Source organism: Molossus molossus, unplaced genomic scaffold, assembly GCF_014108415.1.
Source record: "Molossus molossus isolate mMolMol1 unplaced genomic scaffold, mMolMol1.p scaffold_m16_p_2, whole genome shotgun sequence".
Taxonomy (NCBI): domain Eukaryota; kingdom Metazoa; phylum Chordata; class Mammalia; order Chiroptera; family Molossidae; genus Molossus; species Molossus molossus.
In genome coordinates, this window is record NW_023425355.1 from 29,291,150 (window position 1) to 29,428,007 (window position 136,858).

Here is a 136,858-nt window from a genome sequence, read left to right on the forward strand (position 1 = left end):
ATTTTTTTGTTGTTGAAAGCATTACAGATGTGGTTCCCCTTTTTCCCTCACTGACACCCTCCACACCGCTCCCACCCCCTTCTATGTCTTTAGTACACTATTGTCTGTATCCATTTGTTATGCACATAAGTTCTTAGGTTAATCTCTTCCCGCCCCCCTTTCCGCCTTCCCTCTGAGATTCATCAGTCTGTTCCTTGTTTCCATGTCTCTGGATCTATTTTATATATGAGATTATGTTGTACATTAGATTCCACATATAAGTGAGATGATGTGATACTTCTCATTCTCTGACTGGCTTAATTCACTTAGCATAATACTCTCCAAGTCCCTCCATGCTGTCTCAAAGGGTAAGAGAGCCTTCTTTATCACAGCTGCATAGTATTCCACTGTGTAAATATACCACAGCTTTTTTATCCACTCATCTACTGATGGGCACTTGGGTTGTTTCCAGCTCTTAGCTATTGTAAATGGCTCTGCTATGAACATAGGGATACATATATTCCATATATGATAAACTGTCATCCAACATCATACTCAATGGGCAAAAACTAAAAGTATTCCCCTTAAGAACAGAAACAAGACAGGGATATCCACCTGCACCACTCTTATTCAGCATAATATTGGAAGTCTTAGCCACAGCAATCAGACAAGAAGGAATAATAAAAGACATCCAAATTGGAAAGAAGTAAGTGAAACTGTCATTATTTGCAGATGACCTGATATTGTACATAGAAAACTATAAAGACTACCAAAGAACTACTAGAGTTAATCAATGAATTCAGCAATGTAGCAGGATACAAAACACCCAGAAATTGATGGCATTTTTATACACCAATAATGAACTCTCAGAAAAATAAACTAAAAAGATCTCATTTACCATTGCAACAAAAAAAATTAAGAGACCTAGGAATATACTTAACCCAGGAAGTAAAAGACCTGTTCTCAGAAAACTATAGGACATTTAAAAAAGACATAGAAGAAGATATAAACAAGGGGAAAATAAACCATATTCATGGATTACAAGAGTTAACATCATTAAAATGTCCATACTGCCCTGGCCAGTTTGGCTCAGCGGTTAGAGCGTCGGCCTGTGGTCTGGAGAGACCCGGGTTCCGTTCCCGTTAAGGGCGTGTACCTCGGTTGCAGTTTGTCCCCGGCCCTGGTTGGTCGTGCGGGTGGCAGCCTCTCGATGTGTCCCTTCACGTCGATGTTTCTCTCTCTCTCTCCCTTCCTCTCTCTCCCTCCCACTCTATCTGTACGGAAAATGGAAAAATATCCTCGGGTGAGGATTAAAAAAAAAAAAAAAATGTCCATACTACCCAAAGCAATCGATAGATTCAACGCAATGCCTATTAAAAAACCAACAACATATTTCACAGATTTAGAACAAATACTCCAAAAATTTATATGGAACCAAGAACAATACCCCAAATAGCCACAGCAATCTTGAGAAAGAAGAGCAAAGTAGGAGGGTCCTGTGGCAGTTTTAAGGCTTACTGGCCAATGTTAGGTGCATTAAGTCATGCCCCAGCCCTGTGCATTTGTTTACTCTCGGTGACTGGTGAATGCACACATTAGATCTCTTCAGTATAAATTTTAAATTACAGTCATATATATAGAAAACTTTTCTGTGACATTAAACTTTTCATACATATTTAATTTTAATTACACAAATGTGTCTACATGAGTAAAAATGGGTAAACTAATTTGTTAATTTTTTAACATATGCACTTGGAAAACTTACTTTATTATATAATGGATTTTTGGCTTTAATGGACACCCCCTAGCCCATATTAGTCCATTATATAGAGGTTGTACTGTACAGGCAAAAAGACAGACAATAAACCAGTGACAAAGGATAGCCCAGAAACAACCCCTTGCATATATGGCCAAATGACATTTGACAAGGTTACCAACACCGTTCAATGGGAAACAAACATTCTTTTCAAGAAATAGTGTTGGCAAAACTGGATATCCACATGCAAAAGAATGAATTTGGACCTTTACTTACACCATATACAAAAATTAACTCAAAATAGATCCAAGACAAACTTAAGAACTAAAACTTTGAAACTCTTAGAAGAGAACATAGGGAAGAACTTCATGGCATTAGGTTTGGCAATTATTTCTTAGATATGACAGCAAAAACACAAGAAAAACAGATAAATTGGACTTCATCAAAATTAAAAATAGTTGTGTATCAAAAGACCCTTTCAAGAAAGTGAAAAGGTAGTCCCACAGAATGGGAAAAATACTTGCAAATCATATATATGACAAAGGGTAAATATCAACAATACGTAAAGAACTCCTAAAACTCAACAACAAAAGACAAAAAAAATTTAAAGGGCCCTGGCCAGTTTGGCTCAGCGGTTAGAGCGTCGGACTGCGGTCCTGAGAGACCCGGGTTCGGTTCCCCGCTAAGGGCACGTACTTCAGTTGCAGTTTGTCCCCGGTCCTGGTTGGTCGTGCGGGTGGCAGCCACTCGATGTGTCCCTTCACGTCGATGTCTCTCTCTCTCTCCCTTCCTCTCTCTCCCTCCCACTCTATCTGTACAAAAAATGGAAAAATGTCCTCGGGTGAGGATAAAAAAAAAAATTAAAAAAAAAAAATTTAAAGGTTTATTTTTAAGGGCAAAAGCCATGAGTAGACATTTTTTTTCAAAGAAGACATACAAATGGCCAATAAGCACAAAAAAATATTCAATATCATTAGATATTGGGGAAATACAAAGCAAAAACACAAGATACTACTTCACACACATTGAAATTGGTGTTATCAAAACAAAGAAAATAACAAATGTTGGAAACGATGTGGATAAATTGAAACCCATGTGCATTCCTGGTGGGAATGTAAAATGCTGCATCTGCTTTGGGAAACAGTATAGAGATTCCTCAAAAAATTAAACACATTGTAATTCTGTTTTTAATAATTCTACTTCTAGTTATGTGCCCAAAATAATTGACTCGAACAGATATCTGTGCAACCATTGTTCTTAGCAGAATTATTCACAATAGTCAAAAGGTGGAAATGACCAAAATGTCCACTGACAGACAAAATATTGCTAAAATAAAGATATACATAAATTGAAAAGCAATTGTTCACAGATTGGCAATACCCCCAAAACAATCTATACATTAAATGCAATCCCTGTCAAAATCCAAATAGCTTTTTTGTATAAATGGAAAAGCTGATCCTAAAATTCATATAGACTAGAAAGAGACTCAGATTAACAAAAACAATCTTGAGATAGAAGAAACAGTTGGAGCACTTACACTTCCTGATTTCTAAAATTACTGCAAAGCTATAGTACTCAAAACCCTGTAGGGAAGAAGGCAAGATGGCTGAAGCCTAAGGAGGTTCCATCAGCTTGCTCCAAACACAGGACCAGACTTGAAGCTAAACTGCAGAGCATTCAACTTGGGAAACCACCTGAAAATACCTGACTGGAAATACTGAGAGCAAGGAGCTTGGAGGGGAGAGAGAAGGAGACAGCAAAGTAGGTGAGCAACTTGCGCACCTGCGAGGTGCAGCTTGGAAGATGGAGGGAAGGTGCAGCTGTGCAGCTCATGCCCCCTGGGAAAGAGGGGAGTCAGACCCACACAGAGATCCCCAAATGAGAGCAACAGAGAACAAAAGGGGATCCCATGTAGTGCATGGGGAAAGAGGTCCGTTCCTCCCCACCTCAAGCAAAGAGGAGGCACCCCTCTCCCTATCCATGGAAGAGTGCTGAGCTAAAGATCGACACCCCACCGGCAGTGCCTGATGTGCTAGGGATTCCGATGTCTGGCCAGATGTCTGGCCGGGAGGGAGCCTGAGCAGAAGCCCTGCCCTGTGGAACAGCGCAGGGCTGGAAATCTGCACCCCAGTGGTAGGGCATGATGGTGCTGTGGATTTGGATATCTGGCCTTTAGGGAGCCTGGGCAGAAGCCACATGCAGTGTGAGCTGGCTGTGCTGAAAGATTAACGAGCCAAGGAGGGCATTTTTTTTCTATTATTTTCTTTACTCTTATTTTTTTTTCTCTATTCTCCCCTGCTTGGTGTGGCAACCAGGGAGTACCAGCAACCCAGGCAGAATGAAGCACTGAAACAAGAAGAGACTGCCTGCCTCTCCTGCAAGCTACAGGCACTACACCCAACACAAATCTGTGTAAACCACCCTGACTGGACCTGATACCCTGCAGAGCCCAGTGCCATGGAGGAAGGGAAAGCAGCCCAGAACAAATACATACAAGTGACTAGGCCTCAAGGCAACCCAACTTCTGGGCTAGGGAAGCCCAGCCCACAGGACTACCTAGGACCACACCCTGCAGGGCTTCCGTCAGCAGGCCAAGGACCAGGCAAGGACAGTGATTCACACTGGCCTACACCAGAAAAATGCCCAGGGGGACAGGGACTCACACCCAAGGGCCAGATCCAACTACAGTGGAGCAAAATCCAGTGAGCTCCATAAAGAGCACACCTAAGGATTTTTTGTTGTGGTTGTGGTGGTGGTGGTTGTTTTGGTGTGTGGGTTTTTCTTTTTTTAATTTTATTTTTAATTCAATTTATTTTTCTCTTCCTTTCTTTTCCCATTTTCTACTTTCCTATTCTATATTTTATTCAATTTAGCATTACTACCTTCTCAAATTATTATTTCAGTCATTACTTTTCTACTTTTTATTTTTTATACTTACCCTATTTCTAGTCTCTGTCTTGCTTTCACATTCTGTTTGTTTTTCCACTTTACTAACCCTTTCAGTGTCATGCCTTCTAGTATTCTGTGTGTGTGTGTGTGTGTGTGTGTATGTGTGTTCTAGTTGTTTGCTTGTCTTTTAAGCTTTTCGTTGAGGCAGGTCCTTCCATCATTGTTGATGCTGATATTTGTTCAAGGTGCTCTTTGGTTTGGTCTGCTACTGCCATGCCTTCTTTACTTTCATATACATTTTTTTTCTCTCCTCTTTTAATTTGTTCAGTCTCACACCTTCCAGTATTGTTCTGTGTGTGTGTGTGTGTGAGCATGTGTGTTTTCAGTTTGTTTTTCAATCTTTTTGTTGAGCCTTGTATCACTGTTGAAGCTGAGTTTTTTTCAGGTTCTTTTTTATTTTTATTTTTAAATTTTTTTTATTGATATTTTAGAGAGAGAGATAGAAACATCGAAGTGAGAAACATTAATCGGCTGCCTCCTGCATGCTCCCTACTGGGGATCAAGCCCGCAACCCACCCATGTGCCCTGACCAGGAACTGAACTGGGACCTCTCAGTCTATGGGACGGAGCCACACCGGCTGGACAGGTTCTTTTTTTATTTAGTGTGTTTGTTCATCGCCTTCTTTATTTTCATTTATTTATATATTTATTCTTTTTTTCTTCTTTCTCCCTCTTCTAATTTGTTTGGTCTCAAACTTCCTAGTGTTCTTTGGGTGTGTGTGACTATGTTTTCTGTTTCTGTGTCTTTTAATATTTTTGTTGAAGCAGTTGCTAATATTATTATTGAAGCTGATATTTTGGGGGGGGTTCTTTTTGGTTTGGTCTCGTCGCTTTGGTCTTGTTCTGTCAACACCTATATAATGGTTGGCATGACAAGGTCAACAGGATCAGGGTTGAGACTCCTAGTTAACAACACCGAGGACTGAGCCCACCCACAAATGGACAACAGCAATCAATATTCAAATTCAACAGGAGAGCTAACATAGCACACACAAGGGTCATTCCTAAAGCACCCAGCTCAAAAGATCAGCAGGACTACTCCACTTGGTCCCACAAGAAGGACACCACACCAAGACTGGAAGGCATAGCAGTGTTACCTGATACACAACAACCTGCCTACACAGCTCAACATGCCTCACCTGGCCCTAAACTACCAGACTGCTAAAATGATGAGACAAAGAAACAACTCCAAATGAAAGCAAAGGAGCAATCACCAGAAAAGGAACTACATGAAATGGAGGCAAGCATTCTGTCAGATATAGTATTCAAAGCAATGGTTTTAAGGGTACTCAAACAACTTGGTGAGAACTACAAGCAACTTAATGAGAACTACACCAGCATAAAAAAAGATGTAGAAGCTATGAATAAAAATCAAGTGGAAATGAAGAATGACATAGCTAATATATAAAATGACTTGGGAGGATTCAAAAGTACATTAGAAGAAGCTGAACACCAAAACAGTGAATTAGCAGACAAGATAGAAAAAAAACAACAACACCCAAATAGGGTAGCAACTAAAAAACAACAACTATAAAGCAGGAGAAGTTAAAGGAGCTTTGGGACAGCACAAATATAAGAACATTGTCATCATAGGGGTACCAGAAGGAGAAGAATCAGAGAAAGGAATAGAGAACCTGTTTGAAGAAATGACAGAAAACTTCCCTAACCTGGTGAAGGAAAAAGTCATACAAATCCAGGAAACAGAGAGTCCCAATCAAGATGAACCCAAAAAGACTCACACCCAGACACATCATAATTAAAATGCCAACCATTAAAGACAAAGAAAGAATCTTAAAGACACCAAGAAAGAAACAGAATATTACCTACAAGGGAGCTCCTATTATACTGTCAGCTGATTTCTCAATAGAAACACTGCAGGCCAGAAGGGAGTGGCAGGAAATATACAAAGTAATGAAAAGGAAGGGTTTGAATCCAAGACTACTCTATCCAGCAAAGGCTATCATTCAAAATTGAAGGTGAAATAAAGAGCTTTCCAAACAAACAAACAAAAAAAGTGTAAAGAAATTTACTACTACCAAACCAGCACTGCAAGAAGTGCTAAAGGGACTATTGTAAGAAGAAAAAGAAAGAAAAAGACAGAGAGGAACACAATCATAAAGAATAAAAGTGGCAACAAATAATAAGCTATCAATAATGATCTTAAATGTAAGTGGCTTAAATGCTCCAATCAAAAGATATAGGGTAGCTGATTGGATAAGAAAACATGACCAATATATGCTGTCTACATGAGACACACCTCAGAACAAAAGACTCACGTAGAATGATGGCAAAGGGATAAAAAAAATGTTCCAGGCAAATGAAAAGAAAAAAAAAAAAAAAAACTGGTGTAGCAATACTCATATCTGATGAGATAAAGACTTCAAAATGTGGGCCTTATTAAGAGACAAAGAAGGCCACTACATAATACTAAAATGTATAATGCAACAAGAGGATATAACCCTGGTAAACATATATACACTGAATACAGGAACATCCAATATATTTAAATACTGCTGGAGGACTTCAAGGGAGAGATCTACAGCAATACAATTATAGTTGGGGAGTTTAACACCCCACTGACACCAATGAATACATCTTTCAGGCAAAAAGCTAATGAGCAAACAGAGACACTAAACAATGAACTAGATCAGCTGGATTTAATTGACATTTACAAAACATTTCACCCAAAAGCTGAAGAATATACATTCTTTTCAAGTCATTCTTAAAGACTACATACTAGAATACAAACGAAGTCTCTATAAGTTCAAGAAGATTGAAATCATATCAAGCATGTTCTCCAAATACAAAGGCATCAAAATAGAAATCAATTACAATAAAAGCACAAAAATATTCAAACACATGGTGGCTAAATATCATGTTGTTAAACAATGAATGAGTTACCAATGAGATCAAGAAAGAAATCTAAAACTTCCTGGAAACTAATGAAAGTGAACACACAAAAACACAAAATCTATGGGACACAGTAACAGCAGTCCTGAGAAGGAAGTGCATAGCAATACAGGCCTACCTCAAGAAATAAGAAAAATTTCTAATAAACGATCTAACCCTACAACTTCAAGATTTAGAAGAGAAAAAACAAACAAACAAAAAAATCCAGAGTTATTAGAAGGAAGGAAATAATAAAGATCAGAGCAGAGCCCTGGCCGGTTTGGCTTAGCGGTTAGAGCGTCGGCCTGCGGTCCTGAGAGACCCGGGTTCGGTTCCTGCTAAGGGCGCGTACCTCGGTTGCAGTTTGTCCCCGGCCCTGGTCGGTCATGCGGGTGGCAGCCACTCGATGTGTTCCTTTCACATCGATGTCTCTCTCTCTCTCTCTGTTCCTCTCTCTCCCTCTCACTCTACCTGAACAAAAAAATGGGAAAATGTCCTCAGGTGAGGATAAATAAAAAAATAAAAATAAAAAAAAAGATCAGAGCAGAAATAAATGACATAGAGACTAAAAAAAAAAAAAAAAATACAAAAGATCAATGAAACCAAGAGATGGTTCTTTGAAAAGATAATAAACATGATCAACCATTAGCCAGACTCATCAAGAAACAAAGAGAGGACCCAAATTAATAAAATGAGAAACAAAAGAGGTGAAATAACAACTGACACCACAGAAATACAAAGGATTGTAAGAAAATATTATGAACAATTATATGCCAACAAATTCGACAACCTAGGCAAAATGGACAAATTCCTAGAATCATACAGTCTTCCAAACCTCAACTGAGAAGAGACAGAAAACCTGAACAGACCAATAACTAAAAATAGAAGCAGTAATCAATAAACTCCCAGCAAACAAAAGCCCTAGTCCAGATGGATTCACAGGGGAGTTTTGCTAAACATTCAAAGGAAAACACCTATTCTCCTCAAACTATTCCAAAAAATTCAAGAGGAAGGAAGACTTCCAAGCTCTTTTTATTAGGCCAGCATAATTCTAATCCTAAAACCACATAAAGACACTACAAAATAAGAAAATTACCGGCCAATATCCCTGATGAACATAGATGCCAAAACCCAATAAAATTTTAGCAAATTAGACCCGGCACCATATTTAAAAAATTATACACCACAACCAAGTGGTATTTATGCCAGGGATGTAAGGCTGGTACAATATTCTAAAATCAATAAATGTGATACACCACATAAACAAAATGAAAGATAAAAATCATAAGATCATATCAGTAGAAGCTAAAAAAACATTTTACAAAATCCAGCCCCCATTTTTGATAAAAACTCTGAGCTAAGTGGAATACAAGGATCATACCTCAACATTAATAAAGACCATATATGACAAACCTATAGCCAACATCATGCTCAATGGGAAGAAACTAAAAGCATCTCCATTAAGAACAGGAACAAGACAGGAAATTCCACTTTTGTCACTCTTATTCAACACAGTACTATTACTCTTAGCCACAGCAATCTGGCTAGAAGAAAAAGTAAAAGGCATTCAAATGGGAAAGGAAGAAGTGAAATGGTCATTATTCTCAGATGACATGATATTATATATAGAAAACCCTGAAGACTCCACCAAAAAACCACATGATTTAATAAATAAATTCAGCAAAGGCGCAGGACACAAAATCAACATCAGAATTGCTAGCATTTTTATACACCAATAATGAACACACAGAGAGTGAAACTAAAAAAAACAATCCCACTTACCATTGCAGCAAAAAAATTAAGATACCTAGGAATAAACTCAACCAAAGAAGTAAAGGACCTGTTCACAGAAAACTACAGGACATTGAAAAAAGATATAGAGGAAGATATATAAAAGTGGAAGCATATACCTTTTTCATGGATTGGAAGAATTAACATCATTAAAATGTCCATACTACCCAAAGCAATCTATAGATTCAATGCAATCCTCATCAAAATACCAACGACATATTTCACAGAACTAGAAAAAATATTTCAAAAGTTCATGTGGAACCATTAAAGACCCTGAATAGCTACAGCAATCTTGAAAAAGAAGGACAAAGTAGGTGAGATCACAATACCAGATTTCAGGTTATACTACAAAGCAACTGTAATCAAAACAGCCAGGTACTGGCACAAGAACAGGCATATAGACCAGTGGAACAGAACAGAGAACCCAGAAATGGACCCAAGACACTATGTTCAATTAATATTTGAAAAAGATGACAAGAGCATACAGTGGAGTAAAGGCAGCCTCTTTAATAAATGGTGCTGGAAAAATTGGACAGCTACATGCAAAAAAATGAAATTAGACCATCAACTTACACCCTACATAAGAATAAACTCAAAATGGATAAAAGACTTAAATGTGACTCACGAATCCATAAAAATGCTAGAAGAAAATGTAGGCAACAAAATCTCAGACATCATACGCAGCAGAATTTTCACTGATACGTCACCTAAGGTAACAGAAACAAAGGACAAAATGAACACATGGGACTACATCAAACTAAAAAGCTGCACAGCAAAAGAAACAACCACCAAAATGAAAAGGCAACCCACTGTATGGGAGAACATCATTGCCAATGATACATCAGATAAGGGGTTAATTTCCAAAATATAAGGAGTACTCATACAACTCCACAAAAGTAAGACAAAGAACCCAATTAAAAAATGGGAAGAGGAGCTTAATAGACACCTCTCCAAACAGAACATACAAATGGCCAAGAGACATATGAAGAAATGCTCATCATCACTAATCATCAGAGAGATGCAAATTAAAACAACTATGAGGTATCACCTCACACCTGGCAGAATGGCCGCCATCAATAAATCATCAAACAAGTGTTGGCGAGGGTGTGGAAAAAAGGGGACTCTAGTACTCTGCTGGTGGGAATGCAGACTGGTGCAGCCACTATGGAAAACAATATGGTGTTACCTCAAAAAATTAAAAATTGAACTTCCATTTGACCCAGTGATCCCACTTCTAGGAATATACCCTAAGAATCCTGAAACACCAATCAGAAAGAATACATGTACCCCCATGTTCATAGCAGCACTATTTACAATAGCTAAGATCTGGAAACAGCCCAAGTGTCCATCAGTAGACGAATGGATAAGAAAGCTATGGTACATATACACAATGGAGTACTATGCAGCTATAAGAAAGATCTCTTATCCTTTGAGATGACATGGAGGGACCTGGAAAGTAGTATCCTAAGCGAAACAAGCCAAGCAGAAAAAGACAAATACCACATGATCTCATTCATTTGTGGAATATAATAAACATAACAGTCGGAGGAATAGGGTAGACCCAGAGATGTGGAAGTAGGGTACAGACTGACAACCCTCAGAAGAGGGGGTGGTGGGGGGAAGGAAGAGATAAACCACAGAACTTATATGCATGTATGCATAACCAATGAACATGGACAACAAAGCCAGGGATGGGGTGGAGGGGATGGGGAGGAGGGTGTCAATGGGGTAAAAAGGAGAAACATCTGTAACAAAAATAAAATAAAAAATAAATAAAATAAAATGTCCATACTACCCAAAGCAATCTATAAGTTAAATGCATGCCAATTAAAATAACAATAGCATATTTCAACGATCGACAACAACTGCTCCAAAACTTTATATAGAACCAAAAAGGACCATAAATAGCCATAGCATTTTGAAAAAGAAGAACAAAGCAGGAGAGATCACAATACTGGATATCAGATTATACTACAAAGCTATTGTAGTATAATAGCCTGTTACTGGCACAAGAACGGGCAATATAGACCAATGGAACAGAACAGAGACCCCAGAAATTGACCGAAGACATTATGTTCAATTAATATTTGACAAAGGTGACAAGAGCATACAATGGAGAAAAGACAGTATCTTTAATAAATGGGTTGGGAAAATTGGACTACATGCAAAACAATAAAACTAGAACACCAACTTATACCATACACAAGAATAATAGATAAAGTGGATTAAAGACTTCAGTGTCACTCATGAAACCATAAAAATCCTAGAAAAAAAATGTAGGCAGCAGAATCTCAGATATCACACACAGCAGAATTTTCACTGATACATCACCTAGGGCAAGAGAAACAAGGGAGAAATTAATAAATGGGACTACATTAAGTTAAAAATCTTATGCACAGCAAAAGAAACCAGCCTCAAAATGAAAAAGAAACCCACTGTATGGAAGAAGATAATTGCCAATGATATATCAGATAAGGGGTAATTTCCAAAATATATAGAGTACTCATGAAACTCAACCAAAGGAAAACAAAGAATCCAAATAAAAATGGAGAGACTGCCCTGGCTGGTCTAGCTCAGTGGTTAGAGCGCTGGCCCATGGACCAAAGGGTTTGATTCCGGTCAAGGGCACATACTTTGGTTGGGGTTAAGTACTCGGCCCTGCTCATGGTTGTGCAGCAGGCAACCAATCACTGTGTCTCTCTCTCATATTGGTGTTTCTCTCCTCCCCCCATTCTGTCTGATAATAAATGGCAAAAATATCCTTGAGTGAGGATTTAAAAAAAATTGGCAGAGGACCTAAATACACACCTCTCCAAACAGGACATACAAATGGCCAAGAGAAAATGCTCTGAATGCATGAAAAAATGCTCTGAATATAATAAACGACTATGAGATATCACCTCATATCTTCCAGAATGGCTGTCATCAACAAATCATCAAACAACAAGTGCTGGCTAGGGTGTGGAGTAAAGGGGACTCTAGTACACTACTGGTGGGAATGCAGATTGCTGAAACCACTATGAAAAACAATGTGGAGTTTCCTCAACAAGTTAAAAAAGGAACTGCCATTTGACTAAGTGATTCTACTTCTAGGAATATATACTAAGAAGTCTGAAACAGCAATCACAGAATATATGCACCCCTATGTTCATAGCACCACTGTTTACAATACCTAAAATCTGGAAACAACCCAAGTGTCCATCAGTAGATGAATGGATAAAAAAGCAGTGGTACATATACACAATGGAGTACTATGCAGCTGTAAGAAAGAAAAATCTCTTATGCTTTGAGATACCATGGAAGGACCTGGAGAGTATTATGCCAAGCGAAACAAGCCAAGCAGAGAAAGACAAATATCACATGATCTCACTTATTTGTGGAATATAATGAACTAAACAAACTGCTGAACAAAATAACCCAGAGACAAAGAGGTGATACAGACTGACAAGCCTCAGAGAAGGGAGATTTGGGGGGAAAGAGATAAACACAGAACTTACATGCATGTATGCATGACCAATGAACATAGACAACAAAGCTGGGGATGGGGCAGGGAGCAAGGGAAGGAGGGTGTCAATGGGTGAAAAATGAGAAACATCTGTAACAAAAACAAATTAATAAATAAAAAATTTTAAAAAAGAAGTAACCAATGAATGCATAAATAAGTGGAACAAACAAATTGATGTTTCTCTCTCCACCCCCTCTAAAATATATAAATAAAAATTTAAAAAATTTTAAAAGTAATAAAGTTTTACCCGGCCAATACGGCTCAGTGGTTGTGCATAGACCCATGCACCGAGAGGTTGCCGGTTTGATTCCTGGTCAGGGCACATGCCCAGATTGTGGGTCAAATCCCCAGTGGGGGCATGCAGGAGACAGCCAATCGATGTTCTCTCTCATCGATGTTTCTATCTCTCCCTCTCCTTCCTCTTTCTCTAAAAAAATCGATAAAGAAAAAAAATTATAAAAAAATAAAAAGTAATAAAGTTCTAATACATGGTACAATATGGATAAACTTTGAAAATGTTATGCAAAGTGATATAAATCAGACACAAAATGACATACACTGTATGATTCTACTTAAAAGTAGACTGGTGATTACCAGGGGCTGGTGGGAAGCGGAAATGGGAATTAGTGCTTAATGGTTGCACAACTTCTCTTTCAGATGATGAAAAAAATTTTGGAAATAGATTGTAGTGATAGTGTCAATTAATTGTACACTTAAGAATCATTAAAATTACTATTTTCATGTTATATATTTTACCACAATAAAAAAAGGCAAATTTAAAAACGTGTTGAAAGTGATGAAACATGAATGTTTAGTTAGGTAGGAAATGAAGGTAAGGCAGAAGGTGGCCTACACAAAGGGAAAAAAAACAGAGAAGATAAGGGACAAGTGTATCTAACAACACACAAATTTAAGTTTGGGATGGGCAATGTACTTTACTAGGATCTGTGTGGGGATATAGAGTTAAAAAGTGGTGAAATGTTAGCTCCAGATTCAGAATGCAAAAGTTTGAATCTCAGCTCTACTACTAACCAACTCAATGAACTTGGTCAAATTACTTAACCAGTCAGTATCTTACCTTTCTCACATATAAAATGTGAATACAGTACCTACTCCATAGGAATGTTTTAAGAATCAAATAAGTTAATACAAGTAAAGCACATAGAACAGTATCTGGCACATAGTAAGCACTTCAATAAATGTATAAATGTTGGTAATTATTATTATTATTATTACTGTACAAAATAAAAAATTCAGTCCTTGAAGTCAGATGCTCTCAAACCCAAGCTTTCCCCTCTACACTAACTGTCCCTAAATACATGTTCTAACTTAAAAAATAAGACTCCAAGGCATGGTATAAAGACACAAATGCTAAAACAGAGGAGCAAATAAAAAAACTCTGGAAATGCAGAAGGAGCTATTATTTCTAACATGGGGGCAGGGAAGATAAGAGTGTCAGGGAAGACTTCAAAAAGAACCTGGCATTTTAGTTGAGCTTAAAATAATGAATTAGTTTTCCCATAGGCCGAAATGGGTTATAAAGGCACTGTAGCATGAGTGAACAGCATGAAGACATGCACAAAAGTAGGAAAAAGTACATGAAATAGTAAACAAATAGTCTAGTGTGGCTTGAATATATGTCACTTACTGGAATATATTGGGGAAAAATGGAAAGGTGCTAAAGAATGTAGAGTTTTGAAAGCCTTGCTAGGGAATTTGGTGATATTTTATAGATGGATTTCCACTGAAAGTTCCTCTTTTAAAATTGAGGACACGGTATAGGGTCAGTGGGTGCCATCAGCCCAGCTGTGCTAGAGGAAGATTATTTACAAGATGAGAAATCAACATTGATTTTTACCCCCCACCCTCCCACCTCCGGTCATAACACTTTAGGACAATGTCTTGATTAGCCCTGATACTACATGGGCTTGCCTGAATTGTTTTACCAGGAAAGGAAATGAAACAGAGATGAAGTTCTGATTTCAAGGACACCCCAGGAACAATTTGGTAAATGACTCTGTCTGCCCTGATTCCCACCCAAAAAAAAGATCATTCATTTCTTACTTTGTTACAAATACTGACACACCCCGCACTCACCCTTCTCTTCAGCTGATGGAAAAGTCTATAGCCATCAACTGATTAAGTATATGTTCCATAGGTTATTTGGGATACAGAATATCCCAAAGGGTCTGGTCCAATTGTATTGTGAAGATTCACAACTCTGAAAGCAGTACCCACAGCTGGAGTTCTGTGGATTAAAAAGCAAGTTATAAAGAACTTCTAAAATCATCTAAATTGCAACTGCATAATGCAAAAAGCCTATCTGCTTTTTTTTCCCACCCTTAATGCCCAAATGTGGCCAGTTGTCCTTCATTTTAACTCTTAGATGTATGAAATATAAGTTTGGACTTGACCTTAACAGAAATTAAAGTAGGGATAGCTGCTAAAACTAGGGGTACATGACACCTTGCTGAGATTTTTCAGTTTAGTCCTTTCCTCCAATACATAAAGTTAAGAGAGGAGGAAGTTCAATAGAAACACCAATATTTGTACACTGATCTTAATATCTATATCTCCCAATACTAGGCAGTAAAGAGGACATTAACAGCAAAAGAAGCAGAGGTTAGAAGCAGAGGTGATCCCAGATCCTATCTATACTCTGGCATTCTATACCGCAACCCCCAAGCCAGAACCAAACTTTAGTTAAGTCTAGACAGGAGGGGCAGAATTAGTATAGACAACATGGCTTCAGCTCTGTAAACTGTATACATGAACAGGTAGGATAATGGGATTAGGGAAATTAATTTCTTCCTAACCACACACTCCTAAAGGACTTTGGTGTTCTGTGATTGTCTCCCAGAGCTGAGCTCTGACCAAAGGGGATCAGTAAAAACAGGGGCTGCCACCAAGGACAGGTGCAAAGGATTGGCCAGCAAACAAAAACAAGGGTGAGAGTAAATAGTCACCAAAGCAGGACAAATGAGACTATCCATGAAGCAGTTTCTGTAGTTGTTGCCCAGAAAGACCCTCCTCTGAGCCCCAGGACTATAGGGGGAGGGATTCTCAGATGAAGCAGTAAACCTGGCACCTCTAGATGGTGAGGGCATGGTGGAACTGTTGTTTCACAGCTACACTTCCATGGCTTTGCTGAATGAGGGTGAGAACCAGGAATCATCTTGGGAGTTAAAAAGTTTAAGGTATCCTGCCCTGGCCGGTTTGGCTCAGCGGTTAGAGCATTGGCTTGCGGTTCAGAGAGACCCGGGTTCGGTTCCCGCTAAGGGCAAGTACCTCAGTTGCAGTTTGTCCCCAGCCCCGGTTGGGTTGTGTGGGTGGCAGCCACTCGATGTGTCCCTGTCACGTGGATGTTTCACTCTCTCCCGTCCTCTCTCTCCCTCCCGCTCTATCTGAACAAAAGATGAAAAAATGTCCTCGAGTGAGGATAAAAAAATAAGAAAAAGTTTAAGGTATCCTAATGAGAATCCTATGTGAAAGGCTGAGCACAGGTTCTGGGACTCAGACTGGAATGAAACCATCCGTGTTCCCTTTTCCCTGTCTGTGTCTTCACCTTTTTCCCCAGATCTGTCCAGATGTCAGTCAGTAGCAGTCATGTCTTCTCACATACAGAGTGATTCTACTCTTTGAACATAAAACTAAAGGGTCTGTCCATTTGAACTTGTTTTGTTTGTATTCCCTTACAGACACAGATAGTGCTTTTTAATATCTCTGTACTGGTTGTGCTTTATCCCTGACTAGACTTCAACTGAAGAACTAGGACAATGTTTTCACCAGTTTTAGCATGCAACTTTATTATGTAAATGAAATCTCAGTGAATACACTTATGTCAATATAAAGCACAGAAGTATAACTTAGGATGAACAGTGTCATGATCAGGTCATGTTACAAAAATAATGAAAATATCTCGATTTATATAGCACAATAAAAATCAACAAATATTTAAGCTCTCAAAATCATTTGGTATCCATAAAATTGCCTCCTTCAGTCAACACAGATAACATAAATACTGAACTTATAATATGCTTTAGTTTCATATTACAACAAAACTTGTTCAAGGCTTTGTGAGAACATTCGGCTACTCAGAGTTTGAGTATTAATCGTATAACTTTATCTCTCACCTCAGGATCATTGTGCTCTGCTAAGTCTTGGAGTTTCTGACCAAACTCTTTTGCTTCCTGAAATATGGAAATAAGTTCAGATTTAGTGAACTCTTCCTTGGTAAATAGCTTCACTTTCTTTTTGAATTGGAAATTTATATTCTCAAAAATTTCAATGATATTAAGAATATTGGCCTTTGACTCATTCTTATTAAAGGGTGCAACCAATGATGACAGTACTTTGGCACTGATCAGTTCTCTTGTATTGGCTTGATTTTTAGACAAGCGCAAAAACACTTTTAAAACATAAGACTTGGTTTTGACACTTCCCTTGTTTAACAAGGTGAGGAAATCTGGGATATAATTGGCAATCATATGATGATTCTCAAATTTCACACTCAAGTGCTCCAATAATTTTAGTTCAGCAAGTTGCACAGGGGAGTTCAAAGGATAAGAGATTATGTCCTTACAAACTTGATTTACGTATGACTCTCCTGTTTTTGGTTCTTCTGAAGACTCAGAGTTGTAATCCACTTTATGGAAAGCTCTAGGGTGTTCTTTAACATTGGGATTATTGACCAAGTTTTCAATCATAACAGTAATACCTACATCATGAACTATATCTTGGGTAAATGGATAAGCAGGACTGATACCCATTATCATCTTTGCTATTCCATGAATGAAAGGATCCTTAGTTAACTTAAGTAGGGCAACAAGTTTATCAAACTCTTTAGGCTCTAAACTGAAGACACGTGATTTGCAGCGGCAGGCTTTTGGATTGGGCCCATACTTTTCCCTGTACCTAATCTGTTCTTTGATCTCAGCTAAGGTCTGGAAGTAAGGCCCATTATACGGTGGGATCTTGGTCAGAGGCCGAATCCCCAGAGGAGTTTCAATCAAGGTCTCAATCAGAGTCCAATTCCCTTCTGGAGGTAAGGATCGCTCCCCTACCTCTACTGGAACTAGGACACTATACCTGGCCCTTGACCATGCTGCTGCTTTTTGCTTTATAGTAAGTTCAGGTTTAGGTGTGGGCTTGGGTTTTTCCTGGATCTTAGGTGGAGGTTTATAAACTTGATAAGGGGTTTCTTCTTCAGGCCAGAACCAGGAGCCTAAACTAGGTTCTTCTCCAGTCCAGAACCAAGAGCAGACATTTTCTTCATCCTCATCATTGGACTCAATTATAATACCAGCTTTGTCCCCAGCCCTGAAATTGATGCTTGCCTCTCTCCTTCTCAGAGGCCTGGATCCAATATTGGCCTTATTATCAGCCTTGGAAAAGGACCTGATACTGGCTTCACTTCCAGCATGAGCCTTGACTGCATACTTGTGCACAGCACTGACCCTGGATGTAGGCACAGTTTTTGAATTGTTTGGGGGCACAATACCAGGTTCAGCCAGGGGTTTTGCCTTAGTTTCAGCCCTGACTCCAGTCTTAATCTTGGCTTCCATCTTGCTCACTTCCTTTGCCATAGCCATGGCCTCAGTGTAGGTCACTGGCTGTGTCCTGGCCACTACTCCATTCCCAGCCTTGGCCTGGGTCACTGGTCCTGTTTTCGGCTCTGCCTCAGCCACTGTGTTGGCCTGGATCTTAGCCTTGGCTATAGTGTTGGCTGGGCCACTGATTATAGTTTTCAGGCCAGTCCCAGCCTCTCCTCTGTCCTTGCCTTGGCCTCAGAGCCAGTCATGATCCAAATTAAAGTCAAGGCCAATTTATATACCCCTACCCCTGTCACAGCCTTGACCAAAGGTCTGTCCCAAGTTGGTGTTTTCATACAAAGTCCAATAGTCATTCAGCCCCCTTTCCAACTACAGGTTCTGTCAATGATATAAACAACGTGCAGAGAAAGCTCACTCAGAAGAATGGCTGTGTGCCTGAGCGCAGTCCTGTGGAGAGTGGTGTCTTCAGTCACTCCAAGGCCACCAGATCTGCCACTGAAGTTGGACCTAGGGATGGAGAAAGGAAATGGAGCTTTGAGTCTTCCAACTGTTTCCTTCATTTTCATTAGCACAGAGAGGAGAGTATGGAAATTCAGTTCTAAACTGGAGAAGTAGATAATTAACAATCTCCCCCTTAAATTCACATTCCCTTCAACTGCAGGGGCTACTAATCTTCTTTCCAGACAAAAAATAGGAGTATGAACAGTGGTAAAGCTAGATGGGAGTGAGACTGAGCAATCCCTAGACTGGCTCTTTACCCCTGCTAGACCCAAGTAGATCTCCACTACCTCATCTTACAGGACTACTGAGGAAGTCTCCATCCACACCCATACCAATCTGTACTCCTTTCCTGGCTTCTAATGATGATATGCCCTACAGAAGATCTAGGGACAGATAAACAAACAGGAGGTTATGGAAACTGACTTCTTGGTAGACAGATCTAGGTCCCTGTTCTCTATATTTGTACTTTTTCCAGTGTTTTCCTCCTTCCAGTCCCTTCCTCCCATTGCTCTGCTTCAGAGGTGCTCCTCTTCCTCCCTGCTGCCTATCATTTCCCTCTTCAGTAACTGCCCTAGCATTTCCCTTGTTCAGAATTGGGCTGGGGTGAAGCAGACAGATCAGAAAATCAGGTGGGACATTAGAAAAGCAGACGTTACCCTTCTCTACACCAATGCTTATGAAAACTTCCAACTAAATCAGCAGTGGACCCAACAGGGGTTAGGAAACTGTCAAAACAGAAGGGATATCATTCTCTAGTCTTAATCATTCCCTGTACCTCTATCATCACAATGATCTTAACAGACACAGGACCGTTTTCTCTTCATCATTTCCTAGCTGCAAGTTGGGTTACCATTTATAAACTTTCACAACAAGTGAGAGTTCCACATACTTAGGGAACACACGGAGGTTTAAAAATGCAGATATAAACAAATACGGACACAATAGATAATGAAGACTTTTGTCCTTGGTGGAGAGAGCAGCACCGAGGACACGGATCCTTCTTGATACAGGTACCTGTTTGCCAAAATTTTCTACCCGTCTTTCTTCCTCCCCCTCTCCCAAATGCCCAATCTCCTCTGCTCCATTCCCCAAATCTGACAATTACCCTGCAGAGACAATTCATATATTCCTGCATGATAGTGATGGTGTTAATTGGGATGGAATACTCAGCCATGGAAACTGGATGGGAAATTAGTGAAAAGTATTATTTCCAAGTTTTATCTAAGTTCTCATGTTTCCTTACTCTCCCCAGATCTGGAGTTTCCCGTAGACGTCTACCTGCTCTAGTTTTAGCTATGTATCACGTTCAAAGCACTGCACATGCAACAAAAATTAGGCTAACTTTCTTTTTCTTATCCCATCCCCTTGAGGTCCTCTGCCCCTTACAGATCCTTACAGAAGCATAGGGTACTGCAAACTTATGAACAAACCTACACATATAAATGCATAGTACACATCCACAGACCGAAAGAAACGACTGTGAGAGAGACCTGGTTATTACTGGTCAGAGTAGTAACCAAGACATGGGTCCCTTTTCTAATTCAGGGACTTGATTATCAAACACTTACAACCTGTTTTTTCATTCTCTGCCTTCCAGGGCTCCAACAGCATTGGCTCTTCCTTCTATTATATAATGCACCATTTCTCCACTAGAAGTCGCTGTTACACTCCTTTCCCTTCACAAACACGGTAGGAGGTGGGGCGAGAGTATGGAAATCAAACTAGCAAGAGACATCATTTTAACTTTTTCGTCGTGTGCCACTCAACTCCGTCCCACTCTCGCCGCCCGCACCTCACGACCAGGTCCCGTATCCCACATTCACCTCTGATACCCATATCCACACTCCCAAACCGTGCCCGCCTTCTCACTAACCTGCTCTGCTCGGATCAGGGCTTGTTTTCTCATTTCCTTGCCTCAAGGAGTGCCGTGCCCTACAAAGAAAAAAAAGGGACGGACAGTCAGATGGGACAGAAGGACACGAGACAATGGCGACAATTGTATTTGGGGGCTGGCCCCGCACCTGGAACGAGATTAAAGGCCGTAATTGCCAAACACTCACTTCGAGGTATTCCCTTTTCCTTCCCGTCCCCAGAGGTCCTCAGGGACCCGCTCCTAGCGACTAAATTAACAACTACCTTTTCCTCCGCAGACTCTGCCTTGCCACGTCCCCAATACCAAAACCGACTGCGGAAGCAGCTAGCGTAGTTTTACGACTTCCGGCCTGAAGGGAGCGGACTGATACCAGGCTTTGCAGGACGCCACTTCTCTCTGTGCCGGTGACTTCCGTTCCGCCCACCCTGGCGTTGTAGCATTGGAATGGGCAGCGGCAGGATCTGGTTATAGAGGAAGTAGGGCTGGAAGGAGCTAAGTTTACATCAAAGGGTCTAGTTATTCGTTCCGCTCTTTTAGGAGCTCCCCTCAGCAAGCCTACATTTTCCCCGCTGAAATGTTCGCGGGTTTCGGGCGATGACGTCAGCGAATCAGCTCAGGCCTGAGGAGGCGGAAGGATACCAAAGTGTTGTATTTACACATTCATGTAACCAAATCCCCGTATTTACAGGTTTACATCATCGTATCCCTAGGCCTACGGAAATGGGCAGGTTGCAGGAGGGGGCGGAGATAAGAAAGTTGGGAGAGAGGCTCCAGACTGAGAGAGGAGGATAAATTCTAACCTATTTCAAAAATTATGTGTCCCTTCTATGAGAGAAACCCTTCCAGGCACTCAGTTTTCTCCACGAAATGGGGCGGGGCGTCTGGATAGCTACTTTGGTCTGATTTATCAATATCAAACACCTTAGTCTGTTCTTGTTCCTCTCCTAAGACTCTCGCCTTTATTGCCTACCAAATCTCCTGCATGGAAATAGTCAAGATAAAGGTGGGATAAAGATATAGGGGAAGCAACCCTGGCCAGTTTGGCTCAGCCGTTAGAGCGTCAGCCTGTGGTCCGGAGAGACCCAGGTTTGGTTCCCACTAAGGGCAGTACCTAGGTTGCAGTTTGTCCTTGGCCCTGGTTGGTCGTGCGGGTGGCAGCCTCTCGATGTGTCCCTTCACGTCGATGTTTCTCTCTCTCTACCCCTCTTCTGAGGATTGTCAGTCTGCACCCTACTTCTATGACTCGGTCTATTTTGTTCATCAGTTTGTTTAGTTCATTACATTCCACAAATAAGTGAGATTAAGTGATATTTGTCTTTCTCTGCTTGGCTTGTTTCGCTAAGAATAATACTCTCCAGGTCTCTCCATGTCGTCTCAAAGGATAAGAGATCTTTCTTTCTTATAGCTGCATAGTACTCCATTGTGTATATGTAGCACAGCTTTTTTATCCATTCATCTACTGATGGACAGTTGGGCTGTCTCCAGATCTTAGCTATTGTAAATAGTGCTGCTATGAACATAGGGGTACATATATTCTTCCTGATTGGTGTTTCAGGCTTCTTAGTGTATATTCCTAAAATTGGGATCATTGAGTCAAATGGTAGTTACATTTCTAATTTTTTGAGGTAATACCATAGTGTTTTCCATACTGGTTGCACAAGTCTGCATTCCCACCAGCAGTGTACTTTTCTTCACACCCTCGCCAGTGCTTGTTATTTGATGATTTGTTGATGGTGGCCATTCTGACAGGTGTGAGGTGATACCTCATTGTTGTTTTAATTTGCATCTCTCTGATGATTAGTGAGTGCTTGTTGTTTGATGATTTGTTGATGGTGGCCATTCTGACAGGTGTGAGGTGATACCTCATTGTTGTTTTAATTTGCATCTCTCTGATGATTAGTGATGTTGAGCATTTCTTCATATGTCTCTTGGCCGTTGTTTGGAGAGGTGTCTCTTTAGGTCCTCTGCCCATTTTCCAATTGGGTTCTTTGTCTTCCTTTTGTTGGGTTGTGACAGTACTCTATATATTTTGGAAATTAATCCCTTATCTGATGTATCATTGGCAATTATGCTCTCCCATATAGCAGGTTCCCTTTTTATTTTGATGGTTGTTTCTTTGGATGTGCAGAAGCTTTTTATTTTTTTATTATTTTGTTTTTGTTACAGATGTTTTTCATTTTTCGCCCATTGACACCCGCCCCCCCACCCCACCTCATCCCCAGCTTTGTTGTCTATGTTCATTGGTCATGCATATATGCATGTAAGTTCTGTGGTTTATCTCTTCCCCCCTAACTCCTCCTCCTCTGAGGGTTGTCAGTCTGTACCCCAACTCTATATCTCTGGGTTAATTTTGTTCAGCACTTTGTTTAGTTCATTATATTCCATAAATAAGTGAGATCATGTGATAGTTGTCTTTCTCTGCTTGGCTTGTTTTGCTTAGCATAATACTCTCCAGGTCTTTCCATGCCATCTCAAAGGATAAGAGATCTTTCTTTCTTACAGCTGGATAGTATTCCATTGTGTACATGTACCATTGCTTTTTTACCCACTCATCTACTGATGGACACTTGGGTTGTTTCTAGATCTTAGCTATTGTAAATACTACTGCTATGAACACAGGGTTACATATATTCTTTCTGATTGGTGTTTCAGGTTTCTTAGGGTATATTCCTAGATGTGGGATCACTGGGTCAAATGGCAGTTTAATTTTCAAACTTTTGAGGTAAAACCATAGTGTTTTCTGCAGTGGCTGCACCAGTCTGCATTCCCACCAGCAGTGTACTAGAGTCCCCTTTTCTCCAAACCTTAGCCAACACTGTTGTTTAATGATTTGTTGATGGTGGCCATTCTGCCAGGTGTGAGGTGATACCTTATAGTTGTTTTAATTTGCACCTCTCTGATGATTAGTGATATTGAGCATTTCTTCCTGTGTCTCTTGGCCATTTGTATGTCCCTTTTGGAGAGGTGTATATTTAGGTCCTCCGCCCATTTCTTAATTGGGTTCTTTGTCTTCCTTTTGTGGAGTTGTATGAACACTCTATATACTTTGGAAATTAACACCTTATCTGATGCATCATCAGCGATTATGGTCTCCCATATAGAGGGATCCCTTTCCGTTTGGATGGTTGTTTCTTTTGCTCTGCAGAAGCTTTTTAGATTGATGTAGTCCCATGAGTTCATTTTTTTTTTTCTTTGTTTCTCTTGCCTTATGTGTTGTATCAGTGAAAATTCTGCTGTGTATGATGTCTGACATTTTGTTGCCTGCATTTTCTTCTAAAATTTTTAGGGATTCATGAGTCACATTTAAGTCTTTTATGCATTTTTAGTTTATTCTCGTGTATGGTGTAAGTGGGTATTCTAGCTTCATTTTTTTGCAAGTAACTGTCCAATTTTTCCAATATCATTTATTGAAGAGACTGTCTTGACTCCACTGTACGCTCTTGCCACCCTTGTCAAATATTAATTGAGCATATTGTCTTGGGTCAATTTCTGGGTTCTCTATTCTGTTCCATTGATTTATCTGCCTGTTCTTGTGCCAGTACCAGGCTGTTTTGATTACAGTAGCTTTGTAGTATAACCTGAAATCTGGTAATGTGATCCCTCCTACTTTGCTCTTTTTGTTTTTTAAGATTGCTGTGGCTATTTGACGTCTTTTATGGTTCCATGTAAACCTTTGGACTGTTTGTTCTACTTCTGTGAAATATGTCATTGGTATTTTGATGGGGATTGCATTGAGTCTATAGATTGCTTTGGGTAATATGGACATTTTAATGATGTTAATTTTTCTAATCCATGAAGAATGTATATGCTTTCACGTTTTTATATCTTCCTCCATTTCTTTTTTCAATGACCTGTAGTTTTCTGTGAAGAGGTCCTTTACTTCTTTGGTTTAGTTTATTCCTAGGTATCTTAATTTTTTGCCACGATGGTAAATGGGATTGTTTTTTTAGTTTCTCTTTCTGTGATTTCATCATTAGTGTATAAGAATGCCATTGATTTTTTTTATGTTAATTCTGTATCCTGCGACTTTGCCAAATTCACTTATTAAGTCTAGAAGATTTTTGATGGAGTCTTTAGGGTTTTCTATGTACACTATTATGTCATCTGCAAATAATGACAGTTTCACTTCCTTCTTTCCAATTTGGATCCCCTTTATTTTTTCTTCATGTCTAGTTGCTGTGGCTAAGACTTCCAGTACTATGTTGAATAAGAGTGGTGAAAGTGGGCACCCTTGTCTTATTCCCGTTCTTAAGGGGAATGCTTTTAGTTTTTGCCTATTGAGTATGATGTTGGCTGTAGGTTTTTTATATATGGCCTTTATTGTGTTGAGATATGGTCCCTCTATTCCAAGATTGCTGAAAGTTTTTATCAGAAGTGGGTGCTGGAGTTTGTCGAATGCTTTTTCAGCATCTACTGATATGATCACATGGTTTATATATTTTCTTTTGATTATGTGGTGTATCACATTTATTGATTTGCAAATATTGTACCATCCTTCTATGCCTGGGATGAAACCTACTTGGTCATTTTAATGTATTGCTGCATTTGATTTGCTAATATTTTGTTAAGGATTTTGACATCTGTGTCAATCAGGGATATTGGTCTGTAGCTTTCTTTTTTTTTTGTAGTGTCCTTATCTGGTTTTGGAATTAGGATTGTGCTGGCCTCATAAAATGAGTTTGGAAGTGTTTCGTCTTTGTGGATATTTTGGAACAGTTTGAGGAGAATGGGTATTAGATCTTTGAATGTTCGCTAAAACTCCCCTGTGAAGCCATATGGGCCTGGACTTTTGTTTGCTGGGAGTTTCTTGATTACATCTTTAATTTCCTTTGTTGTTATTGGTCTATTCAAGTTTTCTATCTCTTTCTGGTTCAGTTTTTGGAGCTTGTGTGTTTCTAGAAATTTGTCCATTTCTCTTGGATTGTCCAATTTGTTGGCATATAATTGTTCATGGTATGTTTCGATGATCCTTTGTATTTATGTGGTCAGTTGTTACTTCTCCTCTTTCACTTCTGATTTTCTTTATTTGGTTTCTTTCTTGTTTTTTCTTGGTGAATCTGGCTAAAGGGCCATAGATCTTATTTATCTTTTCAAAGAACCAGCTTTTTGTTTCATTGATTTTTTTTAACTGATTTTTTAGTCTTCATGTCATTTATTTCTGCTCTGACGTTTACTATTTTCTTCCTCCTACTAGCTCTGTGTTTTTCTTTTTGTTCCTTTCTAGTTCTTTAAGTTGTAGGGTTAGAAAGTCAATTAGGAATTTTTCTTGTTTCTTGAGTTAGGCCTGTAGTGCTATGAACGTCCCTCTCAGGACTGCTTTTGCTGTGTCCCATAGATTTTGTATTGTTGTATGTTCATTTTAATTGGTTTCCAGGAGGTTTTTAATTTCTTCCTTGATCTTGTTAGTAACCCATTTGTTGTTTAATAACATGCTATTTAGCCTCACAGTGTTTGAATGTTTTTGAGTGAACTTTATTGTAATTGACTTCTAGTTTCATCCCACTGTGATCTAAGATGCTTGATATGATTTCAAATTTCTTAAATTTGTAGAGACTTGCTTTGTGTCCTAACATGTGGTCTATCTTTGAGAATGACGCATGTGCACTTGAGAAGAATGTATATCCTGCAGCTTTGGGGTGAAATGTTCTGTAAATATCAATGAAGTCCAACTGATCTAGTTTGTCTTGTAAGGACTCTATGTCCTTGTTAATTTTTTGTCTAGATGATCTATCCAGTGGTGTCAGTGGCATGTTAAAATCACCCACTATAATTGTGTTGCTGTTGATCTCTCCCTTGAAATCTTCCAGAAGTTTTTTAAATATATTTTGGTGCTCCCCTATTTGGTGTGTAGATGTTTACCAGTGTTATATCGCTTGTTGGATTGATGCTTTTAATATTATGTAGTGACCTTCTTTGTGTCTTATGGCCCTCGTTTTGAAGTCTATCTTGTCAGATATAAGTATTGCTACACCAGCTTTTTTTCCATTTCCATTTGCTTGGAAAATATTTTTCATCTCTTCACTTTCATCCTGTGTGAGTCTTTTGTTGTGAGGTGGGTCTCTTGGAGACAGCATATATATGGGTCCTGTTTTCTTATCCAATCAGCTACCCTATGTCTTTTGAGTGGAGAATTTAAGCCATTTACATTTAAGGTTATTATTGATAGATAGTTATTAGTTGCCATTTTAATTTTATGACTGTGTTCCTCTCTCTGTGTGTCTCTCTCTCCCTGTGTTTCTTCTTCTTCTTACAACAGTTTCTTCAGCATTTCTTGCAGTGCTGGTTTGGTGGTGGTAAATTCCTTTAGTTTTTTTTTTTTTTCCTGGAAGCTCTTTGTTTCACTTTCAATTTTGAATGATAGCCTTGCTGGATAGAGTAGTCTTGGATTCAGACCCTTGCCTTGCATTACTTTGTACATTTCATGCCACTCCCTTCTGGCATGCAGCATTTCTGTTGAGAAATCAGCTGGCAGTCTAATGGGAGCTCCATTGTAGGTAACTTTCTGTCTCTCTCTCGCTTCCTTTAAGATTCTTTCTTTGTCTTTAATGTTTGCCATTTTTATTATAATGTTTCTAGCTGTGAGTCTTCTGGGGTTCATCTTGCTTGAGACTCTCTGTGTTTCTTGGACTTGTGTGACTTTTTCCTTCACCAGTTAAGGGAAGTTTTCTGTCATTATTTCTTCAAACAGGTTCTGTATTCCTTTTTCTGATTCTTCTCCTTCCGGTACCCCTATAATGCGAATGTTATTACATTTTGTATTGTCCCACATCTCCCTTAAACTCTCCTCCTCCTTTTTAACCTTTCTTTCCATTTTCTGCTCTATTTGGATGTTTTTCTCTACCTTGTCTTCTAAGTCACTGATTCAGTTTTCAGCTTTTTATAATCTACTATTGAACCCTTGTAAGGTATTTTTAATAACAGCTATGTCATTCTTTATTTCCTCTTGATTTTTATGCATAGCCTTTACCTCTTTATGCGTAGCTTCTACCTCTTTTATTAAGCTGAAGTAGTTCCCAGTGAGCTCTTCATAATTCCATTAAGTGGCTTGTAGTTCTCACCGAATTGTTTGAGCTCCCTTAAAATCATTGCTTTGAATTCTTTATTTGACAAGTTGCTTTCTTTCATTTCCTGTAGTTCCTTTTCTGGTGATTCCTTTTAGTCTTTCCTTTGGGTGTTGTTTCTTTGTCTCCCCATTTTAGCCGTCTGGTAGCTGTAGACCTGCTGAGGGATGTTTGGATGTGTAGGCGGCTCACTGTATATCAAATATGGCTTCTGTGCCTCCCAGACTGTTCTGTTGCGTGTTGCCTCTTGCCTGCTGTGGTTCCTGGAGGATTAACTACTGGGGGCTGGTATTGGTGTGTCCTCGTAGGTGCTGCTGCTGGATTGCATGGCCCTCTATGAAGTGGTGTTCCCCACTGGTCGCTGGTGCTACTTGTACCTGTATCACTCAGGCCCCGCTGGAGGTGCACTCCCTGCCCACACCATGTACAGCTTTATCGCACAGGCCCCTCTGAAGCCCCAGCTTCCCACCGGTTTCCTGGGAAGCTAGGTTGTACAGGCCCCATTGTAGCCCCTGCTCCCCACTGATCCCATGGGAAATTTGATCACAGTCCCCTCTAGAGACCCGGTTCCATGCCTATTTTGTGTAGCTGGGTTGCACAGGCCCTTCTGGAGCCCCAGGTCTCCACTGCTCTTGTTTGCCACTAGGTTGCACAGGTCCCTCTGGAACCCCGGCTCCCCACTGCTCTTGTGGGCCACTGAGTCACACAGGTCTCTCTCGAGCCCTGGCTCCCCACTGCTCCTGTGGGCCTCTGGGTCGCACAGGCCCCTCTGGAGTCCCGGGTCCCACCACCCTTGTGGGCTGCTGGGTTGTACAGGCCCCTCTGGAACCCCAGCTTTCACCACTCCTGTAGACCGCTGGGTCCCACAGGTCCCTCTGGAGCCCCGGCTCCCCACTGCTCTTGTGGGCAGCTGGGTTCCACAGGTCCTTATGGAGCCCCAGGTTCTGCTGCTGGTAGCTGGGGAGTGCTGCTGCCCAGTGGGATCAACTCATGCTCAGCTTTTGCTGTAGTTTTTGGGGATGGGTCTCAGCTGCTGATTTGTGCTTCTGTTGCCTGGGGCTGGGTGTCTGCTCCCCAGCCTCTGTTGCTGGGGGTATATCTCGACTCTGATCAGGCTGCTACTGTGGGGTATGGTGCTGGGCTCCCGGCCATTTGTGGTTTCAGCAGCAGGCACCTTGACATCTCCGCTAGTGTGCACTGGTCTGTGTTGATACAGGGTGCCCACTGGTGTGATGGTGCCAGGTGCACTGGTGGGCTCAGGTTGCTGGGCCTTAGATGCTCCCACTACCTCCTCCCAGGGAAGACCTGGGATCTTCCAAAATGGTGGGACTTCCCCGTGATGCAGGGAGAAGCACCCTGAAGAGCCGCTTACCGTGGTAGCCGGCTGCTCCCCGTCCACGCACAGGAACCTTCACCTCTGCGTCTCTGCAGTTCACGAGTTTGGTCATCCACCTTAATGTCCACTCGCTCTCTCTCACACACTAGTTCTCTCTCTCATGCACTCACCCTCCCTCCGGTCCTGCCCACCACCATCTTCCTCTATGTGTTTTTTCAAATATAGTATAGTATTTTAAAAAACCACCATAGAGTGAAGCCCCGAAAGTTGAAGTGTGAAGAGGTTAGAGACGACTGTAAACCTCCAACCTCAGGAAACAATCCACTGCTCTGTGCCCCTAGTAATTCTTTCTGCCACATTGCTGTTTCCCCCATTTGAAATGCTAACACACTTTATCATTTTGCAGTTTCCACAGTTGCCCAAGAAAGAGGACCTCTTCCTATCAGGACCCGCACCAAGTCATAAAGTCCTCCTGGTCTGTGGCCCCACAGCCAACTTTCAGACCCCAGGTGGGTGGAGTTCTGGCTCCTCTTACACTGTCCTCCCTATGGAAAAGGATCACCACCCATGCATGCACTTCTCAAGGCAGATCCTAGCTGCTCTTCTCACTCCTTTTCTCCCACCACTCACATCCTGCCTAAATAAATGCATATGTTTCTCCCTTAATATGTAAATTTTTGATCCCTAGTGGGGGACATGCAAGAGGCATCCTATTAATGTTTCTCTCTCACATCGATACTTCTCTCTCTCTCCAAAAAATCAATAAAAACACTTAAAAAAGAATGTATCTTAAAGTAATAGTTGTACATTGCAAAATGCTGTGTGTACAAGAATATTCACTGCGGAATTGTTTTTAATAGTAAAAGCCTGGAAAGATTCTAAATAATTATCAATAAGTGCAGGTTAAGTAAATTATGGTGTATCTCCATGCAATATGCAGCTATTAAAAAGATATACATGTGTGTGTGTGTGTGTGTGTGTGTGTGTGTGTATACACAAAACACATTTTTAAGTGAAGAAAGCAAGGTACAGAACAATGTTTAGTGTGCTCTCATTGACTTAGTAATACTTTATTACATGTACCCATATATTGAATATCTCTGTCAATATCAAAAAGTAATTGGTAATAGGGCTTGCTTTTCTTGGCAGTCAAAGATGGGAAGGAGACTTACTTGTATGAACTTTTGTGCTTTTTGAATTTTGGACCCTGTGTTTATATCAATTATTTAAAAATAAATATTAATTCAAATAAAATATGCCTTAGAATCAGAGTGTATTTAAAACATTTATACCATATGTTTTTAGAAATGCTCCAACTCCATAGGCCTACACACCTGTACTCTAATCTGGGCCACCATGTTAGTAAAATACAGTGAGAGAGGCCCTTTTGTTGGTTTAGGAATGTTTCCAATTCTGAAATGGCATTGAGTGGAGATGGCTCACATTCCAGATTTGAAGGACAAGCTTCCAAGAGTCCCTTAACTTTCCATTTCTCCTGTAAGATCCATAATTTAGTTTACTAGGTAAGTTTTTAATAAATGCTGTATTACTACTACTAAAGATCATCTTGTTTTACATTCAGGAGATTGTATTTGAATCCATACAGAAGTGTGATGTGAAACAGCACTCTTTTTTTATTTCATTGGATTTATTGAGGTTATATTGGTTAATAAAATTATACAGGTTTCATGTGTACAATTCTATAATACATCATCTGTATATTGTATTGTGTTCACCACCCTAAGTCAACTTTTCCATCTTTTGATACTCATAAAACACCCAAAGAGTAGAAAAGCCACTGACAATAACAGTTATGGGAAATATGATTTCTGCTTCTTAGGCATCTTTATTATTTTGGAAGGTCTCAGATTTTGGTTTTTCCATTCGAGGAAACAGAGATCAGTGAGATGATTCTCATGACTATACTCTTCCTTAACTGAATTTATTGGGATGGCATTGGTTAATAAAATTATATAGGTTTCAGGTGTACAATTCTATTGTATTGTGCGTTCACTACTCCAAGCTAAGTCTCCTTCTATCACCATTTATCCTCCCTTTTACCCTCTTTTACCTCTCTCCACTCCCTTTCCCTCTGGTAATCACCATACTCATGACCATACTCTTAACTCAATTCATGTTTCTTTAGAAATGTTCTTTGTTCTGAAAATGATTCAGCTTATTTTCTATTGCAATTTATTTTTTCTATTGAAATTGCTAGGAATGTCTACTTTCCCCATTCATTGACTTATTTTTTATTACTTAACTTATATATGTTTTCAGTAGGAAAATTAGTAATGATAAGGAAATGGAAAAAAGATATTGCATATCCTAACATTTTAATATCTGTCCTTCCAGGCTTTTATCACTGTATGTGTGTGTATGAGGGTGAATGTATATGTATATACATATACCTCTTCACAAAAAAGATTTCATTATATATAATCAGTTATCTTTCCTGCAGCATAAAATATGCTGTTATTTCTTCCATTTTAAAAACATACTTCGGAAGAGAGAGACTTCAGTCAAGATGGCGGTGTAGGTAAACACGGTATCACGTCCTCCCACAACCATATCAAAATTACAACTAAACTACAGAACAACCATCATTCAAAACCACCTGAAATCAAGCTGAATGGAAGTCCTACAACTACAGAAATAAAGAAGCAGCTGCATCAAGACTGGTAGGAGGGGCAGAGGTGTGACGGCCTGGTCCCACACCCACATGTGGCAGATAAAAATCAGGAGGATACCTCGGCTGAAAAGGTCCTCCCTGAGGAGTGAGGGGTCCCTGTCCCACACCAGGTGACCTGCTCAGGGTTCCAGTGCCAGGAAGAGAAGTCCCCAAAACTTCTGTCTGGAAAAACCAGCAGGAACTGAGGCTCAGGGAGGCTGAGGTGGCTGGAGCCCCAGGCAGCTCCTCTGAAAGGGCCCGCGCGGGACTTACACAGATTCACTCCCTCTAAGCTTGGAGGGGAGGCAGCTCGAGGGGCACCAGAGACATACAGGGAAGAACTGAGCTGTTTGGCATTGGAGTGAGGGCTGGAGAGGGGGCTTTCTCCTGGACAGATGTGCTGTCAGAGGCCTTTGTTCCTTTGGTGAGCCCTTCCCTGGGGGGGCAGACAGCCGCCATATCCAGGCCTCCAGCAACCTGGCTCACACTGTTACCCCACCCTGGGGATTCCCTGAGGCCCTGCCCCACACAACTTTCAGGCCCAAACAAGCTGTTGCCAGTTGCTTTACCATAGGATTGGCCTGTCTTGGATCCTGCTTCAGGATTTCCTAAATTCTTTCAAACAAGCAGCATCTGGTCTCAGCTAACCCCATCCCTCTCGTTAAGTAACATGTAGAAATAAACACAGGGTGGTAGCCAAAATGAGGAGACCAAGAAACAGGTCCCAAATGAAAGAACAGAACAAAACCCCAGGAAAAGAACTAAGGAAAATGGAGATAAGCAACCTAACAGATGCTGAGTTCAAAATACTGCTTATAAGGATGCTCAATGAACTTAGTGAGAACCTCAGTGAACTTAGTGAAGGCCTCAAGAACATCAAAAAGGACCAGTCAGAAATGAAGGATGCACCATCAGAAATGAAGGAGGCACTAACTTGTTATAACCCAGTAATTCTCCATCTGCTAGAAGAAGGAACCTCTCCTGGGTTCCTTGAACCCGAGTTGTTTTTGCAAAAATTCTTGAAGAGGAAGGTATGCATCAGCCATGACCATGACCATGAGCTTACCTAATCAGGAGATGCCAGACGGGACAATGAGGCATTCAAGGCTAGGGTCTAGTAAATGTTAAGAAATATAAAATAAACAACTTGTGCAGTTACTAACTGCTGATATCTGCTTCTGTACACGTAGCTTGCTTGCTCTGCTAAACTCTTGAGTAACCCCTGTCCTATATAAGCAACCCTCCCCCTGAGCTCGGGGCTGCAGTTCTCCTCTGTGTAGGTTGGCTGCAGTCCCTGCGCAGGTAATAGAGCTCCTAATATTCAAAATTACTTGATGTCTGAGTGAGGATGACTCTCCTGGGTTACAACATTTGGAGGCCCCAGCGAGATCAACCACGAGGTCCCCCTTTTCTGTGGGGTCGACCTCCTCAGACTATGCGGAGGGCTGCCTCCTCGCCCTCTGCACCTACATTCGTTCTGGCTTTCGATTCGGCTAATTAGGATTAGGACTTCGGCCTCAAGGATCTGGGTAAGGGATTTCCCCTTCTGTCTGTTTCGGTAGCTCCGGAGCGATCTGGGATTGTTGCGGGCGGGATGCCACGCACATCCTCCTCAGGGTCGGGACGCCGACTCCTGACCTGGGAAACCAGTTGGTTTCTATCTGGCACTTTCAGGTGCGTCTATTCTGAAATTGGTATTTTGTGTCTTGGCCGCGGTTGTCTGTCTATTTGCGTTCCGTGCTCTCTGCTGCTCTAACTGTTTTGCTTTCAGTAGGATGGGACAAGGAAATTCTTCCCCCCAGACTCCCCTGGAATGTGTGCTTGCTAACTTTTCTGATTTCTTTAAGCGCTCCTGTGACTGTGAAAAAGCCTGCGATCCTGGTTTCCTGAGAACACTCTGTGAACTTGAATAGCCTGCCTAAGGGGTTAATTGGCCACCTGAAGGTAGTTTAAATTTGCAATTGGCTTTTATGGTCCATCAGGAAATATACAGGAGCCTTGGTCACCTGGAACAAATGCCATATATTAATATTTGAATTGACATAACTACTGACAAACCCAATTATATTAAGAAATGTCAGTACAGTTAACTCCTCCCAGCCCCCAAGGAAATTCTGTCTTGTCCTTCAGGACCCCTCTTGAGGATATACTAAAATGTTAATTAACCTGAGTTTGCCTATTTTGGGTTCTTATTACAGAAAAACTAGAAGATGAATTTGGATCTGGTAATGATCTAACCCAATGTCTAAATAGATATGGATATATTCAGATGTACTGGCTTCCTTGTAGTGAGGTGTCAATGCCTCTCTGCAAGGCTTATTAACATTCTCACAGGCAAAGTGTTTAACCATTGAAGTGCCAGCCGGTCCAGCTGCAGAAAGGGGCATATTCTTTCCATGCCAGCCTGGGCTGCTCCTCCGCAGCAGGTTTGGTAGCAGCTAGTTTCCAACAGGCTTTTCTGAACTTTAGGGAGTTAAATATAGGGATCCCAGGCATGGGTGCGAAGTGCTCTTAGAGAGTTAAAAAACACTCTGCCCCGCCCACATAAACATGTGTTAAGATGTTGCTCCCCTTTCCTGAATCCTTTTGTAAACCTGGGGCCAGGGGAAATGTTCCCATTCCTCTGACTGCGGTAGGACCCAAATACTGTTGGGGGAAGGGCTTCCTTAGACACTTTTCACCATGTTCTCCTGTTAGGCCTATTGGCCCAATTGGCTGAATTAGCAAAGGTAGTAGTAGCAGACTTAAGGAAAACAGGACACACGGAACAGGATCACCCTAGGAAGGGAAACATGAGGAAGGGTGAGGATAGCAGGCCTAGGTCCCGATTAGGAATAGAAAAGACAAGAACAAGGTCAGGTGTAGAGGAACAAAATAAAAAGCCGTCCTTAATTTAGGAAAATGACAGGGCTAGGGCTCCTTCCAGCTGAACCCTCTGGAGCCCAGAATAATACAAGACAATAGGGGACAAACTAGTTAGTTTCCTGGTAGATACTGGTGTAGCAGACTCAGTCCTGACTGAGCCAATGGGACCCTAACCTGCCCCTAGACTTCAAAGAGGACTATAGACCTTGGGAAAAATATTGTGACTCATTCGTTTCTGTTCCTGCCAGAATGCCCGTATCCCCTACTTGGGGTGATCTCCTTCAGAGAGCATTCAATTGCTGGCCACTGCCACTCCAGGCCAGCCCTCGCATCAAGTTCCCCAGGATATTGCCGTCAATCCTGCCAGCCTGCCTCCAGATGATGACCCAGAGAAACTGCCTGGAGGAAATCGACACTGCAGATGGCCGCCCAGACCTCAGGGATGACCCACTGCCATCATCAGATGAGGTATTGTTCACGGATGGGAGCAGCTATATCCAGGAAGAAATCAAGTATACTGGGACAGCAGTAGTAACTCTGGACTGTGTGTCATTTGGTCTCAGTCATTAAACAGAGGAACTTCAGCCCAAGGGGCTGAACTCATAGCCCTAATCCAGGCTCTCTGATGGGGCAAGGGGAAACCATGGTGCAAATAAGGAAGTTCGACAGATGGCCCTAAAACCAGTGGGGACCTATCCAGATATCAGTCACCTTGCCAAACACAAGTTTGCCTCTGACTCCTACTTACACTGGGTCAGAAAATGACTTAACCAAGGAGAAACAAGCCAGGAAGAAAAGCAACGGATGGTAGATACTGTCGGATGGGAGGTTGTTAGTCCCAGAGGCTCTAGGTTGGACTTTGGTTAACCAGCTCCACCAGACTACCCACTTAGGTTACACCAAGCTTTCTGAACTCCTGAGAGGCAGGCAATGTCAAGTAAGGTCACAGGGAATAGGAGAAGGTAGAAAAAAGCAGGGATGTGTAGGTCTAAATAAGGAGGAGGAGAAGAAAAGCTAGGGGATGTGCAGACATTAGATAGATTGAACAAGCTCTCAGGTTCACGTCTGGGGAGGGACTAAGAAAGTCACAGAGGGTCTGTGTAAATTGAAGAAGGATTATATAAGTCGTAGAGGGTCTCTGAAGAAGGATTATAGACAGGGAAGAAATAAAAAGAGAAGGATTGTGCAGAGGAAATAAAAAGATAAGGAAGGATAAGAGAAAGGGACATACATATTACAGGAAGACAGGACATTAGAGGAATACTCAACAAGGGAAGAAAATAAGACACTGAGAGAGGGAGAACTTGCCTCTAATAATAGAATAACAGTCTGGGATATAATAAAGAGAGTAACAGGTTTAGGCTACTCCTGACCCTTAGATCAGACAATGGCTCCACCTTAATAGCAAAGATATCACAGGATATCTCTAAGGGGTTAAATATAAATTAGAAGCTTTATTGTGCTTACTGCCCACAGAGTTCCAGGCAGGTAAAGCGCATGAATAATGTTAGAAACTGGTGAAAATTGGACCACTCTGCTCCCCCTCGCCCACTTACAGTTCTTACAGGCCCTGCAGTCTGCCCAGAAGGCCATCCATAAACACATCTGCGATGCCCTGTCTGTGCCCACCTCAAACCCTGTGCACCCTTTCCAGCCTGGGGAATCAATATAGGTAAAGAAATTCACCACCCAGGGACTAACTCTGGCCTGGAAAGGACCATACACTGTCATCCTGCCTGCGCCAACGGCTGTCAAGGTCAACGGCATCCTGGTCTAGCTGCACCATTCCTGGCTGAAGGCAGAAAAAGCGGAATGGACAGTGCAGGCCTCTCCAGATCCTTAAAAATGAGACTCTTGCATTTATCAGGACTCTAATTTTTATAATTATAACTGTACAGGGGAATCTTTATAAATCTAGACTCCAATAGAACTGGGAACTCAGAAATGGAATATTAGGGGAAATCTTAAAAAATGTCACCACAAAGGGGATATAATAACTCCATTCTGACCCTCAGTTACTATACGTACACACCCTAGCAGACTTTCTTTATAAACATAAGGGCCTTGAGAAACCCAAAAAAAAATAGAAAGATAAGGAGTTAATAATGGCCTTGGGGAACTCAGAGGAACCATGAGAAAAAAGAGATTAATAGCTGCCCTGACAAAACAAGCTCCTCTCTCCCTTCTCTGTATCAACCCCCTTTAACAGTGCCAAAAGTGGTGCCAAGAGAATGTAGTTTTTTTCTGTAGTTTGTGCCTTTAAAAGCAGGCAACAAAGAAGGCAGGTTGCTGAGGATTTGGGGAATGCCCCCCCCCCAGCCCACCGATGTAAAGTGCTCCTTTACAATTCGGCTGTGCGTCTCTAGTTATCTCGCTGACACCATACAGCATTTAGAGCACTAAGGGAAGCTTGCTGTTTTTATGCCAATAGATAGGAGTCATCAGAGGGAGTATTCACGTTCTCAGGAAGCACCTTGCAGAACAGGCCAGAAGCAAAGAGGCCTCTAGTAGCTAGTTTGAAGGCCTTTGTAACTGGTCCTCCTGGCTCACTACTCTTCTCTTTGCTCTAGCAGGCCCCCTCATACTCCTATTTCTAGGACTATTTCTGTGGACCTATAATGATAAACAAATTAATAGCTTTCATAAGAGAGGGGATCTAATCTGTCAAATTATTAGTCCTGGCCTCTCATTACCAAAGGTTGCCATTAGATCAAAGATTTGATCTGTACATAAAACCAGTGGGGAATGTTATAACCCAGTAATTCTCCATCTGCTAGAAGAAGGAACCTCTCCTGGGTTCCTTGAACCCAAGTTGTTTTTGCAAAAATTCTTGAAGAGGAAGGTATGCATCAGCCATGACCATGACCATGAGCTTACCTAATCAGGAGATGCCAGACGGGACAATGAGGCATTCAAGGCTAGGGTCTAGTAAATGTTAAGAAATATAAAATAAACAACTTGTGCAGTTACTAACTGCTGATATCTGCTTCTGTACACGTAGCTTGCTTGCTCCGCTAAACTCTTGAGTAACCCCTGTCCTATATAAGCAACCCTCCCCCTGAGCTCAGGGATGCAGTTCTCCTCTGTGTAGGTTGGCTGCAGTCCCTGCGCAGGTAATAAAGCTCCTAATATTCAAAATTACTTGATGTCTGAATGAGGATGACTCTCTTGGGTTACAACAGAATTTCCTAAATTCTTTCAAACAAGCAGCATCTGGTCTCAGCTAACCCCATCCCTCTCGTTAAGTAACATGTAGAAATAAACACAGGGAGGGGAGGCAGCCAAAACGATGAGACCAAGAAACAGGTCCCAAATGAAAGAACAGAACAAAACCCCAGGAAAAGAACTAAGGAAAATGGAGATAAGCAACCTAACAGATGCTGAGTTCAAAATACTGCTTATAAGGATGCTCAATGAACTTAGTGAGAACCTCAGTGAACTTAGTGAAGGCCTCAAGAACATCAAAAAGGACCAGTCAGAAATGAAGGATGCACCATCAGAAATGAAGGAGGCACTAACTGAAATAAAGAATAATTTACACAGATTCAATAGTAGAGTAGGTAAAGCCAATAAGCAAACCATCAACTTGGAATATAAGGAAGCAAAAAATGCCCAATCAGAACAGCAACAAGAAAAAAGAATCCAAAAAAATGAGGATAGTGTAAGGAGCCTCTGGGACAACTTCAAGCGTGCCAACATTCACATCTTGGGGGTGCAAGAAGGAGAAGAGAGAGAACAAGAAATCGAAAACCTATTTGAAACAATAATGGCAGAAAACTTCCCTAACTTGGTGAAAGAAACAGACATACAAGTACAGGAAGCACAGAGAGTCCCAAATAAGATGAACCCCAAGAGGCCCACACCAACACACATCATCATCAAAATGCAAAAGGTTCAAGACAAAGAGAGAATCTTAAAAGCAGCAAGAGAAAAGCAGTTAGTTACCTACAAGGGAGCTCCCATTAGAATGTCAGCTGATTTCTCAAAAGAAACTTTGCAGGCCAGAAGGGAGTGGCAAGAAATTTTCAGAGTGATGAAAAGCAAGAACCTACAACCAAGATTACTCTATCCTGCAAAGCTGCATTTAGAATCGATTGCCATATAAAGACTTTCCCAGACAAGGAAAAGCTAAAGGAGTTCAACACCACCAAACAATTATTATATGAAATGTTGAAGGGTCTTCTTGAAGAAAAAGAAAAAAAAATATGAACAAACAAAATGGCAGTGAATACATAGCTATCAACAATTGAATCTACAAACAAAACGAACAAACAGAACAGAAACATTCTCATAGATACAGAGAACATTTTGTTGGTTGCCAGATGGGAGGGGGGATGGGGGAATGGGTGAAAAAGGTGAAGGGATTAAGAAGTACAAATTGGTTGCTAGACTGACAAACCTCAAAGGGAAGGGGGCTTGGGGGGTGGGAAGAAATAAACCAAAGAACTTATATGCATATATCCATAACTAATGGATACAGATAACAGTGTGGGAAAATGCAGGAGGGGGGCAGGAGTGGGGAGCAGGGGGTCAATGGGAGAAAAATGAGGAACATCTGTAATAAATTCAACAATAAAGACATAATTTTTTAAAAAATCAAAAAAATAAAATAAAAACATACTTTCTTCACCCCTCTTCCTGCAAAAGCTTCTACCCATGCCATTTCTTTCTTTAACTATTTTTCTATTTGTTTATTTGTGGTATTTTGTAATTTCCTTTCAAAATGTTTTAGATTTTAGTGATATAGAGAAAATTCCAAATAAGTGATGCCAAATGAAAAAATATTCTCTAAAACAATGTTATCCAGATGGCAAGTTATATAAGGATAGAGTATGTGCAAAGAAAGGCAAAAATGTGCAGCAATGGAGATTGTGCTCATGATTTAGATTGTGAGGGTATTTTTTCCCTTTGGTTTTATACTGTTATGTATTTTCCACATTTCTACAGTAAGTATATTATATTCATGAAAAAATCAGTATAATTTTAAAAAGAACTCCACTGTGGATTTTTAAAGGTTATAGTAAAATATAGACAGCATAAAATTTACTGTTTTGACCATTTTAAAATGTATAATGCAGTGGCATTAAGTATGTTCACAATGTTATATAACCAATATAATTATCTAGTTTCATAAATTATTTAGAAATCCCATACTATTAAGTACTTACTCTCATTCTCCCTCCACCCAGGACTTGGCAACCACAAATCTGCTTTCTGTCACTGTGGTTTACTTATTCTGGATATTTCATATAAATGGCTTTTTCAGTTAGCAAAGTATTTTTAGGGTTCATCAACATCTTAGTGCCTTTTTTTTAATTGTTGAAGAAGTCACATAATAAACTTACCCTTTTAACCATTTTAAAGTGAACAATTCAGTGGCATTTCGAACAATCAAATGTTGTACAACTATTATCGTGATCTACTTCCAGAACATTGTCATCACCCTAAAAGGAGACCCTATATCCATTAAGCAGTCATGTTCCATTTCCCATTTGCTCCTGACCCTGGCAAATGCTAATCTACTTATCTATGGATTTTCATACTCTGAATGTTTCATATAAGTGGAATCATACATTATGTGGTCTTTTGTGACTTCCTTCCTTCACTTAGCATAACATTTTTAAGGTTCATACATGTTATATTAGGCATTCCTTTGCAAAGTCCATTTGTGCCAGGCCCCATGCCTGCTTCTGCGGGCCACTAGGTAGAGCAACTGACTGAGTCTCACTGTCTCCAAAGGACAACCCTAAAACCAGAGTGTGTCCCTTCTTATCAGAATGCATTGATGAACTGCCTATGGAGTCAAGCCTGATGTATCTGCTACAGACAGCCAGGGTGAATGGCAGAGTTAGGGCGGGGGTGGGGGAAAAGGGAAGGCCTTTCAGTCCTCCATCCTTTTGGTTCATTGTTAGGCAGGGGAAGAACAATCCAAACACACAGCCTACAATGTGTAACATCATTCTTTATTATAAAAATAAACAGCACTCATGAGTGGGGAAAATAAACAGAACAACTGACCCTTCAAGTGGTTAAGTTACTTGACCTATAAGGTAAGTTTGGCTTCTTGGTCAGCCAGGCCTCCAGCCCTAGTTATGGGTATAGCCTTAGGCTAGAGAAAAGAGAATCCAGAATGATGGCGATGAAGACAAAGATGACATCCAGGGAATCTTTTTAAGGGGTTTGTTTGAAGGCCTCCTCTTGGCTCTTGCCCTCGGTCTGGAGAGGAGGAGTTGGGGTGTCAGAAGAGCCAGCTCCCTGGGTTTTATTCCAGGGCACCACCTTCCACCATCTAGGCCTTCCCAAAGGCCCAGAAACATCCATCTTTAACCCACTTGATACCCAGATCTCACCTTGAGCATAGTGAAGACCCCAGCAGCTCTGCTGTGGTTCCACTCATTGTCCTGAAGGCACCTGGAGTGGAAGAGCAGGCGGTCTCCATTAATACCACAGTACAGATACACTGACCATGCAATGCCACCATGAAATCTATGCCACTAAATCTATTCTGAGAAACACGTACCATAATGAGCACTATGTGTAATGAGGAAGAAAAACCTAGTGAAAACCAAAATGTCTGCCCACTAGGATTCGAAATAGAAAAATAGAAATGTTCAAAAGAACAAGGGAGGTTAATATATATTGATAAAGATGTTCAAGAAAATAACAAATAAAAAATTCTAAATACAATGTTCCAATCATTTTTAAATTGGGTTATAATGTACATACTGTAGTGTTCATCATTTTAAAGTAAAGCAACCACAATTTAGTGATTTTCTAGTATATTCACAAGACTTTGCACTCATCAGAGTTCTGCAATCTAATGCCAAGGCATTTTTATCACCATAAATAAAACTTTTCACTGATGAGGAGTCACTCCCTATTCCCCCTTTTCCCATATCCTAGTGACCATTAATCGGCTACCTGACTACGAATTCACCCATTTGGGCATTTCAAGTGAATGTGCTCATATAATATATGGTCTTTTGTGTCTGCCTCTTTCACTTAACATAATAGTCTCAAGGTTCATCCATGTTATAACAGGTATCAGAACTCCATTCTATTTTATTATTGAATAACATTCCACTGTATAAATATGCTACATTTTATTTATTCTTTAATAAATTGATGGACATTTAGGCAGTTTTCACTTTTTGGCTATTAAAAATAATGCTGCTGTGAACATTTGCATACAATTTTTTCTGTGCACATATGTTTTCAATTATCTTGATATATATTCAGGAGTGGAACTGCTGAGTTATATGGTAAATGCACAGTTTAACATTTCGAGGAACTGCCAAACTGTTTTCCATAGTGGCTACAACATTTCCATTCCCACCAGCGATGTATGAGGGTTCCAGTTTCTCCACATCTTTGTCGACACATAGCCATCCTAATGTATGTGAAATAGTATCTCATTCTATTTTTGTTTTGCATTTTGAAACTGAATAATGAAATTGGGTATCTTTTTTCATGTGCTTTTTGGCCATTGTTTAGATAAATGTCTATTGAGATCTTTGTTTATTTTAACTGAGTTACTTGCCTTTTCATATTTGAGTTCTAAGAGGTGGGTTTTTTTATGTATTCTGGATACACATCCTTTATCAGATATGTGATTTGCAAATATTTCCTCTGATTCTGTGGATTGTCTTTTCATTTTATTGTTAGAGTCCTTTGATGCAAAAAGTTTTAAGTTTTGATGAAGTCCAATTGATTTAATTTTGTGTGCGTGTGTGTGTGGTATCGTATGTCAGAAACTGTTGCCTAATTCAAGGTCACAAAGAACTTACCCCAATATTTTCTTCTAAGATTTTTATAGTGTTAGCTATAACTTGTGATTTATGTTTATATATGGTGTGAGATAGAGATATACATTAATTCTTTGTGAGTGGGTATGTAGTTGTCCCTGAATCAGTTGCTGAAAAGACTATTCTTTATTCACTGAACTTTTTTGCCACCCTTGTTGAAAATCAATTGTCCATAAAGGTGAGGTGTGCGTGTGTGTAAATAAATTCTATTCCATTGATTTATATGTCTATCCTTAAGCTAGTACCACATAGTATTGATTACTATAGCTTTGTACTGTTTTGAAGTAGGGAAGCGTGAGTTCTCTTTGCTCTTTTTGAAGATTATTTTGTCTGTTATGGGTCCACTGCATTTTCCTGTGAATTTTAGCATTAATTTTTCAGTTTGTACAAAGAAACCAGCTTATATTTTGATATAATTGCATTGAATTAGTATATAAATTGGGGTGTATTGCCATCTTAACAATATTAATTCTTCTGATCCAGAAACACAGGATATTTTTCTCCTTATTTAGGTCTTTTTAAATTTACTACAATGATATTTTGCAGATTTTGGAGTATACATTTTGTATTTTTTATTAAATTTGTTCCTCAGTATGTTATTTTTTGTTATTGTAAATGAAATTTTCTTAATTTCATTTTCTGATTGTTCATTACTAGTGTATAGAAATACAATTGATTTTTGTATATTGATCTTGTACCCTGTAATCATGCTGAACTTGTTATTAATTATAACATTTTTAAGTGGTTTCCTTAGTATTTTATATATACAAGCTCATGTCATCTGAACAATACATTGTTTTAAAATTATTTACATATCAGAATAAAATTAATATACTTAATTTATGAGCTCACTTTTTTTGGAAGCACAACATCCAAAAAATTATTTTTACAAATTAACTGCAAGTTCCCTTTATCCACTCCCTTGACCTCCCAGGTCCCTTCTGTTCCCATAGATTCCAGCATTCACTTCTGAAACTACTGGAGGCTTATCGCAGACTCAGTAGAGAAAACCTGCACCATTTATTGCTGCTCTGCAGAGATGGTGGGCAGGGAGCTGAAGGTGGGTGTAGGCACTGGAGTGGAGAATGCACTCTGGGTTTCTTTTGTCCTGGCGTTCCCCACAGTCAATATATCATTCACGATGCATAGGCTGGAAGAAAGATGGGTGCTCAGACTCCCAAAAACAATCCTGCCACTCAGAAACTAGTTTCCTACCATACCCCAATTGTGCCTGCCTCCCCCCATATTTCTTGCCTGCTACCTCTGCCTCTCCCACTGAGCTCACTTTCTACCAGCTTTACTCAATGATTAGATTGAATACTAATGCATTTACCCTTTACAGCAGCCCAAGAAATGGAAACTCTAATCCCCATTTTCAGAAGGGGACAATGAGTCACTGAGGTCTTATAACTTCACCAAGGGCACTTAGCAAGCGAGTGAGTATTGAGGTCAGGAAAAGAATCTGGTATTCTGATTCTAGAGCCCAGTCTTAACCACTAACCTAGACCTCTCCATGGGTCTACCTGTTGGCTTTCAAGAATATTGAGAAAAGTTTCAGGCTGCACCACCACATTCCTACACCACTGGAATTAGGCTGGGATGGGTGTTCAATCTCATGTTGCACCCACAACACAGCTCTTACCTGGAATTGCTGCCAGAAGACAAGATGAAGGTACGGGTGAAGGCATGGACAGACCCTTGAGACTTTCCTTCCACTTCAATGACAAGAAAAAGCAATCCTCCCTTAGAGTTGTACATACTTTTCACATAAGCAACATTCCCCAGTCAGGGTTTTAACCTGATACTCTTGCAGGACCCTGATGGGATCCAGACAAGGACAATGTTTCACTGTGACTCAGGAGGGGGTTTCAAGGACTAAGAGGGCAACAATAGGGATAATCAACTCCCAGTAATAGAACCCCTAACATGTGTTAGATCTTCTGACAAATATATGTTCACTTGATTCATTTTTTTAAAAGCAGCCCTAGAGAAGGTATTACCAGCACATTTTGCAAATGAGGAAACTGAATGGTGACCTATTAGGCCCAAGGTCACAGAATGAAGAACTGGGATGAAATCTATAAAACTCCACAGGTTGTGTCTCTAACATGTGAGTTGTGTTGGGATAGAAAGGCATGTATGTATGTCAGAACACAATAGATTGGGGGCAAGATGGGTGTGGAAGAAAAGGAAGGGAAGGCAAGGCAAGGAAAAGAAGAAGCAACCTGGAAAGTGGGGAAAGTTGGGGGGTAAGTCCAGTTAGGGAAAGAAAGTAGTGGGGCATCTGCGGAGGGAACTCTACATGCACTCACATTCTTTGAACACCCCTCTAACAGAGAAGCACAGCATCCTTTCCTGAAAGGAGAGAATAGTTATTAGGGCTCTCAGTATCCTTTTAACCTCCTACCCACCTCTGATTTTCTTGGTCTGTGAAAGAGAGGAAACCAGGTGCTCACCGTGTGGATGTACAGGTCTACCACATAGGAGTTAAGTTCGTGCTGAGTTTTGGGCAAACGACAGAGGGAGCACACAACATCATGCTTTGTATGCTTCAGTAGCTGAACCCGAAGGTCTGTAGGGGGGAAGAGAAAGGAATGTTGGGCCCTTGGCCACTATGATTGACTCCTTCATACCCCTTTTCCCATGCTGATCTCATATCTCTCAATTACCAGGATCCTTGACTTTCTTCATATTTCTATTATCCTTGAAGTACTCGCACAAGCTGCTTCTAAGAGCGAAAGAGAAAGAGAAAGTGGTGGTCCAGGAAGAGTAGGTGTTTCTAAGAGCTGGCCTATGTCTGCTGGGAAGCAACATGGCCCAGTATCAGAGTCTGAGCTGTGATACTTACGAGGCTGGTTCTTCAGAGTTGAAGAGAACAGTCAGGGAGAAGCAAGCCTCCTCATGGTAAGCGCTGAGGAGATTCCGTCTGTCTTCAGAATCATAAATCAAGTAATATCTGTGTGTTGGGGGGGACAGGCTATCTCTCTGATTTGGGCCCTCAAGGTACCCTGAAGGCTCCTCTCAACCCTTGAGAAGACCTGTGCTTGTGTAGCCTCTCCTGTCCCATTCCTCCTTTGCTTCATGAATGATCCCAGGGATACTTACTGAAGCAGGAATTGAAAGACTAGATTCTTCAGGGTCTCAGATCCTTTATAGCTTTCCTGGAATCAAAGGACAACTTCAAACTATGTAGAAAACAAAGTATTCCTTGCAACACCTCAAATCTTGCTGAGTCTGTCCTTACCTGACAGGGTTTTATTATGTCCATATCTACAATGTCAGTCACAGTTGATGGGGGTAAATCCTGGCCATCCTGTAGAAAGGAAGAGGAATTCAGCAGTGCAGACCAGGGAGGTCTTGGATGATTAGGGGAAAGGATGGGCCCAGGAGACTGTGAAAGTCAGAGGACAGGAGTGAAAGGGCCCTGGAAATTCTATGGGCAAGATTCCAGTGGAAGTCTGTATCATGAGGTCCTGGAAGTCTCTACTGTTTTATGCAACGTGTGTGTGTGTGTGTGGGTGTGTGTGTGTGTGTGTGTGTCCCACTCTCTTCAATTGTCTCTTTCTCTCTGTGTGTGTACATTTTCCCAGAGATTATTCATATTCACGTCTGTTCCATAAACCCATGTTCCCCAAAATGGGTAAGGGTCTGATGCAAACATGTAATCTGGGCAAGACACAAAGGTCTTGAGGGTAGGTGTGGAGGTTGTTAAGTTAGTAACACAAGATGAGGAATGAAGGCACTTACCAAACGTAACAACTTGGGGAAACATTTCCTGATGGCACTGTCCGAATCCAAAAATAGAAAGAAGTGGTTGATAGCATGGGTTGCAATGCTCCCATTTACTAAAAACACTGATGGTCTGAACAGAGATAGTGTTCTGCCAGCCCAGCAGCCCCTTTGCCCTCCTAGGCCTCTAATTTAAAGGCTTCTGCATTCACTTCTGTGATGAACACTGACCATCTGCCATATGGGATCTCTGAAACACACAGTCTCCTCATCTTTCTCCACACCTCCACATTCATATTACTTCCCTTATTCCCTCCCGCCCTCCCTCACCTTTTCACTCTTCCCTCTCCTCCCTCCTGGTTAGCTCCCGCCAAGAGGGCCTTGACTCCTTCTCCAGTGCCACAAGACACAGCATTGGGATCCCAGACTCCAGGGTTTCTTCTTCCTCCCTGCCTCCCTCCCTCCCTCCCACCCTCCCTCTCTCCCACCCTCCCTCCAGGCCTCCACTGATGGCTCCAGACAGAAGAGGGAATGGGGTAGGGGCCCAGGGCTCTGACACCTCACTGGGGGCCCAGCATCCTGCCAGCAAAAGGACATGTCCTAGGGATGGACCAGGATGCTGGGGCAGGGAGGTGAAGAAGGGAGGCATTAGAAGGTAGGGAGGGAAAGAGAGGGGGATGAAGACAGAAGTGTAGATTGGGGAGACCTGGAAGAATAGAGACATGGGAGAAAGAGAGAAGAGAAGGGAAAAAAACTCTGCCCTGATGGTGGAGGGGGGGACAGTCAAAAAAGAGAAAAGAAGAAAGGGTACATGGCAGCCCTTTCCGTCATCTGCCCCTGGCTGTCCCTGGGACCCGAGGTAGGAATGAAAAACATGCACCTGTTGGCCTCAGGGCCATGGGATTCTGGTTGAGCCTTTGTCACATGTGGGAACTCAACCTGAACTGGGCCTGAGGAACACACCAGCCACGGGATCAGGAGACCTTCCCCAGAAGGACTAAGCATCATGCCCCAGCTGAGCTTGGTGTTAGAGGTCTGTGGCCCCCTCTTAGGATCACCACCTTCTCTCCTCATGGTCTCTGTGCACCTCTGCCTGTCTTAGTTGGTTCCTTGCCAGAGGAATCCTACCTGTTTCAGGCTAACCAGGGTTCCTCTGAAGGACCACACAGGTGATGTGTGGAGGGAGGGGCAGTGTCCCTGAGAGGATTGTCTTTCTGTCTCCTCAACCCTCTCTGCCCTCAGATTGCTTCAAGAGGCCCTTTGCTCACTGGCAGTGGCTCACTTCTGGACCCTTGAATAGGGGACCCTGGATTCTTCCAAAGAAGACCCAGCTCCTGACATAGGGCCAGAGGAAGGAATATCATGATGACACCCCCCAGGGGCCTGGGCCATCAGCATGGAGTGGGAAAATCCTCATGTCATTGTGGGATTGTAGAGGAGACCCTTTTGAAGGAGAGGAAAGAAGGTTCCTGCTATAAGAGGATAGGGATACTCTACATCATTTCAGCAGCAAGAAGCCCTGTCTCAGCATGAGGCCTGGGTTGGAAGATCCTTCTCAGTGCAGGCCACCAGCATCTGTCACAAGGCCAGACCCCCCCGGTTCTCGTGATGAGGAAGAGTCATGTTTCCTGGAGTACTCCTAGGAGGGCATGCTTGAGAAAGCTGGGTGCAGAGAGGTGGAAAGCAACTTCAGGCCAAGTGATCAGATCAGAGGAAGGAAATGAAACTTCTAAGCTCAGGCAAGAGACACATACAATGAGAAAGAAGAGGGGAGGGCCTGTAGTCCTCCCAGAGGACTAGAGATTCCACATCCTGCAAAGGAGCTCTGTTAGAGGTAATTTGGCTCTTACGGGGTGAAGGAAGGATCTTTCCCAGGAATGGTGACAGTGGTTATTACCAACCTTACATAAGTGGACTGGTCTAGGAAGGTGCAGCACAAGGGGTTCCCTTCCAGCCACAGCTCTTCAAGATTCAGCCCTTTTATCTTGTCCAACTCCCAGGTGGATTTCAGCTGAGAAATATGGGGAAAATTGGAAAAGAAATACTAGGAAAAGAGAGACACCTGGACTCCTACACACACACACACACACACACACACACACACACACACACACCCTTCTCTCCCCCCACAGGTGTTTTGCGTCCCTCCTGTTATCACTCTGATAACAACTACCCTGCTCTCTCAACCCAAGTCTGATCTGTCCCTCTTCTCACCTCATTTTTGGAGAGGTTCAGGATCTTGACTGTGGGGGCCATCTGTATAATATCAGACAGGCCATCCAGCTGGTACAGTTTGTTCTTGCACAAGTTCAAGGACAACAGCTTTAGGGAAGAAAAGTTAAAGTGATGGTTACTATCTAGGACCTTGGAGACAAATCTGCCCTCCATCCCATCTCTTCCACCCCTACCATAACACCAGCACTAGGCCTAAGGCCTTACCTCAGGGAAATTCTTTTCGATGATCTGCAGGATGGCAGTCATGCAGTTTTTGTGATTCAGGATTATAATAATATCATGGCCCAGTAAGTCTTCAGGGAGCCGAGGGTAGGGAATCAGAAGGTTGAGAGGGTTCCAGAACCAGCATTTCCCTCATTACCATTTCTCTGTCTCCCTCTTAGGGAGACTCCTCTGCCCTCACCTGCCCTAGAATTACTACCATCAGCTATACCTGGGTCAAAGCGAAGCTTATGAAGGTCAAGAGCTTTCTGGGAGACATCATATCGTTTGCTTATGGTCAGCTGCAGAAGGAGATGAAAACAGCCACTCTGAGGTTGTGGTGGTGACTGGGAAGTCGGGGGCTGGAGGAGAAACAGGAGGGTCTGAGTGCGGAGGCACAATGTACCTTGTGTCTACATTACCTTTAGCATTTCCATTTCTTCTGGCTCCATCTTTTTGCACACAGAGTAGGGTGCAGCAGAAGTTTTGACAAAGATAGCTATCTGCAGGAAGAAGAGGTGAAGTAAGCACCGGAAACTTCAGTCCAGAAGAAGGTTCATAGTCTCTGGTCTGTCTTCCTACTTTGGGACTAGGTATAGAAAATATCCTCAACACACACCTTTTGGTTCTGCTCATCACATATCTTGTAGCTGACATCCTTCAATGCAGAGGCAGCACTGGCGTCCTGGACAAAGAACTGGGCCAGGTGTTTAACATAGTGAAACTACAGGGATTGAAGCGACAGCAATGGTGTCAGAGGCCAATGGCCCCAGCTGAGATACGTCTCTCCCCCTTGCCTGTGCCCCCTCATCTGGCTTCTCTCTCCCTCTTACGTCCACTGGAGTGAAGGAGACACTGCAGTGGCTCTGGATTGAATTCATTAGCCATGTCTTGTCATACTTTACCCCATAAGGGACCTAAGGATGAGAAGAAAGGAAGGGATGAGAGACAGGAGGGACAACATAGAAACAAGGCTAGAGAACAGCCCAACCCAGTGTTTTATTCTGACCTACCAAACTTTAAGACTAAAGCAGGGACCATTGACATGATTTCAACTTTTTTTTCCCCGCCAGATATAGATTTTCTAACTGTCCTTTTTCTCTATTCCAATATTTACCTCCCCAATAATCAAATTTAGATGCTTAAATTTCTTCCTTTAATAAGGTTCTTCCTTTAATAAGGTTCCAGGAAAGATCCTACCTATTGAAGACTCCACCTGTCCCTGATAAAAACTTTAGAGAATCTACATCCCCCCCCCACACACACACCCACACACTTGCACCAAACTGAGCCATATAGTGAGGAGTTGCTTTCTCTTCTTGGCAGTAGTTTCTACCTTTGCCTGTAGTCAACTTCCTGTGACCTTCCTTCAGTCAACCCGTTCCCTTTTTATTGCTTCTCTGACTCTGCCCTCTAGATAATCAAATAGGTCAACTCCTGTCCTTAACAAAGTTCCTAGCATCTTTATATGAGATCAACACAACTCCCCTTGATCTGTCTCTCATGTACATTCCCTACATTTTGTCAAGATACTCACTGTGATCTTGAACCAGTCTCCCAGGGTTCCATCCTGTGTGTTCTTCTCCATTTGTCTCTCTTGATGAGTTCTACCTTTGTATGGTTTAATCCTTTCCACACTGATATTGTTAAGGTGAAAGTCAGAGAGGGTTCTGTGGGGCAGTGCATAAAAGTGAGTTTCCATAAATGTACAGAAATACTAAAAATATCTTCGATATATGCTCACCTCAATTATACCAGATCTACAAATAGGATTGTTCAACCATTATTCAGTTCTATCGCTCTTCACTTTTACAGGAAGAGAAGAAAAAGGAGACTATGGACAGTGAAAGAGTTGCATAGGCCTAGCTGCTGCTACAGGCAAACTAGGCTGCCTGAATACTTACTGTCTTACTTGAGGGTCCTTCTGGGAATCCCTCATTGCCTCGTCTCCATCATCCTCCTGAAGGTGGAAAGGCTGGGGCTCATACCCACCATATTCATAATGAAGTTTCCCCTTGTTAAAATTCGGGAAAGAATCCCAACTTTCATTTTTCCTAAAGGGAGCTGCCATCATTATTGTATTTTGAAATTGAGAACAAAAAATAAAACTTTGAGGATGCATCAGTGGTCTCATACCATGTACCACATCTTGGCCTAACACTATGGTAGGGCAAGCCAAGTGTCAACCTGCCTGAGTGGAACAATCATACAAATCCCAGAAAACAAACTCCTCTACCTCTCTAGATATGAGAGTCTTACTTGAAAGATGGTATAATCAGGAAAAAAATCTTGAAGTAGGGGGTAACTGTGTGGAACTATTTAGAAAATGAGACAGGATTTATAAAGAACGAAAGTATGAACATTCATGGGTTATACAGTAGGAAGGCATATGTATCTTGCCTTCTTTCAGGTCTCTCTAATCTAATAACCCTACTACAACCTGGTAAGCAAACTCTCTCATAACTTCCAAATATAATCAACTACCAAATTGATTGTATTACTACTAAGTAAGCTGTACTTTCTTTTTTAACAGTCCAGGCTCTAATGTCAGATGAGATTCATGTAACAGCTTCCTAAACTGTCCTCCTCTCTCCAGCCTTGCTCTCAAAAAATACTCTGAAATATCCTGAGTAAGCTTTCTTTTTGTTCAGCTGGAAATATATTTCAGCTCGGGAAAATTCTAACTTCTGCTCTTTTATAACAAGAACCTCAACAATAAACTGGAACAATAGTGTCAACTACAAATGTTTATATATTTTTCTATTTGCTTCTGCTATAGATATATAGCTTCATTGTACTAAGGTCAGAGAACACACTCTATGATTCCAATTCTTATTTATTTATTTATTTATTTTTTATTGAAGTTATTGGTATGACATTGGTTAATAAAATTATATAAGTTTTAGGTATACAATTCTACAATATATCATTATTGTATTGTGTATTTACCATCCCAAGTCAAATTTTCTTCCATCACCCTTTAGCCCTCCTTCACCCTTTTCTACTTCCCTCACCCCTGCTTCCCTGACAATCACCACACAGTTGTCCTTTCTTTCCTTAATCCCTTCCTCCTTCTCACCCAGCCCCCAAGCCCCTTCCCTCTGACAGTTGTCAGTCTGCTCTCTGTATCCATGAGTCTGTCTCCACTCTGTAAGTTTATTTTGTTCACTAGATTTCACATAAAAGTGAAATCATGTGGTACTTGTCTGTACCTGACTGGTTTATCTCACTTAATGTAACATTCTCCAAAGCCATCCATGCTGTCACAAAAGGTGAGATTTCCTTCCATTGTGTAAATATATAATGGCTTTTTATCATCCACTCATCTACTGATAAAGATTTGAGCTGCTCCCAAATCTTGGCTGTTGTAAATAATGCTCAAATAAACAGAGGGGCCCATATATTCTTTTGAAGTAGTGTTTCAGTTACTTTGGATATATTCCCAGAAGTAGAATTGCTGGGTCATTAGGCAATTCTATTTTTAATTTTTTGAGATAACTCCATACTGTTTTCCACAGTGACTGCAACAATCTACATTCCCACCAACAGTGCATGAAGGTTTCTTTTTCCCCACATCCTCACCAACATTTGTTGTTTGTTGATTTATTGATGATAGCCATTCTGACAGGTCTGAGATGACAGCTCACTGTGGTTTTAATTTGCATTTCTCATATGATTAGTAACGTTAAGCATCCTTTCATATGTCTATTGGCCATCTGTATGTACTCTTTAGAGAAGTGTCTATTCAGGTCCTTTGCCAATTTCTTAATTGGATTGTTTGTATTTTTGGTGTTGAGTTTTATAAGTTCCTTATAAATTTTGGATATTAAGCCCTTATCAGCTATATCGGCGAATATGTTCTCCCATTCAGTGTGTTGTCTTTTCATTTTGTTGATGGGATTCTTTTGCTGTGCCAAAATTATTTATTTTGATGTAGTTGCATTTATTTTTTCTTGTTTCCCTTGCCCGAGGCAATACATCAGAAAAAATATTGCTATGAGAAATGTCTGATATTTTGCTGCCTATGTTTTCTTCTAGGATTATTATGGTTTTGAGCCTAACATTTAATTCTTGAATAATTTTGAGTACATTCTTGTGTATGGTGTATGAAGGTGGTCTAGTTTCATTTCTTTGCACATATCTGTCCAATTTTCCCAGCACCATTTATTGTAGAGACTATCTTTACAGCACTGTGTGTTTTTGCCACCTTTGTCAAATATTAAGTGACAATAAGAGTGTGGGTTTATTTCTGGGCTCACTCTTCTCTTCCATTGATCTATATGTCTATTTTTATGCCAGAATCATGCTGTTTTCATTACTATGGCCTTGTAGTAAGTATAGTTTTATATCAAGTAACATGACACCTTCAATTTTGTTCTTTCTCAAATTGCAGTGGCCCTTTGTGTCCAATTTGAATTCTTTTAAATTTGTTTAGGTTTGTTTGATGGCCCCAGAGATGGTCTATCTTAGTGAATAATGCAGGGGAAATTAAAAGAAATGCATACTCTGCTGCTGTTGGGTAGAATATTCTGTATATGTCATGTAGATTACATTATTGTAATTTTCACATCTATATCTTCGATGATTTTTCCCTCTAGTAATTCTATTAACTTGCTGAGAAAAAAGTTTTGAGGCCTCAACAATAACAGTTGACTTGGCCAATTCTTTTATCAGTTCCATCAGTTTTTGCTTCCTGTACATTAAAAAGCATTATCCTTATTGTTGAAAGTATTACAAATGTCCCTCCATTTTCATCCCATTGACAGCCTCCTCCACAATCCACCCCCAACCCATCTTCACTTTACTCTTGTCTATGTCCATTGGCTATGCATATATACATATAAGTTCTTTGATTAATCTCTTCCTGATACCCTCTTCCCTCTGAGGTTTCTCAGTCTGTACCCTACTACTATGTCTCTGGCCTATTTTGTTCATCAGCTTATTTTGTATTCCACAAATAAGTGAATTCATGTGGTATTTGGCTTTCTCTGACTGGCTTATTTTGCTTAGCATAATACTCTCCAGGTCCCTCAATGTCATCCCAAAGGATAAGAGATCTTTCTTTCTTACAGCTGAATAGTATTCCATTCTGTATATACACCACAGATTTTTTATCCACTCATCGGCTGATGCACACTTGGGCTGTTTCCAGATGGTAGCAATTGTAAATAGTGCTGCTATGAACAATAGGGGAACATATATTCTTTCTGCTTGGTGTTTCAGGCAACTTAGGATATATTCCTAGTAATGTGATCACTGGGTCAAATGACATTTCCATTTTTAATTTTTTGAGAAAACATCATATTATTTTACATAGTGGCTGCATCAGTTTGCATTCCCACCAGCAGTGTACCTTTTTCTCCAGGTCCTTGCCAGCACTTCTTTGATTATTTGTTGATGGCAGGCACTCTGGCAAGTGTGAAGTGATACCTCATAGTTGTTTTAACTGGCATCTCTCTGATGAATAGTGATGTTGAGCATTTTTTTCATAAATCTCTTGGCCATCTGCCGGTCCTCTTTGGAGAAGTGTGTATTCAAGTCCTCTTCCCACTTTTATTTTTTAAATTTGATTAATTAATTTATTTTTGTTACAGACGTTTCTCCTTTTTCTCCCATTGATTCCCCCCTCCCTGTCCCTCCCCACCCTGTCCCCAGCTTTGTTGTCCATGTCCATTATTCATGCATACATGCATATAAGTTCTGTGGTTTATCACCCCCCCCCCCCCCCCCCGAGGGATAGTAAGTCTGTACGCCACTTCCATGTCTCTGGGACTATCCTGTTACTCAGACTGTTATGTTCATTATATTCCACAAGTGAGATCATGTGATATTTGTCTTTCATTGCTTGGCTTGTTTGGCTTAGGATAATACTCTCCAGGTCTCACCATGTTGTCTCAAAGGATAAGAGATCTTTCATTCTTACAGATGTGAGGTGATAACTCATTGTTGTCTTAATTTGCATCTCTCTGATGATTAGTGATGTTGAGCATTTCTTCATATGTCTCTTAGCCACTTGTATGTCTTGTTTGGCGAGGTGTCTATTTAGTTTCTCTGCCCATTTTTAAATTGGGTTCTTTGTCTTCCTTTTGTTGAGCTGTATGAGCACTGTATGTATATTAGAAATTAACCCCTTATCTGATGTACCATTGGCAATTATGCTCTCCCATAGAGTGGGTTGCCTTTCCATTTTGGTGGTTGTTTCTTTTGTTGTGCAGAAGCTTTCGAGTGTGATGTAGTCCCATGTGTTCATTTTCTCCTTTGTTTCTGATGCCTTGGGGGTGTATCAGTAAAAATTCTGCTTCGTATAATGTCTGAAATTTTGTTGCCTACATTTTCTCGTAGAATTTTTGTAGATTCACGGGTAATATTTAAGTCTTTTATCCATTTTGAGTTTATTCTTGTGTGGGGTGTAAGTTGATGGTCTAGTTTCATTTTGTTGCATGTAGCTGTCCAATATTCCCAACACAATTTATTAAAGAGGCTGTCTTTACTCCACTATATGCTCTTGCCAACTTTGTCAAATATTAATTGAGCATATTGTCTTGGGTCCATTTCCGGGTTCTCTATCCTGTTCCATTGAGCTATCTACCTGTTATTGTGCCAGTGCTAGTCTGTTTTCATTATAGTGGTTTTGTAGTATAACCTGAAATCTGGTAATGTGATCCCTCCAACTTTGTTCTTCTTTTCCAAGATTGCTGTGACTATTCAGGGTCTTTTTTGGTTCCATATGAACTTTTGAAGTATTTGTTCTAGTTTGGTGAAGTATGTCATTGGTATTTTGATGGGGATTGCACTGAATCTATAGATTGGTTTGGGAAGTATGGACATTTTAATGATAATTCTTCCAATCCATGAACAAGGTATGTGCTTCCACTTTTTTTATATCTTCCTCTATTTCTTTTTTCAATGACCTGTAGTTTTCTGCAAATAGGTCCTTTATTTCTTTGGTTAAGTTTATTCCTAGGTATCTTAATTTTTTTTCCACTATGGTAAATGGGATTGTATTTTTAGTTTCTCTTTCTGTGAGTTCATCAATGGTGTATAAGAATGGCATCGATTTCTTGACATTAATTTTGTATCCAGTAACTTTGCCAAATTCATTTATTAAGTCTAGTATATTTTTGATGGAGTCGTTGGGGTTTTCTACGTATAGTATCATATCATCTTCAAATAATGACAGTTTTACTTCCTCCTTTCCAATTTGGATTCCTTTTATATTTTCTTCCTGTCTGATTGCTGTGGCTAAGACTTCCAGTACTATGTTAAATAAGAGTGGTGAAAGTGGGCATCCTTGTCTTGTTCCTGTTCTTAAGGAAAATGCTTTTAGTTTTTGCCCATTAAGTATGATGTTGGTTGTAGATCTTTCATATATGGTCTTTATTATGTTGAGATATGATCCCTCTATTCCCAGATTGCTGAGCATTTTTATCAGAAATAAGTGCTGGATTTTGTCGAATGCCTGTTCAGCGTCTATTGATATGATGATATGATTTTTATCTTTCATTTTGTTTATGTAGTGTATCACATTTATTGTTTTGCGAATATGGTACCAGCCTTGCATCCTTGGAATAAATCCCACTTGGTCATGGTGAATAATTTTTTTGACGTATTGCTGGATTCGATTTGCTAGTATTTTGTTTTTTTGTTTGTTTTTTTTTTATCCTCACCCGAGGACATTTTTTCATTTTTTGTTCAGGTAGAGTAGGAGGGAGAGAGAGGAACAGAGAGAGAGAGAGAAACATCGATGGGAAAGGAACACATCGAGTGGCTGCCACCCGCACAACCGACCAGGGCCGGGGACAAACTGCAACCGAGGTACGCGCCCTTAGCGGGAACCGAACCCGGGTCTCTCAGGACCGCAGGCCGACGCTCTAACCACTGAGCCAAACCGGCCAGGGCCGATTTGCTAGTATTTTGTTCAGGATTTTGGCATTTATGTTCATCAGGAATATTGGCCTGTAGTTTTCTTTCTTTGTAGTGTCTTTTTCTGGTTTTGGAATTCGAATTATGCTGGCCTCATAAAACGAGTTTGGAAGTCTTCCTTCTTCTTGAATTTTTTGGAATAGTTTGAGAAGAACGGGTGTTGGTTCTTCTTTGAAAGTTTGGTAAAATTCTTCCGTGAAGCCTTCCAGGCCTAGGCTTTTGTTTGCTGGAAGAGTCTTGATTACATCTTCGATTTCTTCTGTTGTTATTGGTCTGTTTAAGTTTTCTATCTCTTCCTGGTCCAGTTTTGGGACACTATGTGTTTCTAAAAATTTGTCCATTTCACTTAGATTGTCGAATTTGTTGCCATATAATTGTTCACAACCCTTTGTATTTCTGTGGTGTCAGTTATTATTTCTCCTCTTTCATTCCTGATTTTGTGTATTTGGGTTCTCTCTCTTTGTTTCTTGGTGAGTCTAGCTAAGGGTCCATAACTCTTTTTTATCTTCTTAAAGAATCAGCTCTTTGTTTCATTGATCCTTTGAATTATTTTTTTTGGTCACCATGTCATTTATTTCTGCTCTGATCTTTACTATTTCCTTCCTTCTACTTGGTCTTTCTTTAAGTTGTGAGGTTAGATAGTTTATTAGAAATTTTTCTTGCTTCTTGAGGTAGGCCTATAGTGCTATGAACTTCCCTCTCAGAACTGCTTTCACTGCATCCCATAGATTTTGTGTTGTTGTGTGTTCATTTTCATTGGTTTCCAGGAAGTTTTTAATTTCTTCCTTGATCTCCATGGTAACCCATTCATTGTTTAATAACATGCTGTTTAGCCTCCATGTTTTCAAATGCCTTTGCATGTTCTTGTTGCAATCAATTTCTAGATTCATGCCATTGTGATCTGAGAAGATGCTTGATATTTCAATCTTCTTAAACTTGTAGAGACTTAGTTTGTGCCCTAACATGTGTTCTTATGTTTGAGAATGTCCCATGTGCACTTGAGAAGAATATGAATTCTGTAGTTTTGGGGTGTAAGTCTCTGTACATAGGTATTAAATCCATTTGGTCTAGCGCTTCATTTAGAGTCTGTGTTTCCTCGTTAATTTTTTTGTCTGGATTATCTATCCTGTGATGTTAGCAGAGTGTTGAAGTCCCCTGGTATGACTGTATTGCTGTCGATTTCTCCTTTGAATTCCTGAAGAAGATTTTTAATATATAATTCTGCTCCTATATTGGGTACATATATGTGTAGCAAGGTTATATCTTTCTTTTGGATAGATCCTTTCAATATTATTTAGTGGCCTTCTTTGGCTCCTGTTATGGCCATCATCTTGAAATCTACTTTACCAGATATGAGTATTGTTACCCCAGCTTTTTTTCCTTTCTGTTTGCTTGGAAGATTTTTTTTCCATTCCTTCACTTTCAACCTTTGTGAGTCTTTTGTTGTGAGGTGGGTCTCTTGTACAAAACATATATGAGTCATGCTTTCTTATCCAATCAGCTACTCTGTGTCTTTTTATCGGAGCATTCAGTCCATTTACATTTGTGGTGATTACTGATATGTACTTACTTATTGCCATTTTTTGTTTGCTGTGGTTATATTTTTCTTCCTATTTCTTCTACTAATTACAGCAGTCCTTTTTGCATATCTTGCAGTGCTGGTTTGGTATTAATATATTCCCTTAGCCTTCTTTTGTCTGGTAAGCTCTTTATTTGACCTTGTATTTTGAATGATAGCCTTGCTGGATAGTGTAGTCTTTGATTCAGATCCTTGTTTTTCATGACCTTGATTACCTCATGCCATTCCCTTCTTGCCTGTAGTGTTTCTGTTGAGAAGTCAGTTGATAGCCTTATGGGGTTACCTTTGTAGGTAACTTGTTGCTTATCTCTTGCTGTTTTTTGGATTCTGTCTTTGTCTTTAATTTTTGGCATTTTAATTACTATGTGTCTTGGTGTGGTCCTGTTTGGGTTCTTCTTACTTGGGGCTCTCCGTGCTTCTTGAACTTGAATTCCTTCTTCCTTCACCAAATTGGGGAAATTTTATGTCAATATTTATTCAAATATATTCTCTAATCCTTGCTCATTTTCTTCTTATTCAGGGACTCCTATGATATGAATATTATTAGGTTTCCAGTTGTCCCACAGTTCTCTTAAGCTGTCTTTCTGTTTTGTTTTGTTTTTTTGTGGGAGGTAATTGTTATCATAGGTCTTTAATATTGTTAAAGTGATTAACATTGTCTTCCTGTTTTTTAACTGTCTTTTCCTTTTTGTTTTCTGACTGGTTGATTTTTTCTACCCTGTCTTCTAATTCACTGATCTGGTCCTCAGCTTCCTCTACTCTGCTGGTTAGTCCTTCCAATGTGTTCTTAATTTCTGCTATGTCATTCTTCATTTCTACTTGGTCGATTTTAAATGTTTCTATGTCTTTACTCATGGTGTTGATATCCTTACTCATGCTGTTGAGCTTCCTCAAGATCATGGCTCTGAATTCTAGCTCTGTTTACTTGCTTAACTGCATTTCCTTTATCTCATCTTTGGTAGAGGTCTCTTGTACTTTCATTTGAGATTTGTTTCTTTGTTTCACCATTTTGGCGATCTCAGTGGGTTTTGGAGCCTGCCAAATTTTCCCTGTGGGTTTTGGTGTTCTGCTGTTTGTGGCTTCGTCTACTAGGTTTGGATGAGCTAGGGAGGACCCATGTTAAACACCACTGTCAAGTCTTACATCCCTGGGTAGAGTAGCAAGTCCAGCAACAGTTCAGTTATCCTCTAGCTTTTTGCCTGGAAGCTATTCATAGTGGTTCCTTGAAGAGCCTTGGGTTCTCAGTTGAATGAAAAACTCCAGCAGGTTTTCAGTGTAAGGGGATTTCTGGAGGGTGGGGCAGATGCTGGTTGTTAATGGGCCTCAATTTGCATTTCAATGGCCAACAGGTGGCGTTGAATCTCTGAGGAAGGGGCCTCCCCCATCTCACCAGAGCTCTGGGAAGGAGTATGATGACCACTGCCCTGCCTCCTGCATGGCCGCAGCTCAGCAAAAGCTCTGAGTGTCCTCCAAATTCTGAGTGTCCCCACACAGTTCCAGTCCAGTCTTCCCTCCCTCTGTCGGAGCACAAGGTGAGTGGCTGTGGCTATTTTAGCACTCTGTCCCAGCTCTGTGTTGTGGAGCCGCTTGGGAGTTTAACTCCGAGGGCATTGCTCACAGCTAAGACTGCTGCTGTCCAAGGGCTCCCAGGCCCCCTCTCGCACCTCCGCAATCCTACCAGGATCAGTTCAGTGTCCCTGGTTATATGGTCTTTGCAAGCTGATTTTCTGTTGCTTTTTCCTGACAATTTGTCTTTATTTTAGTTGAAATTTCAGTTTGGTCCTGGGAGATGGTCTGCATAGCTTCCATTCACTCTGCCACAATTTTGGAATCTCTGTGTGTTTCTTTTGTGTGTCTCTTGTTGACAGAATATATATGGGTCATGGTTTCTTATCCATTCAGTTACCTTATGTCTTTGATTGGAGCATTTAATCCATTTATATTTAAGGTGAGTATTAATAGGTAATTATTTATTGCCATTATACTTATGTTCCTCTCTCTCTCTCTCTCCTTCTCCTTCTCCTGTTCCTCCTCCTCCTCCTGTTTCTCCTCCTCCTCCTCCTCCTTCTTCTTCTTCTTCTTCTTCTTCTTCTTCTTCTTCTTCTTCAAGTAGTCCCTTTTACATTTCTTGAAATAGTTTGGTGGTAATGAACTCCTTTAGCTCATTACCACCAAAAGTAGTAGGGAAAGTAGTCCATACTCCAAGGTCAAACCAGCCATCCCTTCAGTTTAGCTGAGTGGAGCCATAGCCTGATGGGACAGCTCAAAATAGGCTACAGTTGGGGGTGGTGCTGGCTGAGCCCACAGGAGGGGGCCAAGCACTTCAACCTTGTACCAGACAGCCTCCAAGGGACACACTCCAAATGTCCTAGCTCAGAGCAGCACTCCCTTCCTTGGGCAAAACTGCGCTCAGCAGGGTGGTGTATCTAGGACTTGGAAGGGCAGATCCAAATAGTCTCCCACCAGGGGTGGCACCAGGAAGCCTGTAGGAGGGTGGCGGGCACGTCTTCCCCTTCCAGGGATAGTGTAGTCTGAGTTCACAGGGGAGATAGGGGCTCCCCACCCTGTGATGCAACCACACAATGCAACATCCACCTGTCTGATTCCTGAATAAAAGCTTCCTTGGGATACATGCTCCAAAATTTCCATCTCTGCATGGCACTCTGAACCCCTACTCAACTGAATTCATTAGGATGGGGTGGCCAAGTGATTCAACAGATGTGTGTGGGGGAGGCACTGGCTGTGTGCTTGAGGTGGGGAAGACAAGTCCCCTTTCCAAAGCCATACAGTTCAGTCACTGTCTGATTCTCTGCCAAGAGCCTCCCCAGAAAAAGAGCACCCTAAAAGTCACTGCTGGGTGCAGCCAGCAGACCCCTCCATTGGACTGGAGCATGGTAGAGTTGTGTCACCAGCAGTTGGGGTCTGGGAAGTGCACTCTCCAAGCTGGTGCTGTAACAATTGGAGTGCTCATTCCTGGGAAGGTGGTGTCTGGATATCCGGCAGACTTTCTTCTCTCCCAGGTGGACAGAATCCCCACTGACTTTCACCACCGAATGCTATACATGCTCCTCTTGCCATCTCTGTTGTTCTGGGTTGGGGATCCCTGCTTGGGGTTGAGACCCCACACTCCTGGGGGAGGGAGTTTTGCAGCTGAGATATCCCTCCAGCTTCTCAGCTGCCACATTTGGGTGCAAGGGGCCAGCTCTTTTCACATGTCTGACTTTTTTTTACCAGTCTCTATGTGGTTCCTTTTGTAAGTCCTTAGTTATAATATTTCAGTTCAGCTAGCCTTCAGTTGGTTATTCAGGTTGTTCTACAATTTAGCTGTAAATCCAGGTTGGCACTGGGAGCAAATGAGTGTGGCTTCCACCTACTCTACAGCCATCTGGTAATATAAAAGCTTCACCAACAAGTCTAGGGAGTGAGCTTAGAAAGACCAGTGGCTTCCACAGCAGTCTGCAGCTCTTTCCACTCCTCACGGAGGCTCTGTTATTTTGATATGTACACGTTTAAGATCATTATGTCTTCCTGATGGATTGATCCTTTTACCATTACATAATATCCTCTTTTTCTACAAATTTCCTTTGCTTTAAAGTATACTTTATCAGATATTCTGGCCTCAGGTATGCATATAAAAGTGTTTTGGTTATATTTCACACTGAACTTTCCTAGGATTTTCTTTGTTCAGCCCCTACACTTGCTACCAACATATCTAATTCATCATGTGGCAGGATTTAGGAGGGTTTTTTTTTTGGGGGGGGGGCATCTACAGAAATAGGATAGCCTCAATTATCTCTCTCATGAGATTAACTAAGGGTGTTTTATTTTTACAACATTAAACTGAAACAATGTACCAGTTGATGGCAATACTAGTTACTTTGGGGGAGGAGGATTAAGGCAATCAGACTATTAGAAAACAAATTTTCTTTGGGCTTTAACATTTAAGGTTTTTTAGGTTTGTGTGTTGTACATCTGTATGTTAATTATTCCATGTTTCAGAGCTCAGTTGATTAAAAATATATTTACTCCTGACCACTCCATGATGTATTGATTATTACTAGGATTTGGATGAACTCGTCTGAAAAGTGATTTCTTTTACTATGTAACCTGTGGTCAGGAAAACTCTGCCACTCACAAATTTTGATATTTTCCTTGTGTGGCACTTGGAAATGACATTAAAGCATTTGACCCAGACATTCCACATACTCAGTCCTTCAAACTTGGGGAAAGCCTAGAGTAGTCTCTTTCTCTCATACCCTACACCTAATTTATAAGAAAATTCTCTTGGTCCTGCCTTTAAAATATATCCAGAATCTAGCTACTTCTTACCACCTCTATTGCTACCACCCTGTGTTTCATCAATATCAATCTCCTGTATTATATTACCTTCCAACTGGTCCCTCTGCTTTCACCCATGCTCCCTCACCATCTACTTTTAACTCACCAGACAGAGTGATCTTTTAAATCACAAGTGAAATATTTCACTCTTTTGCTCAAAATCTTATAACAAGGGTTTAAAACCCATCAATACGTTAAAAGGTATGAGTTTCTAATGATACTCAACAACAAAAAGCAGCCTGCCTTACTGGTAACATTTGGAAAATGCCAATAAGCCAACGTACTTTCATGAAAATGTGTAAATAAAGAGGGAATATCAAATACTTTTTTTTCCATATATAAGCTGTACATAAAATTAGCCAATTTGTTGGTGAGAAAGAATTTTTTTTTTTATATTTTGATTAACAGATGAAGATGTCATGGAGGAATTTGAATATAACCATTTAAAAACACATAATTAAATAATGGATCTAAACAATTGTCATCAATGGCTAATAAATACCACAAAAAGAGAAACAACTAGACATCACATACTATATTATAGGCACCATAAAGTATTCTTACTCAAACCATCAAAGCTGAATATGATTGAGCCTTAGGAACAATCTGGGTCTTGTATCAACAATGGGATGCAATTAACCAGTTTCTTTAGCAGAGAGAGAAACAGGGAGAGGAAGAGGGGAGAGAGAGGGAGAAATTAGATACATGAATATATTTGGCACTGTATGTCTGCATGCTATGGGACATATTAGCATTTACACAGATATATTTTCAAAATATAATTATATGGACAAATATATCTGTAACCTCCTGTTTTCATTTGACATTTTTTTTTATCATTGTATGTTTAGAAATATTTAATTGATTTTTATCATTTTCCAAATTAACATGATTTTCCTTTAAAGACATTGTAGAAATTAAAGCTAATGTCACCTGCTTTTTTTTTTTTTTATACAGATAGAGTGAGAGGGGGAGAGAGGAAGGGAGAGAGAGACAGAAACATCGATGTGAAGGGACACATCGAGTGGCTGCCACCCGCACGACCCAACCAGGGCCGGGGACAAACTGCAACCGAAGTACATGCCCTTAGCGGGAACCGAACCCGGGTCTCTCCGGACCGCAGGCCGACGCTCTAACCGCTGAGCCAAACCGGCCAGGGCAAATGTCACCTGTTTACCAAGCAAGAACTGAGAACTGAATTTCACTGAACTAGAAGCTCGGAAAAGAATAAATATGATTAATCCAAAAATATATTTTTCATATTTTAAAAATGTATAAATAACAATCTGATTTTCATATAATTTATACATTAGATTACTTTAGTTAAAATCTTAATTGTCATAAACTTGGACCTACTAATAGTTTCAAATTTTAACAAATGTTCCAAGATTTTGCTATTATAACCAATGCTACTATGAAAAGAATTATAATATATTCTATGTATTTCTTATAGTTTTCCATGCAATAATTTCCACAAGTAGATTATTCTGGTCAAAACATGAGTGGTTCAATTGTTAAAAACTTTTATAAGTGGCATTTAGCCCAGGCTGGTTAGGCACAGCGGTTAGAGTCGGCCTGTGGACAAGAGAGTCCCAGGTTCGGTCCCACTGAGGGCACATACCTCGGTTGTAGTTTGTACCTGGCCCTGGGTGGATCATGTGGGTGGCAACCAGTCAATGTGTCTCTCTCACATCGATGTTTCTCTCTCTCTCTCTCTTCCTCCCTTTCTCCCTCCAGCTCTATCTGAAGATAAATGCAAAAATGTTCTCAGATGACGATAAAAAAAAAAGTTTATAAGTGGCATTTACATAGAAAGGGTGGGGCAAAAGTAGGTTTACAGTTGTTTGTATGGGAAAAAATACAATAATTAAATAATAATACAAGAATAAACGCTGCATCTATTGATATGATCACATGGTTTACAGAAAACTACAGATCATTGAAAAAAGAAATAGAGGAAGATATAAAAAGGTGGAAGTATATACTTCATTCATGGATTGGAAGAATTAACATCATGAAAATATCCATATTACCCAAAGCAATCTATAAATTCAATGCAATCCCTATCAAAATACCAATGACATACTTCACAGAACTAGAACAAATACTCCAAAAGTTTATATGGAACCAAAAAAAGACCCCAAATAGCCATAGCAATCTTGAAAAGGAAGAACAAAGTTGGAGGGATCACATTACCAGATTTCAGGTTATACTACAAAGCCACTGTAATCAAAATAGCCTGGTACTGGCACAAGAACAGGCAGATAGATCAATGGAACAGAACAGAGAACCCAGAAATGAACCCAAGACAATATGCTCAATTAATATTTGACAAAGGTGGCAAGAGTATACAGTGGAGTCAAAACAGTCTCTTCAATAAATGGTGTTCGGAAAACTGGACAGCTACCTGCAAAAAAATGAAGCTAGAACACCAACTTACACCATACATAAGAATAAACTCAAAATGGATAAAAGACTTAAATATAATTCGTGAATCCATAAGAATTCCAGAGGAAAATGTAGGCAAAAAATCTCAGACATCATATGCAGCAGAATATTCACCGATACAACACCTAAGGCAACAGAAACATAGGAAAAAATGAACACATGGGACTACATCAAACTAAAAAGCTTCTGCAGAGCAAAAGAAACAACCATCAAAACAGAAAGGGATCCCACTATATGGGAGACCATAATCGCCAATGATGCATCAGATAAGGGTTTAATTTTCAAAATATATAGAGTGTACATAGAACTCAACAAAAGGAAGACAAAGAACCCAATTAAAAAATGAGCAGAGGACCTAAATAGACACCTCTCCAAAAAGGACATTCAAATGGCCAAGAGACACATGAAGAAATGCTCAACATCACTAATCATCAGAGAGATGCAAATTAAAACAACTATGAGGTATCATCTCACACCTGTCAGAATGGCCACCATCAACACATCATCAAACAACAAGTGTTGGCCAGGGTTTGGAGAAAAGTGCACTCTAGTACACTGCTGGTGGGAATGCAGACTGGTGCAGCCACTGTGGAAAACGCTATGGTGTTACCTCAAAAAGTTAAAAATTGAACTGCCATTTGACCCAGTGATCCCACTTCTAGGAATATACCCTAAGAAACCTGAAACACCAATCAGAAAGAATATATGTAACCCTATGTTCATAGTAGCACTATTTACAATAGCTAAGATCTGGAAACAACCCAAGTGTTCATCAGTAGATGAGTGGATTAAAAAGCCGTGGTACATGTACACAATAGAATACTATGCACCTGTAAGAAAGATCTCTTATCCTTTGAGATGGCATGGAAGGACCTGGAAAGTATTATGCTAAGCGAAACAAGCCAAGAAGAGAAAGACAAATATCACATGATCTCATTTATTTATGGAATATAATGAACTAAACAAAGTGCTGAACAAATTAACCCAGAGACATGGAGGTGGGGTACAGTATGACAAGCCTCAGAGGAGGGGGGGTTTGTGGGGGAAGAGATAAACCACAGAACTTACATGCATGTATGCATGACCAAACAACAAATCTGGTGATGGGGCAGAGGGGAAGGGGAGGAGGGTGTCAATGGGGTAAAAATGAAAAACATCTGTAATAAAAATAAATTAATAAATGACAAATTTTAAAAAAAGAATAAACTCTGTTTCAGGTACACACAACTGTAAACCTACTTTTGCCCCATCCTGTATATGTATATATATTTGCAAGCTAATCAAGAGTGAATGAATGAGTCTATTTCTTCACCAGTTCACCAACAATTTAAAAAAAGTTCACATGCTGATAAAACATTTGCCCTTTTTGAATTTATTTTTGGAAAAAACATTACCTCTAGTGAATATATATATATATATATATATATATATATATATTCATAGAAGACCAGAGGATATAGGGGAGTGGACACTCAGAATCTATTGTCAGTTGAGTGACTGAAATATGAAAGTGGTTGAAGGTTGGAAGAGTCCTAATGGCCTCTGAAGCAGGAGCAAACAATCAAGGATGAGGGGATAAGACAATATAATGTGAACTGGCAATACGATAAAGTGAAAAAAAAAAATGAGGTATTGGATCTGTGCTGGCCATACATGTCCATCTGAAATATTTCATTAAAAGCACATCACATGTGTTTTTCTGTCCTTTTACATTATTTTCTAAACATGAGAGAGAAAACATAGTGCAGAAGATATCAATGATAATAAAGACTATGTTAAACTAAGCATTAAAAAATAAATTTATAACCTGGCTGGTATGGCTCAGTGGTTGAGCATCGACCCATGTACCAAGAGGTCATTTACTGGTCAGGGCACATGTCCAGGTTGTGGACCCGATCCCCAGTGGGGGGCATGCAGGAGGTGGCCAATCTATGTTCCCTCTCATTGATGTTTCTATCTCTCTCTCTCTCTCTCTCTCCCTTCCTTTCTCTCTAAAATCAATAAAGGAAAAAAAATTTTTAATAAATAAATTTATAGTTTTGCTTCCAGCAATGAGACTACCTAAGTTGAACTAGCTAAACTTCCAACTGAGAACAGTTGAAAAAGTGTAAAAAATTATTTAAAGTAAAAAAAAAAAAAAAAAAAAATTAGTGAAAGGCACTAAAGAGCTATCAAATGTCAGAAGATATTATGGAGCAAAGATTAGAAGAAAAAGGAAATCCAGAAGGTAATCCTAATGTTTGAGGCTGCTTTTTTAAAATAACAGTTAATGATTCCTAAGGAAGAATGAATGATGTTTGGCAAATATGTGCCAAATTTTCTACAGAAAATTATGTACTTAGCATGTGGCTAAGTACGTAAACGTTGAAGTTGGGCCTGCCAAGGAGGGCAGCTATGTAAAGCAAGTAAAGGTAAACTGGAAATAGACCAGCCCTGCAAAGGACTAAAGTCCAGATCAATCATTTCAATCACCAATGGGATTAAAGGGATTTGGGGTTGTTTGTTGCCATCTGGCAGGTTATTAGACAGAAAAAGGAAAGAAACTCTTTCTTGGAGGAAGATAACTTCATCTTAGGACTGACGTAAATAAATCTACAATTTATTATATATAGTTCCCTGAAATATTTTTAAAATAACTAGTTGAAAAAGGAAATAAGACAACATGATTGAACACCAAGAAATACAAAAAAGAAAAAAAAAAGGCAATAAAAACTATCCACATGAAATCTAGATAATGGCATTATTAGATATAAACTTTAAAATAACCATGCTTATAATTGTCAAGAAAAGATTAAAAATTTCACCCAAGAATTAGAATATGTAAAAATGAACAGAATTTCTAGAACTCAAAAACACAATACCTAGAATTAAGAACAATTGTAGGATTAGCAGCATATTAGACACACTGAAGGGAGAATTAGAGAAATGAACAAAATATCTGAAGACAATATCCAGAATGAAGTATAAAGTGACAAAATGATAATACAGAAAGAGATGGGGCAAAGGTAAAGGGGGTACAGTTAATAAATCAAACATATGTTTAATAAGAGTCCTATAAAGAAGAAAAAGAAATAGTGCAGAAATAGTATTTCAAGATATAATGTTTGAGAAGTTTTGAAAAGTAACAAAAGACATCAAGTAACAGATGTAGCAGTATATACACCAAGTATAGTGGAGTATGAGGAAAACCAAACCCAGGCATATCACAGTAAAGCTGTTGAAACCCAAATAATGAAACTATTTAAATGTGAGACAGAAAAACAACAAATTACCTTCAAAGGACTGAAAATAAGACATATAATTTGAAACAGAAATAATGATAGTTTAAAAAAAGTGAAATATCTTCATAGTACTGAAGTAAAATAATTGCATACTCAGACCTAAAGAGACACCTCTCAAAAAAGGACATACAAATGGCCAAGAGACATATGAAAAAATGCTCAACATCACTAATCATCAGAGAGATGCAAAATAAAACAACTATGAGGTATCACCTCACACCTGTCAGAATGGCTGCCAGCAACAAATCATCAAACAAGTGCTGGTGAGGGTGTGGAGAAAAGGGGACTCTAGTACACTGCTGGTGGGAATGCAGATTGGTGCAGCCACTATGGAAAACACTATGGTGTTACCTCAAAAAATTAGAAATGGAACTGCCATATGACCCAGTGATCCCACTTCTAGGAATATACCCTAAGAAGCCTGAAACGCCAATCAGAAAGAATATATGTACCCCTATGTTCATAGCAGCACTATTTACAATAGCTAAGATCTGGAAACAGCCCAAGTGTCCATCAGTAGATGATGATGAGTATCAATGGGGGAAAAAGGAAAAACATCTGTAACAAAAATAAATTAACAAAAAAAACTAAAAAAAATTTTAAGTTAAACAAATACAATACTTGCATATTCAGAATATTGTATTCACAAAAAAGTTGTCTAATCACTGGGTTGTACATCTGAAAATAATATAATAGTATATGTCAACTGTAATTAAAAATTACTTAAAGTAAAAACATAGTAACTACTAAAATCATATCTTTTGGAAATGGAAGTTAAATGAATAAACATATTAATGCAAAGAAAAGCTGGGCAAATTTGTCACCATCTAACTCAAACTAAAGATTCATCTTCAGGCCAAAATATGAACTGAAATGGAGACACATAGACAAAAAGAGAATGAAGAATAATGACCTTGGAAAATATGAAGGAAAATCTAAATGAGTATTTACTGTATAATATAGTGATAATTTCTTTGAAGATTATATACATATAATTAAAATGCATGACAATAAAGCAGGAGGTGCATTAATGGAGTTGTGTTGGAAAGTACTTGTGTTAAGCAAGAAGATGTAAAAGAACTAATTAATATTGAACTGTGATAAGGTAAAAATATAAATTGTAATTTAAAGGATGAACATAACAAAATAATGTTTAATATAACAAAATAATATTTAACTACCAAGCTAAATGAGGCAAAAATTGAATAATTAAAAATATTGTTATATTAAATGTTACAAAAGAGAGGAAAATAAAATTGAAACAGAAAAATAAATGTAAGGAAAACAGAATAATTTAAATGAAATTATCAGGAATTACATTTACATGCAAATTGAAGATTTCAAAGAAGAAAGCAGAGATCATTAATTCTAGATAAAAACATCCATTCATCAAACGCTCCTTAAAACAGACATATGTAAAATATGAGGATATAGAAATGTTGAAAATTAAAAATACGATAGCAAAAGAGGTCATTTAAACACTGACTGACTAAAAGATGGTATAACCTTTCAAAAGAGGAAAATATATACCTTAAGTAACATTACTAAAGAAAAAGGGAGATTTCATTATGGCTAAAGGTTCAATTAAGCATAGAAATATTAATAAAATAATTTAAAATTTGTATGCACCTTTTTACATAGAACTGAAGTATACGCGACAAAAACTCACAGAAGTAAATAGAGAACATATACACAGTAAAAATGACTGAAGTTAAAGAAATGAACAAATCCACAGTCCCAGTGGGAAATTTTAATACACTTCACTGAATGACAAATAAAATAACCAGACAATAAATGAGTTAAATGAAGAAGATTTAAATAACACAAGTAACAAAATTTAGTTAATTGACATAGAACAGTGCACATGACAACTCACACAATATGCTGGGCTATAAAGCAAGCCTAGAAAACCTTCTATGGGGATAATACAACATATGCTGAATGGCTGGTGTAAAAATTCAAGAATATTGCTGGGTTCCTTGCCTCTCCCCTACCTCTAGTATGTATACAAAGAATGTTAAGTTGCAATACTCCCTTCCCCAGGTAACCCTCTCCACTCACCAAATCCTGAGCAAGAGAGGTACAGATGACTCAGAACTTTCCCCTCAGCCAAGGGGTGCATCTCAGCTCTGTCATGACCATAGCCACAGGAGGGGAGATTTTCCATGTGGAACCAGAATGGCCTGTTAGGGATCACTGTACCCATCTCCTCAAGAGAGTGAAAAACAGTCAGCCTGGGCCCTTGCCAACCCTCCCCCATCTAAAGGGGGCCTGGCTGTGTGTCCCACCGGTTGGGGTGGGGGAGGGGGGCCTAGAATCCTTCTGGCCCTGTGAGGATCTACAGCTGTAGCCTCACACTAACCAACTCACCCTTGTTGTCACCTTAAGGCAGTAACATGTCGCCACTGTTCTCACAGGGTATTTGTGAGAAGAATCTGTGGAGTCTGGAGCTGGGGGGTTGTGGCAGGTCTGAGGAGGACTCCAAACTTGAAATCAAGTCCACACGAGCAAGATGGAGTCCTTACAGGAAGTCCCTTCTCAAAGGCCATAGAGAGGAGGGTCCTAGCAGCCAGAGCAGCCGACTTCCTGTTCTCACGGCCCAGCCTAAGACCTAAGAAACTGTTTCCAACCAAGCCACCTCCACATAGGCTTTAAATAGATTTAAGAGGACTGGTTCCCAGTTAGTTATTCGCAGGTAGAGTTCCCAGAAAACTCTGACAGTTAATTGTGACCAGCCTCTGTGGGGGTTGCATTACATTGTGTTCCTTCATGAATTCCTCACAAGGACACCCATATCTGCAGAATTAATCCTTGCCTTCCTTGAAGGGGCTGAGGTTTAGGGAGCTGTAGGAGCTCGTCTGGAGTAATTCAGACATTACATGGTAATGCATGTACATATATATGTAAAATATATGATTTACTTAAAGAAGGACAGTTAAAGATCTGTAAATAGTCACATGGCAGAAAATAACTTCAGTTCACCTTAGAGAGGTCATACTAGGGGCCGAACTGAAATTTATTTAAGAAAATCGCAAACAGTTTGGTGGGGCACCAAAATGAAATCAGAAAAAAAAAAATCATGCCTTTTCCTTTGGCAGGGATGGGAGAGGGGGATGGAAAAGGGTGGCGTGCAGGAAGAGTCTACTCCCTGGTGGTCACAAACAGAATTGTAGCTTTGAAGGGCTCACCTGAAGGCTTTGTAAGGGGAAGAGTGAGATAGGTGCCTGAGTTCCATGAATTAGCCAGAATTTACTGGCTAATGACACCCCCACCTCCCAGCAGAAGTCCCTTCCTGGGTTTCTATGCCCTGAGAGAGGACATCAAACTTCTAAGTGAGCTGAAGAGAAATAAGCATGCAAGTATGTGAATATTTGGAATTAAGGAAACAAAAAACACATACACATATGTAGAATACCAAATTGTATTTTTATAAAACAGTATAACATGAAAAATTTTATGCGTTACTAAATATATATGAGTTTTTGTCAACATGCTAGATATTTTCAAGTGTCTCAAAAAATTTGCCTATTTACAAAATATTAAATACTATTCAATATATATTTAGAAAATAAAATCATCCTGTATCTTTAATCTATATGATTCTCTCAACATGACCCAAAGAAATCCACTTTCAGTAGATTGATGCACATTTTCTAGGTGTGCAAGGTTGGTATTTACCTATCTTAAAATATTTCCAAGTATTATATACATTCATATATAGACATGTAGATACATATGTGTATATATATGTGTGTGTGCGCGTGTGTACATGTGAATATGTAGATATATATTTTATAATTGTAAAAAATTTTTCAATCACATAAATGATTTTCTGCATATTGCATTTTTGACTGATTATAACATCTTTGTATTTTTTTAATATCATTAATTTTATTGTTTATTTTTTCTTATTTAATTAATTAAATTATATTTGTTACAGATGTTTCCCCTTTTTGCCCCACTGATCCCCCCTCCCCTTCCCTCCCTACCCTATCCCACCTTTGTTGTCCATGTCCATTGTTCATACATACATGCATATAAGTTCTGTGGTTTATCTATCTCCCACATCTTCTCTTCCGGGGATTGTCAATCTGTACCCCACTTCCACATCTCTGGGACTACTCCACTCCTTAGACTGTTATGTTCATTATATTCCACCAATACGTGAGATCATATGATACTTGTTTTTCTCTGTTTGGCTTCTTTCGCTTAGGAAAATACTTTCCAGGTCCGTCCATGTCGTCTCAAAGGATAAGAGATCTTTCTTTCTTACAGCTGAATAGTACTCCATTGTGTATATGTACCACTGCTTTTTTATCCATTCGTCTACTGATGGACATTTGGGCTGTTTTCAAACCTTAGCTATTGTAAATAGTGCTACTACATATATTCTTTCTGATTGGTGCTTCAGGCTTCTTGGGTTATATTCCTAGAAGTACAATCACTGAGTCAAATGGCAGTTCAATTTTTAATTTTTTGAGGAAACATCATAGTGTTTTTCATAGTGGCTGCACCAGTCTGCATTCCCACCAGCAGTGTACTAGAGTCCCTTTTTCTCCACACCCTTGCTAACACTTGTTGTTTGATGATTTGTTGATGGCAGCTATTCTGGCAGGTGTGAGGTGATACCTCATAGTTGTTTTAATTCGCATCTCTCTGATGATTAGTGATGTTGAGCATTTCTTCATATGGCTCTTGGCCATTTGTATGTCCTGTTTGGAGAGGTGTCTATTTAGTTCCTCTGCCCATTTTTTAATTGGGTTCTTTGCCTTCCTTTTGCTGAGCTGTATGAGTACTTTATATATTTTGGAAATTAACTCCTTATCTGATGTATCACTGGCAATAATGTTCTCCCATACAGTGGGTTGCCTTTCCATTTTGATGGTTGTTTCTTTTGCTCTGCAGACGCTTTTTAGTTTGATGTAGTCCCATGCGTTCATTTTCTTATTTGTTTCTGTTCCTTTAGGTGATCTATCAGTGAAAATTCTGCTGTGTATGTCTGAAATTTTGTTACCTACATTTTCATCTAGGATTTTTATAAATTTACGGGTCAAATTTAAGTCTTTTCTCCATTTTGAGTTTACTGTTGTATAGGGTGCAAGTCGATGGTCTAGTTTCATTTTTTGCATGTAGCTGTCCAATTTTCCCAACACCATTTATTGAAGAGACTGTTTTGCCTCCTCTGTATGCTCTTGCCACCTTTGTCAAATAATAATTGAGCATATTGCCTTGGGTACATATCTGGGTTCTCTCTTCTGTTCCACTGGTGTATAAGTCTGTTCTTGTGCCAGTACCAGGCTGTTTAATTACAGTGGCATTGTAGAATAACCAGAAATCTGGTCATGTGATCCCTCCAACATTGTTCTCCTTTTTCAAGATTGCTGTGGCTATTCGAGGTCTTTTTTGGTTCCATATGAATTTTTGAAGTACTTGTTCTAGTTCTGTGAAGTATGTCATTGGTATTTTGATGGGGATTGCATTGAATCTATAGATTGCTCTGGGTAGTATGGACATTTTTTTTTTTTTATCTTCACCCGAGGACATTTTTCCACTTTTTGATCAGATAGAGTGGGAGGGAGAGAGAGGGCGAGAGAGAGAGAGAGAGTGAGAGAGAGAGAGAGAGAGAGAGAGAGAGAGAAGCATCAATGTGGAATGGACCCATCGAGTGGCTGCCACCCACACTACCAGCCAGGGCCTGAGACAAACTGAAACTGAGGTACGCGCCCTTAGGGGGAACCAAACCCGGGTCTCTCTGGACCACAGGCAGACACTCTAACTGCTGGGCCGAAACCGACCAGGACAGTATGGACATTTTAATGATGTTTATTCTTCCAATCCATGAACAAGGTATGTGCTTCCACTTTATTATATCTTTATTTCTGATTTCAGTGACGTGTAGTTTTCTGTGAATAGGTCCTTTATTTCTTTGGTTAAGTTTATTCCTAGTTATCTTAATTTTTTTGCCACGATGGTAAATGGGATTGTTTTCTTAGTTTCCCTTTCTTTGAGTTCATCATTGGTGTATAAGAATGCCTTTAATTTCTTGATGTTATCCCGCTACTTTGCCAAATTCATTTACTAAGTCTAGTAAATTTTTGATGCAGTCTTTCGGGTTCACTACATATAGTATCATGTCAACTGTGAATAATGACTGTTTCACTTCCTCCTTTCCAGTTTGGATCCCTTTTATTTTTTCTTCCTGTCTGATTGCTGTGGCTAAGACTTCCATTACTATCTTAAATAAGAGTGGTGAAAGTGGGCATCCTTGTCTTGTTCCTGTTCTTAAAGGAAATGCTTTTAATTTTTGCCCACTGAGTATGATGTTAGCTCTAGGTCATTCGTAGATGGCCTTTATTATGTCAAGATATAATCCCTTTATTCCCAGATGGCTGAGTGTTTTTATCAGTGCCTTGGAATGTAGCCCTGGGTGTTCTGCATAAGAAGATTTCCAGAGGGTGGGATAGAGGCTGGTTGTTAATAAGCCTCAAATTGCATTTTTTTGCCTCACCTGGAAAAGGCTGAATCTCCAAGCGGCGTGGGCTGCTGCTTTTTCCCACAGCTCTGGGAAGGAGCACACTGGTCACTGTCCTTTATGGCTACAACTCAGCAAAATCTCTAAGTGCCCTCCAAATCCCAGGTGTCTCCATAAAGTTCCAGCCCAGTCTGCTCTCTCTCTGCCCTAGCCCCCAGGTGAGTGGCTGTGGCTATTTTAGCACTCTGTCCCAGCTCTCTGCGCTGTGGAGCAGGCTTGGTATTTATTCCCCAAGGGCAGTATTCACTTCTAAGACTGCTGCTGTCCGTGGGCTTCTAGCCTACCACCCTCTTGCACCTCTGCAGATCCTGCCAGTGTCCCTGGTTATATGGTCCTGTCCTGCTGCTTTTCTGTTGCTTTATTCTGAGGATTTGTCTTTATTTTAGTAGTAATTCCTGTTTGGCCCTGGGAGATCATCTGCATAGATTCTATTCACTCCGCCTCCATTTTCACATACTCTATGCCTATCTTATGCACAGCTGGGTTGTACAGGCCTTTCTGGTGCCCCCACACCCTGCAGGTCCCCTGGGTAACTGGATCACACAATCCCTTTGGGTATCTGGCTCTATGCATATGTTATGTGCTGCCGGGTCACACAGGCCTCTCAGGTTTTTTGGCACAGCACAGATCCTGCAGGTAACTAGATGGCACAGTCTCTGCTGGGTCGCACAGGCCTCTCTGGTGCTTCAGCACCCCACAGGCCCCATGGGTAACTATATTGTGCAGTTCCTGCTGTGTTGCACAGACCTTTCTTGTGCTTCGGCACCGCACAGGTCCAGCTGGTAATTGGATGGCACAGTTTCTGCTGGGTCACATAGGCCTCTCTGATGCTTCAGCACCCCACAAGTCCCATAGGTAATTGGATGGCACAGTCCCTGCTGGGTTGCACAGGCCTCTCTGGTGCCCCCACACCCTGCAGTTTTAGTGGACAGGCAGCTACATCACACCAGTCTCTTGGGCTCCAGATTCCCACTGCTCTTGTAGATTGCTGGACCACCTAGGCCTCTGTGGAGCCCCAGGTCTTGCTGCTGGTGGCTGGCTTGTGCTGCTGACTCATGGGGCTCAACTCCTGTTCAGCAATTGCTGTAGTTTTGAGGGATGGGTCTCAGCTGCTGGTCTATGCTTCTGTTTCCTGAGGATGAAAGTCTGCTCCCCAGCCTCTCTTGCTGGGGGTGTATCTTTACTCTGATCGGGCTGCTACTATGGGGGATGGTGCTGGGCTCTGGGCTGTCTGAGGCTTCTGTGACCAGTACCTTGGGAGCTCCACTACTGTGCACAGGTCTGTGGTGACACAGAGAGTCCACTGCTCTGATGGTGCCTGGTGTGCTGGTGGTGTCAGGTTGCTGGGCCCTAGCCGCTCCCACTGCCTCCTCCCAGGGAAGACCTGGGATCTTCCAAAATGGTGGGATCTCCCCACAGTGGGGGGAGAAGTGCCCTGAAGAGCTGCTTACCGTGGTAGCCTCCTGCTCCAGTCCACAGCACAGAAACTTTCTGCTCTGCGGCTCTTCACTGCTCAGGTTTGGTCGTCCACTTTCACATCCACTCACACTCTCTCACACACTTGCTCACTCTCTCACACATTCACCCTCTCTCCGGTCCTGCCTGCCACCATCTTCCAATCGTCCATAACATCTTTGGATGTTTTTGTTTTTTGGACAATATGATTTGGCTTCTGTGCAGACATTTCGTGGAGAGACATTTTACTTCTTAATTAATTTTGATATCTTTGTCTATCTTGCTCCAGGTTAGCAAAAGTTCTTTATGTACAGGCATATTAACACAAAGCCTGCAATATTGTTTATAAATATGTTCTCCCTGCTTTTCACATTTTAATTTTTTCTTTGGGCAGTGTAGAACATATTTCTAAACTTTTATTGAACTTATGATTTAAAAATAACACAGGTCACTCTTCAGGGGCAGAGTGGAGACAAAAGTACACAGAAGAAATAGGAAGAAAAGGGAAGGATTCAGGTAAACAGAGAGTTCTGAAAGGGAGCCTAGTCAAGGGGAGGGAGCTGTGGGCATCTGAATAGGGGACTCTACCCACTCACTTTCCTTGAACACCCCATTGACAGAGAAGCAGAGCATCTTTTCCTGAAAAAAAAAGAGTGCGGGTACTCAGTCTCCACCTACACCTTCCACACATCTGCATCTTTCTGGACCTGCCCAAGAGAGAAAGAGAGTACTCGCTGAGTGGAACCACCTGTCCACCAGACAGAAGCTGAGGTCATGCTGAGTTTTTGACAACACAGAGGGAGCTCACAATGTCATGTTTTGTATGTTTTAGCAGCTGAACACTCAGGTCTGTGGAGGGCGGAGAGGAAAGATCAGGGCTGCCATACCCTGGGCCCTATAACTGACCTATTCATGCCCCCTTTTCCAGCCCAATCTTTCTCATCACACACACAAACACAGGGATCATTGAGGTTCTTTATATTTCCGTTATCTTTGAAGTACTTAAACAAGCTGCTTCTGGGAGGAAAAACAACAAAAATAGGATGTGGTGGTCTGGCCAGTGTAGGTGTTTCCATGAGCTGGTTGGTTTCAGCTAGGGAGACACATGCCCCAGAATCAGACTGAGCTGTGATACTCATGGCTCTGGTTTGTCCCAGATGAAGGAAATGGTCAGGGAGAAGCAGGGCTCATTGTGATAAACATCAAGGAACTTCTGCCTGTCTCCAGAATTGTAGGTCAAGTAAAATCTATGAAGGAAGAATGAAGACAGTCTATCTCTATGCACTGGACTTCAGAGGGGACTTGAAAACTCTCAGGAGCAGATCTATGCTTGGGTGGCCTGGACTGTCCCTGTGCCATCCCCATTCCTGGTGGTCCCTGGGGTACTTACTGCTGCAGGAATTACAGGACTTGAGTCTTCAGAACATCAGATCCTTTATAGCTTTTTTGGAATCTAAGATATTTGAGACCACGTGGCTGATAAAGCCTCTCTTACAACAGCCTAAATGTTGAACTTTCTTTCTCAACATCAAGGGCTTTGTTAAGTAGTGTCTGTCAATGTCAACAGTAGTTGGTGGGGTTAAATCCTAGCCATCCTGGAGAAAGGAAGATAAGTTAGCAGGGCAGACTAGGGAGGTGGCCCTGGATGACTAGGGGAAAGGACAGGCCCAGGAGATGGTGAAGGTCAGAGGTCAGGAGTGAAAGAGCCCTGGAAATTCCATGGGCAACATTCCAGTGGGAAGGCTGTAAAACCCTGGGGCCTCTGCGAGGGCTTGGCACAAGGTGGCCGCCTGGCACTTCTTCCTCCAGCAATGCAGCATAGATCAGCAGCATACCCACAGGATAAATGAAAAGGCGTGGTCTCAATATGAATAGAGAAAAATACAGAAAATGTTCTGCAATGGTTTTCTTTGCACAGCCCTTTTAACCACTTGTGTGATCCTGAACTCTTCTATTAACAATAATAAGGTGATTCCAAAATGGTGGCGGAGTAAATGGAAGCTATACAGACCATTTGCCAGGACCAAACAAGAATCACAACTAAAATAAAGACAAATCGTCGAGAAAAAACAACAGAAAAGCAGCTTGCGAGGACCATATAACCAGGGATACTAAATAGATCCTGGTAGGATTGCAGAAGTGCAAGATGGGGGCTGGAATCCCATAGTTAGCAGTGGTTTTAGCCATGAGCAATGCCCTCAGGGTTAAACTCCCAAGCCTGCTCCACAGCACAGAGGCAGGACAGAGTGCTAAAATAGCCACAGCCACTCACCTTGGGCTCTGGGAAAGGGAGGACAGACTGGACTAAAACTGTGTGGGGACACATGGGATTTGGAGGGTGCTCAGAGCTTTTGCTGACTTTCGGCCACAAAGGACTGTGGATATCTTACTTCTTCCCAGGGCTCTGGAGAGAGGCTATGGCTCCTTCCTTGGAAATTTAAGCTCACCCAGCTGGGCCAGAGAAATGCAAAATGAGCCTCATTAGCAACCAGCATCTGCCTCACATACAGAATATCCCCTTATGCTGAACACCTGAGGAAGTTTCTCATTCAACTGAGAACCCAAGGCTCTTCAAGTAACCGCGATTAATACCCTCCAGGCAAAAAGCTACAGGATAACTGAACCTTTCATGGGCTTGCAACTTTACCCAGGAAAGTAAGACTTGACAGTGGTGTATAACGTGGGTCCTGCCATGCTCATCAAAACCCAGTAGAGGGAGCCACAAACAGCAGAACACCAACACCCACAGTGAAAATTTGGCAGACTCCAAAACCCACTGAGATAGCCAAAATACTGAAACAAAGAAACAAATCCCAAATGAAAGAACAAGAGGCCTCTACCGAAGATGAGCTAAATGAAATGCAGTTAGGCAAGTTAACAGAGCTAGAATTCAAAGCCATGATCTTGAGGAAGCTCAACAGCATGTGTAAGGACATGAGAACCAAGAGTAAAGACATAGACATGTTGAAAATCAACCAGTTGGAAATTAAAAACCACCAAGGAAAAAATGAAGAATGACATATCATAAATACAGAACACATTGGAAGAACTAAACAGCAGAGTAGAGGAAGCTGAGGACCAGATCAGTGAATTAAAAAACAGGGTAGAAAAAATCAACCAATCAGAAAGCCAAAAGGAAAAAACGATTAAAAAACAGGAAGACAGCTTAAGAAAACTGTGGGACAACTGGAAATGCAATAATACTCCCTTCATAGGAATCCCCAAAGAAGAAGAAAATGATCAAGGGTTAGAGAATATATTTGAAGAAATAGTGACAGAAAACTTCCCTAATTTGGTTGAAGGAAGAAGGCATTCAAGTTTAAGAAGCACAGAGAGCCCCAAGTAAGAACCCAAACAGGCCCATACCAAGACACATAGTAATTATAATGCCAAAAATTAAAGACAGAGAATCCAAAAAACAGCAAGAGGTAAACAACAGGTTACCTACAAAGGAAAACCCATGAGGGTCAAAGCTGACTTCTCAACAGAAACACTACAGGCCAGAAAGAAATGGTAAGAAGTAATCAAGGTCATGAAAAACAAGGATCTGAATCCAAGACTACTCTATCCAGCAAGGCTATCATTCAAAATAGAAGGTCAAAAAACAAAAAACAAAAACAAACAAACAAACAACAAAAAAAGGCTAAGGAAATACATTAGCACTAAACGAGCACTGCAAGAAATGTTAAAAAGACTGTTGTAATCAGTAGAAGAAATAGGAAGAAAAATAGAACCACATTAAACAAAAATGGCAATAAATAAGTATATATCAATAATCACCTTAAATGAAAATGGATTGAATGCTCTGATAAAAAGACACAGAGCAGCTGACTGGATAAGAAGGCATGACTCATATACATGTTGTTTACAAGAGACTCATCTCACAACAAAAGACTCACACAGGTTGAAAGTGAAGGGATGGAAAAAAATCTTCTAAGCAAACAGAAGGAAAAAAAAAACCTGAGGTAGCAATACTCATATCTAATTAAATAGATTTCAAAATGAAGGCCATAACTAGAGACAAAGAAGACCACTACATAATATTGAAAGGATCTATCCAACAGGAAGATATAATCTTGGTAAACATATATGCACCCAATTTAGGAGCATGAATATATATTGAAAATCTTTGGGAGGACTTCAAAGGAGAAATCAACAGCAATACAATCATAGCAGGGGAATTTAATACTCCGCTGAAATCGCTGGATAGATCTTCTAGACATAAAAGTTAACAAGGAAACACAGACTCTAAATGAAGCACTAGATCAAATGGATTTAATAAATATCTACAGAGAATTATACCCCAAAACCACGCAATTCACATTCTTCTCAAGGGCACATGGGACAATCTCAAAGATAGACCACAAGTTAGGACACAAACTAAGTCTCTACAAATTCAAGCAGATTGAAATCATATCAAGCATCTTCTCAGATCACAATGGCATGAAACTAGAAATCAATTGGAACAAGAACTTGCAAAGATATTTGAAAACATAGAGGCTAAATTGCATGTTATTGAACAATGAATGGGTTACCATGGAGATCAAGGAAGATATTAAAAATTTCTGGAAACCAATGAAAATGAACACAGAACAACACAAATTCTATGGGATGCAGCAAAAGCAGTTCTGAGAGGGAATTTCATAGCACTAAGGGCCTACCTCAACAAGCAAGAAATTTCTAACAGAATATCTAACCTCCCAACTTAAAGAACTAGAAAGCAAACAAAAAGAAAACCCCAGAGCAAGTAGAAGGAAGGAAATAGTAAAGATCACAGCAGAAATAAATGACATGGAGACCAAAAAACAATTCAAAGGATCATTGAAACAAAGAGGTGATTCTTTGAAAAGATGAACAAGATTGATGGACCCTTAGCTAGACTCACCAAGAAACAAAGAAAGTGAACCCAAATACACAAAATCAGAAATGAAAAAGAAGAAATAATAATTGACACCACAGAAATACAACAGATTGTTAACAAATATTATGAACAATTATACGGCAACAAATTCGACAATCTAAGTGAAATGGACAAATTTTTTGAAACACATAGTCACCCAAATCTGGACAGGGAAGAGATAGAAAACTTGAACAGACCTAAAACAACAAAATAAATTGAAGATGTAATAAAGACTCTCCCAGCAAACAGAAGCCCAGGCCCGGACGACTTCATGGGGGAATTTTACTGAAAATTCAAAGAAGAACTAATACCCATTCTTCTCAAACTATTTCATAAAATTCAAGAAGAAGAAAGCCTTCCAAACTCACTTTATGAAGCCAGCACAATTCTTTTTGCAAAACCATAAAAAGACGCTATAAAGAAAGAAAACTACAGACCCATTTCCCTGATGAACAGATTCGCCAAAATCCTGAACAAAATACTAGCAAATCGAATCCAGCAATACATCAAAAAAATTATTCACCATGACCAAGTGGGATTCATCCCAGGGATGCAAGGATGGTACAATATTCACAAATCAATAAATGTGATACACCACATAAACAAAATGAAAGATAAATATCACATGATCATATTAATAGATGCTGAAAAAGCGTTGGACAAAATCCAGTACCCTTTTCTGATAAAAATGCTCAGCAATCTAGGAATAGAGGGATCATATCTCAACATAATAAAGGCCATATATGAAAAACCTACAGCCAACATCATACTCAATGGGCAAAAACTAAAAGCATTTTCCTTAAGAACAGGAACAAGATAAGGATGCCCACTTTTACAACTCTTATGTAACATAGTACTGGAAGTCGTAGCCACAGCAATCAGACAGGAATAAAAAATAAAAGGTATCCAAATTGAAAAGAACAACATGAAATTGTCATTATTTGCAGATTACATGATACTATACGTAGTAAACCCCAAAGACTCCACCAAAAATTTACTAAACTTAGTAAATGAATTTGGCAAAGTAGCAGGATATAAAATTAACGTCAAGAAATCGATGGCATTCTTATACACCAATGATGAACTCACAGAAAGAGCAACTAAAAATACAATCCTATTTACCATCGCAGCAAAAAAGTTAAGATACCTAGGAATAAACTTAACCAAAGAAATAAAAAACTGATTCACAGAAAACTATAGGTCATTTTGAAAAGAAATAGAGAAAGACATAAAAAAGTGGAAGCACATACCTTGTTCATGGATTGGAAGGATTAACATCATCAAAATATCCATATTACCCATAGCCATCTATAGATTCAATGCAATCCCCATCAAAATATCAACGACATACTTCACAAACCTAGTACAAATACTTCAAAAGTTCATATGGAACAAAAAAAAATTTTTTGAATAGCCACTGCAATCTTGAAAAAGAAGAATAAAGTTGGAGGGATCATATTACCAGATTTCAGGTTATATTACAAAGCCACTGTAATCAAAGCAGTCTGGTACTGGAACAAGAACAGGCATATAGACCAGTGGAAGAGTACAGAGAACCCAGAAATGGACCCAAGGCAATATGCTCAATTAATATTTGACAAAGGTGGCAAAAACATACAGTGGAGTGAACACAGCCTCTTTAATAAATGGTGTTGGGAAAACTGCACAGTTACATACAAAAAATGAAACTAGACCATCAACTTACACCCTACACAAGAATAAACTCAAAATGGATAAAAGACTTAAATGTCAATCATGAATCCATAAAAATCCTAGCAGAACCTGTCGGCAACAAAATTTCAGACATCATTCGCAGCAGAATTTTCACTGATACATCACCTAAGGCAACAGAAACAAAGGAGAAAATGAACACATGGGACCAAGTCAAATTTAAAAGCTTCTGCCCAGCAAAAGATACAGTCATCAAAATGGAAAGGCAACCCACTGTATGAGAGTGCATCATTGCCAATGATATATCAGACAAGGGGTTAATTTCCAATATATATAGGGAGTGCTCATAGAACTCAACAAAAGGCAAACGAAGAACCCAATTAAAAAATGGGCAGTGGAACTAGATGCCTCTCCAAACAGGACATACAAATGGCTAAGAGACATATGAAGAAATGCTCAACGTCACTAACCATCACAGAGATGTAAATTATAACAACAATGAGGTATCACCTCACACCTGTCAGAATGGCCGTCATCAACAAATTATCAAACAACAAGTGTTGGTGAATATGGGGAGAAAAGGGGACTCTAGTACACTGCTGGCGGGAATGTAGACTGGTGTAGCCACTATGGAAAACAATATGGTGTTACCTCAAAAAATTAAAAATGGAACTGCCATTTGACCCAGTGATCCCACTTCTAGGAATATCCCCTAAGAATCCTGAAACAACAATCAGAAAGAATATATGTACCCCCATGTTTGTAGCAGCACTATTTACAATAGTTAAGATCTGGAAACAGCCCTAATGTCCATCAGTAGATGAATGAATATAAAAGCTTTCATACATATACACGATGAAGTACTATGTAACTATAAGAAATAAACATCTCTTATCCTTTGAGACGACAATGAGGGAACTGGAAAGTATTATCCTAAGTGAAAGAAGCCAAACAGAGAAAGACGAGTATCATATGATTACTTATTTGTGGAATATAATGAACATTACAGTCTGAGGAATAGCGTAGTCCCAGAGACATGGAAGTGGGGTACAGACTGACAATTTCCAGAAGAAGGGGTAGTGGGGGATTGACAAACCACAGAACTTAATATGCATGTATATATGAACAATGGAAATGGACAACAAAGCTGGGGACAGGGTGGGGAGGGTGGGGAAGGAGTAAATCAGTGGGAGGGCAAGGAGAAACATCTGTAATAAAAATTAATTAATTAATTAATAAGAAAATAAAAATGCACAAAGGACCTGTATAGACACTTTCCAAAGAGAACATACAGATGGCCAATAGACATGGAAAAGGATGCTTAATATCACCAGACATCAGAGAAATGCATATTAAAACTACAATGATATATCACCTCACACCTGTTAGAATGTCTATCATCAATAAATCAACAAACGACAAGTTCTGGGGGTGATGTGGAGAAAGGGAAACTTCGTGCACTGTTGGTGGAAATGCAGATTGGTGCAGCCACTGTGGAAAGCTGTGTGGAGTTTCCTCAAAAAATTAAAAGTGGAACCGCCTTATGACCTAGCAATTCCACTTCTGGGAATATATCTGAAGAAACTGAAACATTAATCTGAAAGAATATATGCAATCCTATGTCCATTGCAGTCTTATATACAATAACCAAGATTTGGCAGCAGCTCAAGTATTCAATAGTAGATGAGTGGATAAAAAAAACCTGTGGTAAACTCACATACTGGAATAGTACTTGACTGTAATTAGAAAGATATTCTTACTCTTTGAGACTGCATGGATGAAACTGGAGAGTATTGTACTAAGTGAAATAAGCCCATCAGAGAAAGACAAATATGATATGATTTCAATTATGTGTGGAATGTAGTGAACAAAATAAAGTAAACAAACAAAATAGAAACACACTCATAGATACAGAGAATGTACTGGCCTGCTCCCATCACTTTGTCCTGATTGGATAAACAAAAGGCCAACTATGAGGCTTTCAGAGGCAAACTGAGGAAGTATCAGCTGGCCTGGTACTCCTCTAAATGAATTTGTCCTCTAAGTAAATTTGTTAGTTTTTAGAACCTAGAAAATGTAATGAATAGCAGGATAGATGCATGCTGACCCAGTTCACCCAGTTCCCTTTCGCCTTAGTTCCCTCCCACCTCCGTTCCCTCCCACTTATTGATAACTGCCTCTGCTTCTGTACTTGCTTGCTTGCTCTTTCCCAAGGCCAACAAGAAATGCTAGTTGCAGAAGTTTGTAATAAAATCAGCTGAAAGTCGGGGCTGATCTCTGAGAACTGGGGATCAGTTGCTGGCCGGCTTTGCTCTCTATTTGGCTTTAATTTGGCTCTGATGTTCTCTTGGTTCTCTAGCACAACAGAGAGCACACTGACAGCTATCAGAGGGGAGGGGTTGAAGGCTGGGTTAACAAGGGGGAAGGAATTAAGGGATAAAAAACATAAAAACAAAAAACTCATAGACACAGACAACAATATGGTGATTACCAAAGGGGTGGAAAAGGTAATGGGGGATAGATGTTGATGAGGAGAGACTTGATTGGGGGTGGTGAGCACACATTACAATATTCATTATAGAATTGTATACCTATATAATTTTATTAACTAATATCATTCCAATAAATTAAATAGGAAAAGAAAAAATAAACGACAAATGAGACTACATCAAACTTAAAAGTTTTTGCACAGCAAAGGAAACCATCAACAAAACAAAAAGACAACTTACTAAATGGGAGAAAATATTTGCCAATCATACATCAGATAGGGGTTAATATCCAACATTTATAAAAATTTCATAAAACTACACACACACACACACACACACACACACACCAATCCAATTAAAAAATGAACAGTCTGGTCCAACTGATATGGCTCAGTGGTTGAGCATTGACCCATGCAGTAAGAAGTCGCCAGTTTGATTCCTGGTCAGGGCACTTGCCTAGGTGTGGGCCAAATCCCCAGTGGGGGGCATGCAAGAGGCAGCCAATAGATGTTCTCTCTCATCAGTGTTTCTATCTCTCTCTCCCTCTTCCTTCCTCTCACTCTAAAATCAACAAAAAGTAATATTTTTAAATGGACAGTCTGAATCCTACTTCTATGTCTCTGGGTCTATTTTGTTCATCAGCTTATTTTGTTTATTATATTCCACAAATAAGTGAGATCAAGTAATACTTGTCTTTCTCTGACTGGCTTATTTCAATTAGCATAACACTCAGAGGGGGTGTGGGGAGGAAAGACATAAACCAAAGAACTTATGCATATAAGCATAACCAATGGACACAGACAACAATGCGGGAGGGGGGGTTGGAAATGAGGGGAGGGTGTCAATGGGGAAAAAGGAGAAACATCTGTAACAAAACTTAATTAATTAAATAACATGAAAGAAAATAGATCTTTATAGATGTAATCAAGGTAAGATGAGGCTATTGGGGTGAGCCCTAATCCAATATGAGTGGTGTTCTTACAGAGACAGACACACAGAGAGGGAAGACAATGTTAAAAAAAAATAGACAGAGAACCTGAATAGACACTTCTTCAAGGAGGACATACAGATGGCCAATAGACATATGAAAGGATGCTCAACATCACTAATTATGAGAAATGCAAATTAAAACCACAATGAGATATCACCTGACACCTGTCAGAGTAAATGTCATCAATAAATGCACAAATGACAAGTGTTGGTGAGGATGTGGTGAAAGGGAAACTTCATGCACTGTTGAAGGTAATACAGATTGGTATGGTATCAATGTTCCTCAAAAAATTAAAAATGGAACTGCCTGATGACTCAGCTATTCCACTTTTGAGGATTTATTCAAAGAAACCCAAAAAACTAATTCAAAAGAATATATGGGCCCTGACTGGTGTGGCTTAGTTGGTTGGGTATCTTCCCATGCACTGAATGGTTGTGGGTTCGATTCCTGGACAAGGCACATGCCCAGGTTGAGAGATCAATCCCTGGTAAGGGGCATGCAGGAGGAAGCCAATCGATGTTTTGCTCTCACATCAATGTTTCTCTTTCTCTCTCCCTCTCTCTCTGAAAAAATCAATAAAATATTTTAAAAATTAAATAAAACAGAATATATTCACCCCTATGTTCATTATAGCATTATTTACAATAGCCAAGATTTGGAAGCAGCCCAAGTGCTCATCAGTAGATGAGTGGATAAAAAAAGCAGTTATATATATGAAATTAAATATTACTTGATCATAAAAAAATTTACCATGTGCAACAACATGGATGGACCTAGAGGGTATTACACTTAGTGAAATAAGTTAGTCAGAGAGATAAATACCATATGATTTCACCTATATGTGGAATCTAAAGAACAAAATAAATGAAGAAACATAACTGAAACAGACTCATAGACACTGGTGATTGGCAGATGGAAGAAGAGTTGGGGGACTTAGTGAAAGAATGAAAGGATGAAGAAGTACAAATCGGTAGTTACAAAACAGTCATGGAGATGTAAAGTACAGCATAGAGAATATAGTTAATAATATTGTGATAACTGTCTACGGAACCAGTTAGATACTGGAAATATCAGGTGGGGGGGGCACTTTGTAAAGTATATGATTGTCTGCCAGTAGTTCTCAACCTTCCTAATGCTATGACCCTTTAATACAGTTCCTCATGTTGCGGTGACCCCCAACCATAAAATGATGTTTGTTGCTACTTTATAACTATAATTTTGCTACTGTTATGTCTTAGACGACCCCTGTGAGAGGGTCCTTTGACCCCCAAAAGGGTCGCAACCCACAGGTTGAGAACCACTGGTAGCCACTTTGCTATACACCCGGAATCAATACAAAATAATATTGAAAGTAAACGGTAATTGAAAATCAAAAATTAAAATAAAAAATGTCATAAAAATCAGTTATGTTGATGATTGCACAACTCTGTGAATATACTAAAAACTACTCAACTGTATACTTTAAGTAGGTAATTTTACATTATGTAAATTATAACTTTATAAAGTTTGCCCAAAATAAGTGGCTACATATATTCATAACCTCATGAAGATCATGTTTGTCATTATTGTGAATTAGGCTTTATGTTGCTTCCAAATAACAGAAACTGTAGTGAAATTAACTTTGTATTTATATATATTTTAAACTCTTAAGGTGAGGTTTTAAAATGTGATTTTAAAAATGCTATGCTTGGAATTTCATGGAAGATGGTGGCAGGCAGGACCAGAGGTAGGGGGAGTGTGTGAGAGTGAGCAAGTGTGTAAGAGAGTGTGAGTGGAAGTGAAAATGGACTACCAAACCCCAGCAATGCAGAGCTGCTCAGCAGGAAGTTCCTGTGCTGTGGACGAGAGCAGCTGGCTACCGCGGTAAGCAGCTCTTCAGGGCACTTCTCCCTGTATTACGGGGAGGTCCCACCATTTTGGAAGATCCCGGGTCTTCCCTGGGAGGAGGCGGTGGAAGCGGCTAGGCCTAGCAACCCGAGCTCACCAGCACACCTGGCACTATTGGACCAGTGGACACTCTGTGTCAACACAGACTGGTGCATAGTAGTGGAGCTCCCAAGGTGCCGGTCACAGAAGCCACAGACAGCCCAGGCTCAGCACCATCCCCCATAGTAGCAGCCCCATCAGAGTCCAGATATAACTTCAGCAACAGAGGCTAGAAAGCAGACATCCATCCCCAGGCAACAAAAGCACAGACCAGCAGCTGAGACCCATACCCAAAAACTACAGCAAAAGCTGAGCAGGAGTTGATCCCTAAGGGGCAGCAGCACTCCCCAGCCACCAGCAGCAGGACCTGGGACTCCACAGAGGTCTGTGCTGTCCAATAGCTCACAAGAGCAGTGGAAAGACTGAGCCCTAGAGAGACTGGTGCAATCCAACTGCCCCCCACGGGAACTGCAGGGTGTGGGGGCACCAGGGAGGCCTGTGCAACCCAGCAGGGACTGTGAAATTCAGTTATCCATGGGACCTGAGGGGTGATGAAGCACCAGAGAGGCCTGCATGACCGAGCAGGGACTGTGCCATCTAGTTACCTGCAAGACCTGCCGGGTGCTGAAACACCAAAGAGGCCTGTGCGACCCAGCTGGAATTGTGAGATGTAGTTACCCACGGGATCTGCCAGGTGCTGAAGCACCAAAGAGGCCTGTGTGATCCAGCAGGGCCTGTGCCATCCAATTACCCAGGGGATCTGCAGGGTGTTGAAGCAACAGAGAGGACTGTACTACCCGGCAGGGACAGTGTGATCTAGTTACCCACAAGGCCTGTGGGGTGCTGAAGCACCCGACAGGCCTGTGAGACCCAGCAGCCCATAAATAGGCATAGAACTGGGTCCCTAAAGAAACTGTTTGATCCAGTTACCCGTGGGACCTGCAGGGTGCTGGGGCACCAGGAAGGCCTGTGCGACCTAGTTGTGCACAAGATAGGCATAGAGGATGTGAAAAGGGAGGCAGAGTGAATGGAAGCTGCACGGACAATCTCCCAGGACCAAATGGGAATTACAACTAAAATGAAGACAAATCCTCAGAAAAAAGCAACATAAAAGCAGCAGGACAGGACCATATAACCAGGAACATTGGTAGAATCTGCGGAGGCACAAGAGGGTGGCAGGCTGGGAGCCCATGGACAGCAGAAGTCTTAGTTATGAGCAGCGCCCTTGGAGAATAAAGACCAAGCCTGATGCACAGTGCAGAGTGCCCGGACAGAGCACTAAAATAGCCACAGCCACGCACCTGGGGGCTACCACAGAGGGAAGGCAGACTGTGCTGGAACTCTGTGGGAACAACAGGGATTTGGAGGGCACTCAGAGTTTTTGCTGAGTTGTGGCCACAAAAGATGGTGGCCAGTGTGCTCCTCCCCAGAGCTGTGGGTAAAAGCAGCAGCCCACGCCCCTCGGAGATTCAGCCTTTCCCAGGTGAGGCAAAGAAATGCAAATTGAAGCTCATTAACAACCAGCATCTATCCCACCCTTTGGACATCCTCCTGTGTAGAACACCCGGGCTACATTCCAAGGCACTAAGAAACTGAGACTACTAGCCACAAGGAAGAAGCCAGAGGATTACTGAACCTTTCCTGGGCTTGCAAATCTACCCAGGAAAGTAAGACTTGACAGTGGTGTTTAACATGGGCCCACACATGCTCATCCGAACCCTGTAGAGGGAGTCACAAACAGCAGAACACCAACACCCACAGGGAAAATTTGGCAGGCTCCAAAACCCATTGAGATAGCCAAGATGGTGAAACAAAGAAACAAATCCAAAGGAAAAAAACAAGAAAACTCTATTGAAGATGAAATAAATGAAATGCAGCTAAGCAAATTATCAGAGGTAGAGTTCAGAGCCATGATCTGGAGGAAGCTCAACAGCATGAGTAAGGACATCAGCACCATGAGTTAAGATATAGAAACATTGAAAACCAACCAAGTGAAAATAAAGAATGACGTAGAATAAATTAAGAAGACATTGGAAGGACTAACCATCAGAGAAGAGGAAGCTGAGGACCAGATCAGTGAATTAGAAGACAGGGTAGAAAAAAAATCAACCAATCAGAAAACTAAAAGAAAAAAACAATTGAAATAAAGGAAAACAGCTGGAGAGAACTGTAGGACAACTGGAAACGCAATAACATTCGCATCATAGGAGTTCCTGAGGAGGAAGAAAATGGGCAAGAGTTAGAGAATATGTTTAAAAATAGTGACAGAAAACTTTCCTAACTTGATGAAGGAAGAAGGCATTCAAGTTCAAGAAGCACAGAGAGCCCCAAATAAGAAGAATCCAAACAGGCCCACACCAAGACACATAGTAATCAAACTGCCAAAAATAAAGACAAACAGAGAATCCTAAAGGCAGCAAGAGATAAGCAACAGGATGCTTACAATGAAATCCTATAAAGCTTTTAGCTGACTTCTCAACAGAAACACCACAGGCCAGAAGGGAGTGGCATGAAGTAATCAAGGTCATGAAAAACAAGGATCTGAATCCAAGACTACTCTATCCAGCAAGGCTATCATTAAAATAGAAGGTCAAATAAAGAAGTTTCCAGACCAAAGAAATAAAATAAAATAAAAAAACTAAGGGAATATATTAACACCAAACCAGCACTGCAAGATATGCTAAAAGGACTGTTGTGACTAACAGAAGTAATAGGAAGAAAAATAGAACCAGACTAAACAAAAATGGCAATAAATAAGTACATATCAATTATTTCCTTAAATGTGAATGGTTTGAATGCTCCGATAAAAAGACACAGAGTAGCTGACTGGATAAAAAAGCATGACTCACATATATGTTCTTTAAAAGAGACCTACCTCACAACAAAAGACTCACATAGGTTGAAAGTGAAGGGATGGAAAAAACTCTTTCAAGCAAACGAATAGAAAAAAAAAGCTGGGGTAGCAATACTCATTTCTTATAAAGTAGATTTCAAAATGAAGGCCATAACTAGAGACAAAGAAAGCCACTACACAATATTGAAAGAATCTATCCAACAGGAAGATATAACCTTGGTAACATATATGCACCCAATTTAGGAGCACCAACATATACTGAAAATTTTTTGGAGGACTTCAAAGAAGAAATCAACAGCAACACAATCATAGCATGGGAACTTAATGCTCCGCTGACATCACTGGATAGATCTTCTAGACAAAAACAAAAAAATTAACAAAGAAACACAGACTCTAAATGAAGCGCTAGATCAAATGGATTTAATAGATATCTACAGAGAATTACACCCCAAAACCATGCAATTCACATTCTCCTCCAGGGCACATGGGTCATTCTCAAAGATAAACCACATGTTAGGGTACAAACTAAGTCTCTACCATTTCAAGAAGGTCAAAACTGTATTAAGCATCTTCTTAGAACACAAAGGCATGAAACTAGAAATCAATTGGCAAAAGAACATACACAGACATTGGATCACATGGAGGCTAAATAGCATGTTATTGAACAATGAATGGGAAACCATGCAGATCAAGGAAGAAATTTAAAAAGTTTCTGGAAACCAATGAAAATGAACACACAACAACACAAAATCTATGGGATGCAGCAAAAGCAGTTCTGAGAGGGAAGTTCATAGCACTACAGGCCTACCTCAAGAAGAAAGAAAAATTTCTAATAAACTATCTAACCTCCCAACTTAAAGAACTAGAAAGCAAACAAAAAGAAAACCCCAGAACAAGTAGAAGGAAGGAAATAGTAAAGATCAGAGCAGAAATAAATGACATGGAGACCAAAAACCAACTCAAAGGATCAATGAATCAAAGAGCTGGTTCTTTGAAAAGATAAACAAGATTGATGAACCATTAGCTAGACTCACCAAGAAACAAAGAGATTGAACCCAAATACACAAAATCAGAAATAAAAGACGAGAAATAATAGCTGACAACACAGAAATACAAAGGCTTGTTAAAAAATATTATGAACAATTATATAGCAAAAAATTCAACAATCTAAGCAAAATGGACAAATTTCTAGATACATATAGTTCCCCAAAACTGGACTGGGAAGAGGTAGAAAACTTGAAAACACTAATAACAAAAAAAAAAAAAAAAAAAAATTGAAGATCTTATAAAGACTCTCCCAGCAAACAAAAGCCTAGGCTCGGATGGCTTCATGGGGGAATTTTACTGAAAATTCAAAGAACTAAAACTCATTCTCCTCAAACCATTAAAAAAAGTTCAAAAAGAAAGACTTCCAACCTTGTTTTATGAGGCCAGTATAATTCTAATTTCAAAACCACAAAATGACACTACAAAGAAAGAAAACGACAGGCCAATGTCCCTGATGAACATAGGTGCCAAAATCGTGAACAAAATACTAGGAAATCTAATCCAGCAATACATAAAAAAAAAAAATTATTCACCATGACCAAGTGAGATTCATCCCAGGGATGCAAGAATGGTACAATATTTGCAAATCAATAAATGTGATACATCACATAAACAAAATGAAAGATAAAAATCATATCATCATATCAATAGACGCTGAAAAAACATTCAAAAAATCCAGCACCCATTTCTGATAAAAACGCTCAGCAATCTGAGAATAGAGGGATCATATCTCGACATAATAAAGGCCATATATGAAAGACCTACAGCCAACATCATACTCAGTGGGCAAAAACTATAAGTATTTCCCTTAAGAACAGGAACAAGACAAGGATGCCCACTTTCACCACTCTTATTTAACATAGTACTGGAAGTTATAGCCTCAGCAATCAGACAGGAGAAAAAAATAAAAGGAATTCAAATAGGAAAGGAGGAAGTTAAACTGTCATTATTCGCAGATGACATGACACTGTACGTAGAAAACCCCAAAGAGTCCATCAAAAATGCTACACTTAATAAATAAATTTGAAAAAGTAGCAGGATACAAAATTAATATCAAGAAATCAATGACATTCTTATACACCAATGGTGAACTCACAGAAAGAGAAACTAAGAAAACAATCCCATTTACCATCGTGGCACAAAATTTAAGATACCTAGGAATAAACTTAACCAAAGAAATAAAGGACATATTCGCAGAAAACTACAGGTCAAGGAAAAAAGAAATAGAGAAAGATATAAAAAAGTGGAAGCACATACCTTGTTCATGAATTGGAAGAATTAACATAATTAAAATGTCCATATTACTGAAAGCAATCTATAAATTTAATGCAATCCCCATCAAAATGCCAATGACATACTTCACAGAACTAGAACAAATACTTCAAAAATTTATATGGAACCAAAAAAGACCTCGAATAGCCACAGCAATCTTGAAAAAGAAGAACAATACGGCTTTACCTCAAAAATTTAAAAATTGAACTTCCATTTGACCCAGTGATCTCACTTCTAGGAATATACCCTAAGAAGTTTGAAACACCCATCAGAAAGAATATATGTACCCCCATGTTCATAGCAGCACTATTTACAATAGATAAGATCTGGAAACAGCCCAAGTGTCCATCAGTAGATGAATGAATAAGAAAGTTGTGGTACATATTCACAATGGAGTACTATTCAGCTGTAAGAAAGAAAGATCTCTTATCCTTCAAAAGACTGCTTAACATTTAGGAAGGTTAACTGTAATGCCCATGGTGACCATTAAGTATATCACACACACACACACACACACACACACACACACACACACACAAAGTGAATAAGAAATGTAGACTAGGAAAATAATTGATGAACCATAAAATAACTCACTTTAGTAAAAATTGAGAAAGAAAGAAAGATATGAAAAATATAGAAAATATAGCAAGAGGGCAGAAGTGTTTCTTCATTATCAGTAATCACTTTAAATGTAGTGGATTTAACTCACGAATTAAAAGACAGAAAGTGGCAGAATAAATTTTTTTTATTATTTTTTTTATCCTCACCCAAAGACATTTTTTCCATTTTTTGTTCAGACAGAGTGGGAGGGAGAGAGAGGAAGAGAGAGAGAGAGAGAGAGAAAACATCGACGTGAAAGGGACACATCGAGTGCCGGGGACAAACTGCAACTGAAGTACGTGCCCTTAGCAGAAACCAAACCCGGGTCTCTCTGGACCACAAGCAGATGCTCTAACCGCTGAGCCAAACCAGCCAGGGTGCAGAATGGATTTTTAAAAGAAGATACTGCTATATACTATCTACAAGAGATCCAAAGAATGAAATAGGTTGAAATTAAAATAAAGGGGGGGTGGGGGGAGTTAAAAGATAAACCAAAGAACTGATATGCATATATGCATAACCAATGGACACAGAAAACAGTGCTGTGAGGGCAGAGTGGGGGGTGGGAGCAGGGAAGAGGGTGTCAATGGGGGGCAAAAAGGAGGGACATCTGTAATACTTTCGACAATAAAGATAACTTAAATAAATAAATAAATAAATAAATAAATAAATAAATAAATAAAATAATGGGAAAAGGTATTCTGTGCAAGCAAGAAAAAGATAGCTGAAGTGGCTAACTGTACACCAAATTCAGACAAAATAGACATTAAGTAAAAAAAATATTATAAGATAGACACATCATTAAATATAGATAAAAGCATCAATTAATCAAGAACATACAGTAATTATGAACATATATGCACCAAACTACAGAGACCCAACATACATGGAGTGCACAGTGACAGAATTAAAGAGACAAATGAAAGCTCTACAAAATAGTTTATTAATTCAATATCCCATTTTCAATAATGGCTAAAACATCTAGACACAAGGTCAAGAGATAAACAGGATTTGAACAACACTATAAATCCATTACAAATTGACACATGTAGAACACTTCAGCTAACCACGGAATACACATTCTTCTCAATGGTACATGGAACATTCTCCAGAAAAAACATATGTTAGTCCATAAAAGTAATTCTCAATACATTTCAAAAGATTAAAATCATATAAAGTTTCTTCTCTGACTGCAGTGAAATGAAGCTAGAAATTCATGAGGGAAAGCTGGAAAATGCACCAATATATGAAAACTGAACAATACACAGTTAAAGAACTTATTGGTCAGAGAATAAATCATAAGAGAAAATTTAAAATACCTTTAGGCAATTGAAAATGAAAACACAGCATACCAAAAACTTATGAGATGCAGCAAAAGCAGTACTCAGAGGAAAATTTATTAGTCATTAGATAAATGTAAATTGAAACCACAATGGGAATATAAAATGATTGTGCTGCTGTGCAGAACAGTTTGGTTGTTACTCACAAAATTAAACACAGAAATGCCGTATGACTCAGCTACTCTACTACTAGGTGTATCCCAAAATAATTTAACAGAGGTTCTCAAATTTTGTTTTTAAATTTATCTTTATTGTTGAAAGCATTACAGATGTTCCTCCTTTTTTCCCCCATTGATACCCTCCTCCCCACTCCTACCCCTCTCCCACCTTCACTGCACTGTTGCCTGTGTCCATTGGTTATACATATATGCATGTAAGTTCTTTGGTTTATCTATTTTGCCTCCCCACCCCTCTATACTCTGAGTTCATCAGTCTGTTCCCTACTTTCATGTTTCTAGAACTACTTTGTTCGTCAGCTTATTTTGTTCATTAGATTCCAGAAATAAGTGAGATCATGAGATACTTGTCTTTCTGACTGGCTTATTTAGCTCAGCATAATACTCTCCAGGTCCCTCTATGACATCTCAAAGGATAAGAGATCTTTCTTAAAGCTGCATAGTGTTCCATTGTGTACATGTATCACAGCTTTTTTATCCACTCATCTATTGATGGACACTTGGGCTGTTTCCAGATGTTAGCCATTGTAAATAGTGGTGCTATGAACATAGGGGTACATACATTCTTTCTAATTGGTATTTCAGGCTTCTTAGGATATATTCCTAGAAGTGGGATCACTGGATCAAATGGCAGTTCCATTTTTCATTATTTGAGGAAACAACATAGTGTTTTCCATAGTGGCTGCACCAGTCTGCATTCCCACCAGCAGTGTACTAGAGTTCCCTTTTCTCCACACCCTGGCCAACACTTGTTTGATGATCTGTTGGTGGCAGCCATTTTGGCAGGTGTGAGGTGATACCTCATAGTTGTTTTAATTTGCATCTCTCTGATGATTAGTGATGTTGAGCATTTTTTCATATGTCTCTTGGCCATTTGTATGTTTGTTTTGGAGAGGTGTCCATTTAGGTCCTCTGTCCATTTTTAATTGGATTATTTTTCTTCTTTTTGTTGAGTTGTATGAGTACTCTATATATTCTGAAAATTAACTCCTCATCTGATATATCAGTGGCAATTATGCTTGCCCATATAGTGGCTTCCCTTTTTATTTTTATGCTTGTTTCTTTTGCTGTGCAGAAGCTTTTTAGCTTGATGTAGTCCCATGTATTAATCTTTTCCTTTGTTTCTCTTGCCTTAGGCATTGCATCAGTGAAAATTCTGCTATATGTGATGTCTGAAATTTTGTTGCCTACATTTTTTTAGAAATCTCACATTTTAATACATCACCTTGCACATAAGGAATCAAGTAATGTGGAATACAAAATAGTCAAGTGTACAAATTATAAAGCATATTTTCAGGCCTGATTGAGATCATGATCACAGATACAGGGGGGTAAACATCTGTACAGTTTCACTTCTATCAATTTAAAAGGAATCATGCCCCCCATTTTTTAGGATAACCCCCACAGAAGGAAACATTATAAGAAAATATAAAGGAGACCCAAAGGGAATTGGCAAGTTGACAGCTGCTTAAGATATGGAAATCGGTGGTTCAAAATTGAGGTGCACAATAATTCTTATGTCTAGAGAAAAAGTTTCTAAACATTGCATGCCCTGGAAATCCAGGCTAAATATGAACATTTAACAGAAAAGGCACTCTTATTTCACCACATAACTTAATTGTGTTCACCCAATCCAGCCTTGGGAGTTTTTCCAGGATGCATAGAGAAAAAAATCACACATGGACAATGAATAAAGAAAATACTTATTTAATTAACCACTCTTCAGGGACTAAGAATTCAGACTGCTGGTTTAACTACTCACTTAAGGAAACTAGAAAACTGTCTAACATTTACATAGGCTTTTGTGTCATGAAATGGGTTTGTAGAACAATGTTTGTTAGTGTTTGTAAAAATGAAATGAGTTTTGTTTGTTTTTGTAATCAGATTTTTTCCCCTCATACACGATTGAGAGTACTGGTCTTATATTCATTTCACATTGCATGATTTTCTTCTTCTTTCCTAGAAAAAATGCTAATACACTATAGCTCATCAAGAAGTTCCATATGAATCTCTGCTTCCTGGGACCCTCAATTTGTCAGTTTCACTCTTGCACTGGTCTTGTCCAACCCTGGAGTTGGCAATCTTAGCCTGCACTAGGCCAAACCTGGGGCTCTCTACCTCAGCTACATCACAGTGCTCGAACCCCTTAGGAGATGGAGAGGTCGAGATCAATGAATGCCTTGGTCATGGGCTCTGCAGACCAGCACCCAAATACTGGAAAAAGCATGTGTGAGCAAAACTCTGATAGTTACTTTCTTATTCTTTGTTTTAGTTTTTAAAATCCCCAAATGGAGCCTTAGTAATAATAGCTATGAGGAGAAGGCAGAAAGCAAGGGGAACGGTTCATTGATTAAAGTCCATAGCCCTGAAACCACGAAAACTACAGAGACATTGGTGGTATAGGACACCTGTCCCCCTTAGCTCATTTTAACCTCCAAACAACCCCATCTGCTAAGATTGGGCAGCTGGCATCCCAATCAGAAGAGCAGAGGTCCAGGGAGATGGGTGATTTTTATTGAATTCAAGTATTCTTCCCCTTTATCAGAGCAGTGCCCGTGCCCACTAAGTCCCAAGAATAACTTGGTGGGATTTTGTTATTCTTGTTGTCCACATTTTCTTCGAGGATTTTTATGGATTCACGAGTCACATGTAAGTCTTTTATCCATTTTGAGTTTATTCTTGTGTATGGTGTAAGTTGGTGGTCTAGTTTCTTTTTTTGCACATAGCTGTCCAATTTTCCCAACACCATTTATTAAAGAGGCCACCTTTACTCCATTGTATGCTTTTGTCAACTTTGTCAAATATTAATTGAGCATATTGTCTTGGGTTAATTTCTGGGTTCTCTATTTCAAGCCATTAATCTATATATGCCTGTTCTCATGCCAGTACCATGCTGATTTGATTACAATGGCTTTGTAGTATCACCTGATATCTGGTATTGTGATCCCTCTTACTTAGTTCTTCTTTTTCAAGAATGCTGTGGCTATTCAAGGTCTTTTATGGTTCGATATAAACTTTTAGAGTGTTCTTTCTAGTTCTGTGAAATATGTCATTGGTATTTTAATAGGGATTGCATTGAATCTACAGATTGCTTTGAGTAGTATGGACATTTTAATGATGTTAATTCTTTCAATACCCACACCTTTTTTATCCACTCATCTACTGATGGACATTTGGGCTGTTCCCAGATCTTAGCCATTGTAAATAGTGCTGCTATGAACATAGAGGTGCATATATTGTTTCTTTTTTATTTAATTAATTAATTAATTAATTATGGTTACAGATGTTTCTCCTTTTACCCCCACTGATTCCCTCCTCCCCCTCTCTCCCTGCCCTTTCCCCAGTTTGTTGTCCATGTCCACTGTTCATGCATACATGCATATAAGTTCTGTGATATATCTCTTCCCCACCACTCCCCTATTTAGGGGAATGACAGTCTGTATCCTACTTCCGCGTCTCTGGAACTACCCCATTCCTCAGACTGTTATGTTCATTCTATTCCACAAATAAGTGAGATCATATGATACTTGTCTTTCTCTGTTTGGCTTGTTTCACTTGGATGATACTTTCCAGGTCCCTCCATGTAGTCTCAAAGGATAAGAGGTCTTTCTTTCTTACAGCTGCATAGAACTCCATTGTGTATATGTACCACAGCTTTTTTATCCATTTGTCTACTGATGGACACTTGGGCTGTTTCCAGATCTTAGCTATTATAAATAGTGCTGCTACAAACATGGGAGTACATATATTCTTTCTGATTAGTGTTTTAGGCTTCTTAGGGTATGTTCCTAGAAGTAGGATCACTGGGTCAAATGGAACTTCAATTTTTAATTTTTTGAGATAACACCATATTGTTTTCCATAGTGGCTGCACCAGTCTGCATTCCTGCCAGCAGTGAACCAGAGTCCCTTTTTCTCCACACCTTCGCCAACACTTGTTGTTTGATGATTTGTTGATGGCGGCCATTCTGACAGGTGTGAGGTGATACCTCATTGTTGTTTTAATTTGCATCTCTCTGATGATTAGTGAAGATGAGCATTTCTTCATATGTTTCTTATCCATTTGTATGTCCTGTTTGGAGAGGTGTCTATTTAGTTCCTCTGCCCATTTTTGAATTGGATTCTTTGTCTTCCTCTTGTGGAGTTGTATGAGCACTCTATATGTATTGGAAATTAACCCCTTATCTGATATATCATTGGCAATTATTCTCTCCCATACAGTGGGTAGCCTTTCCATTTTGATGATTGTATCTTTCGCTGTGCAGAAGCTTTAGAGTTTGATGTAGTCCCATGTGTTCATTTTCTCCTTTGTTTCTATTGCCTTAAGTGATGTGTCAGTAAAATTTCTGCTGCATAAGATGTCTGAAATTTTGTTGCCTACAGTCTCTTCTAGGATTTTTATGGATTCATTAGTTACATTTAAGTCATGTATCCATTTTGAGTTTATTCTCGTGTAGGGTGTAAGTTGATGGTCTAGTTTCATTTTTCTGCAAGTAGCTGTCCAATTTTCCCAGCACCATTTATTAAAGAGGCTGTCCTTACTCCACTGTATGCTCTTGCCACCTTTGGCAAATATTAATTGAGCATGTTGCCTTGGGTCCATTTCTGGGTTCTCTGTTCTGTTCCACTGGTCTATATGCCTGTTCTTTTGCCAATACCAGGCTGTTTTGATTACAGTGGCTTTGTAGTATAACCTGAACTCTGGTATTGTGATCCCTCCAACTTTGGTCTTCCTTTTCAAGATCGCTGTGGGTATTCGAGGCCTTTTTTGGTACCATAAGAACTTTTGAAATAATTGTTCTAATTCTGTGAAGTATGCCGTTGGTATTTTGATGGGGATTGCGTTGAATCTATAGATTGCTTTGGGAAATATGGAAATTTTAATGATGTTAATTCTCCCAATCCATGAACAGGGTATGTGCTTCCACTTTTTTATATCTTCCTCTATTTCTTTTTTCAATGACCTATAGTTTTCTGAGAATAGGTCCTTTATTTCTTTCGTTAGGTTTATTCCTAGGTATCTTAATTTTTGTGCCGCAATGGTAAATGGGATTTTTTGCTTAGTTTCTCTTTCTGTGAGTTCATCATTGGTGTATAAGAATGCCATTGATTTCCTGACATTAATTTTGTATCCTGCTACTGTGCCAAATTCCTTTATTAAGTCTAGTAAAGTTTTGATGGAGTCTTTGGGGTTTTCTATGTATAGTATCAAGTCATCTGCAAATAATGACAATTTCACTTCCTCCTTTCCAATTTGGATTCCTTTTATTTTTTCTTCCTGTCTGATTGCTGTGGCTAAGATTTCCAGTACTATGTTAAAGAGGAGTGGCGAAAGTCGGCATCCTTCTCTTGTTCCTGTTCTTAATGGAAATGCTTTTAGTTTTTGCCCATTGAGTATAATGTTGGCTGTAGGTTTTTCATATATGGCCTTTATTATGTCTAGATATGATCCCTCTATTCCCACACTGCTGAGCGTTTTTATCAGAAATGGATGCTGGATTTTGTCGAAGGCTTTTTCAGCATCTATTGATATTATCATGTGGTTTTTAGTCTTCATTTTATTTATGTGGTGTATCACGTTTATGGATTTGCAAATATTGTACCAGCCTTGCATCCCTTGGTCATGGTGGATAATTTTTTTTGGTGTATTGCTGGATCCGATTTGCTAGTATTTTGTTCAGGATTTTGGCATCTATGTTCATCAGGGATGTTGGCCTGTAGATTTCATTCTTTTGTGTCTTTTTCTGGTTTTGGAATTAGAATTATGCTGGCTTCATAAAACGAGTTTGGAAGTCTTCCTTCTTCTTGAATTTTTTGAAATAGTTTGAGGAGAATGGGTATTAGTTCTTCTTTGAATGATCAGTAAAACTCCCCCGTGAAGCCATCTGGGCCTGGGCTTTTGTTTGCTGGGAGAGTCTTGATTACATCTTCAATTTCTTCTGTTGTTATTGGTCTGTTCAAGTTTTCTATCTCTTCCTGATCTAGTTTAGGGAGACAATGTGTTTCTAGAAATTTGTCCATTTCGCTTTGATTGTCGAATTCGTTGCCATATAATTGTTCACAGTAGTTGTTAACGATCTTTTGTATTTCTGTGGTGTCAGTTGTTATCTCTCCTCTTTCATTTCTGATTCTGTGTATTTGGGTTCTCTCTCTTTGTTTCTTGGTGAGTCTAGTTAAGGGTCCATCAATCTTGTTTATCTTTTCGAAAAACCAGCTCTTTGTTTTATTGATCCTTTGAATTGTTTTTTTTGGTCTCTATGTCATTTATTTCTGCTCTGATATTTACTATTTCCTTCTTTTTACTTGCTCTGGGGATTTCTTTTTGTTTGCTCTGTAGTTCTTTAAGTTGTGAAGTTAGATATTCTATTACAGATTGTTCCTCTTTTTTGAGGTAGGCCTGTAGTGCTATGAACTTCCTTCTCAGAACTGCTTTCGCTGCATCCCATAGATTTTGTGTTGTCTTGTGATCATTTTCATTGGTTTCCATAAAGTTTTTTATTTCTTCCTTGATCTCCTCGTTGACCCATTCATTGTTTAATAACATGCTATTTATCTTCCATGTGTTCAAATGTCTTTGTATGTTCTTCTTGCAAGTGATTTCTAGTTTCATGCCATTGTAATCTGAGAAGATGCTTGATATAATTTCAATCTTCTTGAACTTGTAGAGACTTAGTTTGTGCCCTAACATGTGGTCTATCTTTGAGAATGTCCCATGTGAACTTGAGAAGAATGTGAATTCTGTAGTTTTGGGGTGTAGTCCTCTGTAGATATCTATTAAATCCATTTGGTCTAGTGCTTCATTTAGAGTCTCTGTTTCCTTGCTAATTTTTTGTCTAGAGGATCTATCCAGCGATGTGAGCGGGGTGTTGAAGTCCCCTGCTATGATTGTATTGCTAAAGATTTCTCCTTTGAAGTCCTCCAGAAGTTTTTTAATATATTTTGGTGCTCCTATATTGGGTGCATATATGTTTATCAAGGTTATATCTTCCTGTTGGATAGATCCTTTCAAAATTATGTAGTGGCGTTCTTTGTCTCTAATTATGGCCATCATTCTGAGATCTATTTTATCAGATATGAGTATTGCTACCCCAGCTTTTTTTCGTTTCTGTTTGCTTGGAAGATTTTTTTCCACCCCTTTACTTTCAATCTATGTGAGTCTTTTGTTGTGAGGTGGGTCTCTTGTAAAGAACATATAGATGAGTCATGGTTTCTTATCCAATCAGCTACTCTGTGTCTTTTTATCAGAGCATTCAATCCATTTACATTTAAGGTGATTATTTATATGTACTTATTTATTGCCATTTTTGTTTAGTGTGGTTCTATTTTTCTTCCTATTTCTCCTGGTAATTACAGCAGTCCTTTTAACATTTCTTGCAGTGCTGGTTTGGTGCTAGTGTATTCCCTTAGCCTTTTTTTTTTGTCTGGGAAGCTCTTTATTTGACCTTCTATTTTGAATGATAGCCTTGCTGGGTAGAGTAGTCTTGGATTCAGATCCTTGTTTTTCATGACCTTCATTACTTCATGCCATTCTCTTCTTGCCTGTAGTGTTTCTTGTGAGAAGTCATCTGAGAGCCTTATGGGGTTTCCTTTGTTGGTAACCTGTTGCTTATCTCTTGCTGCTTTTAGGATTCTCTCTTTGTCTTTAATTTTTGGCAGTTTGATTACTATGTGTCTTGGTGTGGGCCTGTTTGGGTTCTTCTTACTTGTGGGTCTCTATGTTTCTTGAATTTGAATGCCTCTTTCCTTCACCAAATTAGGGAAGTTTTCTGTCACTATTTCTTTGAATATATTCTCTAACCCTTGCTTATTTTCTTCTTCTTCTGGGACTCCTATGATGCGAATATTATTCCGTTTCCAGTTGTCCCACAGTTCTCTTAAGCTGTCTTCTTCTTTTTTTTTAAATCATTTTTTCCTTTTGGTTTTCTGACTGGTTGATTTTTTCTAACCTGTCCTCTAATTCACTGATCCGGTCCTCAGCTTCCCCTACTCTGCTTCTTAGACCTTCCAATGTGTTTTTCATTTCTGATATGTCATTCTTCATTTCTTCCTGTTGGTTTTTAATTTCCAACTGGTTGATTTTCAACATTTCTATGTCTTTACTCATGGTGCTCATATCCTTACACATGCTGTTGAGCTTCCTCAACATCATGGCTCTAAATTCTAGTTCTGTTAACTTGCTTAACTGCACCTCATTTATCTCATCTTCCGTAGAGGTCTCATGTTCTTTCATTTGGCTTTTGTTTCTGTTTTTCACCATTTTGGCTATCACAATGGGCTTTGGAGTCTGCCAAATTTTCCCTGTGGGTGTTGGTGTTCTGCTGTTTGTGGCTCCCTCTTCTGGGTTTGGATGAGCCAGGGAGGACCCACTTTAAACACCACCTTCAAGTGAGCTTTTCTGGTTAGTGTTGCTAGCCCAGGGAATGGTAGTTATCCTCCAGCTTTTTTTTTTTTTTTTTTTTTGCCTGGAGGCTATTAGTAGAGGTCACCTGAAGACCCTTGGTTTCTGAGTTGCCTGAAAAACTCCCTCAGGTGCTCAGTGTAAGAGGATTTCCCGAGGTTGGGGCAGCTGCTGGTTGTTAATGGGTCTCAGTTAGCATTTCGATGTCCACCAGATGGGATTGAATCTCTGAGGGAGGGGCCTCTGCCTCGCCTCTCCCCAGGGCCCTGGGAAGGAGTAACATTACCACAGTCCTGCGTGGCTGCACTCAGCGAAAGCTCTTAGCACCCTCCAAAACCCAAGTGTCCCCACACAGTTCCAGTCCAGTCTGCCTTCCCTCTGCTGAAGCCCAAGGTGAGTGGCTGCTGCCAATTTAGCCTCTGTCTAGACTCTGCGTGGTGGAGCCACCTGGGACTTTTAACCCTAGAGCGCTGCTTCCTGCCAAGGGCGGCCACGGCTGTGGCACCAGCAGAGGGTTTTGCACTCAGCAGAAGCCCTAGGACTGAGCCACGGTAGCGGGACACTGCTGGGGTGGCAGCACCTTCCAGCAGAGTCCCCTGGTCTCCACGAGTCTGTGCAGCACCAGCCAAGGGCTTAGCACACAGAGTTCGCAGTAGTCAGCCTGTGTAGCAGCATCCCGCTGAGTCCCCTGGTCATAGCCAGTCCGTGCCAGCCCGTGCGGCACCAGCGGAGGGATTAGCAGGCAGCAGAGTTCGCAGGACTCAGGCGGGGTCCCAGCGGAGGTGTTAGCAGCAACTTCCCGCCGCCGAGTTCCCTAGCCCCAACCATTCTGTGTGGCACCAGCCAAAGGCTTGGGAGACAGCAGAGTTCGCAGGACTCGGGCAGGGTCTTAGTGGAGGCTTTAGCAGCCACTTCCCGCTGCTGAGTTCTCTGGCCCTAGCGAGTTCGTGCGGCACCAGCCGAGGGCTTGGGAGGCAGCAGAGTTCGAAGGATTCAGGCGGGGTCTCAGCGGAGGCTCTAGCAGCAACTTTCTGCCGCTGAGTCCCCCAGTCCCCACCCAGGCCGCTGCGGACCGTGGGCTCCCGGCCCCCTCTTGCGTCCTCGCAAGCCTACCAGGATTGAGTCGGTGTCCCTGGTTCTGTGGTCCTCCAAGGTGTCTTTCAGTTGCTCCTTCCTGAAGATTTGCCTTTATTTTCATTGTGAATCCAGTTTGGTCCTGGGAGATGGTCTGTGTAGCTTCATTCACTCTGCCGCCATTTTTTCTTCTCCCATATATTGTTTCTGATTGGTGTTTCTGACTTCTCAGGATATATTCCTAGAGGTGAGATCACTGAGTTGAATAGCAGTTCCATTTTTACTTTTTTTTTTTAATCCTCACCCGAGGACATTTTTCCATTTTTTGTTCAGATGGAGTGGGAGGGAGAGAGAGAAAGAGATAGAGAGAGAAACAGACATGAAAGGGACACATTGAGTGGTTGCCACCCTCACGACCCAACCAGGGCCGGGGACAAACTGCAACCGAGGTACATGCCATCATTGGGAACCGAACCCAGGTCTCTCTGGACCACAGGCCGATGCTCTAACTGCTGGTCCAAACCAGCTGGGCCCATTTTTAATTTTTTGAGGAAACACCATATTGTTTTCCGTAGTGGTTGCACCAGTCTGCATTCCCATCAGCAGTGTACTAGACTACCCTTTTCTGCACATCCTCACCAGCACTTGTTGTTTGATAATTTGTTGATGATAGCCATTCTGGCTGGTGTGAGTTGATACCTCTTAGTTGTAAATATCAATTAAATCCATCTGATCTAGTGTGTTGTTTAGGGTCTTTTTTCCTTGTTAATGTTTTGTCTAGAAGAGCTATTCAGTGATGTCAGTGGGGTATTCAAGTCCCCTACTATGATTGTATTGCTGTTGATCTCTCCCTTGAAGTCCTCCAGAAGTTTTAAAATATATTTTAGTGCTCCTATATTAGGTGCATATATGTTTATCAGGGTTATATCCTCCTGTTGGATCAATCTGTTTAATATTATGTAGTGGACTGTCTTTGTCTCACATTATGGCCTTCATTTTGAAGTCTATTTTATCAGATATAAGTATTGCTATCCAAACTATTTTTTTTGTTTCATTTGCATGGAAATTTTTTTCCATCCCTTCACTTTCATGTGAGTTTTTTGTTCTGAGGTGGGTCTCTTGAAGACAGCATATATATGGGTCATATTTTCTTATCCATTCAGCTACCCTATGTCCTTTGATTAGAGCATTTAAGCCTGTTACATTTAAGATTATTATTGCTAGTATATATTTGTTGCCATTTTTATTCTTTATGCCTGCGTTTCTCTCTATTTCTTGCAACAGTCCCTTTAGCATTTCTTGCAGTGCTGGTAGTAAACTCCTTTAGCCTTTTGTGTGTGTGTGTGTGAAGCCCTTTGTCTCACCTTCAATTTTGAACAATAGCCTAGGATTCAGTCCCTTCCTTTTCATTACTTTGTATACTTCACACCACTCCCTTCTGGCCTGCAGTGTTTCTGTGGAGAAATCAGCTGACAGTCTAATGGGAGCTCCCTTGTCTGTCTCTTTCTTGCTGCTTTTAAGATTCTTTGTCTTTAACATATGCCATTTCAATTATGATGTGTCTAGGTGTGGGTCCTTTTGGGCTCGTTTTGATTGGGACTCTCTGTTTCCTGGACTTGTGTGACTTTTTCCTTCACCAGGTTAGGAGAGTTTTCTGTCATTATTTATACAGGTTCTCTATTCCTTTCTCCAATTCTCCTTTTGGTACTCCTGTTATGCTTTGTGTTGTCCCAAAGCTCCCTTAAACTCTCCTCCTGTTTCTTTGTTTTTGTTTTTTGTTTTTCATTTGCTGCTCTAATTGGGTGTTTTTTTCCTACCTTGTTTTCTAACTCAGTGATTTGGTCTTCAGCTTCTTCAAATCTATTATTGAATCCTTCCAGGGTATTTTTTTAAATTAATTTTTGTTACAGATGTTTCTCTTTTTTCCCCCACTGATTCCCCCCCTCCCCCTCCCTCCCTGCCCTGTCCCCAGCTTTGTTGTCCATGTCCATTGTTCATGCATACATGCATAGAAGTTCTGTGGTTTATCTCTCCCCCACCACCCCCTCTTCTGGGGATTTTCAGTCTGTACACCACTTCCACGTCTCTGGGACTACATGGTATTTTTTTTTTTTAATTTCAGCTATGTCATTCTTCATTTTCACTTGATTTTTGTTCATAGCTTCTACCTCTTTTTTAAAAAAAATACTGATATAGTTCTGAGTTCTTTGTAATTATCATTAAGTTGCTTGTAATTCTCACTAAGTTGTTTAAGTGTCCTTAAAAACATTACTTTGAATTCCTTATATGACAAATTGCTTGCCTCCACTTCATTTGGTTCCTTTTATGGTGATTCCTAATTTTCTTTCATTTGAGAGGTGTTTCTTTGTCTCACCATTGTAGCAGTCTGGTAGTTCTGGGCCAGGTGAGGTGCACTGGGATGCATAGGCAGGTCAGTGTGCATCAGATAAGACTGCTATGCCTCCCAAGTCTTGATGAGTGGCCTTCTTGTGGGACACAGTGGAGTAGTCTCCTTGATGTTCTGAGCTGGGTGCTCTAGGAATAACTCTTGTGTGGCTTATGTGGGTTCATCTGTTGAATTTGGGTCTTGATTGCTGTTTTCCATTTATGGGTGGGCTCAGCCCTCAGAGTTGTTGGCTGTGAGTCTCAACACAGACCCTGTCATGCCAACTGTTTAATACACACACACACACACACACACACACACATGTTGAGAGGACAAAACCAAAAAGAACCTCAAAAAATATCAGCAAAAACAATAATAAAAGCAACAACCTCAACCAATGATTAAAAGGCAACCAACCAAGCAACAACAACAATAACAAACAACCTCCCATACACACACAAATTATACTAGAAGGTGCGGGTTCTCAAATTCTTATACACAAATGCTCACAGAAGCATTATTTCCAATATTCAAAAGGCTGAAACAACCCATATGTCTATTAAGGGATGAGGAGATAAACAACTTGTGGTATATACATACACTGGAATATTATTCATCCAGAAAAAGTAATGAAATACTGATATATGTTTCAGTGTGGATGAATTTTAAAAACATTATACTAAGTGAGAGAAGCTAGATACAAAAACTCATATATTGCCCTGGCTGGTTTGGCTCAGCAGTTAGAGTGTCAGCCTGTGGTCCAGAGTGACCCGGGTTTGGTTCCCGCTAAGGGCATGTACCTCAGTTGCAGTTTGTCCCTGGCCCTGGTTGGGTCGTGAGGGTGGCAACCACTCGATGTGTCCCTTTCACGTCGATGTTTCTCTCTCTCTATCTCTTTCTCTCTCTCTCCCTCCCACTCTATCTGAACAAAAAACGAAAAAATGTTCTCGGGTGAGAATTAAAAAACAAAACAAAACTCATATATTGTGTGATTCCATTTATGTGAAATATCCAGAATAAATGAATACATAGAGACAGAAAGCAGATTGCTTGCCAGGGCTGGAGTAGAGGGGGGAATTGGAATAACTACTCAAAGTGTACGGGATTTTCTTTTGGGATAATAAAAATGGTTTAGAACTAGACAGAAGTGGTGGTTGTACAACACTGTGAAGGAACAAGGGGCAACACAGTAGACCCAACAAGTTCAGAGGGCTACATTGCAGGCCTGACAAGTACAGTGACAGAATGTAACCACACAGGATGGTCTGATCATAATTTCTTAACTGGGTAGGTCATGGAGGGTAGTCATGTCCCAGGCTTATAGCTTCCTTAGAAAAGGTCAATCTTTACCTTAAGCAAGCCCTGTACATTGTTCTTATACATCTAGGATAACATACCTTTGAAATGTCGGAGTAATTTTTTTTCCAGACCCCTTGAAGGCACAAGCACTGGCACCAAAGTACAAGGCCATTAGAGCATGAGACCAGGAAACTACTCATTGTTATCTTGTTGTGACACATCATCTCTATTTATTGTAAATGTTAATTGTTAACTCTCCTGTACCCACCTATGTAAAATAACTATATGTTTCTCCATTTTGCCTTTAATTCATCCTAGAGGTTTCTCTGCTTTGCTTTCTCCCGCCTGCTTATTCTACTACCAATGGGTTTCATGTAACCTTCTTTATGTTTTCACCTTTGATTCTAAATATATAAAACAAACCTTAAAACTTCCATTCTCCACAGCATTTTCTCAATCTGTTGAGATATTGTTTCTAGGCATGTCTTCAGACTTGGCTCAAATAAACTCTTATAAAACTTTTCTGTAGGTTTGGAAGTTCTCAAGTTGACAATATATTAATGTAGTAAACACCAATGTATTGTTTACTCTCAATTAAAAAAAATACATCACTACAAATGACCCAAAATATTAAAAGATAAGCATTATAAACAAATTCATGATAATAAATTTGACAGCTAAAATGAAATACATACAAAATGTATCTGCATTGAGTCCCTTTATGTAAAATTTGTGTACATATATATGTGTGCACTAATGACTAATTAGTTCCAAGTTATTCGAAAGAGTGGTTATACCAATTTACATGCTCAGAAACAATATATGAGAATATTGGTTGCATACCCCCAAATTCAGAAATAATTAGCAAAGCACACGTTTGCCTCAGCATTTACATTTCCAAAAACATTGTTCTGCAGGACAATTTTCACACATATGTATGAAGAGGAAGAAAGAAGGTCTTGCATTTGCACAGCAGCATGGGCCCAAGGGAATTGAGGAAATCAGCAGGAGAACAAGTAGCTGGAAGACTGTGGCATATGTGCTGGCTAGGGAGGGAGGCCAGGATGTGGAAGCCTGCTGAAGTAGAGGGAGGAAGTAAAAGGGCCATGCGATGGGTTCCATGGCCTGCCCCTGCCCACGAGAGAACTCATTGTTATCTTGTTGTGACATACCATCTCTATTTATTGTAAATGTTAATTGTTAACTCTCCTGTACCCACCTATGTAAAATAACTGTGTGTTTCTCCATTTTGCCTGAGTTGAGCCAGAGTTGAGGATAGCCTGAGTTGAGCCAGACACTGTAATTACTCACTAACTTGTAAGACTACCTCTATTCCTCACAATGTAGCTGAGAATTGTGCACTGTGGTCTCTGTTCTCTAGGTGAGAAGGCTGAGACTTGTCTTTGATTACTCAGGCAGTACATAAAATAACATAAAATTATTTCTTGTGTAATGGCAGTTATCTCCCTAGTCAATATTTTTAAGAAATTCACGCAACAATATATAAATCCCTGATGTAAATGCACAAAAAGAACTGAAAAGTAGCAACTGTTAGGAAATAACTTATTTGAAATGTGAAAATAGAGGTACAATCTGTAAACTGGTGGTACCTCACCTGTGTCATCATTTATAGGACTGTAATGTAAATTTGGTTTGTTATTGCTATTATTTTAGTTTCAAAAATTATGCCTACTTGTTGTCTAAATTGCAAACACTACAGAATTGTGGAGAATAAATTGTGCTAGTGCCCCCTTCAACTCTCACCTGCAATTCTGAACTACTAATTGCAGGTCAATGAGACAGTCCCACAGGAGTGACCATAAGGTGAAATTCCATGTTATTGTTGTTTGTTTGGAAGTGAAAACAAATGGCTGAATTCCCTCAAGCACATAGACATGAATAACTGGTGTCAGCTCTCTGAGAAATGCACTGGGAAGACAGGCTGATACTCTCTCACTCTCAGGTGCTGAAGTGAGATCCCACCTACAGTGCACCTTCAAAAATGGGGAGGAGGCTATATAGTGGATGGATAAAAAGACAAAAACAAACATGGTGAGAGAAGTGAAAAGGCCCATTTCCCATTACCTGTGTGCAAATTGTGAACTTGTTCACAGTATTATCTTTGAAAACATTCAGATGATTAGGAAGAAGTAAAATATATGAGTCCCCGCTTCCTTCCTTCCACAGCCCTCACTATGCAGTGAGAATGTCTGGCAAAACCTCTTTGTTCCAGGTCCCATGCCTGCTTCTGCAGGCTTCCAGGTAGAGCATCTAACTAAGTCACACTGTCTCCAAAGGCCAATCTCTGGAAGCACCATGTTTCCATTCTCATCAGAATGTATTGACAGCTACCATGGAGTCAAGACTGATGTATCTGCTAGAGACTGCCAGAGCAAATGGGGGAGTTGGGGATGGAGAGGGCAGGCCCTTCAGTCCCAAACCGATTGGCTCATGGTTGGGCAGAAAAACAGTGATCCAAGACATACAACATACAATGTGTAACAGCATTCTTTATTATGAAAAATAAAACCCAACAACAACAGCAGTGATTGTGAGTGGGGAAAATAAACAAAATAAATGGCACTTGTTAAGTTACATGACCTATAAGGTAAGTTTGGCTTCTTGGTCAACCAGGCCTCCAGCCCCAGTCATGGGTATGGCCTTAGGCTGGAGAAGAGAATCCAGAATGATGGGGATGAAGACAAAGATGACATGCAAGGGCTCTTTTTAAGGGGTTTGTTTGAAGGCCTCCTCTTGGCTCTTGCCCTCGGTCTGGAGAGGAGGAGTTGGGGTGTCAGAAGAGCCAGCTCCCTGGGTTTTATTCCAGGGCACCAGCTTCCAACATCTTGGCCTTCCAAAAGGCCCAGAAACATCCATCTTTAACCCACCTTGAACCCAGACCTCACCTTGAACATAGTGAAGACCTGAGCAGCTCTGGTGTGGTTCCACTCGTTGTCCTGAAGGCACCTGAAGTAAGAGAAGAACAGCTGGATTCCATTAGCACCACAGTACAGACACACTGACCATGCAATGCCACCACAAAATCTATGCTAGGACACATGTACCAAAATAAGCACTATTTGTAATGAGGAAGAAAGAACTAGTGAAAACCAAAATGTCTGTCACTAGCCTTCACGTCTACTAGAATTCAAAGCAGAAAAATAAGGATGTTCAAAACAACAAGGGAGCTTAATATATATTGATAAAGATGTTCAAGAAAATAACAAATGGTGATATCTCATTGTTTTAATTTGCCTCTCTCTGATGATTAGTGATGATGAGCATTTTTTCATATGTCTCTTAGCCATTTGTATGTCCTGTTTGAAGAGGTGTCTATTTAGTTCCCCTGCCCACTTTTTAATTGGGTTCTTTGTCTTCCTTTTGTTGAGTTGTATGAGCACTTCATATATATTGGAAATTAACCCCTTAGCTGATCTATCATTGGCAATTATTCTCTCCCATACAGTGGGTTGCCTTTCCATTTTGATGATTGTATCTTTTGTGGTAGAGAAGGTTTTGAGTTTGATGTAGTCCCATGTGTTCATTTTCTCCTTTCTTTCTGTTGCCTTAGGTGATGTGTCAGTGAAAATTCTGCTGCATATAATGTCTGAAATTTTGTTGCCTGCCTGTTCTTCTAGGATTTTATGGATTCATGAGTCATATTTAAGTATTTTATCCATTTTGAGTTCATTCTTGTGTATGGTGTAAGTTGATGGTCTAGTTTCATTTTTGTGCATGTACTGTCCAATTTTCCCAACACCATTTATTAAAAAGAGGCTGTCTTTACTCCACTGTATGCTCTTTCAGAATGGCTGCCATCAACAAATCATCAAACAAGAAGTGTTGGAGAGGGTGTGGAGAAAAGGGGACTCTAGTACACTGCTGGTGGGAATGCAGACTGGTGCAGCCACCATGGAAAACAATATGGTATTACCTCAAAAAATTAAAAATGGAACTGCCATTTGACCCAGTAATCTAAGAATATACCCTAAGAAGCCTGAAACACCAATCAGAAAGAATATATGTACCCCCATGTTCGTAGCACCACTATTTACAATAGCTAAGATCTGGAAACAGCCCAAATGTCCATCAGTAGACAAATGGATAAGAAAGTCGTGGTACATATACACAATAGAGTACTATGCAGCTGTAAGAAAGAAAGATTTCTTATCCTTTGAGACAACATGGAGGGACCTGGAAAGTATCATCCAAGTGAAACAAGCCAAACAGAGAAAGACAAGTATCATATGATCTCACTTATTTGTGGAATATAATGAACATAACAGTCTGAGGAATGGGGTAGTCCCAGAGACATGGAAGTGGGGTACAGAATGACAATCCCCAGAAGAGGGGGTGGTGGGGGAGAGATAAACCACAGAACTTCTATGCATGTATGCATGAACAATGGACATGGACAACAAAGCTGGGGACAGAGCAGGGAGGGAGGGGGAGGGAGGAATCAGTGGGGAAAAAGGAGAAACATCTGTAACAAAAATAAGTTATTTAATTAATAAAAAAACAAAACTAACAAATGGGCCTGGCTGGTGTGGCTCAGTGGTTGAGCATCAACCCATGTACCAAGAGGTCGCTAGTTTGATTCCTGGTTAGGGCACATGCCCAGATTGTGGGACCAATTCCCATTGGGGGGGCATGCAGGAGCCGGCCAATCAATGTTCTCTCTCATCGATGTTTCTATCTGTCTCTCCCTCTCCATTCCTCTCTGTCTAAAATTAATGAAGAAACAAATATTTTTTAATTTCCCAGGATTTGATCTTGGGTGTTCTCCCCCATTTCTCTCCTGAGATGTTTTCTATCACTCCACAGAGTAACATGAAGATGGCCTTCATTATGCCATTGCACTCTCATCTTGTCATGTCCCATGGTATAGGGAGTGCTGCAGGGAGGAGTGGAGAGAAAAAGGTTGGCCATAAATGTGAAGAGAGTCTTCTATACATCCTTGCTTCTCTGACACCAGGACTATAATTAGGAATGATCAACCATGATTCCACTTCTAGCATTCTTCGGTTTTCTAGTGAGAGATAAAAGAAGAAAAGAAAAGAAAACTATGAACAGTGAGAGAGTTGCACAGTCCATTGGCTGCTACATGCAACCCAGGCTGCCTAGTCACTTACTGCCTTGCTTGGTACTTCTGAACTCCCCTCATCTCCATGTTTCCATCATCTTTATGGAGGTGTGAAGGCTTAAGCTCATATCCACCATTTTAATAGCAATGGGTCCTGTTGCCAAAATTACCTCAGAGAGAACTGCAACCTTTCTTTCTTCCTTGAGGTGAGCTATCACTATCATTGTCCTCTGAAACAAAGAACAAAAATACAAGTTTGGAGACTTGTCTGTGTCCACTTACCACTTAGCATGTCTTAGGCTAACACCATGGTAGAGCAACAAAGTGCCAATCTGCCCTAAGAGACCAATCCCACAACCCCAGAAAAGAAATACCTCTGTCCAGATAGAAGAGCGTTATCTGACAGATGGTGCTATCAGGGGGAAATGGTGCAGGATAAGGAAGGGGGAGCAACAGGAGGAGGAAGACAGGAAAGGAGAGAGGAAGGAGATAACTGTGGAACCTTTTACAAAATGGAGCAGGATTTACAACGAACAGAGGTGTATGAGTCCGTGGGTTAGACTGGATGCCAGCCATACATCAGGAAGGCATGTGAATCTTTTCTCTTTCAGGGCTCTCTAACAACCCCACCAACACATCCGAAGCAACCTTCTCATACTTCCCAAACCCAGTCAGCCAGCACACCAATTCCACTGAGTACTCAGCCACTTGTGCTTCCTTTGCCGGTGTGGTACAAGCTTTCATGTCAGATGGAATGGAGGCAACAGCTTCCTAAACTGTCCCCCTTCCTTCTGACTTGCCCCTAACAATAGTCTATTTGACATATCCAGAGTGAGCTTTCTCTTGCCCAGTCTGAAATGCCTTTGAGTTCAGGAGATAGCTCTTTCTAACCTCAGCTCTTGTGTAACAAGGGTCTGGACGACAAACTGGAATGATGTTTCAGAAACAATTTCCAAATCACTGGGTATTTTTCTTTTTTCTTTCAATTATTGATCCCTCTATGGTTAGAGAACATACTCTCTGTGATTTCAATTATTTTTAAACTTGTGGAGGTTTATTTGATGGCACAGGGTTCACCTGTCTTGGTGACTATTACAATAACACCTGAAAAATACTATATTGTGCTGCTGTTGGGTGGAGTGTTCAATTTGTCATGTAGAACCTATCAATTTATTGTGTTCATCTGATCTCCTCAATGCTGATTTTCTCTCTAGCAATTCTATCACCTGCTGAGAGGGGGTCTTGAAGGCCCCAACTCTCATTGTGGACTTGGCTATGTCTCCTTTCAGTTCCATCAGTTTTTGCTTTGTGTACCTTTTGGCTCTGTTGTTTGGTGCATACACACTAGGTCCCTCATGTCTCCCTGGTAGATTGATCCTTTTATCAGTGTGTATGCCTCTCTTTAATAAGTCTCTTGCAAATTGTCTACTATATTGCAAATTGTAGCCACAGGTATGCTCACAGAGTGCCTTGGCTATATTGCATTCTACATTCACCCCTAGGAGTTGTGTTACTGTCTACCTCTCCCCCGCAAGACCCTCCCACAAACATTTGTAGTTCACCATGTGGAAGGATTTGGCAGTTTTTCTTGGCATCTACAGAAATTAGGTAGTCTCCATTCTCTCTCTCTCATAGGTGGAGTCACTAAGAGTATTTTATGCTTACAACATTCAACTGAAACACTGTACCAGCAGACAATAACACGGGTGGTTTGAGGGGACAGGAAGATTACGAGAATTAGATTGTTAAAACCAGACTCCTTTGGGGTCTCATATTTAATGTTCTCTCTATGTGTGTGTTGTACATTTTGTACATTAATTATTCTATGTTGACTCAGGGCCACTTATGAGTAAAAATCCATTCCTTCACTGCTGATCATTCTACAATGTACTAAAGGCAGCCAGGCCTCAGATTTACTCCTCTGGAGAGTTTTTGCTGTCAGTGTGTGGCCCACTGTCAGGACAATCCTGTAACTCACAGCTTTTGAGAACTACCCTGTGTGGCAGTGAAAGTAAAATTGAACATGGCCAGAGCATCTGATCCAGAAATATCACTCACTCAGTCCCCAAAACTTGGAGGATGCCTGGAGTGCTCTCTCTCTCACACATGCCACATCCCAGTGATCAGGAAATACTCTAGGCCCCTCTCCCAAAATCTGTCCAGATCTATCCACTTATCAACAGCTCCATTATTACCACTCTGGCCAGGACAGATGGGGAGGAGGCAAGGATGAAAGCAGAGAGACCAGTTGGAAGGCAGCATAATCCAGGACATCCATGTTGGTGCCTTGAACAGAGCGTAGGTCCCATCACTTCACTCTGCTCAAAACCATATAACAATGCTTTGAAACTGAACACATGGTAAATAGCCATGACTTCATAATGCTGGTAAACAACTATAACAACAACAAAGAGGCACCTTATTGGTGACCTTTGATGAATGCTAGGAAGTCAACTCACTCTCATGAAAATCCATCTGTGGAAGGAAAAAAAAAATCAAAAATTAAAGAGAGGAGAAATGGCAGGACATCAGTGTATGGTGTATGGGAAGAGCCCGAGCCATTTTCAAGAGCTGACATTACTTCAGAAAGAGCATTGCTGAGGGAAAAGTGTAAAAGTGAGCCAGCTAATAGCTTCAGCAATGCCCAGACCAACCAACTAAGTATTTCTGGTGCCTGAAGAGGGCCAGAGTCTTCCCTCATCAAGGTAATTGAAACACAGGTGAGCGCAGGCATTGGCTATGTTTGGGAATTTCTCAGGAGAGTGAGCATATGATATAAGCTACAGAGGGGCACCCCGTACCCAAACACCCACAGACACACACACCCACAACCATTTACTGAACATTTGCATATTAGCACCATCCCTGTCTCACAGTCTTGCTACCAGAATCAAAAGTGATGAGGTATTATAAACCAGCTAGTGCCTCTCACCCAGGCTGCCCGGTTTCCTCCTCAAGCACCACCAGGTATTAGCTGATCTTCCCACAAAGAAATAGTTGTGAGTATCCTTTAAGACATCATGTGTGTATGTATGGTACTTCCTGTGTCATTTTGGAATTCTGCCTACATCATTGCTATGCCACTGAGTTCATGGCACGGCATCCCTGCCATAGTAGGGAAGGAATGCTGTGAGAAGGAAACCCACACTTGCCCAGCAGCAACCAACATTTGCTCAGTGTTGGGCAGACTCACTAGATTTCCTTGGCCTCCTCAACAGAAGCTCCATGGCAACATATTCATGGTCCCTTTTCAGATCATAAATATTAGGCTCATAAACGTTAATTACAATTTTCAGGATTTCTCAGCCAAGTAAGTGGCAGAACAGGAATTGTGTCCTTGCATATTGGTATACCTTCTTGTCCTACGTGATTCTTCAGCTACTTCACAGGTTCTCCTTCAATGGTAAGCTTTCAGGTTACAAGGACAGATTAGTGGGAAAACCAGAGATGATGTTTTGTGACCAAGAGCTTAGTCACTCCTGCTTGGGTATATCCCGGTGACTTGGACCAAGTAGAGATATCTGTCTCGGAATAGATTGGGAAATATGTTTGGATTATAGATTTCAGAAAAGAGTCAGTTTGGGCTGTCAATGTCTGGCATATAATAAAGGCTTGATTAATGTTTCTTAAATAAATGTATGTAATATAGACTTGGGATCACCAACCAAACCACTTCACAGCATACATTCATCTCATACATTTCTACCTACCTCTATTTATTCCAGACTATTTTGGGCTGCAGAATTGTTTCATAAGATGCTTTGTAAAACTACCATGAACTGCAAAATTAACATTGTTCTTCAGTGTACAGTTAGAAAGAGCAAAGTCCCTCCAGTGGACTAATAGAAAACTACAGCTTTTCTAATCTCAGGAGGGGAGGCTTTTACAAACAGTGGTGACAGAAATGAGATGATACTTTCCTAGAATGCAGACATAGCTGAACGGAAGTCTGCTGCATGCAGGAAAAAAGTTGTGGAGCACAGCCATGTCCTTGAGTGCTCAGCCTTGTGACAGACAGTATGTCCGGCCTGTGTCTTAGAGGAAGGGAAGAGTGTGTATTAATATCTTATGTTATATGTTTTTATAATTAGGTTATAGATACATGTATTGCAAATCATGTTGGTAAATGCATGGCCACACAAAACTGGATTGTACTGTGTATTTTGTTTTCATGTATTACATATGACCTAATTTTCATTCTTCTTAATATGCCCTTTATTTTTTACATCTTGGTTTTTTAATATTTGAATACATTTTTTAAAAAAGAATTAAAGCAACAGAATTCTCAGTAAACAGTATTCTCAGTAGTGGAAGTCAAAATACCCAGTGAAGCGTGACTTGGGGTTCTGAGCAGTTTCAGGATTTACATCCCTGCTCTAAAGCTTCCCAGAGGAAGCACATGAATACTTTATTTTATTCTTATGTTTTTATTGAGGTAATATTGTTTAATAAATTTACATAGGTTTCAGGTGTATAACACTGTAATTCAATATCTGTATTCACTAGAGTGTGCTCTCCACTGAAAGTCTAATTTCCATTCATCACCATATATTTGACCCCCTTTACCCATTTCACCCTCCCTCCATCCCCCTTCTCCTCTCGTAACCACCAATTGGTTGACTGCATCTATGAGTTTTTATTTTTATTTTTCATTGTTTGTTTATTTGTTTCTTTATTGTTTTATATTCCACATGAGTGAAATCATATGGTTTCTGACCTTTTCCATCTGACTGATTTCATTTAGCTTTATACTCTCAGTGTCCATCCATGTTGTGACAAATGGCAATATTTCATCTTTTTATGGCTGAAGAGTATCCCATTGCATAGACATACTATAACTTCTTCATTCATTCATCCTTTGATTGGCACTTAGGTTGTTTCCATATCTTTGCTATTGTAAATAATGCTGCAATGAACAATGGGGTGCATATAACTCTTTGTGCTAGTGTTTTCATGTCATTTGGATATGAATGAAAACACTAACCTAGAAGAGGAAGCATATGGCAGTTCTTTTCTTAATTTTTGAGGAACTCCATATAATTTCCTATAGTGGCTACACCAATGTACAACCCCACCAACAGTGTACAAGTCCTTTTAGCACGTGAATATTTTACAACGTAAGACATTGTTTCCTAATGATATTTCTACTTATATTCATCTCTCCTAACAATGCACAAAAGCCTAACTTCCTACTATAACATTTCACTATTTGAATTTAATCTATCCAAATTATTCTCTGCCTAAACATATACCTGTAGTTACATAACTGGGATTTACAGGCTCTTTAACAAACATCAAAGATGGGACCAGGGAGTGGCTGATATGTCACAAAGTGAGTGGAGTCGATTGTCTTTAGAATGAGGGATAGATGAGAAAGCAGTGACATGCATACCTGACATACAGAGTGAAAAAGCCAAGGACTGACAGGATGGGTCAGAAAGATGAGGGTGAGAGTAAAACACAAATGGAAAAAGCCTCTGAGGAACTGAATGCATCCTGCCGATATGCATCTCATCTGTCCATTATTTCACCTTCAAGTTGAATACCAGTTCCCACAGAGTCTGAGAAAAGAGAGACAGTACAGGGGAACAGTGTGCAATGATGGGTCTCTTTGTCTGGAGTTCAGGGCATCTTGGTCCCAGACACCATACCCATCATTGCCTAACAGCCTTTGAGTGAGTCCCATCCCTGGGCTCACTTCAGCCCTAACACAGTCACACATCATGGTTCTGGGCATAAGATTTGAAGTCAGCTTGGCCAGGGTTTGAATCCTAATGATACATTCTATGGTCCGGGTCAAGTATCTTTGACCTCATGGTGACTCACATACATTTTTGTCCTTAAACTGAGGACAGCAGTAGTTTCTACTTCATGGAGTAATTGCGAGAATTGAGTTAATACATGGAACTACACTGAAAGCACCTGGAGAAGTGCCCGTGACTTAATAAGCCTCATAAGTAACTTAGTTATTACTAGATCAGGTACTTAGCACAATGTCTGGTGTTTAGTAAGGGAAGAAGATGTGTTAATTGTATTCATTGTTACACGTCCCCTGGAAAATGAGAAGGAAACAGATGTGTGTGTGGAAGAAGGTTCTGGTGTTAGCTGTGAACATTTGACATGATTTAACAGCCTTTCATAATGTAAAAAAATTGCATACACAAGGAATAGAAGGAAACGTCACTAATCAACAGAGAAATGCAAATCAAGATCACAATGTGATATCACCTAGCACCCATTAGGATAGCTACTATAAAATATACAAACAGAAAATAAGAGTTGGCAAGGGAGTGAAGAAATTGGAACCCTTGTGCACTGTTGATGGGAATGAAAAATAGTGTAGCTTTTACAGAAAACATTATGGTGATTCATAAAAAATAGACATGCCCTATGACCCAACAATCCCAGTTCTGGATATATAGTCAAAGGATGGCAAGTCCAGTTTCAAAGAGATATATGCTCACCTGTGTTCACAGCAGCACTATTCACAATATGCAAGAGGTAGAAGCAACTAAAATGTCCATCCATGAATGAATGGATAAACAAATTATGGTAGATACATACAATGAAATTTTATTTAGTCATAATAAAGGAAATCCTGTCATATGTTACAACATGGATGAACTAAGAACATTATGCCAAATAGACCAGACACATGACAAATTCCACGCTTCCACTTATATGAAGTATCTAAAGTAGTCAAATTCATAGAAATGGACAGTTGAATGATGGTTATGAGGAGCTGAGGGGGAAGGGTTGATGGGGAGTTGTTCTTTAATGTATAGACTTTCAGATTTTCAAAATGTTTCACAACAATGCACATATACTAAACAATACTAAATTGTACACTCAAAATGGTTATGATGGTAAATTCCATGTTATGCGCTTTTTTACCATAGTTTTGAAAAACTATACTACAAATATGATTACTCAGAAGAAAATATTAATGAACATCTATGTTTAGGTGTGTAAATACAAACATGAAGAAGTGAGGGAAAAATAACATGTGGGGATGTCAACTGTGTTTACAAACAAGTGGTTGGAATGCAGAATATCTATACTTTCATGTCCATGCTTTACTTGTATAAAAGCCTGGGTTGGGGTTTTGCTAGGTGCTTGGGATGAAGTGCTCACTATTCCTATTGAGGCATTACACAGCATAATAGAAACCATTCAGATCCACCTGTCCTCTCTATGATCAAAAGGCTGCATCACTTTGGACAACTCACGCTACTTTATTTGCTCCCAAAGCACTTATATGTCAAAATCAGAGATTAGGGCTCGCTACCACCTAGATTAACCATATACCTATATAAAGCACATACTACACTCCCAAAGGTTCCCAATTAATCTCTTCATCTCCCAGCTCCATTTAAACCTTGATCCACTTTCTGTCACTATATATTAGTTTTGCATGCTCCAGAATTTCATAAAAGTAACATCATACATCCTATATGCCTTTGTGTTTGTGTATGGATTTTTAAGTCAGTTTAATGTTTTTGAGATCCATACATGTTCTTGCCCTTTTTATTGCTGAGCAATATCCCATTGTATGAATCTGTTTACCTTTGATAATGTTTTAATGAGGTTTCAGGAGGAAGTGAAAGCAGGTAGATCTTTTGTGTTCAAATCAGCCATCTTTTTTTAATAGTCTTCTGTTCTTTTATAATGGATATAATTTTTTCCTTTATTATTCCTTTATCTAGGGAAATATAACTTAAGGCCTTCTACAGCCTCTTCTACTTTTCTGTTCCCTCCGTGAAAATCACTTGATTTGTTGATTTGGTTCTGTCCCTTCCTTGCTTACCCTGGGCTGTGATTATCTCCTGCAGAGGATTGAATCCTCATAGCCCAGTCAGCTCTTGGACTCCTGGGTGCTTGGCTTTAACCCATACCTTGCTCTGGCCTCACCAGTGGATTAGCTTCCTCCATGGCTCCATCACTGGTGGCCCCTGTTTAACTCCGTGTCTTCCCATTTCCTTTCTGTTTCATAAATAGATTATTCCCTCTTTTTTACATGGGAATTATTCTTTCATGTTACCCAGCACAGCTTATACATAAAATTATTGAAATATCATACATTAATTATTGGAATGTTATTATTCTAAAACCACAAGTATAAAATTTTCAAATTAAATACAGTGCCATGTTTGTAGTCTGAACAATGAAAATTTTAAGGTAGTTCTCAAACTTGTTGAAACAATTTGGCCACATGAGGAGATTGAAATAATCACTAGCATCAGTCTACACCCACAACACTTAAAGTAGAATAGGAGTCAGACCCAGGCAAAAGCATTTTTAAACTCTCCACATGACTACAGTTTGCAACTAAGGTTGAAAACCACTCTGCTAAAATATCAACTTTTGGTTTATGCTTGCCAGAAGTTCCTAGGAATGGCTGCCATCTCATTTTGCTGACTTTCCACTCAGTGATGTTTTGGGGCACTAGTGATTCCATAAGCTTAGATCAGGTACTGGCAAACTATGGCCCATGGGCCAAATCTGGTCTGTGGCCTGTTTTTGTGGAGCCTGTGAGATAAGAATGTTTTTTGTCTGTTTGTTTGTTTTACATATTTGAGTTGTTGAAAACTCAAAAGAATATTTCTTGGCAAGTAAAAATTATTTGAAATTCCGATGTCAGCATCCATACATCAAGTTTTACTGCAACTTAGCCATACTGTTTCTATTGTGGCTTTCATTCTGCAATAGCAGAGTTGAATACTTACTACAGAGACTAAATGACCCACACAGCCTCACATATTTAGGATCTGGCCCTTTCCAGACAAAGTTTGTTCATCTCTGGCTTAGAGTTAGTGTCCTTAATCAAGTGCATAGTAACTCTGGTAAATATCTGATAGTCCCTTTGGCAAAGCCCAGGAAGATTTATGACAGTCACTTGTGACTTCATTGTAGGGTCTTTCCTCAGTAGCCCATTTGTTCATGGTTTTGTGTGTCAGGTGTGATAATTGAATCAAGGACCATCATTTGCCCTCAACATGGCTCAAGTCCCCAGATCTTCAATTTATGTATTTTCTATTTTCTCATATTTTATTATAATTATATTTTATTTATCTTTACACTGATCAAATGCAACTTTGAAGAATGTTTAGATATTTCAAGATCCAAGGGATCTCTTGATCAATAAGCCACCTTCAAAGTTACTGTAGCTCAAACCAGTGTCACTACCTTTCCATCCTTGCTACCTATTAAAGTAAACAGCACTCATCTGGACGTGGGAGGTTAAGTGCTTCTACCTCGCCTGTGACTGCAGTATTCTACCATCCCCAATGAAATAAGGGGGCCACGTCAATGGCAGTTTCTTCCATCTAATCTGAGGCCTACTACACATGTCAGCTACTTCAGAACGCTTCAAAATGAAGATATTCGCCTTGTCAATACATTCCCCAATGCTGTGGGGAAAGGAGTGGCCTCTGGGTCCCTAAGAGCAGCTACTTGGTCCACCCAAAATTGAGTTCCAAGGCTTTTCAATTCAAGTGTCCACAGGTGATAACTTTGGCAATTGTTTTAGCACTGCCTGCATTGGAATGCCAATATTCCATCCTCCAACGTCAACTGGACCCTTACTATCTTCAGATCTGTGTAGGTCAGATAACCTATTCTGTATCCCCATTTCCTTTGGGGCCCTTGGCTTGCAACCAATTTTGGTGTCAAGTACTCTGTTAATCAAGCTTCCCATTTGTTTCTAGCTATTTTATAAAAATAAGATATACTTAATAAAATATATAGCAGAGCATACAAAAACTCTTTGAGGGCCAGATAAGTAGGTTTGGAGGCTGCATATCCAGGGGAGGCTCACACAGGCTATGGGACTGCTATAGCTGGAACATCACTACTGCCTGTCCAGCACTTGACATGTATGACAGACATTGAATTCTAGAAATGCTGCTATAGCTATACCATAAAATCAGAGGCCTCTCCCATCATACATAGTGGAACCTCCTGTGGCTCCCACATTATTCATTTCCACCTCCAAGTCTCACTATGATGCATGTGCTTCATACAGAGAGATCTGTTTGGGACCCTAGATGCAAGGGACTTCAGTACACATAGACACACACATACCCACATATGCTCACATAAGTCTCTAATCTTGTTTTAAGCTTTCCACTCTCTATAGTGCAGGAAATCATATGAGTGTTCACTAGTGTTGGACTACTTTCCAAGTTACCAAATGCAGAGTTATAGTTCACATCATGAGTTTTGTTTTTCTTTTTGCTATTGCTAATGGTATGTTCATAATAAAAATGTTCTTTTCTATTTGTTGCAATTATTTTGTATATATTAGTCTTACATCCAATAAACTTGTTAATCAATAGTATTACAATTTTTATAGAGTCTCAAGTTTTATATGAAGAGAATTACACTCTTGCTTTTCACTTATATACATTTACTTATTTATGTATCTATGTATTTATTTCAGTTTAATGTAATCCCTAGAAATCTCAATAAGAGCTTAAATAAAAGTGATTCTTTACTAGTCACCTTTGCTGCGTCTAAATTAATCTGCAATGTTTTCTTTTTTATATTTATTCATTTATTTTTTAAATTAATTAATTTATTTATTTTTGTTACAGATGCTCCTCTTTTTCTCCCACTGATTCCCCCATCCCTCTCCCTCCTTGCCCTGTCCCCAGCTTTGTTGTCCATGTCCATTGTTCATGCATACATGTATATAAGTTCTGTGGTTTATCTCCCCCCACCCCCTCTTCTGGGGATTATCAGTCTGTACCCCACTTCCACGTCTCTGGGACTATCCCATTCCTCAGACTGTTATGTTCATTATATTTCACAAATAAGTGAGATCATATGATACTTGTCTTCCTCTGTTTGGCTTGCTTCGCTTAGGATAGTACTTTCCAGGTCCCTCCATGTCGTCTCAAAGGCTAAGAGGTCTTTCTTTCTTACAGCTACATAGTACTTCATTATGTATATGTACCACAGCTTTTTTATCCATTTGTCTACTGATGGACACTTGGACTGTTTCCAGATCTTAGCTATTGTAAATAGTGCTGCTACAAACATGGGGCTACATATACCCTAAGAAATCTGCAATGTTTTCAGTGTCTCACTATTATATATGGTGTTCATTGTAGTATTTTTTTTATATATACCTGGTATTAGTTTAAAGAAGTATTTTGGTATTTCTGGTTAGCTGTGAGAGTTATTGGTTATTGGTTATTTAAACTTCATTGGTCACTAAATTTTATAGAATGCTTTTTTTCCCTCTAGAATCTTTGTGATAATCAGCCTTTTTTTTTACTCCATCATATTAATGTGTAATATTCCATTATGAATCTCCTAATGATAAACTAACCTTGCAAGTTTGGAATAAACACACCTCTCTCATGCTGTTCTATCTGATTTAGCCAATACTGCATTTACCTTGCAATTATCTTATCTCCACTTTTTTGCATTTCTATAAATAAGATTGACTAGTAATTTTGTGTTCTCATGCATTATTTCTTAAACATACACTTAATATTAGTATTTATTTCTTCAATATAAAAGGTTGTGTTTTCTTAGAATGTATCCATTGAATATACATTTTCTTTTTTTTTTTTTTTCAAATTAGTAGTATATCTTTTTCATAATATTGTCTTACTTTTCCATTTTTACTGTAAGTGTAAGCAGTATGTCTTTTCCATTCAAAAGTAGCTTATTTGTGCCCTCTAATTTTCTTGACCCATCTTGCCAGAGGTTTATTTTCTTATATTTTGAAAGCACTAACATTTAGAAGTTTATCCAACTTTTTCATATCTGATATAAATTTCTTTAAATTTTGCCCATATTTTTCCTTGACAATATGGAAAGGCATTCCATTATTTTTATTAAGTATATGACAAGCAAACAGCTTTTTCATCTACCATCGAACTTTCTTTTATAACTTTTGTCCCTGAATAACATGGGTATGCAAATGTGCAACATACTTGTTTACTTGAAAAAGACATGGCTTACATGTCCCAGGGATTTAAAGGAAGTTCATCATGTCTATTCAATTCTATTGTTGAAATATGATATGATTAATGGAGATGAAATTGCAGCACTGAAGTAAAAAAGTTTCTGTTATAAATATATATATTAACTTCATTTAAGAAGATAGTATAAATGTAGAAAAAATAGGAGTAGAAAAAGGATGGAGGGAGATTCAAAAATGGTTGCAGAGTAAATGGAAGCTACACAGACCATCTCCCAAGACAAAACTGGAATTACAACTAAAATAAAGAAAAATTGTCAGGAAAAAAAACAAACAAACAGAAAAGCAGCCGGAGAAGACCATATAACCAGAGATAGGAAAAAAGGACACTGAATCGAGCCTGGTAGGTCTGCGAAAGACACCAGAGGGCAAACTGGGAGCCCATGGACAGCAGCTGAATTAGCTGTGAGCAGCTCCCTTGGGTTACAAATCCCAAGCTGGCTCCACAGAGCAGAGGGCTGATACAGAGCACTAAATTAGCTATACTCACTCACATTGGGCTCCAACAGAGGGAGGGCAGACTGGACTGGAACTCTGCGGAGACACTTGGGATGTGGAGGGCACTCAGTTTTTGCTGAGTCTCAGCCACACAGAATGGTAGCCATCTTGCTCCTTCCCAGAAATCTTGGGAGAAGCAGCAGCCCCTTCCTTAAAGATTTAACCCCACCCAGTTGGGCCAGAGAAATGCAAATTGAGGCTCAATAACAACCAGCATCTGCCCCATGCTCGGGAAATCCAACTATGCTGAACACCTGAGGGAGTTTTTCATTCAGCTAAGGGCTACAACACAAGGCTCATCAAGTAACTGAAACTAATACCCTCCAGGCAAAAAGCTACAGGAAAACTGAACCATTCCTGGGCATGCAAATCTACCCAGGAAAGTAAAACTTGACAGTGGTGTTTAACATGCGTCCTCCCACACTCATCCAAACACAGTAGAGGGAGTCACAAGCAGCAGAACAACAACACCCACAGGGAAAATTTGGCAGGCTCCAAAACCCACTGAGATAGCCAAAATGGTGAAACAAAGAAACAAATCCCAAATGAAAGAACAAGAGAAATCTACTGAAGATGAGATCAATGAAATGCAGTTAAGTATGTTATCAGGTAGAGTTCAGAGCCACGATCTTGAGGAAGCTCAACAACATGAGTAAAGGCATCAACGTCATGAGTAAAAATATAAAAACATTGAAAACCAACCAAGTGGAAATGAAAAATGACATAGCAGAAATAAAGAACACATTGGAAGGAATAACCAGCAGAGTAGGGGAAGATGAGGACCAGATCAGTGAATTGGAAGACAGGGTAGAAAAAAACAACCAATCAGAAAACCAAAAGGTAAAAACAATTAAAAACCAGGAAGACAGCTTAAGAGAATTGTGGGACAACTGCAAGCATAACAATATTCACATCATAGGAGTTGAGGAAGAAGAAAAGGAGCAAGGATTACAGATTATATATGAAGAAATAGTGACCGAAAATTTCCCTAACTTCCTGAAGAAAGAGGGCATTCAAGTTCAAGAAGCAGAGAGAGCCCCACATAAAAAGAACCCAAACAGGCCCACACAAACATACATAGTAATTAAAATGCTAAAAGTTAAAGACAAAGAGAAAATCTTAAAGGCAGCAAGAAATAAGCAACAGGTTACCTACAAAGAAATCCCCATGAGGCTATCAGCTGAATTCTAAACAGAAACACTACAGACCAGAAGGGAATGGCATGAAGTAATCAAGGTCATGAAAAACAAGGATCTGAATCCAAGACTACTCTATCCAGCAAGACTATCATTCAAAATGGAAGGTCAAATAAAGACTTTCCCAGATGAAAAAAAAAGAGGATAAGGGAATATATTAGCACCAAACCACCACTGCAAGAAATGTTAAAAGGACTGCTGTAATTAGTAGAAAAGGCAAGAAAAATATAAGCACTATAAACTAAAATGGCAATAAATAAGTACATATCAATAATAACATTAAATGTAAATAAACTGAATGCTCCAATCAAAAGACACAGAGTAGCTGATTGGAAAAAATCATGACTCATATATATATTGTTTACAAGAGACCCACCTCACAACAAAAGACTCACATAGGTTAAATGTGAATGGATGGGGAAAAAAATCTTCCAAGCAAACAGAAAGGGAAAAAAAGCTAAGGTAGCAATACTCACATCCAATAAAATAGATGTCAAAATAAAGGCCATAACTAGAGACAAAGAAGACCACTACATAATATTAAATATTAAATATCCAACAGGAAGATATAACCTTGGTAAACATATGCACCCAATATAGGAGCACCAAAATATATTAAAAATTTTCTGGAGGACTTCAGAGGAGAAATCAACAGCAATACAATCATAGCAGGGGACTTCAACACCCCACTGAGATCACTGGATAGATCCTCTGGACAAAAAGTTAACAAGGAAACACAGTCTCTAAATGAAGCACTAGACCAAATGGATTTAATAGATATCTACAGAGAATTACACCCCAAAACTGCAGAATTCATATTCTTCTCAAGTGCACATGGGACATTCTTAAAGACAGACCACATGTTAGGACACAAACTAAGTCTCGACAAGTTCAAGAAGATTGAAATCATATCAAGCATCTTCTCAGATCACAATGGCATGAAACTAGAAGTCAATTACAACAAAAACACACAAAGACATTTGAAAACATGGAGGCTAAATGGCATGTTATTGAACAATGAATGGGTTATCAAAGAGATCAAGGAAGAAATTAAAAACTTCTGGGAAACCAATGAAAATGAACACACAACAATACAAAATATATAAGATGCAGCGAAAGCAGTTCTGAGAGGGAAGTTCATAGAAGTACAGGCCTACCTCAAGAAATAAGAAAAATTTCTAATAGACTATCTAACCTCACAACTTAAAGAACTAGAAAGCAAAAAAAGTAAACCCCAGAGCAAATAGAAGGAAGGAAGTAGTAAAGATCAGAGCAGAAATAAATGATACAGACACCAAAAAAAAAAAAAAAAAATTCAAAGGATCAATGAAACAAAGAGCTGGTTTTTTGAAAAGATAAACATGATTGATGGACCCTTATAGCTACATTCACCAAGAAACAAAGAGAGAGAACCCAAATACACAAAATCAGAAAGGAAAGAGGAGAAGTAACAACTGACACCACAGAAATAAAAAAGTCCATTAAAAAATACTATGAACAATTATACACCAACAAATTGGACAATCTAAGCAAAACGGACAAATTTCTAGCAACACATAGTCTTCCAAAACTGAACCGCAAAGAGATAGAAAACTTGAACAGACCAATAAAAACTAAGGACATTGAAGGTGTCCCAGCAAACAAAAGCCCAGGTCCAGATGGCTTCATGGGAGAATTTTACCAAACTTTCAAAGAAGAACTAACACCCATTCTCCTCAAACTATTCCCAAAAATTCAAGAAGAAGGAAGACTTCCAAACTCATTTTATGAGGCCAGCATAATTCTAATTCCAAAACCAGAAAAAGATACTACAAAGAAAGAACACTACAGACCAATATCCCTGATGAACATAGATGCCAAAATCCTGAACAAAATACTAGCAAATTGGATCCAGCAATACATCAAAAAATTTATTCACCATGACCCAGTGGGATTCATCCCAGGGATGCAAGGCTTGTACAATAATCACAAATCAATAAAAGTGATAAACCACATTAAAAAAAATGAAAGATAAAAACCATATGATCATATCAATAGAGGCTGAAAATGCATTCAACAAAATCCAACACCCACTTCTGATAAAAATGCTCAGCAATGTGGAAATAATGGGATCATATCTCGACACAATAATGGCCATATATGTAAGACCTACAGCCAATATCATACTCAATGGGCAGAAACCAAAGGCATTTCCCTTAAGAACAGAAACAAGACAGGGATGCCCACTTTCACCACTCTTATTTAACATAGTACTGGAAGTCTGAGCCACAGCATTCAGACAGGAAGAAAAAATTAAGGGATCCAAATTGGAAAGGAGGAAGTGAAACTGTCATTATTCGCAGATGATATGATATTATACATAGAAAATCCTAAAGACTCCATCAAAAATCTCCTATACTTAATAAATGATTTGGGCATAGTAGCAGGATACAAAATTAACTTCAAGAAATCGACGGCATTCTTATACACCAATGATGAACTCACAGAAAGAGAAACTAAAAAAACAATCCCATTTACCATCACCGGAAAAAAAATTTATATACCTAGAAATAAACTTAACCAAAGAAATAAAAGACCTATTTGCAGAAAACTACAGGATATTGGAGAAAGAAATAGAGAAAGATGCAAAAAAAAAGTGGAAGCACATACCTTGTTCATGGATTGGAAGAATTAACATAATTAAAATGTCCATACTACCCAAAGCAATCTATAAATTCGATGCAATCCCCATCAAAATACCAATGACATATTTCACACAGCTAGAACAAATACTGCAAAAGTTCATATGCAACGAAAAAGACCCCAAATAGCCACAGCAATCTTGAAAAAGAAGGACAGAGTAGGCAGGTTCACAATACCGGATATCAGGTTATATTGCAAAGCCACTGTAATCAAAACAGCGTGGTACTGGCACAAGAACAGCCATATAGATCAATGGAATAGATCAGAGAACCCAGAAATTGACCCAAAAGAATATGCTCAATTAATATTTGACAAAGGAGGCAAGAGCATTCAGTGGAGTAAAAACAGCCTCTTTAATAAATGGTGTTGGGAAAATTGGACAGCTACATGCAAAAAAAATGAAACTAGACCATCAAGTTACACCATACACAAGAATAAACTCAAAATGGATAAAAGACTTAAATGTGACTCATGAATCCATAAAAATCCTAGAAGAAAATGTAGGCAACAAAATTTCAGACATCATACACAGCAGAATTTTCATTGATACATCACCTAAGGCAACAGAAACAAAGAAAAAAATGAACACAAAGGACTACATCAAACTCAAAAGATTCTGCACAGCAAAAGAAACAACCATCAAAATGGAAAAGGAACCCACTGTATGGGAGAAGGTAATTGCCGATGATACATCAGATAAGAGGTTAATTCCCAAAATATATAGAGTACTCATACAACTCAACAAAAGGAAGACAAAGAACCCAATAAAAAAATGGGCAGAGGAGCTAAATAGATACCTCTCCAAACAGGACATACAAATGGCCAAAAGACATATGAAGAAATGCTCAGCATCACTAATCATCAGAGTGATGCAAATTAAAACAACAATAAGGTATCACCTCACACCTGCTGGAATTGCTGCCGTCAATATATCATCAAACAAGTGATGGTGAGGATGTGAAGAAAAGGAGACTCTGGTACATTGCTGGTGGGATGCAAACTGGTGCAGCCACTATGAAAAACACTATAATGTTTTGTCAAAAAATTAAAAATTGAATTGCCATGTGACCCAGTGATCCCACTTCTAGAATTATTTCCTAAGAACCTTGTAACACTAATCAGAAAGAATATATATACCCCTATGTTCACAGTCGCACTATTTACAATCACTAAGATCTGGAAACAGCCCAAGTGTCCATCAATAGATGAGTGGTTAAAAATGCTGGGGCACACATATACAATGGAATACTATGCAGCTGTAAGAAAGAAAGATCTCTTATCCTTTGAGACAACATGGAGGGTCCTTGAGAGTATTATGCTAAGTGAAACAAGCCAATCAGAGAGAAGAGAAATACCACATGATCTCATTTATTTGTCAAATATAATGAACTAGGTGAGCTGATGAACAAAATGGACCCAGAAACATAGAAAGGAGTATGGTTCAGACTGACAAACCTCAGAGTCAGAGGTGAGGGGGATGAATGAGATGAACCAAAGAACTTATATGCATGTATGCATTACCAATGGACACAGACAACAATGCTAGGGGTGGGGTGGTGGGACGGGAAGGAAGGGGTCTCCGGAGGAAAAAAGAGAAATGTCTGTAACAAAAATAAAAATAAATAAACTAACAAAAATTGGAGAAAAATGTTTTTAAAAAAAGTATGGAGTTTGCAAAAGCTTCTGCACAGCAAAAGAAACAATCATCAAAATGGAAAAGCAACCCACTGTATGGGAGAACATCATTGCCAATGATGTATCAGATAAGGGGTTAATTTCCAATATATATAGAGTGCTCATACAACTCCACAAAAGGAAGACAAAGAACCCAATTAAAAAATGGGCAGAGGAGCTGAATAGACACCTCTCCAAACAGGAAATACAAATGGCCAAGAGCCATATGAAAAAATGCTCAACATCACTAATCATCAGAGAGATGCAAATTAAAACAACAATGAGGTATCACCTCACACTTGTCAGAATGGCCGCCATCAACAAATCATCAAACAACAAGTGTTGGCGAGGGTGTGGAGAAAAGGGGACTCTAATACACTGCTGGTGGGAATGCAGACTGGTGCAGCCGCTATGGAAAACAATATGGTGCTACCTCAAAAAATTAAAAATTGAACTTCCATTTGACCCAGTGATCCCACTGCTGGGAATATACCCTAAGAAGCCTGAAACACCAATCAGGAAGAATATATGTACCCCCATGTTCATAGCAGCACTATTTACAATAGCTAAGATCTGGAAACAGCCCAAGTGTCCACCAGTAGAAGAATGGATAAAAAAGCTGTGGTACATATACACAATGGAGTACTATGCAGCGGTAAGAAAGAAAGATCTCTTATCCTTTGAGACGACATGGAGGGACCTGGAAAGTATTATCCTAAGTGAAAGAAGCCAAGCAGAAAAAGACAAATACCACATGATCTCACTTATATACGGAATATAATGAACATAACAGTCTGAGGAATACAGTAGGCCCAGACACATGGAAGTAGGGCACAGACTGACATCCCTCAGAAGAGGGGATGGGGGTGGGGGGGTGGGAAGAGATAAACCACAGAACTTATATGCATGTATGCATGACCAATGGACATGGACAACTAAGCCGGGGACAGGGTGGAGGGGGGGTGGGGTGGGGGTGCCAATGGGGTAAAAGGTAAAATATCTGTAACAAAAAAAATAAACAAAAATTCATAAAATAAAAAAAATAAAAATAAAAATAAAAAAAAAAGTATGGAGTTTGAAACACACACACACAGAATGTGGTCTGTTACTTACTGCCAATGTGACTTTAGGGAGTATCTAATGTCTCTGAGCTTCAATTGTATCATACAGTCTTCAGTGGTGCTGTGAGCCAAGTGTTTCCATTTCTCCCCATTGCAGCCACCTGGTAGAATTTCACTTCTTGTTTGACCCCCTTTGTATGGTGGGGATCTGTATATGACTAGTTCTGGCTAAGGGGTGGGAATAACATGTTATTTAGGGGTGAGAACATATGGTGGTTGGTTTGAGATCCCCTTCACTCAAGGGCCCTCTTCCCCTTAGGCACAGTCACTGACTGTTTTCTAGATGATGGATCCTCTGTCAGTTTGGGTCTCCAAGTTATTCTAATAAGAATTGCTCAGAACCCCAACACCTACCATCCTGTGATGGACGTGCACATGCCATGGACACACAGTACGAGTGAAAAATAAGCCCTGACATTTGGGGACTATTACCATGGTATAACCCAGCCTTTTCTGTCTCATATATCTGATCTGCAAATTAAACTAATACATATTTTCTAAGAATTAAATAACTTATATGATGAGGTTATCATGGTGCCTGACATATAATAAGAACTGAAACATGGCAGCTATAATCATTAAATAAGGATAAAAGCCTGATTTTGAAAAACTGTGGAAAATTGGTATAAAATGAGAGATCCTGTATCTGCTTGTCTTTACAGGTAAGTTGTATCTTGCTCTAAGAGTGGGGCACTGTATTTGTTGCTATATATACGACTTCCTAATGAGTTGCACTTAGGCACTTATTTCTTGCCATCAGGATACCAGAAACATACTTATAAATTGGGGTATGTAAAGAATGAACAAGTGGAAAGTTGAAGCATGAGAGAGACTTGACTAATGAAATAAGATAAAAAGAGTTAAAGAGCAATAAGTCATTTCTTAGTGAGAAGCATAGATTACATATATTGGTAAATAGATGTTTCATTGTTCTTAGTAAACAAGGTATTAATGTGCTAAAAGAGAATTGGTTTGAATAGGGTCTCCTAAATTGTTTCCCAAAATACACTAGTACTGCAAATGGTCTGTGGAAAAATGTCCCGTTCTCATATAAGTTGAGGAAACTACCTTCTTTAGACTGAATGTCTAAATTTCCACTGAATCTCCAAGGTGATGGTATCTGGAGCTGTTGGGGAGGTGCCCTGGTGGATGAGATTAGTAACATTTTAATAGAGACCCAAGAGATCTGTTTCCCTTTCTGTCTTGTGAAAACACAGCAAGAAAACAGCTGCTTATGAACCAGAAAGTGGGCTCTCACCAGAAAATGAACCTGTCCAGGCCGTGATTTTGGACTTCCTGGACTCCAGAACTGTGAGGAATAAATCTCTGTTGTTTATAAGCCACTCATTCATTGGTGGTCTGCTACAGCAGTCTGAAGGAACTAAGACACTACCCCTCTCTTTGAGATTCAAGTTGCATATTAGCATATTATCTTAAAAATACTACAATACAGAAATCCTTTTACCTTCATTCCCGCATGTCCCATATTTCTCTAACGGAAGAACACAGTTATGTTGTTGCTGTCTCTCGAACATAGTGTATTATAGAACAAACTTTGAAGTGATGAAATGTTAGTCAAATAAAGTGGATATATTACAATAAAAACAGCACAAGTGATAACATTCTTTAACCATTCATCAAAAAATAATTAAATAATCCGTAGATATAAACACAATCCTTTATTTGCTGTAGTGTACTCAGTCTGTACCATCTACTAGATATTTTCAAATTTGTCCCTTATAATTTTACTTAAAATGTTTTTCTTAAATATAAATTCACTATTGTTTTCCACATGAAGAAAAACAGGGAGTTTCCAAGGAGTCTAAGAAGCAATGCTTAGAAAATAAAAAAACTAATAGTGTTTGGTTGAACTAGTTTAAACCATTTAGGGATCTCCAGCACAAAAAGATCATCCCACCCCAAAAGCATTTTATTAGTTGCTTGATTGCTTGACTGATTTTTATCCTCACCTGAGGATATGTTTTTTTTAAAAAAATTTGTGTTAGAGAGAGAGGAAGGGATGGGGAGAGGTCAGGAGAGAGGGAGAGAGAGTGAGAAACATCGATGTGAGAGAGAAGCATTGGTTGGTTGGTTGCCTCCCGCATGTGCCCTGACTGGAGTTAGAACCTGCAATCTAGGTATGTTCCCTTACCAAGGAATTAAACCCACAACCTTTTGTTGTAAGGAGCAACTGCTCCAAGCAAATCAGCCACCCAGCAGGATTGCATATGCATTTTAAAGAAACTACTGAGCATCAAAGTAAATATTAGAAATAAATTCTGAATCTTCACATCATGCTACTTTTACTGAAAAATAAATAAAATTTATACAGTATTTCTCTTTTCTTCTCCTCTCTCTATAGAAGCAAACAAGGGGCTGAAATTAAAAACGTATTTGGAATGTCTATACAAATTGGCATCTAAGAGGTCTCTGGTGTCCTTAATAATACATGGTCAGAGGGGGCCAGAGTAAACCATCACACTGCACAGACAGTGAATATGGCAGGGTAATAGGCGCTCTTTTAATTGGAAGTTTTCTCTGAACCAGAGATCATCTCATTTAATCTTCACAAGAACCTTATAAGAAGGTACCATTATTATTCCGTTTTCAAGATGAGAAACTGAGTACAAATAGGTACGTGATTTGCCCGAAGTTGCACATCTGGTATGTGGCAGCGTCAAGGAGACTGCAACTCAGGTCTGGCTCTTAACCACCATGAATGTGTTTCTTCCGTAGAAACATCACCTTCCACTTGCAAAACCCTCATTATTCAGTTTTATATGTACTCCCCAGCAGGGTATTCCCAAAGTGTCTCTGTTCTTTCATGGCAGTGCTATTTTTTGTTGGCCACATGCTTCCAGTCACTATGGGGAGAGGAGGGAGGGGTGTAGGAATCCCACTGAGAGGAACCGGGGAAGGGGCAACAGGGCTGGTTTACTGCCTTATCCTCAGGAATTTGGCAAACTGAGAAATGGGGCCATGGCGGTAGCACATGATAATGACCCCTGGCACAGTTAGAACATCCTGCCCATTTTATATTGTATTATTATTATTTTTTAATTTTAATTTTATGTTTTCCACCCACCTCCACCGCCGCCTGTGCCCCCGTAATCACCACACTGTTGTCCAGGAGTATTCGTTCTCTCTCTCTTTTTCCTTTTTGCTCAATGCGTGCACCCCCACCCCCAGCAGGGCCGCCCTCCTGAAGAGCAGGGCTCGGGTGAGGGGGCGGGAAGGGGGAGACACGGGTTCTTACCGAATTCCCTGAGCCCTGCACGGAGACGCGCCCACAAACCCGTGCGGTGCCCTCTCTGCCGCCACTTCTCCGAGAAAAGTTCTAGCACCGATCTCGACCCTCCTACCGGGGACGTCCCTCCTGCCGAGTATGGGCCACCACTCACCGCGGAGGGTCACAGACTGCAGGATCCATGTAAACGACGGCCCTCCCACACCACCGTAGCGGGTAACATGACCGCAGGGTCCATGGAACCCACCGCTGTGGGGCCTCACCTGACTTCCACGTCCGTTCGTGAGTGGCCCACAAGACGGAATGACTCAGCAGGGTTCGAGAGCCCTGGGTCCTCGGTCCTCGTGCGATTGAGGGCTGAGTCTCGCGTGATCATATGTGATCACAGCTAGGACGTGAGCATAGCGTGGTACGTGAGCGTAGCGTGGTACGTGAGCGTAGCTGGAACATGGTCGTAGCTAGTATGTGATCGTAGCTGGTAGGTGGTCGTAGGCTGATCGGTGGTCATAGGCTAGTATGTGGACATAGGACATACAGGACCCACAGTGACTGGGTAGCGGCAGCGTTCACACCAGTGCCAGGGCTTTGTCCGTCCTGGGCTGGTAGGAGCCATGGAGCTGCTGACTTAATACTCTGCAGAGTCCCGAAGCCCACAGTCTCCACGTGATGGAGATGTCTGGGCCTGA

General features: G+C 39.9%; 1 protein-coding gene and 1 long non-coding RNA gene across 2 annotated transcripts; both read right to left on the reverse strand.

The window, feature by feature from the left end:
- Nucleotides 1-11,642: 11,642 nt before the first annotated feature.
- LOC118635702 lies at nt 11,643-21,123 on the reverse strand. The gene is made up of 6 exons (XR_004960550.1): nt 21,059-21,123; nt 20,796-20,854; nt 18,837-18,928; nt 17,003-17,059; nt 14,967-15,117; nt 11,643-11,695 (listed from the first exon to the last, which is right to left on the reverse strand). It is a non-coding gene; the product is annotated as an uncharacterized LOC118635702 (long non-coding RNA).
- A 19,776-nt stretch (nt 21,124-40,899) lies between these two features.
- Nucleotides 40,900-121,691, reverse strand: LOC118636162 (nuclear RNA export factor 2-like). Its single transcript, XM_036271188.1, is given in 23 exon segments — nt 40,900-40,944; nt 41,079-41,139; nt 43,501-43,683; nt 44,176-44,248; nt 44,846-44,888; nt 44,990-45,105; nt 45,203-45,261; nt 45,382-45,489; nt 45,639-45,694; nt 45,778-45,846; nt 46,281-46,317; nt 48,164-48,273; nt 48,477-48,584; nt 48,702-48,790; nt 48,931-49,000; nt 49,121-49,201; nt 49,318-49,422; nt 49,532-49,615; nt 50,236-50,294; nt 88,205-88,210; nt 113,482-113,570; nt 113,809-113,989; nt 121,655-121,691. Coding segments are annotated over 23 exon segments (1,869 nt in total).
- Between the last annotated feature and the right edge of the window lie 15,167 nt (nt 121,692-136,858).